At 33.6% G+C, this 102,872-nt stretch overlaps 5 protein-coding genes across 10 annotated transcripts; 3 read left to right on the top strand and 2 right to left on the bottom strand.

The window, feature by feature from the left end:
• Positions 1 to 24,680: 24,680 nt before the first annotated feature.
• On the top strand, positions 24,681 to 31,753 carry LOC128183864 (uncharacterized). The gene is made up of 9 exons (XM_052853056.1): positions 24,681 to 24,798; positions 25,498 to 25,580; positions 26,740 to 26,778; positions 27,247 to 27,297; positions 27,384 to 27,527; positions 27,663 to 27,808; positions 29,043 to 29,187; positions 29,359 to 29,440; positions 29,540 to 31,753. The coding sequence occupies exons 2-9, from the start codon at positions 25,520 to 25,522 to the stop codon at positions 29,637 to 29,639; spliced, it is 768 nt and encodes a 255-aa protein (XP_052709016.1). The 5' UTR covers positions 24,681 to 24,798; positions 25,498 to 25,519; the 3' UTR covers positions 29,640 to 31,753.
• Positions 31,754 to 31,780: 27 nt separating this feature from the next.
• LOC128185479 (prostamide/prostaglandin F synthase-like) lies at positions 31,781 to 35,526 on the bottom strand (the record flags this gene model as incomplete). Its single annotated transcript, XM_052855067.1, has 5 exons — positions 31,781 to 33,319; positions 33,998 to 34,073; positions 34,283 to 34,346; positions 34,465 to 34,516; positions 35,391 to 35,526. Coding segments are annotated over 5 exons (465 nt in total), but the record flags the coding sequence as incomplete, so codon positions are not given.
• A 2,288-nt stretch (positions 35,527 to 37,814) lies between these two features.
• Positions 37,815 to 41,910, top strand: LOC128184509 (uncharacterized). Its single transcript, XM_052854030.1, has 4 exons — positions 37,815 to 37,927; positions 38,484 to 38,573; positions 38,931 to 39,061; positions 39,312 to 41,910. Exons 2-4 carry the CDS (start codon positions 38,534 to 38,536, stop codon positions 39,699 to 39,701), a joined length of 561 nt encoding a protein of 186 aa, XP_052709990.1. The 5' UTR covers positions 37,815 to 37,927; positions 38,484 to 38,533; the 3' UTR covers positions 39,702 to 41,910.
• A 927-nt stretch (positions 41,911 to 42,837) lies between these two features.
• Positions 42,838 to 51,410, bottom strand: LOC128184510 (uncharacterized). The gene is made up of 9 exons (XM_052854031.1): positions 51,064 to 51,410; positions 50,104 to 50,211; positions 49,176 to 49,327; positions 48,726 to 48,884; positions 48,476 to 48,585; positions 45,436 to 45,547; positions 44,579 to 44,706; positions 43,499 to 43,646; positions 42,838 to 43,030 (listed from the first exon to the last, which is right to left on the bottom strand). Exons 1-9 carry the CDS (start codon positions 51,388 to 51,390, stop codon positions 42,991 to 42,993), a joined length of 1,284 nt encoding a protein of 427 aa, XP_052709991.1. The 5' UTR covers positions 51,391 to 51,410; the 3' UTR covers positions 42,838 to 42,990.
• Positions 51,411 to 64,692: 13,282 nt separating this feature from the next.
• LOC128183009 (four and a half LIM domains protein 2-like) lies at positions 64,693 to 101,521 on the top strand. 6 transcript variants are annotated; one of them, XM_052851790.1, is made up of 11 exons: positions 64,693 to 64,851; positions 72,912 to 72,997; positions 73,464 to 73,644; positions 77,390 to 77,623; positions 78,858 to 79,073; positions 89,786 to 89,986; positions 94,698 to 94,872; positions 95,521 to 95,544; positions 97,984 to 98,153; positions 98,565 to 98,751; positions 99,636 to 101,521. In XM_052851790.1, the coding sequence occupies exons 1-11, from the start codon at positions 64,723 to 64,725 to the stop codon at positions 99,782 to 99,784; spliced, it is 1,752 nt and encodes a 583-aa protein (XP_052707750.1). In that variant the 5' UTR covers positions 64,693 to 64,722; the 3' UTR covers positions 99,785 to 101,521. The 6 variants fall into 6 exon arrangements, with proteins under 6 accessions (XP_052707750.1, XP_052707752.1, XP_052707753.1 ...); XM_052851792.1 differs by lacking the exon at positions 95,521 to 95,544 and adding an exon at positions 95,128 to 95,148; XM_052851796.1 differs by lacking the exon at positions 64,693 to 64,851 and adding an exon at positions 66,941 to 67,367.
• Positions 101,522 to 102,872: the final 1,351 nt, after the last annotated feature.

The raw sequence follows: 102,872 nt of genomic DNA, 5'->3' as shown, positions 1-102,872 counted from the left end.
AATACAATAGTTAGCTTCCGCAACTTAAAATACAGTGCCAGAAACTTGTAAATTGTAAAGAAAATCCTTTTTTTTTTGACGAATAGATTGATTAATAATTATTTTCCATTAGCACATATCAAGCTAATTATGTAAAATTAAAAGTTTTATTTAATCTGAAAACTGAACGTCGCATATTTCCAGTGCAAACATATGGGGAATATACACTGAATGTAAATATATCGCTTTGAGTTAAATTATCTATTATACGTTTGATGTTTTCCAAGGTTTTACACTCTTTTGTAGACATTATTACTACTTAAAATATCATACAATCTTTTTCTTTGTTGTTGTCCTATTTAACAGCAAACTCTCAGATGGCCATCATGATACAATTACTAAGTACTTTGCAAACTGGTTTATTTGATTTGCTGACAGAGGCCGTTGTTTACATATGGTGAGAGTAATTTAGCTTTCGGTAGAAATATGGTTGTACTCAGCTAATTAGATTTTAAGATTTTTATGTGTACATTAATTGTTGTCTGAAGTTGAAAATCAATATTGTATTACAATATTGTGATACTTCTGAAATCATCCTTGCTTTCTCGTATCAAGTTTTCTTTCGTTGTCTTTTTAAAATCTTTTGAGCTAAGAGCCTGATTTTAACTTGTTTTGATGCAAGAAAAAGATAGTTACATTCTACAGAAAGTGTTTTAGGTCTTTTTAAAATGGTTCTACGAACTAAAGCTTGTATTCAACGAAAACATATCACTGGACTATAGGCTGACAATGTTTGTCACACATTTTATTGAAACAAAGTCTGCTCCAAATTTGGCGTTATTGTTTTTTCCATGGAGTCGGTAATTACGCGTTTGTTTGAAGCTTTGTTTGGATGTATCCTTAAAATCAACTGCTCCAGTCTAAAGGAAATATTAGCTACCAATCACAAAGAAACGTGTGGAGATAAAAGTATCTCACACCGATGAATGAAAAGAGATAATGGAACTCATTAATTATATGACACGAGAAATATCTTTATTAGATGACAGTTCTTGTATTGCCAAGGACAAAGAGCTTTTGTAAACACGTTAGAAAATACCAGAGGTTTAATCAGTGCACCAAAACAAGCAGGGTGGGTAAATAAACACACGTCTGGCAGTTGTCACCTATGGTACATAATATCTATCTAAATATTTTTTTGTTCTTTATGTACATGTACATATATGTCATATCTTTATGCTACATTTTTGTTTTCACATATGACCTTTAAAAACAATAGCACGCGATTTTTCCATAAAAATCTATTGTTTGTAATCCTCAAATATGATATAGTTTGATATAAAATAGGATGACTTTGCAAAATCTAATAAATGGTGCAAGCTGATGTAACCACGCCATGTGTTGTAGTATCTGTAAAACGAACACAATTTGCTTTGTTCAAGAATGTGGTGTTTAGTTTATAATTATGACTATAAATTTGTATTCAATATTTTGCTGTTTTTCTAAATGAGGTTTATATAGCAATATAAATACATATGAATGAAATATTTCTTCAAACATAACCATGTACTATGGAGTTTTCACTTTCAACTTAAAGATGTATAATTTATTTTACCACGAGTGATAAAAAAAACCAAATCAAATTATTAAAAATCCAAACAAACTGCCAAAGCCAAAATGAAAAAAAATATTTTTATTTTCAAAATATGAATCAAGTTTTAGAATCTTTAGAATTTGTATTGACTTTATTGAATTTTATAGATTTCGATGATACCCTTCCACAAAACATCTCAACTGATTTATGAATATCGCAGTCTTTATTTTTGTTGAGGTTAACGGAATCCACGAACTCAATAAGATAATCCCATTAGCATTGAAGAAAAGACATCTTGTGTTTTATGGTCTGAACTCCTAAGATTCTTCTTTTTCCCTTGGAAGTTTACATCTTGGTAATAGTAATTGCTGCTGATTCGAACAAAAATGCTCTTAGATTAGAGCATAGTGTTATTCAAATTATCGCTCAAATAGACAGTAAAAACTTCAATTTTACAGTGTATGGCATTCCGCATCTTCACACGTGTTTCAGTGTTTCTTATCCACTCAGCAATTTCCAAACATTTTCATGAATAGCGGAGTAGACCAGGGGTTAGTTTTACAAAAGAACTTACGACAAAGTTGTAAATATTTACAATATCATAAAATGACCTTTAAAGAAAGTTGTATTGTATTTTCCAGCCATAAGAATGAATCATTGATAAGTTTGTTATTAATTAGCATTCATTAATTTGTTTTTTTTTTTGTTTTTTTTTTTTGTAAAACCGAGCCGAGAAACCCTAGATTTGGGAAGATGGGCATCAAATAATACTATTTATCATAGATATCTAAAACTGTGAACAGTTATTCCAACGTCTAACCGAGCTGTTTTTATTTTGTGAAATACTCTGACGCCTGTTTTTTTTTTTCTCGCGAACTATAAGTCTGTGGATGAAATACGAGAATTGATAACAATTAATCGGCTCACCCGCACTCACTAATTCTTGTTTTAATGCACAGGAGGTTCTGTTAAAATAGAGTGTATAAAACATTAGGGGCTAGGGTTAAAAGCCCAAAATAATTTTGATTTTTTTTTTTCGCATTTATTTTAAATCACCATTGGAGAGAGAGAGAGAGAGAGAGAGAGAGAGAGAGAGAGAGAGAGAGAGAGAGAGAGAGAGAGAGAGAGAGAGAGAGAGAGAGAGTAACGTACATATATGTATACTAGTAGTTTTTTTTTTCGTTCACTTACATTGTACATGTATACAAAAATTTTCAATATTTGATTTCTTTTAAACAAGGGTCATTTGTTTAAATTTTGATTTTCTTTTGTACAATGAATATTCGAAATAAAAGGTACATTTCGAAACACCGGGGCGCACTTGTATATAACTGTCTGAACCTTAACTTTTTGATATACATAATGCACGTACAAGACTTAAATTGTATGCACTAAAATATACAATGTACGTACCAGATGTTTGTTTCTTACGCATTTAAACGGCCTTGACTGAATTATAGGTCTGAGTACATGTCTGCTCTAAATGTAGGTAATATTAGTACTCTTGCTGTTGTGTAACAGGGAAAAACCTGGTGCATACAAGAGGCTCTCGTTACAGTAGTTTCCGTTTCATTTTCTTTTGTTCTGTATGTATTTCTGTATCTATATCTGCTTCCTTATTTGACAGCCGTGACTGTGGACAAGCTGGAGTAATGTATAACGAAGTTTAATTTGATTTTTGAGGCAGATATAATAGATATGCTTACATGGCGACATAAGAGATATAGATTTTTTTTTTAAAAAATGTGTACAACAATTAAGATTAAAGATGAACTTGTCTTCATCATATGCTTTAATACCAATCTTATTTTGACATCAGACTGAAATATTTGAAAACGTTCATTGTTTCAAGCGATGGAATTTGATAAATCAAAATTGTCAGGAGTGACAATAAAACTACTGTAAATGTTTCAAATAGTGATAGGTCCGCGACAGGCATTGTCGCAAACCCTGGTCGATATGTACGATCCTCTCCCACCTAGGAGAGAGCTATGGCTATTGACTTTATGCTTTAAAGCTATTGACTATGCTATACAGATATTGACTTCTGGGCTTCTGCTTTTCGTAAATTGCTTTCAATTTGCTACACCTGTTGCAGATTTCATGCTACCTGGCAAATTGGTGTGGTTTTATTCACGTATCGCCCCAACACCATAAAATGAGAACATTACAAAATTACAATAGTATATATTTTGAATTTCAACGTGTAATAAACATGCATCCTCACAAATGCCGGGCCAAGCTGTTAATAATAAATTCTCTGGTTGGGTGTACAAATATAGAATTCATCGTGTTGGTTTTTAAGAATTTACACCCATCCAGTAATTCAATGTCACGCAAACCACATTTAACATGGAATATTTACATCTAACAAGTATTATTTATCTATACATGTATTTCTTACGGAAACTTACAGCTAAGAAGATGGGTGGATAAGGCGTGTAAAATGCCCATACGCGGTCGGACAGGCTACTGAAAAATTAAAGTATCAATAAATCTGATGGTTTTTTTTTAAATCATTGAAAACAATATATATTTAACGAATTATTGATTTTTAACCTATAGGTATGTTCAATACTTGGAATATGTTGACTCAAACAGGCGTGTACGTATCAAAACCTGCAAATACTGTCATTTTTTAGAACTTCAGGGCATTTTCTTTTATAGAGTGGGTCTTTGCTCCATATTTTTCTCATAGTCTAATTAAGGTCAATTGGAAAACAAACCGATTTCAATCAACAAAAACGTGGAGAGATGACCCACTATACATTAAAAATATCATTTTGTATCCCAAGAATTGAACGTTTTGAAAAAATAATACAAGTACGGTAGTTCGTGACCTTAGTCACACATAATATTTAAAAAGCCCACTTTGTTGTGTCTGAAATGGCTCAGTGGTTAGAGCACCTGGCATAAGCTAACCTTATATATCTAGGGTTTTTATGTTACGGGTTCGATACCACCATAATTTCCGACAATATTTTTTTTATTTTTGTTAAATATATTAAAAACTGACTATAGTTAGAAATTTTGCTTTTGCAAAGTTTTATTATAATATATTTGAATAGATTTAATTGGGGAAACATAAATTCAAAATTGTATTTCACTACTAAACCGAATGGGCATTTGCGGCATCTTACCCCCCATTTTCTTCATAACTTTATAGAAACAGCCAGACTGAAATCTACACGCCCCATTTATCGATTGGTCAAAACCTACAGCAGCTGAAACTGGCAAGAAACTGACAGGACTGAAATTGACACGCCCTGTTTATCGATTTGTCGAAACCTTCAGCGACCTAAGAAAAATCATGGACTGCACGAAATATCCATGATGATGTCAGACTCAAAGTCTCAAGTAGTCGATTTGGCTGTTTCTTTTAGCTAACGTACTTATGTACATTAACAGTAATTTAGTGAATTTTACTTACATTTCATAATCAATTTATAAATTAGTTGAAAGGAAGATGTTAATATAAACAATAAAATGCTTTCTTTGGTGATTCATGCGTGTTATGAAGGTAGCGATGATTGCTAACGCGGGTTATGTATTTTTTCTGTAATGTCGCTACCTTCATATCCCGACTGAATCACCAAAGAATTCATTTTATTGTTTAATTAGCTCCCTTATATGGAGCGTTATACGGTCCCTGGACCTTGGCTAGAGACGAGGATTTAGAGGTTGAGCATTTTTTTTTTTTTTACATTAAGACATTAAGACCCACACCTGGTGATTCATTGAATTAATGAGTTTGTCTCGGGCCCGGGGCTTCTACATACAGTCAAAACTTTCGCTCTCGTATATGTACGAAGATAATTCTATTGTCTAAACAGATTTATGAATCTTTACCTATTCAAAGGTTTTTTTTTTTTTAAAAAGCTACCGACAGATATTTTTTCTCAATTCATTCTCCGTATATGCATGCCCGTGTTAACTGCTATAACCTTGAATTGATACATATCAGTGTCACATATGTTATATACAGATATACGTGCCTGCATCTCAAAATCTCAGAACAAATACAATGAATTATGTATTAAGCTAAAGAGTGCCTGAATTTCATAAAATGAGATTCGTCGGGTGGAACCCCACCCCTCTCCCACTACACCCCACCCACCTAACACACACATACTAAGACGCGCACTTATTCACGGAACAGTTTCCAATGCAAATATATAAATATAGTTTTCAAGAAAAAAGGAAAATCTCAGATAGATAAACGCGTTTTAAAACGTTGCTTTATATTTATACCTATACACTTAGTGTTCCTTAGTGTTTGAAATATTATTTTGAACCAGAACACAATAATGATTTGATGATAAAAAATAATGATGCTGGATTTTTTTTAAGATTATATAATTATTGTGAAAAATAATAATAGTGCAATTTAAGTGAAGTTTGGTGAAATTATTTTTTTGGTCAATTATATAGGAAAATATATTATAATTATGTGGGGTTCCCGGTGGCCTACGGCTTTCCATAGTATACTTTATATCACACTGGAAATAATTTAAAGTGGGAAAGATTTTTTATTGCACAATAATATTTTTTAAATAATTTCCTATCAGTAAGAAAATTTTCTGTGTGTGTGTGGTTTTTAGTGACATTGAAAGTTTTCCTTTATTAAAAATAAATTTTCGTTGAACTACACAAATATATTGTTTATGGTTTTTTATACGTTTACAAAAAACAATGGGTTTCACTATACAACGAGTCACGGGACACGCTATATAGAGCGATCTATCATACTACACTGTAATGTGAAGTAGTCTTGCTGCAACAGGGTTTTCCAAATATTTATATTTTTCATATACTAGCTTTATCGGACGATTGGAAATACCCCAGTTATATTTAGACTACTTGTAATCTATAAATAGAAATGGGAAAATATAATAGTTACACAGGCCAACGGTTATGATATTTAACCTCGTCGCTTGAACAATACACACGCATACACCGGCCACGAAAAGCTTATCTGGTAAGTGTTTAAAAAGATATTTTCACTGTATGATTTATTTCCTATTGGTCTCTGTGGACCCAGACATGTAGCTGTGCGCAATATTACGTATATATGTATATCTAATGTTCAAACTTTTCGGGATATAGCGAAGACGTTTAAGTTTTTGTATTCTTCTTGAATTTTTCGGTCATTGTTGATCTTACAGGACTTTCATTTAAGGTCAAGATCTAGTAAATGAAAGGTGCCTACAGGTTTATGAAATTCAAGATATAAATTCTTTCAATGATGCTTCATAACAATAGCTTTGTTTGGTAAGGTGTACCGGGGCTTAAATTTGTGGTAAACAACATGAAAAATCATGTTTTAAACAACCGTTCTCTATCAGTCTATGAAATATGAAGGATAAAAGTAACAAATCTCGGAGTTTTGTCCATTTTTGACTATTGAAATATACTTAGAATGCCTACAGTTTCTCCAAAAACGACATTAAACAAGCACTTTACCTCCTCTTTAAAATGATGTCAAATTAAATATATGTACCGGGATTATTTTTCCCGTGATTAAATATAGAATGTCAAAATAGTGTTTTATTCTTTACATAATTCCTTGAAAGCCGTAAAATACGGGAAAAGATTCATTAAATCAATTATGACGTCATAATGGTTCTAGCACCGAAAAGACAGTCTGGAATCCTAGGCAAGCTTAGTCATTTATTTTTTGGCATCTGACAGACGAGCAATAAAATTCATTTCATTAGCTGGGACTTTAACTCCGACATTACGATACGAGCGTTAAATTATCTCAAGAAAAGATCAATAGAAAAATGTGAAGATGGGGAAAACGTTATCTTCTCTGAAACATCGGGATGTACTAATTTTGAGGAAGTAGCCGGTACACGGTGGCCGGCTGAGTAGTGGACATATTTCACTCTGTAAATACAAAGGGGTCGAACATCCGGACGTCCGGTAAAGCTATTACCGGATTAACAAGATGTCAGACCTTTTGACCTACATAAAGTTAACCTACTGTGCGGTAGACTGTAACGATTTCTTTGATCTTTTGAAAAACGGTTGATTTTTTTTATTTTCTCTGCTTATCATTTTTTTTTTAAAGTCTTAGATCTGATGGTTAATACTAAAGGCGTATAGCAGTTTAAAGATGTTTGTACTGATAAATACTAAAATGTATATTTATAATATGTGTTAGGTCACATTCATTTTAAATTGTGTTAAAATTGTGTTAAAATATGGATTTATATACAGAACAGAACATTTATTTCTAACTTAGAGTCCAGAATAGACAAGTAAGAAATTATTACAATGATAAGGAAAATATAATCCAATAAATGGTGTAACAATTTGTTAATGACGTTGTACGATTTTATGTTAAAAGGAATATACCATGTATAAAAAAAAATGTATGACTATTATAACATATTATCATTTATAAATTTGCCCACAGAATTAAAAAAAAATACTTTGTCTTCAGTATTGAGTAACCAAGGAAGTGTTTGTTCATTTATATCTAAAGATGAAAACTTTGCTTTAAATGCTTGAATGCCATTTAAAAAAAAAATTACATAAAAATCTATACGGCTTTATGTTTCCCTATATGAATTAATTGCTTCATCTTGCAAGTCATTCAATTACTTAATTCGTAAGTTTCGTGGATTATGTGTGTTTTGCTGTGGATGTAATTTCGTGGATACGTCAGTTTTTTGTTTCAGCAAGAAAACTAACTCGTTTCCAAAATTGATTTCGTCGAGAATATAAATTCGTGGGGAAGTGGTACCCACGAAAATTGAGCCACCACGAATTGTAATGATTCCATAGAATGGTTTAAAAGATTATTGTAAACAATAACAAAGACATGTTGGTGATGCATATTAGCCGGTCTAACATACATGTAAGATTTAAATGAAGCCCTCTTTTGCACTGATAACACAAATTCAAAATTGAAATCTGTTTTGAAACAAATGTTTCCATCCACTCTGCATGAACATAATTTAATTTATGGGCAATTATTTACACTTAAACTGGTTATTAAAAGCGATAATCGTACAAATAAAATGAAAAGGTGTTACTGAGTATATTGGTACTGAATACCTGTCGATAATAATGTGGATAGAAGTAAAAAAAAATTTTACCATGTTTTAAATTTGTCAAATTTTACACTTTTTGACTTAAAAAAAATTATAGCCCCAATGGGATTTGAACTCATGACTTACATGATTTGTAGCTAATGTTCTAACCCATTGCGGTGTTTCATACCACCTAAAACACTTTATCTATTCAATTTTTTACAAGTATGTATTTATGAGGGGCTAATAAATTTTGCAGTGGAGACAGTTGTAAAACTGAGTGCAATCGTCAGCGAATTTACTTCAGATTCAGCTTCAGGTGGCTGATAATGAAAACAAGATCGAAGGTCTAGTGCTTTACATCGCTCAGTGCATTATAGTGTATTCCAAGTCAGCTATTTGTGTGTGTTGGGGGAGGGGGTGCGCTACATCTTTTATGCTGTCGATCTCTGCGAATATGTATGATGAAAGATAATAGTGGGAATGCACACATTAGATTTGATGATTTCAAACGCAACAATAAACAAGTTTGGTAGTTCTTTAAAGTAATGAGAATATGATGATATTTATTGAAAACATAATTTTTATTTTAGGTATTCAAATCGTATGATAAACAAAAATGTTACATAGAATACATGAAAATGAAAATTGTTTCATTCACCCAAAAGCTTTGGAAAAGATAATGTGAACAAAACAACAGTTTGATAAATGTATACTTGATCTTCTGATCCGAACAATCTAATATTACGCTTGTCGTATTTGTGGGTCATTGATGTGTAGGCTCTTATATCTAGCCGACCTATTCCCATTTCCCATAATGACATAGATTATACGATTTTTTAAACTGATGCGTCACTTCCTGTTAGTGTTGGCAGAGCTTTTGGACAGTCATGGACCCTCGGTTATCTGATTAACCGTCCGGACTCGTCCGACAGACATTCGTGATTACAAATGTCAAACAAATGTCAAATAAATGATTATAATCTTCACCGATAAGATGCGTTTCCAGGAAAACATCGTTATATTTGCTTGAACTCTGTACATGTTTTGATAGTTTAACGAAGGACATTTACAATATTATATAAAATGACAGTAGCAACTTCTCGGGCCTTTTCGGCAGAGCTAGGAAAAACACATCGAATGTATTAACATCAGTGGATGTTAAAAATGATATACAAAATGCTTCCCATTAAAATAAGTTTCGGCTAGATAGCCTTGTATGTCTCTTAAACTATTGCCTGACGTTACTTGTGGTATACCATTGAGTTTAATGAAGTCTAGCTCGCATCTCAACAGATGAAACATTTAGATCGTAAAATGTGTTGTATTTACATTTGTACATCAAGTTTTATATAAAAAAAGGGGGGGGGGGGTGTTGTGTATGCTTACTGAGTATGAAATACATTTGAGGTGTTTTTCTGAGCCCTGCCGAAAAGGCCCGATGAGTTGTGATTAGTTCCGATTGATTACCGTCTTCTATAAAGAGTTGAAAAAATTTACAGTCTCCGGGTTGTGCACTTCCTCTCCTTTGTGATTGGTAGAAAATACTTGATGTGAAACTTTACATTTATTTTAACAAATTTCGTAGATATCTTAAAAAGTGAGAAAACGAAAAAGCAATACAAATTGCTATGAATGGAATTCAGCCTTTGGTTTTCAGGTCCAACTAGTTGAAAGTAATATTCTATAATATCTATTGAAATATTTTGTTTTTCTTTTAGTATTGTTTATTCAAATATTAATACAAAAATGTAAAAATAAAATTGATGCGGTATGCCAAATATTGGGAAAATTATTTGCACCTTAGATAGGTAAAACTAATATCAGTTAAATAAGATGCTGAATACAATGGTATAACTTTGATTTTATCAAAATAATACGAATCTATGACCCTTCCAAAGATCTCTTTTACCCTATAATCGATCTCAACTTACAAGCTCGGGTACGCATTTCTCAATTTTAGACACGCAGGCTTAAAAGAACCAAGACATAAAAATGTTCACTCGCCATGCTAAGTAGAGGAATGTGACATTTATACAAAAAAGAATTAAACTGTCTTTGATAGCTAATTGCTGTTTAGGGTTTGATCTAAAGACGGTAAGGTTTTTTTAAAAGCTAAACTTGTAAAATAAAGTAATTGCTAGCGCTCTCAAGCACTAGCAACTACGTTAGTTTTTTCTACTGGAATACGCATGCTCGACGTCATGGTAGGGGATTCTGGCAAAACTGTACAACTGTAGATAATCTGTAACATGTGAATTTCGTTTTATCATCTACACATGATCTGAAAGGACTAAGTGCGGTTTTATGGAATTTTTGCCCCCAAAAATCAAAGTTTTAGAAAGAGCTATAAAATAATGTGAAAGATAGTTAAAATCATATTGAAAATAAAGGTGTACAAGGTTATCACCAAAGTGACGTCATAATGTAGATATGACGTCATGAATATTGCATTTTTTTGATAAATTGATGTTTTGTAGCAAAATATGGGTGTTTTCCGATGGTTTTTCGACTGGGAAACATCGAGCGCAGGCCTGCTCAAGTACCATTTTTTAGTATAATATGTATAACTATCTGAAGAAAAACATATGTTAAAATCGCACTTGAGCAGACCTGCGCTTTATACTTCCGAATGCAAAATATAGAGCAAAAATGAGACTATCTTCATTTGTTTGCAAATTTGCGGGAATTAGGTCATTTAACGAGGCCGAGTACAGAACGAGTACGCACGCTTTCGCGCAGCGTTTCATTTGTATTGTGACGTCATCTTTTTGCTTGGTTGACGCCATGGCGTGATAGTTTCAACTGCAGATATTCAGCGAAAATTGTTGAAAATATCTAGTTTGATGCGTAAAAATAATGTTATATTGTGGAATAAACATAAATGTCTCGAAGTATAAGCTATATTTGGGCTCGGGTCGAAAACGTGAAGAGGGTTCAGCAAGCCTAGCCTTCTGTCACGTTTTCTTAACCCGCCTAAATATAGCTAAATTCATATATTTCAGACAGTAACCATGTATTTTATATCAATGACCCTTAATATGTGATGTTATATATTTTTTTATTACTTAAATATGTCTGAATGTTTAGATAATACTATTTAGATCACCTTTTCCGCTTTTGTCAAATAAAAAATAGCCATTATCTGACGAATATTGGAAATTGGGTATACAAAAATCAACTTTGATAAGACCCCTAAAACAAACCAGGAGGTAAAAGGTTTTTTTTATTTGACCATTAGATGCCTTTTAGCGATAACTTTAATATGTAGAACAGAAAAAGAAATCCCTAGGGCAGAAGTTTTGAAAAAATGTAAAAAAAATATGCAAAATTGATACATTTCAAGCAAAATCCCATAGGGTCCTATGTTAAAGATTAACACACTTTGAGATGACCCCCTAAACAAACGGTGTGGTAAATGTCTTATTTTTTAATCTTAAAATAATAATAATATCAGTAGAAATTCATGTAAAAAGTTTCATCCAAAAATCTAGGGCAGAACAAATTAGACCCGGCCTCGTTAAGTGACGTCATAGATAAACAGCGAGTGAGCAATGATGACTAAAATCAAGATTAAAGTTATAGGCATCCTCTTTACAATGATTTGTGAAGATTTCATTTTCATACGATACTTTTTAAAAATTGGTTGAAATCGGGGGCAGATATTTGACCATACCGCACATAGTCCTTTGTGTGTTTTATTGTGAATGTCTAAAAGTAACAGTAGCTTAGGTCTTATAATGCCAAGTTATTTCTAGAATTATAATTAAACAGTTAGCACTATCTTTACTACCTTCAAGCTCGGAAAAACTACATTGGATATGTTTTCCGAGCTTGCCGGAAAGGCCCGAGAAGATACGATTGTTACAAAACAGTACCAATGGTTCTAATGATCTTGAAAACTTTTACATCGAAATTTCAGTAGGTACAGAATGATTAAAGAATGATTTATAATTAATCGATTAAGAAAATTAAACCAATGGTTTAGACAATCTGATTAAAATCAGATCCTCGATGCTGCCGTTTTAGTGATATGTGCATCGTAGTGACAGATCATAAAAGATCTGATTTTAATCAGATTGTGGTTTATAAATCTATTTTGTGTTTTGTGTTGGCTATAGCGCTATCTCTCCACTTTTTTTTTGTTGATACAATAAAGTAGCTGTATGTTTATGCGGAGCTATTATGAGCGTCTAGTTCAACAAAATGTTTTGTCTATGCAACGAAGCGTTGCTCAATGGTTGACTGAGATTATGAACTTAAAAAAAAAGTTATTCAAAAAATAACAAAAAAGTAAAACGTACTGTATAATAAAGGTATTGTGTTTCTTTGAATTTTATCTACTGTCAGCGATCATTGCAAAAAAAATTACATAACCCGCTAACGCGGGTTACGTATTTTTTCCACAATGTCGCTACCTTCATACCCCGTGTGAATCACTAAAGAAAGCATTTTATTGTATAATGATAGCATTTAAAACGATATATGTGATTAAACTGCGTAGTTTTTAAAAGATAGGCAAACGGACTTTTAAAATAACATCCTATGATGTTACAAAATGCAGGTTGGCACTTTGAAATAACACGACAATAGCCCTTTTGTTGATCTAACAAAAGCCCTGGATGTTTATCGACCTGTAACTAAATATACATGGAGATAAAATGCATCGGGCTAATTCGGGCAGGCTAACTTGCTACAGAAGAAGTGACCTTTTTTTGAACATTTCCTGTTTTATTTTTCAAGCCATTGATGTAAAAATGTATCTGCATTCGTTATAGAAGTTAAAGAAATCGATTTGATCTTTTAATTCAGCCATTTTCCTTGGTTTGTTTACACACAGAATTTAATGAAAATATAGAAGCCACAACTGAATGATGTTGGTTAACCGCAGCTTTTGTGAGCTCTTAAAAGGCACCACAATGTGGAATCTAAGGATTTAACATACATACATGTAGCTATATTTTAACAATATTTTTTTCTAATGAAAAGCGTGGATGCAACGGTGATATAAGAAATCAATAATGAATTAAGATAGACACTACAATTAAAACCGCTTTAAATGAACTGGGATATTCCGAAATCTTTGTATATGTAACAAGTAAGATAAATTTTTCCTAAATAAGACATAGTATGAATGATTTAAGAAGACTAGGTGGTCAACAAAAATATCCACCATAAATGCCTCTAGTTTTATCATACGATACCCTATAACAAGATCTAACAACATCCCATTCCAGGTCATCTCAGAGCGACCTTTGAAGAAGACAATGAAATTGCTTCTGTCAAAATCCTGGTTGTTAGTTCGGATACATGTGTATGTGTTTCCTTATCACCGATGAACCTAAAGATCTGTCCCATGCAAGATATTTGTGCAGCACAGTTGAACGATTTTTGATAAAGATACAAATATCTGTGAAAGAAGTGCAATTGCAATCGCTGAAAGGGAAATTTTCCAAGATATCCTACTCGGCATATCATCATTTTCACTCGGAAAAATTCACAGGAACGAAAACAGATTTTTTACGGAAAGTACAAGAGCGTGCAATGCCTGGCAAAATCCCCGCACCAAGAATGTTGAAATGACATGCGTGTATATAAAAAGAAATTTACATTTGAAAGTGTACATCAGTTCATGTATAATATACGAAACCTCATTCTCTGACAAACTAACAAATAAACACATATACTTTGTACTTATCTCGGTTCTTTAATTAGTTTATTTTCTAAACATTAACATCGTGATCTCATATCTGTGCTAGCGCTATTGTCTTATACTAATTAACAATTTTTAATTGTCAATGAGTCCATGACTAATTAGTCATGGACTCATTGACAATTAAAAATTGTTAATTAGTAAAAGACACTATTTTTATGCGACATCGTGTTACAGAACATGGACGTTACGTATTTTTGATCGTTGTCTAGAGCGTATTGATTTTTTTTTTCAAAAATATCTATTGGTTTAAAAAATGATTTACTTAAAACCACGGAAAATAAAAATAAAACAACGGTTAAGATTCGAACACCCTCTCATTCGATAAGTCTAGTCTTCAAGCCTCCGCCTATCTCACAGAGCTATTCCGATACACAACAGTAATGGTGAATAACTTTGGTTGTTTGACAGTCATTAAAAATGTAATAAAAAAGAAATGTTTTGGTGAAAACCGCCGGCCGGGGCGTGGTCAAATCCAATAAAGACCGAAGGGCTTTTTGATAGATTTGACCTCGTTCCGACCAAAATTAAAAGGTAGGATAGGGCCACGATGAGGTGATAATTTTGGTCGGGGCGTGATCAAATGGGCTTTATGATAGATTTGATCACGCCGCGACCGAAATTATCACCTCATAATATTCAAAGAATGATTCCATATTATTTGTATTTGTATATTTTTAAACCATCGTAAGATAAAATATTTTAATATGAATAAGCAAACCCCGCTGGCGCCTCAATTTGGCTTCATTTTAAGTTATGGGTTATATGGTACAAAATCGATACGTAATGTTATCACAGGCAAAGACACTGGTAAATGTAAATATACATGTATACTGGCTTGTTGATTTGATTTTATTCCTTGGCATATCAAAGAGCGTTTGGGTGACGGGGTTAAGTTTAGTAGTTATGATGAGCACGTGTAATAAATGTTGTATTCAGTGGGGTTATCAGTTCGATAAAAAAAATCTATTTGAATTTTTTTTAATAAATTTATAATACTGCAGTGAAGAGAAAAAAGGAAAAAAATTTACAGAGCATCGCAGGATGTTTGCTGCTTTTGGTGACGGAGGTTGGGTATACTTGGGGAAGTCATCTTTGCTAGCCAAGGGGTTTCGATCCACTCTGCTCTTCACAAACGGAGTGGACCGAAAACCCTTGGCTAGCGAAGATGGGAGATAGTATGTACACAAATTCAATTCAATTTCAATTTCTTTATTAACCAATTAAGGGCCCTCAAGGGGCAACATGAAGACTGTTGACATACAACATCCAATGAACATAAAACATTCAATAAACATATACAAGTATACCTACCAATATAGGATTTCTCTTGGATTTCACTCAGAGCGGCTAAATCTGGTCGAGTTGATTTAGACTTTTTTTTAACATTTTTCTATTGTCTGAAAGTTTAATTATTGTACCTGTCAATGCACATAAATTTTAAAATAACAGTATTACTAGTATCAAAATATTTTACAACTATTCCTATTACATTGTTGATTACAATTTTCAAGCGCCTTTTTTCCAAATTGAGTTCCCAAGACATGCATAGACTAAATTAGGTGTAGGGTTGGGGAATACATGACGGGTCCCCTGTAAAATTTATATAGCAATACTACCAAAAATGTGTCTGCCTCGGTCATGCAATGGGAAATATTTCTAGATCCGCGCCTGACCCAAAGACCCCAAAAATGAGGGATTTCCAGTATATCACAAGATGCAACAGTTTATTCAATATGATGCTAATGAGTTTTAAGCTACTGTCGTAAAATGATTGAATTACAAATTATTTTTATCTGACGAGACACGTGACGGCACGAAACCGAAAGTTAGACTTGGAAAGGCCCGTGTACTTATTCTGTTATTGTAAGAGGATTATAGACAGTTAACGTTAGACGTGATATTATATTTTGTATCATTTTTTCATAATGTAAGGATATTCTAGAGCACGTAAGTTTTACAATTTATTTGGATATGCATTTGTTATCATGACCCATCAATGCATTTTATCAGTATGTTTAACTATCCTACTTTTACGGAAGAGCGAAGGTGCAATCATGTGTTGTTTTGTGTATTGCCTGTTGGATAAGGACCGGTCCATTGTTCTCGCAGTATTACATGTAAATGATATAATCTTTCCGTCATTATCCTCATTCCTTACCTTGATTCGTTTGTTGTAATTCAGACATTAATACATTGCTTTTGTTATACAGACATACGACTTTGTGTATACTCAGTAAATAAACTGACCCATTTACTCCGACGTGACCCCATAATATTGGATTTTTTTCACATATGCCTTTCAATTCAATGACTGAGTGAAGCCGTTGATTTGACTATTCTCCATGGAATTATACGTATATCATCTGTCGGCCTGTGTGTACAGTTCTACATTGTTTGTTTGTGTAAGGATGTGGCGGGCTCTCTTCGCTGACATACCCGGTACTTTTTATTTACCAACTGACAATCCATTTAGGTCATACAGTATCTAATACCATCCGCGCGTGAGAAATGCGGCCTCTCATTATTTTGACAATTAAGTTGTAACTGACAATGTTACATACTTAGAAGCTCTTTCAGATTAAAGCATTGTAGAATTTTTCTAATATGTTAGTTACCATCTGACACTCTCAAGTGTGCACTATGATACTGAATTTTAGAAAGTACATGTACAAACATATTAGGAAAACACACCAATGCATGTATAACGTGTATATGGTTTACAGAAAACTTGAAGACCTATTCAAAATACTAGTATATCGTAGAGAGGTTAAGTTGGCGACACATTGCTAATCAGATCTACATAAAAATAATTTTTCTTTCCAAAATTATTCAATAAAGAAATATGAAAACGTTTAGTCATTAACTATTTTTTTTTTAAAAAGCTGTCAGATTTTTGTTGATTTTTTTTTTTTAGAATAAAAAAGTTTTCAAATCCATATGAAAAATGTCTGACTAAACGCAACAATTCAGTAATGTTTCCCACAAGTAGGCACATGTATGCTCTTTTTATGTAACCCAGATATAATCTGAATTAGGATTGGACAATAGAAAACGGAATTGATGACCAGTCTAGAGGGATGTTTCACACAATGTTTATTTGCTTTTAAATTTTAAAACATAACTGAGAAAAGATTGATATTATAAAACGATATTACAAAATCCTTTTTACAGGGAGTTTGATTTACCATGTTGTTAAATATAGTACTACAGGGGTCGTTATCAAAAGCTGATTATTGAAACGGGCAATAAAGAAATTCCAAATATATATTGCAGCCATAGAAATGTTATTAGATTCTATATACGTCACTAGATTCTATATATGTCACTAGATTCTTTATGTGTCACTAGATTCCTTATATATGTCACTAGATTCTATATATGTCACTAGATTCTACATATGTCACTAGATTCTATATATATATGTCACTAGATTCTATATATGTCACTAGATTCTATATATATGTCACTCGATTCTATATATGTCACTAGATTCTATATATATGTCACTAGATTCTATATATGTCAATATAGTATTGTCCCAGAGATTCATGTAAAAGCTTTGGTTTCCAAAAATATAATTTCAATAGTCGAGACGGTGTACGGGGAAGTACCGTATCCTGAATTTGATTTGTCTAGCCTTTGAGGATTGCAAAAGAATTGTTTGGTCGCACAAGTCTGTTAGGTAACAACATGGAAGTGCATGATGACAGGCATCCATTATCTTGATTTTGGATTTAATGGACCACGACTCGGAATTGCGCCTAAGTGAAACCAGCTATGTCAAATGGAAACGAGCTTTAATTTCCCTCAAATTGGGCATTAATGTGAACATTGAGATTTCAATAAATACCTCGCTGATGAGTTGTTCAATGGGAGCATAAATGCCTACTGTTAAAAAAAGATTTGAAAGAATTTAGATATCGCTTGACATGTTGTGTATATTGCCTTCACGCTTATTCTCTTTTGAGAAGTGGACAGGCATAGATGTAGGCTATGCCTGTCCACTTCTCAAAAGAGAATACCTTCACGCTCAGCCTTATAATATTGCAGTACGGTATAGTCGGCCGGGAATTTTGAGCTTCATGGCTCAAAGTTCTTGAGCACATTTTTTTCTCTAAACCTGTCCATAGACATACCATAAAAATTTGCTTTATTGTACTTCCATCACGCTTACAAACATGCATTTATTATCTCTTTATGTCAATTTTTTTCAGAGCATAGTGAGAATGATTTCTTTGGGATTATGAAGGGGGGGGGGGATAACTTGACCATCGCCTAGTCTCTCAGGCACATAGCATCAGGGATGCAAGAATCTTTTTTTCGAAGCAGACATTTTTCTTAAAATTTAGAAGTTTTGGGAGCATGTAAAAAATAAAGGTATTAAAAAATAATGATTTCAACAGTGAAATAAAAAGTTACAAGGAATACACCGAACTCCCCCCCCCCCCCTTCCACGGATTAGGATTTTCATGATTTTGAGAATTATTTTTAGCATGTCATGATATTTTGGATGAGAGTGCACTCCCCTACCATATAAAGACTGAATCTTAATCTTTCATTTTTTTAATATTTAATGTAAAATAAGTGTCTAAGTAATATCGAAATACATAGAATTACTAGCTTTTAATATAATACAGAAATAGAAGGACACTCGTTGGCCCCCAAGTATGTACTGACCCCTCAGTTTTTCCATACTTTGGTGGGCTTAATGTGAGTCATTGACATAGCAACACTCTATAGCCATCGCAGGGCTGAGAGCCAAGAAATCAATAAACACTTTAAATACAGCGGTGAATAAAACAGTAAGGATTTTACTGGAGAACCGCGTGAAATCCACTCCACTTTTGACTATTGTAAACAGTAGGCTATATATAATTGGACATATCAAATTATGCGTTTATGCACATTTAAAAGATTATTTTTAAATGCATAAGCATGGGATATGAAGTAAGAATGTCTGTTTCTGTTTTTATCTGTTTAGTGCATATGTAAATAAAACATTGTTCATGTACATTTGTATATACCGAGGTTTCGCATTGCATAATATTTATTTGAAGAGAACATATATATCAAAACTTGTTTACACGTAATTTATTTATTTCCAAACATAGGATATTTTTTTTACTGAAAACAAAATCAACTTAATCAAGGCTTAGCAGAAATTCCTTCATAATGTTGTAACTGAAGCTTGAACACGGAAAGGAAACACATGGCGCGGGTGAAAATTCAGCGTTTACAAGGTTGTGACATTAGATGCGTATTTTGACGTTACGTCATAATTGAGATAAGGGAGGGTTTTGCGTGGCGCTTCACATACAATTTATCGTATGCTTTTTCTTTAAAATAAAATGGGGTCATTGTGCTATCTTGATTCGATTCGCGAGTTGTATCACCATGTATTAAATACACGGATTGTGACTAGTTAGGAGTTAAGGTCAGTCTTTGTTTGGTTAAAGGAAACGCTAGTGACATTATGTTTGGTATGAGATAAAATCTTTGGTCAACACCGCACAGTGCGAGAGCGTGACGTCAGACTCTGCTATACAGAACATATCGGGGTACGAGAATATAAGGGCACTCACATCTCTAGATCTATATTCAGTTTAGAAGATATATAAATATTTACCAAATGGCTTTCAATGCATTTTTGTCTTCGATGTAGATCGTTTCCAAATGAATTCACCCTCGAGTAATATAAGACGGATTAAGGCAATTTCTGACCATGTACTCTTTACCCTCCTAGCTAGGATTCCCTAACTTTATACAATGCCTGGCACTGAGCAGCATGAGTAAGGTCTTTTGCCGATGGTTTCTGGATGTAAATAGTATTTTATAGTTATTGTGGCATTTGACGCCAGTTTCGGTTTCAATATTTCTCACTGCTCTGATTTATTGTTTTGTTTACTGTTCCCCCCTCTTTCTCTCCTTTACAAGGACGCCGTCTGCACAGTACTACACTCAATGAGGGCTGTTGTCGGGATATCTGACTCTGATTCTATTGTAGTCCTGGGTCATTTAGTTTGGCTGAGATAACTTTGTTGTTTATTATAGTCGCACAACTAATATCACTCTTATATGAAGCGAGAAAAGACATAAATCGTCATGTCTTCTCAACTTCCCAAGTCAAAAAAATAGTAAACTTTGAGTGTTCTGTGTACATGTATATATGTATTACCCAAGTACCTCGGTATTAAATTAAGATTTAAATTATGATTTAGACTTAAAATCATCATTATAAATTATGACCTAAAACTAAGAATTAATTTTATATTTCAATAAATAACCGAAAATTGCCAATGCTGGATACATGTATGTATGTCTAAATACAGTACGAAGGAATGGGTGTTTATTTATTCAATCTCAGTTTACGTAGACTTTGCATCATATTGGTATTTGTATATATTACAAGTTCTTCATACATGTATGCTAAAACGATTGATACAGGATGTTTGACAATGCATTTAATTAAGTTTAATTAGTTATACTAGCACATTTCATAATTTAATTTAACTATAATATTATTTGATATATATATATACATAATTGTTCTTATTTTTACGCAGAACACGGGAATTATTATTTGCGGAAAACATCAGTCCACGAAATCTATACAGTTGTAAAAATATTTTCTCAGATTCTCTTTATCGCAAAGTTATTTGATAACAATCTGATGGGAGATTTTACACAGATCAGCTGTGTTAAGAACGTCGTCTGATTAAACATTAAAATGTTCGATCGATGCGAGCAAAAATGTCCTAATTTTTGCTGTGTAAGACACGTGCATCTCTGTACGTATTCCAAATGTCACTAAAACTTTGAATTGATCAAACGATTAATAGAACCATTTTAACAAGAGCTTGGACTTTCGGTAGATGTGTCAAACAGCACTGTGACGTAGGCCTGTCTATTTCATTGCAGGCCACTCAGTCTCAACAAAATTTGTCTGGCTTTTGAGCTAAGACTACGCAATTGGTGCATATTTCGCTTGACATTGCGTCATTTTTAACTTGTTTTGACGCAAGTAATAGATAGCTACGTCCAACTGAAAGTACAAGGTCTTGTTAAAACGGTTCTAAAACCAGACACCCGTGGTAACAAACAATTTCACGTAGCAATTTAAAATAATATACGCTTACAAGAATCCATTTATTTACACCAGTGTTAAATGAATCAAAGTGAATCTTTTCTTCGTTCATACGTTAACGTGTATCAAATACCTTAATGGGTCTTAGGGTGGCTCACTACACCGTGAAATATTTTCTTAAATCAGCACAAAATAACTTGATTATGATAGATATTATAATAGATAAGAAGTATTTAAGTCTTATAGGCAAAAAATGTGCAATTTTGGATGAAAAATTACATTTTCAAAAATTTAATTTCGTTAACATGAACAAAAACTCCAGGCAAATATTTGAACTCATGACCTGCGGTTCAGAAGCCCAATACTTTAACCACTAAGCTGTGACGATATACAACCTAACCGAACGATATAAACAGTTTAACAAAACATTTAAATCGCCATCTTGTGATGTAGTTTCTTAAAAAGTATAAGTGTAGGTGGAGTGAGGTACCTTAAACATAATTTATAATTTATGCAATGAAAAAGAATTTTAATCTCATCTTGGATTATAGTATACCGAGGTTTGGTTTATATCCATTGAAATAAAGATAACCCGGTGTCGAAAAAACTCTGTTGTGTCTGGAAATTAATTTATGTATTTAAGTACAATAGTCAAATAATCAAAATGGCGGGGAATACATGTTTAATATTGAATCAGTTTCGACTGGCTTTCAGTATATTTATGTGCTATACCACGTTTCATATTCACAGATCATTTCTTGAGAAAATTCTGTGCGATGGGCATAATTATTATTAACCTCGCATGGCTTCTTTGTCATGGACTTGGTTTAGACTGACCCAAAATTTGAGACTGGATTTAATATTTGAATTAAAAAAAAACCAATGTCAATTTTTTGAGCCCAGGATAAGTTAGAATTATGGTCTCCTAGACAGTACACGTGCTTTAATTAAAATAGCTTTTGAAAAATAATGATTGGATGGCACTTACATGTAAGCTACCATGGCTATGCTACGCGAAGAAAATCGTGCGATGGCTTATCGGAAGGTTATGTCATTGGGATGGAGTGGGTTACGCAATTAAAGCCATTAAAAGAACGAAATAATCAAAGTGAAGTCGCGAAATTTGATTACAGGTGTAGTGTCGTAACACGATAGCGTCTGTATGTACAGTATATGAACGTGAAAAAAAAGTAATCTTGGCGGTGCATGCATTTGAACATTTTGCGCCAAACATTTAACGGAGCTAATCTTATTTGTATAATTTTTTTGTGTTTTTATCCTCAATAAATTAAAGTGTTTTGTTTGGATTTAGAAGCTTGCTGGTAGATTTCCGATTAGGCAATGCCCATAAACATCGTCCATAGAGTCTGTCCCAAAACTTTCAATTGATTGCAGGACATTTTTGTTGAAGCTACTATACGTGTATTTTTTAAGCCTCACTAGTAGCAATCATGAAGTGCATGCTTGTAACACATCAACTGAGGACCTTGGAATATGTTTGGATATTTTTTTTCACATCGAAGCTTATAATTATCTTTCTTATGGAATACTTGAAATAAATTTACTGAAAGAAAGGGTTAAGATATCCTATTTTGTGTTTAAATTTGCAACGTAAATCCGTGACTCAGCAAAGCAAACTTCCCCAATAGAAACGAAACACGGGCACAAGTGATAAAAACATTCCATTCATATTACATGGGATACTTCTTAAAAATGGAGTTTCTGCGTAGGAAAAACCTCTTACGTACAGAAAATGCGCTTAACGCGAGGTTCCTTTGGAACTAAACCAAAGTTCTAAAATCCAATTCTTTGGCTTTGGGCAGTTTGTTTTTTGTGTACCAAGCCCCAGACGATGCGATTTGTACGTGTCTAAGTTAAGTGATAGATGTGTTTTGTTATCTGATCATCAGAATAGATGTCTTTAAAAATATAAAATTAACCTTGATTTGTTTAGAATCAGACCATTTGAGTGGCCTTTGATACAAAAACTCTATATATATATATATGCATCACGGTATGATAATTGGCAATTGTTCATCAAATCGGAGTGTTTGGACACCGTAAACAGTGGGATTTTTTAGCCAAGATTTCCGTATGAGGCTCAATGTGTCACAGAGACAAGTACAACGCATGTATTCCCCGCCATTTTGATTATCTCATCCTTTCATTATATACATGTACTTAGTGTGCAACTCTTAAGAGAAGGGCTTTTAACTATCTGTGGCTTTAAAGAAAAAGAGTAGCTGCCGATTGCATGGGAAATTATTTTTACAAATTTTACATAAAAGAAGCTAATTCTTTTCAATTAACATTACATGCAGGCAATTTTTTTTTCAACAAATAAATTAGCATATACCTCGGTAAAATGCATGTGCACTAGAATTTTTCAGGACTAGAATAAAAAAGTTTCAGAAAAATAGAAAGAAAGGAAAAAAAAACTTCTGCTCCTTTTTTTTGTATTTCAGTCGAATGATATTACTATTATACATTGAACTTTAAAAATTTTAAAGTTGCATGTTATTTATAGAACTTGGCAGGGTTTGTTTCCCTGGGCGCTTCGATGTCTTCTGCTGAGCATAACGAAAGTTCATACTTGCTCCTCAAAAAAGTGCATACAATGCACTCGTTTAAAAATACTATTCCATAAATTCAGAAAGACACTATATATTATCTATTTAGTGTATTTGATAATACAAGTTTCATCGATTTTTAATGGCATATATACCACATTGCTTGTGAGATTGTTTGGTTACGTAACTGCGGTGTTGCTTGCTATTATGAACACATCATAAGGAAAGAAGAGGGCCCAGATAGACACCTTTTACTTTTTGTATTACGTAATTTTTAAATATCGGTTCTTTGCAAATCAAGTGGAAAGGGTTTTATTTTTTAGGTAAAATTTTGAGTGATCAAAGAATCTCAAAATAAACTACAATACCGCTCTATGGATACTACTATACTAATCTTGTTCACCTGGCATGTAAAAAATATGTTTTTAAAAATGTTTTGACTACGTCGTAGCAAATGTCATGTACATTACTAAGATTATGTAATGGTCAGGTGACTTGTTTTGAGTTTCTATATGTACATTGTTTAAATCGATAAAATCGAATTTGTTCATATGCATCTTATCTTATCCCGACTGCACAAACGTAAACATTGAATATTTAATCATTTTTGTTTGTTATTCAAGTGAGCGGAAGACTTTTTTGTTGGCGCTGTAATGCATATGCAAATGTATTTTTCTTGCAGTGTGATGTCCTACGTCACACGGTCGATCTTGCCCCCCTGAGATTTTTCCCGGGATATACCAACGTTTTGGACGGCGGCTGCCAACAGAACTCGTCTTGTATTCTCGCAAATTATGTGATGGAAACTTTAATATGTAAGAAATTTATGTATTGAAATACCTGTACTTTAAGTTATTTATTATAGCAGTCGTTGTTGAAAACGAAAGTAAAAAGGATATAATTCATAGTATTGGACACACCAATTCTATGTTGTTACGGGTAGCTAGAAACCCGAATGAAATGAGAATAATTTTAGTTTGCATTTAGATAGTTGTTGAAATTAGTGCATGTCTAAGATTGATTTTACTGTATTTGATGAACATCAAATAAAATATTGCGAATTTAAAAATATCTATAAATAGTATGAGTTTATTAATTCCTTTAACCAGGTAAAGCAATGATGTGCCGCACACAGTTGTAATATTCTAAATGTTTTTTAAAAAGAACATGCAGGTCACGCATTATAGTTCTCCAATCAAATTGAACACAATATACACGTAACTGATAAATGCAACCAAATTATGATAACCTATATATATTCGAAAGGGAAATCTGATAACAATATATTTTATACTAGTACTTTCATAAAAAAGGTTTGTTCCATTTTTATTATCTACATGAAAATATTGATATTTTATACAACTGTTTAACTTAACTGAAATGTACAAATGTACACAATATATTGTTCCTTACGTCATCAGTGTACATGAAATTGACCTGTTTATCATGTAAAAGATTTTAAAAAATGTTCTGTTTTGTACAACAAGAGGAAACTGTTTTCGTTTTTGTTGCAGGCGCTAGGCCCAAAAAATTCCAATGGATGAACGATTGATTCTAGTGGTCTGTCTTTTATTTCTACCACCAGCATTGGCAAAAGGTACATTGCAGAAATTTTTCGTTGTATCATTAATTTTATACCTAATAATCTTAAACCTGAATGTGTCTTTCCTTTAAGCGTGTTGTTAATGGGAGAGGAGGGAAGGAGGAAGGGAGGAAAGAAATGATACCAATTAATATATACATGTATTAATATAATATATATATTAATATATGTATTAATATATCGCATTTAGTTATCCCCTTCATGCTCGGATCCAGATTTTTTTTCCGGAGGGGGTGGGGGTGGGGCGGTCTTATTTTCAATAATTATACAATGTGAATTTAAAAAGTTTGAATTTTGCAGGAGGGTCTGGACCCCCTTCTAGATCCGTACATGCCCTTCGATCAGCAAATTTTCACAATATCTGAAGCTATAGGGAAAACATGTCTGATATGTAAACAAGCTAATATTTTAAACTGTATATACATGTAATTATTTTCGTGTAACTCAGAAGGTAGCCAAAAGATTGTTAATGTCAATTCAGACAATAGGAAGCTATTATATAAATAGTGCCTGTTTGGGAGGGTAACAGTTGAAATTGACACCCAGAGAAAACCATTGTCAACCGACGCGAAGCGGAGGTTGACAGTGGTTTTCTCGGGGTGTCAATTTCAACTGTTATCCTCCCAAACAGGCACTATTTATTTTGTTATACTGAATGTCTTAATTTTTAAGAAACTGTTACTGCTTTTGTATAGGAATAACGTGAATTCTACAGCGAACCTTACGCGCATAATTTTCGCGCATGTAACATTTTTTTAATGTTACCCGTTGCTAAGTGCGTTGCTAACGCTGAGGGTAATAGAACGGATTATGAACTGCGTCTTAACCAATCAGATTTCAGTATTTAACATGAAAGTATAACAAAACACGATGTTAAGGATGGGTCGTCATTTTAGTGGATTTTTAAAAAATCCATTTAACGTTCTAGTTGAATCACGGGCCAAAAAATAATGTGAATTCGTGCATGTGCTCCGATCAAAGTTATGACACCGTTTTTTTTTTATCTTTTGTTAAACAGCAGTTTGCCATGAGATTTCCTGTTTCCTTTTTTGTAATTTACAGTGCTATTAAATATTGACTTTAAAAAAATCATGCTTTCTCTTGCAATGAAAAAGGGAGGAAATTACTTTAACGTTTTATTTTCTTTTTTTAGAATGCACATATAATGCAACGTTTATCAAAAAAGAGAAGGGTATGTTACCTTTGGTTTACTTTATTTCTTTCAATATCCATCATAAATATTTAATTTTATTAATCGTGTCTTTAGACACAATTAATTTTACTTCAAACAAGTATATAAGTCTGCTTACAGAGTAAATACATTTATAAGTTTTAAATTTACTGTGTAGGTGTAAATACAAAATTTACATAATGACAATGTAATGAATTCAACACTTTTCACACTTACTCGTTGTGGTTCATTGTGATATAAAGTCTGTTTGAGATTTAGAGTGGTATTTTCATGTCAAGGTCACAAAACCCGTAAAAAACGTAAGAAACAATATAAGATCCACTGTGGAGAATAGCAGAGCCTTATATAACTTTACAATGGCTTTAAAAAGCGCGGTATAATAATAAAACAAATGCGCTATTTAGAATCATAAAGCATTTCAAAAGAATATGATTAAATGTTTTAATCACATGTTACTTTTGTTTTCAGAATTATTCAACAGGTCAAATTATGAAACAGTTTGTCTGGACCAAGAAACAGGTACGTGAAATGATCAGAGTACGTTGAATTGTTTGACAAAAAAGTAAATAAGTTTTTGTTAAATAAGTTTCTTTATTTTCATTCAGACTATGGAGGAGAATTGACAAAATGCAATGGCCACTTCATAAACCCGAAATGTGTGTGCGCTTACGAAATGTACACACTGGGAGTTGTTGATATATGTCAGATTTCTGCTCCAAATGAAAACGGAAGTTTGGACCACACCGATGGTAAGACGCCATATCTTATGATTGGTTGAGTCCATTATTTTATTGTATTTTACCCCAGCGGTACAACTGACCCGTATAATGATTTATTTCTTAGACTTGAGTACCTTGAAAAATGAATAATGATTTTTTTTTCAGTTTCATTTTGCATAAGGTACAGTTACTCACATGCTGGGCCGTGTCAAAATGGTGGAGAATTAGTTAAGTCAAAGGATTTAGCTATTGATGCCAAATGTCGCTGCAAAGAAGGTTTCTATGGAGAGTTCTGCGACACTGTTAGCAGGGTATGTGTTTTTACACAGTTATAAGTGTAAAAGTATAAGAAAATATGGCTTTTCAAGTGTGATCATCTGTTTTTTTAGTATATATATTATTGCAATAGTTTGGTATAGCAAATAATGTTATATTTATATTCGTTATTCAGTACACCGAAATTCAGACCCCTTGCATTTTCTGAATACAGTACATTTTATTCTAGCTTTGACACAAGACAAATCTTCAAATAAAATTGTACAAAATAGACTTAACTTAAGATAGGAAATAGATACATTATTTTAAACACATATAATTTACTGTGAGTTCCCCTGTTGAATCTATTTTATTGGTTGATTATCATATTACTTATTGATTGGCTGCTCAATTTTAATGAAAAGAATGTCATTTTGAATATGGTGCAAACACAGAACACAAAGAACGCTGACGATACTGACCAATCGATCGCAACGAATGATTTAATTCGGCTTTTACAAGGGTCCCAAAATTACGTAGTCTGGGCACATTGCGCTGATCTCGATGTAAATTGTAATATTGTAAAATTCATAACTGGATTTAGTCTTTAAGACAATTTGTTTCATTATAGTTTGCGTTGAACTCTACAAAGAATGTAATATCGCAAAATATAATAATGATGGTTATTACATTTTCCGTTGTTATAACATTTCGCGTTGTTACAGCACATGAATTATAAACATCTGTTATCTGTAATTTCGTTAGACAACCATATTTTGTCCATTGCCCGTTTTGTATATCAATACTGACATCAGAATATTGACTGAGTGGAATATGTTCGAATGAACACATGTCGCTACTTGCTACATGCGACGTAGCACTTGTTAATTAATACTTGATCGGAATCGGCCAGTATTACTAGAGATACAATTTGGTTCGTAATTTGTTTTTATGCAAATTCATTAATTGAAACCAAACAGCCAATCGGTGAGTAAAGCTGGACACTTAAATGTGTGAGATTTCTACACGTTTGATTAAATAACCGAACCGCTATCAGTGGAATGTTGACTAAACAAAACCCTAAACGACTGTGGTAAATAAAATCAAAATTAAGAATGTTAATTAATACGAAACCCTACGGAAAATCGCGTGTTCCTGTGAAGAAAATACTTCAGAGAAACGTTCAAGGAAAAACAACCCGCGCTCACTTTGGTTAAAAATATCCAGTAGAATATTACTTCGACGCTCCAGACAATTAAGTATTAATATATATGTCCAATTTTATTTCAGCCAATCGTTTGCACTGAAAGAAATCAGGGGTCTTTGAAAGTACCGGATTGTGCAGAGAAATTTATAGCATACCCTGGCAACTCCAGCTGCTCTTTGACAATCGGTCCCCGGCATTTTATATGTGACACTCAGAAAACCGTTACAGGTATGTAATTATCTTTTTAATTCTTATTGAAAAATCCTTTATACCTGGTGCCATGATATTCAAGGTTATACTGTATACATGTATATACTTCATCTACATGCGTATCTATTTGTTTTCATCCGTATTTAAAATAGTGTTATTATACTATTGCCGATACATTTATTATTATAGACGGGACGCTTGACTGCAGTAGCCCTGATTATAATCGTGCATCCAATATGCAAGGGGATAATAATGAAGCTAATGGAAAAAGGTAATTATAGATTATAATATGGACGTAAAAGGATTTTTTTTTACCTACTGCACTGTTACAATTGTCAACTGTAAAAATTGGTGATGTTGTCTCTTTCAGTCCCCTCTCTGGGAGTCCCATGCTTTTGGTGTGTTTGGTTGTTCTGCTACTTACATGTAGACTAGATTATGGTGACGTGTTCTCAGAACTGAAAGTGTGACGTCAGTGAGAGACAAATAAAATGATACGGGTGATTGGGTGTGGGCATTTAGAGAAAGGCGGCAGTGGATGGAACTCTGAAAGGAAGGGTGTGTTTTTGTGGAAAGGCGCGTGTGTTTTGGTGAAAGTTCTGCTTCGTGTTGAAAAAACAATTTACAATGCAAGTACTGGAAATGGCCGAGAATGAATTGTGCAAATGGCAATTCTTGTTACAGAATTGTTGTCTTGAATACTGTTGATAGTTACAGTGTTGTATACGTACACTATGTAACAAAGATTTTATTGAAAAACGTTAAAAACTATGATTCGCAGCATGGATAGATGTTTGTACCAGGGATGGATTAACGGATTGGCCATTTATTTTGTATACCGACCTGATATGCCAACTCCCGAGATCGGAACACAATATATGAGGAACATCGTTATTAGCTCCATACACAAACATTACCATAAACTCAAATTGAGTAAGGAACATCGCATTGGTAATTTCGACTTCGTAACAAACTGTTCGCCATTCATATAAAGTGACCCGGTTTGAGTGACGAAGTTTTGTGACTGTTACCAAGCATGTTAATGGTATACAATTATATGCGACATAAAGATCATGTATCTGTACATAATATTAATGATTGCAATTTTTTTGAGTGACCATTGAATGTAGATATGCGTACGCGTGTCATGATGTTTATATGTAAAAGTGTGTGCTTTTTTTTTAACAGTTTTGATTTTAATGTATACATAGTGTATGATGTATTCGTATTCTTTTGTTTTCTTATGGATCATGTCCCTTACATGATGGTGTAATAAATGTCATGTAATTTCACAAAGACAAGCATACAAAATTATTTTGATACATTTTTTTCCATTTCTTCATAAGATTAGGTATAAAAATATCTAAATATTCGAGGGTTATTGCTTGTTAAATGTACGTGTAAAATACTACTGGATTATTATTTTTTAAAATGTTCTAAGGATTAAAAGGGGGGGGGGTATTGTCATTTTGAATCTTCTTTGGTCTTCTTTGGTCGTCATTCCATGTCATTAATTGCTCAAATGCCAATATTCAAGAACTGCTGCCACATAGATTTAGAACCATTTTAAAAAGACCTTGGACTTTCAGTAGGACGTAGCTATCTAATTCTTGCGTCAAAACATGTTAACAATGACGCGGTTTCAAGCGAGATATGCACCGATTGCGTAGTCTTAGCTCAAAAGCCAGACAAATCTTGTTGATTTCAGAGAGCCATGGCTGAGTGGCCTACAATGAAATAAACAGGCCTACGTCACATTGCAGTTTGACACCAACTACCCAAAGTCCAAGCTCTTGTTAAAATGGTTCTAAAAACGTTTTATTGTGGTATTTTGATGCTCAATTTTAATAGTACACGTTATTTTTTTTTCTTTTAATAAGTCTAAAATATATCATGTGACCAGCTCAAGATAATGATTTTCACCTTTGTATATAGAAAGAAAAGGCTGAGTAATAACATCCTGTCTAGCTATTTGTACAAAAATGGCTGAGCTTGTTTGCTAAGGAATTGCTTTTTATTTGCTATTTATTAACTTTTCCAATTCCATAGTCTTAGCAAATTGTTAATTTTTGGGTTTAAAGTAATATTTATTATATGTACATTCATTTAAAAAAAACGAAATTTTTTAATGTCTACAGGAACTAGCTTTTGATATATGTTCTATGGACAAAAGTTATTTACTACTAGTTTTCTACATTTTATTTTATAAAATTATATTAATTTTTCTTATTTCTTTTCTTGAATTATAGATGTTTTTAATTTTTTGAATTTTATTGACATCTTTGTAGTTTGCAATATAGCTGTCTAAACAGCAATTTAATTCATATTTAAGAATTGACAAGTTGTATATATGTACAAATCCAAAGGTTTTCCATACCAAACTCCAGTTTAGTGCATAGAGCCTCGATAGATGGGAAGCGCCTATGATTTTGTGTACATGTACTTTTGCATAACAATGGTCACTCTCAATCTGTAGATTATTAATATAATATGTGCCTCAAGCATAAGCCCTCTTGAAAAAGTCACTATACATCTGTCTTGTTAAAATCTTTAAAGTTTAAAAATAAAAATTTAAAAAAACTTGTTTATTTTCATTTTTTATTTTTTTTTTCATAGATAACATTTGATTTTAAATGATATTGTAGGACTAAGCTAGATTAACAATTGATCCTTTTAAAATCAAATGTAATTAGGAACAGTGAATTTTGACATCAAATTCTGATATCCTTCCATCATAATTCTTTTGTTTCATAAAATTTCATAATTATGACTTCATGCGTTCAGAAATTTTGCTATCAAAATTCATGTTTACATAAAGACCCCTGAGAGAAGATTAAAATGATTCGATATTTCTTGGAAAAAACACATCTTCAAACAATAAATCGCATCAAGAGTATATTCGGACACAGGAATGCATAATTATCACGTAATTATATATATGGCATTATATAATATTAAAAACATTTACCTGAAGCTTATATATAAAGGCTATAAGTAAAATCTATCTAATTAATGTATAACATAAATTTCTGATATACTAGTATATAAAAGTATGAAAAAGGGATTGCATCTTCAATCGTAAGGCATTTCTCTGAATGAAATTTGAAGTGGTGAGAAGAGGAGTTCTTATGGACGGATATTTCCCCTCCGTCGTTATCCCCCATTGACATGGTTAGCGGATAATGACTTCATTTAACATCCGGCCCTAAGTCCTTCTCTTCACACGCACCATCAATGTAACTGACAAACATGTGTACAAATAACACTGTAAAGTCATTGTCTGCTCCACAAGTTTCACTTCCTGTTTCACTGATTTTAAGAAGGCTGGATGTTCAACAAAACTAACCATCAGATATACCTTAAAATCTTAAGATATGATTTCTTAAGCTATTAACTATTATTTAATGAAGAAAAACTCATATATTTTCTCATTCAAATTTTAATGTTTTCCTATATTTTCATATAGAGCTCTTCTTCTAAAGGAGTGCAATAAAGTCTTAAAATGGTCACGACCATCGAGCCTTCTTAATAGATAGAAAACCTGTGAAGTTACAAATTTTTCGAACATACTGGCTGTTAAAAGAACAACAAATGCAAGGTATTAAAGACCATACTTAACCACCTCCTTTTACAACACAACAGAAAAATAAGATGTTTAAATGGGAAAAATTTCATTTAGACAAAACACATGTCATACATATTCTTTAAAAAAAATTAGGCTAGTTTTTGGGACTTGGTTTTAAGAACATTGAACAATGAAAAAATAATGACACTCATAATTATGTCAAGATGCACAATGTATCTGAAACTTAAAGAATGAAAGTGGAAAATCCAACTATTTCAGTGCATTTTCATAATGATAACATTCAACCTTTCTAGAATTTCCAATATCTGATTATGAATCACAGAAATTTACAACAATGAAGCTTTCAGATGGTGTCTAAAATTAAGCCTGTGGAACCTCCCTTTGGATTTCCCCATTAAGGGGGGCTCAACACAGGCTTTCATTATGATCATCCTCCCCCTGAGGCCTCCTCCACTTTGGGTGCCTCCTTTGTCTCTTCCAGCCCAAGGGCCTTCAGAATATCATTAGGCTGGACATACAGGCCAGGGTCCTCTTGTTTGTAACTGTATATTACTTCTTTTCCACCTAGAATCAATCATATACATGCATTATCATAACAATGAGGTCGCTTAATGACAAAGTGAGTCAAGGTTTGTAGAAAACTGAACCAATCAACTTATCCTTCTGTGTAATTACACTTCTATTGAAATGATGTTTAATTTACCGAATATTGAATAAATGATTTCATGCTTTGGTGACACTTCAAACATATTGAAAAAATAATTAAAATGACCGCTCAAATTTCAATCTAATGCTGTTAAAATCTAGAAATATCTTTTAAAAATTTCATTTATCTTTGTAATATTTGGAAAACTGTGCATGCACAATGTACATGAATTGTATAAAAAATACATTTTTTTTTTTTGATGTTTAATTTACCGAATATTGAATAAATGATTTCATGCTTTGGTGACACTTCAAACATATTGAAAAAATAATTAAAATGACAGCTCAAATTTCAATTTAATGCTGTTTAAATCTAGAAATATCTTTTAAAAATTTCATTTATCTTTGTAATATTTGGAAAACTGTGCATGCACAATGTACATGAATTGTATAAAAAATACATTTTTTTTTATAAAGATAATATCATAGAAGCATAAGGAATTTATCAAAATCAAATGCTTAAAAGCATTGTTTCATTTGTCAGGACAATTCTATCCTGCATGTCGACATGAGGACAAAGTCGACCTAGGCACTTACCGGCTTTTACAACTAGCGCGCCGCCATTCTGAAACCCGTCACCCTTCATATTCCCATCAATGTTCTGCTCCTTTGCCTAGAAACACAACAAAATGAAATTTACATTCTCTAGCAAGTCGTCTTTATCTTGTATAAAACAATAACAACTAACAATCACTTTTCTATGTTCATTATTAAATATATTTACAGATTCAATGTCGACTTACAACACATTTTACACATGCATGTTACAGCATTTTATAACTTTCATAAGTGTAAAAGCATTATATTTATAAGTTTGGTTACCTTGGCTAAACCATCTCTTGTTGTCTTTGCAAAGATGGCTCCAATTCCCGAAAAAATGTTCAATCTAAAATGTAAAATGGAAATACTAAAACTACAGGTCTTGTACACATTAGTACCAGTAGGTATCTGAAGTTAGAAGTAACTGAAGTGAATTGGGAAAGTACACAGTATAAGTTCCATACCTCTTGAGGCCCAGGTCTTTGTAGCACTGTTTTTTGGTGTCAATATACAGCTCTAAAAAACAGAAACAGACATATTAGCTAGCTCTTTCCTACTGCTTATATAATTTCAAGAGACAACTATGATATCATTACCATCCTATTAATTTAAAAGTAATATCAAAAGAAAACTATATTAAACAATAAGTTGAAAGGAAAATTTGTTCACTCAATTGATTTCAAAGATACACCCTACCACAGTGATACATGTATATATAAAATACCGGAATACTAATTAGCATCATTTTATATTTAATCTCTGATATATTATGGGCATATGAGGCAAGCATAAAACGGTGTTGAACAATTTTCTGCTAAATCAAACAAACTGGTAAATGGAAGGCAATGACCAAGTAGAGTAAGTAATGGTCAGGATTTAAGCCAGACTGATTCCACACTGTATACATTAATGGCAAAAGACAGACTTCTAATCCCTAATCTAAACACAAAATTTAATCTGACCACAAAGTCAATGACAATTAACTTGAAATACCTTGGCATTTAAGAGTACCATTATTTTCTTAAGTTTCACTTTCAGTTACTTTGATATTCAATAAATAATCTAAAAAGTTTTAATTTCTTCTCAGACAACCTCCCCTAACATTATTTACACTTCAGGCTTTAGGACCAGTTGTTTGAATAAACAGACAAAAGCATCCTTGAGAAGATCCATAGATTTATTTTTTTCCAGCTGGTGTCCTGAAAACAAATTTTATTGAAAGGGGGGGGGGGTATGTTGGTGTCAAAAGCATATTTTTTTTTTTAGTAACTGAACTTTACTATGGGAACTTACAAGTCTGAATTTTCCTTGGGAATCCTCCTTTATATTCCAGCATAGACGGCTGGCTTCTATATCGATCATATCACCTTTACAAGTATATTTTACAAACCTCCAGGAAAAAATCCCCCCTTGACAAAGTCTTCTACTCCAAGCTCTTCCACACCGATTCCAACAAAGCGAATGTTGTTGGCCTCAAGGCGTGGATGAATTGTGGAAACCTCCTTGATGTGGAGGCGACAGGTGGGTCATCCAAACCTTCTCATGAAAAGGATCACACAGGTCTGCTTCTCCCAAAAGCTTTCCAACTTGACATCCTTAAAAAAAAAAAAGATCATGATTAATACCAAGTTTTTTGTCTTTTCTTAATCATGCATCAAAAATCTGTTTGATGATATTAAGATTAAAGGCACTCACAAATAAACAAAATTTCGACCATAAATATAAAAACATATTTTCAGCTCCTTTTTCATGTGATTTTTCCGCTAGCCACATGTTCAATTTTAATGAGCATAATCAATGCAAATCTCCCAAACACAAGCTGAACAATTGGTCAAATCTGCATATCACTGATTGGATGCATGCAGGGACAGTTACCTGTACATATAGTCTGTCTAAAGGTATGTTTCTATCACATCAGGCCCCATCGTCACCAAAATTCCTCAAGTCAATACTCAGCCTCAAGTCTGAGTTTTTGCCTCAAATTCATGCACTTTTCCCTTAAGGATTTGAGTTGAGGACTGAGTTGAGTGATTTGAAAATTTTGGTGACGGCTGTGCCTGGACAATTCTTAGAAGAAAATACAAATACCAGTAAAAGAAGTGCAATCGAAACTGATAAAACAGGAAATGTCCAAGATATATATGTTCAGTAACACTTATGTTATCATTTTTCACTCAGAAAAATTTACAGAAACAAATACATGTTTCTTATAAAAATCTATAATTGGAAATGTTGACATCTTTTTATCATTTGAAAGTCACCCGTAATATTTCCAACTTTTTTTTACAACATTATCATGATAATCATAACAGGTACTTTCAAGTCTGTTGCAATGCAAAATCCTTGTAGACTCCTATATTTTTAGCTGTGTATCAAATCTTGATAAGCTAAAGGTGGTGTTTAGAAGAGAAATCCCAGAATTTTTCATACTTTTGAATGAATTTGTTTGAACCCTGAGGTATTTATAAGTATCAAGTAACTGAAGCAATATATTAATTGAGGAATCTTAAGACACAGTGTAGTACCATAAGAAGTTATCAACTACGCCTAACAGGTTTTTAAGACTATATAGATATTCCAGATTTTTAAAAAAAAAATCATTATCTATTTTTTTATCTTATGTTTCCTTATAATCATTTTGAGTTGTCACTGCATCTATATTGGGTAACTCCAGTTATCAACAAATATTTTTCAATGTAAGTTTTGCTACAAGATTGAATTATAGAATAAAAAATGTTAAAAGTCCACATGGAGTGTTTCTGTGTAGAAAATGAGTAAAAAACCATGAAGATGCATATACAAGTACTATTGTTTTCCCTCAGACTGAAAAGTCACACTTTTATTGGTAAATATATAATGACAACAGGATATATCTCTACATGTATGTCTGTCTGGTGAGAATAGTATGCCAATATGGCCTACTCATTTCACTATTTCATATTATCTAATATAGAAACTGTGTTCCAAAAGTTTTTAAATATTAAGAATAGATGCCCTTTGGAATAACTTTTAAATTAGAGTGGTTGTCCTATAAATTGACATAACAGTGTTACCTCTGCAGACGAAAGGGTAAAAACGTTTGAAATTGATAAGCAACAAAACATTGTTCATAAACAAGGGAGCAGCAAGGATTATCAAAGAGTATTTGAAAGGTAAAATGATAATTTCGAAGAGTTTGTATGAAATTGGACGAGATGTAATTCAGGGTACTTTCACATGGTTTTGGGAAGATCTTCAATTTTTGTTCATATATGTCCCACTTGATAGTCCGCAGGAAACCAAAACCCTTATTAAATTTGTTACTAACTGGCTATAGAAATATATCGGGCTGATCGATCTCATAGACGGCGAGGCTTCTCTTCACAGGTAACATGTGATTAACAGTCATCAAGAGCATGTCAGGCATGCAAACAAATAAGAGCACACAAAACTACAGAAAACTGGTCAAAATATTGCAAATAAAACCTACCTCGCCAGTTGCGACACTTTTCACTAAATTGTTCTTTATTTTGTTTAAATCCATGGTCATTGCATGTTGCCACTGCCCCTCTGTAAAAAGTTACGTAAGAAGTAGCAGAAAACCGGAAGTAGTATTATATTAATAGGTCGTACATTTTATTTGTTATAATCAATGGCATGTCAATTTATTTAAAGATATCCAGCGATAAAATTGATTCAAAAATTGAACAGAAGTGGAATTTCTTTTATTTTATATGTGTTTTTTAATGATATATGAAAGAAAAAATATTCTTTCACGAAATTTATGTGTTCAAATTGTTTATCTTATCACATCTTAGTCACTTAAACATTTTGTTTAATATTATTTTTACATTAATCGTTTGTTTCCATCGAAGAACCTGATGTTGTCGGCTGTTGTAAACAGATTTTCAGGAAAACTTCAGAACAGGAACCTGAAGCTGAAAACAGGTGATTTTGCACTTTATTCACAGTTGTTTGTCGTAAATATGGATTTCTAGTCTTCATTAAATCAAAATGTCAACCGTTTTTATTCAGGATGGGTAGGTAAACTCATTCAATATTCGATTCCCAAAGTAGTTAACAGGTTAATTTCGCAATACTGCGGGTGTCTATAGATACAGTTTGTTGATTCCCCAAGCTTTTGTCAATTTGATGATAACAAAAATACGTAATCTTAAAAAAAAAACCACCTTAATTTGACAAATTGTCATTTCCGCTGGCATGCTAAAAAAGACCCATTGTACATGTTCTACCCTCTGCTCCTATAATACTGTTATACAGTAATGCATCAAGATAACTGGGTTACTATTTCCTATGGCCTGGACAAATTGATACAATAAGAGTTCTTTATTTCAGAGTTGGTAACAGTGACAATCATGTTAAAAATCTTGCACGTTGACTTAATGGAGGAATCGACAAAGTTTCCTCAAATCTTTGTCATGTATTGTATGGAAAAAATCTTTCTGTCATATCATAGTGAAATTTTAATTTCTTTGTTTTTCAGATTTGATGTTATAATGCTGTTTGTCGATTTTTAATCCTGACCCATATTTCATGTCATCTAATGGTACCTCTAGCAGCTCATCTGAAGATGGTATTTGATACTACATGTATTATTCACAAATACTGTCTAGAGATAGAAAACAGGTCAAGATAAGCTAATGATAATTTGATACATTACACTGTACTAAGAACAAGAATTTACGAAAGTGATTTCTTAAAGTTCACACATACAAAACAAAGAAGTATTTGACAGTTCCAAGACCTTTAGTGAAAATTGTATTTTGTCTTAATCCAGACATTTAGAAATCCAAATCAACTTAACTATCCCCAAAGACAAATAACATTTTAAGATGAAAAAAGTACTCTGAGGATTAGAGAACTTTAAATCTTTATAGACAAGATATATGTGATATAACTATATATATATTGTTACCATGCTACATTTCAGGCCTTGGTGGAGGAGTGATATGGATCATTACCTTCTCCAGTACTACTCTGGTCTTTGCCTCAATCATGATATTTATTTGCTGTGATGCCTACAAGAAATATCACAGAAGAGTCCCAAGAGTTTATGATACAGTATGATATATACAATGACATTTTAAAATCTGCTTGATATTTGGTTATGATAAAGTTTTGGTAAATTTTTGTTACTTCTAATTTATTGTATGAAATGCAAGGATTTTGTACCAGTATATACAGATACCAATTATGCTTTTAAATATTGTACTGAATGTAAGACGGTTGTTTTCTACAAAGTCTTGTCCGTTTTAATGTTGGATCATCAAGTATTTGGTATACGTCAAATGCATATAATATTAATTTACAGGCAGTTAGAGGCAATTACCCAAGACAGGAACCAAGTACAGTAACCCAAGGCACAACAGCAAGTTCTGGAGAGACAGAGTCAGATGGTGGCACCCTCCCCCAGAGTGGTAGAGTGGGGGAAATAGGGGACACGCAAACAGACAAAGCTACAGGGAGCAGCACAATTCAAATAGGCAGTAATGTGAGCATGCCTTCACCATCAAACAAAAAGTCGACTCTCCCGCCCTTGGACAGTAGGATTTCTACAGTATCCGAGCTGGTGCCCGAGGGGAGAGGGACCGTCAATGCTGGGTTTACTGACAAACCACTGCCTTCCATAGAAAACAGGTCGCCGGAAATTGTGTTAACACCTGTGACCAGTCTCAATCTAGGTGTTAGTATTTATTCCTGAGTATTCCATCTCGTTAAGCATTATTACCTGTCTAATTAAGTTTACAAACATGGACAGCATAGCTTATATATGCATAACTGCAAGAGTAATCACAAGTTAGCTTTATATTAGCAAAGAATGATCACAGATCCCTCTTTATGTACATTGAATGTGTGTAAATGTTAGTTTTATATTAGCAAAAGAAGATCAAGGATCCCTTTGTTAGTATGTGTGTAAATGTTTATGAATATCAAAGAGTGTGAATTCAAAGTTTTTTGTAAATTTTTGTAAATTTCAAATTTGTCAGTATCTACCATACAATGCATTTTTTGATAATCTTCAAAGAAACAACCTAAAACTCTACAATATAAAATTGGATTGACAATACAACTTTAAAAAAAAAATATTTGAAAACAGATCAAATTAAATATTAATAACTCCAGCACTTGATGTTTTATATTTTTCTCATAATTAATAATATTTACCCTCTACCTAATAATATTGTGTATTATTAGGTAGAGGGCACCTTGTATATTTATTATGAGAAAAATATATAACTTCAGGTGCTTGTGATTAAGAACAATATTTTTTTAAATCGATATAAAATTTAATATATTGCTTTTTTTATTGCTAATTCTCAACTTTGCATGTGATAATCTACTAATCCCACGGCCATGAGGGTAAGAAACTGTTCTAAAAAAAAAAAATGGGAGATTCCGTCCGTATGCTGCCTTTTGGGATAGAATTGAATTTTTAACTCACTCCCAGTTATATTCCTACTATGTGTTCCAGGTACTTACATGAAAGACTGGGTAGGGATCAGAAGTTGTTAGTACATTTGTTATCTTGTTGCAATCTTCTATACATAGTTTTGTCATTGTAATACTGGTAGGGAAATTAGGATTAATTTTTTATTCATTCTGAAAAGCTATATTGTTTTTACTCACTTCAAGATGACATTTTGAGGACCATTGACATGTAAAAAAAATAATAAAATTTTGTATTAAACATTATTTCAATTTTTATAGGATTATTTCAATCTTTATAAGATTGACATGCCACATTGTTCAGAATGATTTTAAAGGTGCTTATGTAAAGATGCTTTGTGGTTTTGTTGGTTAATTCATATGTATGGTGTATGTGCATCCAATAATGTAAATTTAACAAAGGTGAATTTGAATTGCATTAGATATCCTTTAATGTAAACTTATACTATATATTTAATGGCCGTAATCCGATTGAGCACTTGTGTAAAAGTTTGAAAAAGTGATATGATTTTTCTAAAGAAAAGATTGATGTCAGCAGGGCAAAATATGACAGAATCGCCAGACAATTTCGTGAAAAATGAAGTTCTTTAGTATTTCAGTGACCGTTATGTCTCCAATCAAAGGGTCATAGAACATGTTCTTCTAAGTTAACATTTTTGTTGCACTGTTCTTCATGTTTAATTTTGTTCTTATATTTAAGAAGCAATGTATAACAAATTATTGACTTTGACCTTAAAGAATAAAGTATGCATGTACCTTAAGTTGTACAGTAAAATATGTACCATGAAGTGATGTTTGAACAGCTCAATTTATAAATGAATGTACAAAACTGTGAATGTTATGATCTAAAGAAGCATACTGTGATTGAAAGGAGTCTAATTATGTGTCGAATAAGGAAATGTTAATATATGTACCTCTCCACCTCCTAGCTAGTCCCAGCAAAATTATGTGATCTCTCTCCCTTTATCTCTCTCTCTCCATGTCAAATCATTTGTATTCTATAATATTGTTTTGTAAAATTTATTTTTTTAAATGTACAATTTACAAAGACTTATTTGGTACGTTATTGCAATAGAAATTCTCAGTTTCAATCAGGTATATTGTGTAAATTTCTGTTTCTTCTTAGGTTTAAATTGATATTAAATCTTGTGGCATTTTTAAATATTGGATCTCTTTGAAACATACTAACAAACAAGTAAATTGGAAGTGACTTTGACAGTATTCTTTATACAACATTCCATATTATATATATTACAAGTATATTGCTTGTTTGAGCGTGTTAAATGAATTTATATAAATTGTTATACATGAATGTACAAGTATTTGATTATGTACTAATGCGAGAAGTGAATTGTGATATGTGCATGCTGAAATATGCTGTTTTTACTATATTATTTATTTTCTTACTTTATAAGGATATTTCATAATGATTTGTACATTAAATTAAATCTTGTATTTTCCAATGAGTTTAGAGAGTGAATTTATTCAAATGTAATAGAAATTTGGAATCTAAATCTCTGAAAAAAGATAGTGCATGTTTTCACAGTCCTATCCCAGTTTAATCTTGATAAAAATTGATGTTTTGGTCGTGGATTCAAAATATCAAATTTTAATGACAGTAGATTGATTCCAGTTAACCACAGGTACTTGATGTTAAATATATTTCTTTTTATAAGTAGATAATTTCGAGCACCTGTGCAGTTAGCTTCCAGAGTGATCATATCAATGGTATGATGTACTGTTACAATGTTTATGAAGCGACAGGATGGCAACAAGTTTTCTAGACTTTCTTTATTTCGCTTTCCAACTGCTATTGAACACCAGACATCAACTCCGAGGTGTTATTTTTTTTTATCAATTCCCTGCATTTTTTCCCCTAAAATTACCCTTCAAAATCATTTTAAATCCATTTCTGCACATCTCGATCCTAAACAGCTATCGGTTGGATAGCGAAATAAAGAAAATCTAGAAAACTCATTGCCATCCTGTTGCTTCGCTCGAAAAGCTCACTGGTAGGATTTTGCCTGTTTCTCATTTATTTTCAAGAAATTGAAAAAAATTGACGACTCCTGTTCATGCTGTATATAAAAAATATTAGTGTTAATGATTTGATCTGTCCCATGTACATTTATTGTACGAAAGTATAATTAGTTTCTTTCTCAACATCGAACTTAGCATGACCTTTTTCTCAGTCTGAGGAATGGGGTGTGTCATTAACTTTGACCCAAGATTATTTGATGAAGGTCACACAACTTCATTTAGTAAAAGATTACTGGCTGGTGAATATGTTATAAACAAACATACCGGTATATACATGGATGATAATAATCCCTTTAAGACAACTATGGTTTAGTATATAGCCTGTTACATGTATGTGTAAAAGACAAAAATCAAGCATTGAATGGTTTATTATAGATTTCATTGTCGCAGTTGTACAGCTTGGTTGATCTCCAAAGCTCACCACATTCATAATCACTGCTGTGAGGGTTTGCTTACAGGGTAACATGACCCAGAACTTTGTGTAGAAGATATATTATATATCTTCATATATCTTCTCCATCATCAAAAAACTTTTTGCTGTTCCTAAAAAGAAAATATAAAAAAAAATCTTTGTAATTAACAGTCTATCCGAGCCAAGGGGGGCAATTCACTTTTTTAAAGTATAGTAAAATTTGACGGAATTGTAATACAGTCTCTCCTAGCCAAGGGGGACAATCCACTTTTTTTTAAAAAATGCATATTTCAAACAGGCATAAAAATGTATAAAGAAGAATGTAACGAATAGAATATAATCTGCACTTTTTTTAACTAGCTACTATACTGCAAATGACGGTTTCCACCAATAAATAAACAGGATGTGTGTACCGTGCTTCAAAGTTTAGGATTTCAGTAAAGACTCAAAATTAAATTTTCATAATGAAAACAGTTTGAAATTTTCTACATTTTACTTCCAAATGGTGTCTATACAAATATTATCCCAGTATTTCATGCCTTTAAAAACATTCCCCATTTACACTACCCAACTTTGAACTCTGTTAGATGACCTCTGACCTGTAATCCCATTCGCTGATCCCCCACCCCCTCTGTCCATTGACCTCATAGTCACAGAAGCGCTCAAATATCCTGGCATCCTTCCCATCTCCAATAAAAAACCTGGCATAGTCCACAACTGTACACTTCATTGAATACATTTTCCCACCTGAAACAGCATGAAGTATTGCAATCAATTCAAACCATTGATGTGTTTAGTGCATGTACATGTATTCTATCAGTTGTGAGAATTTCAGTATGCCTAATTGAGCAGAGATAGAATATTGTTGCTCTATGACAAATATTGTTCTGATAACCAATAACCTAAAAGATATTGTATTGGACAGTATTTAAATCATAATGTGGTTTTGAAAAGTTTTTTTTTAAAATTTATTTTTTAACAAAATCAACATTACCGGTAAACAACAGACAAGGTTTCTACCACCCTTGATGTTTTTGTTTAACCAACTCAGCATGTAATTGTTGTTTAAGTTGTATGTTCAAATTTGAAGTTTAATGTTTACAATCAAATTAAACTAAAATATTGGTATGTTGCCATGTTTTAGAAGCTAACTTAATACATGCAGATACAGTATCGGAGCAAATTATAGTAACAACTGCTCCCAAATTGAAGGTGACATAAATTCTATACTGATTTCAATATAAAGAAGCAATCTTTACAGACATTAATCACAATACTATTTCTGTGTTTATCAACAATATAGGGCCATTTCAACTTGCAAGTATGAATATCATAACATTTACAGTTCATTTTGGTTTGATTTTTCAGCTTCAATAAAATAAAGTTTTGCAACTTAAAATGTCTATAACTTTATAAATGATGGTTCAAACCCACTCAAAATTAATACATTTGTTATTCGTTATTTTTTTCTTTTACATAACATCATTTCTTTATGATGTTATTTCTCTGTTTTATACAAAATGTCATAAGGACCCTTTTCTCAAGGGCGCAGTCATATATTTCCTGTACAAATAGCTGAATATTTCAACTTTGAAGGAAAATTTCCATTCTGAATCACTTCATAATTAAATTTTCAAGAATTATTGGAGATGGTGTACTAGTACAGACAAATTTCCTACCTGCAGTAAATTTGGCGTTGAATTCCTTTGGAGGATTCCCATCTTCTCCGTATTCATAGAGTTCAAACGAAGACCAAGATACACTGTCCAGTTTACCATCCGGATGAAACACATAACCCATCAGCAATCTGTATTCAAACAAACTTTAATTTAACAAACCATCAGATAAAATAAAATACTGTATATCTGGTTAATTTTATGTACAGAAAAAAAATTTGCATTATACATGTATTGAACATGCTCTTTATAGCAATTTATAAAGTACATGTACTACAACCAAAGAATTGAAATTCAACCAATACCTTTTACTATACTTTCATGTTAAATACTGAAATCTGATTGGTTTATTCGCTGTTGATAATCCGTTCTATTACCCTCAGCATTAGCAACACACTTGGCAACAGGTAACACAACGAATTGTTACATGCGCGTAAATTATGCGTGTATGGTTTGCTGTAGAATTCACATCATTTCTATATAAAAGCAGTAATAATTTCTCTAATATTAAGACATTTAGTATAATAAAATAAATAGTGCCTGTTTGAGAGGGTAACAGTTGAAATTGACACCCCTCGAAAACCATTGTCAACCTCCGCTTCATGCCCAAACAGGCACTATTTATGTAATGATATATGGTAACTTGTAAGCTGATTAACATTTCATTCAATGTAAATCTTTTGTTTAGGTTTATATACAAAAAAAAGGCACATGACATCTTGAATGCAATACACTACATAATACATACTTGATTTGACCTTATCTCCTTCTATCGCATTTATTAATCTGACATGTATGATATCCTGATCCATAGTATTTCCATTAGATAATAGGTGTACCTGTATACAGGTAGAGCTTACCTGGAGAGTGACCTTGGCATAGAGATGACCCCTAGACAGATAGCCGTCCTGTCCTCTAATGTGCAGTACTGTATAGCGTACCGGTACAGATCCCGCCAGTCTCGTATGTTGCCTGAAATCAACATCAACATTTATCAGCTGATACAGTACAGGAGATATCGGAAGTGGCTAAAATGTAAAATATATACATGTACCATAAATATTGGTTGATTATGCCACCTTTGAAATTGTCTGTTTTCCCTTTCTTAACTGTTTAAACTCTTGGTAGGCAAGAAAATCACTACTTTTTTTTACAAAGATGTGGCAGTGAAATAGAAAAATATCTGCAAAATATCTGAATTAAGAACAAAACAAGAGGCCCAGGGGCCACATCGCTCACCTGAGCAACAATTGCCTTAATTCTGATCAAATTAGCATTACAGTATCAAAATATCTTGACAACTAAGTACAGTAGATCTTGCTAAAAAAAACAGAAAATCTGCCAATTTTTATCCACCTCTTTTTTGGGGTAAATACCAAGCCCCTTTTGTTGTTGTACCTGTAAGAAGATTTTTCTCTATTCCAATTTACCCCCCCCCCCCCCCTCCATTTCGTGGCCCCCCTTTTCTCTAGGGAATCATGGTTTCATCAAACTTAAATCTGCATAACCTGTGCTTTCACACTAAGTACTGAGTTTTGGACCGAAAACTTTCCCAGAATATTTTTAAAGATTTTTCTCTATATATTCCTATGTAAAAATTCAAACCGCCATCACGGCCCAGCCCTATCACTAGGGACTGTGATTTTGCAAACTTGAATTTACACTATCCGAGGATGCCTCTACACAAGTTTAGGCTTTTCTGGCCAAATAGTCTTTAAAAAGAAGATATTAAAGATTTTCTCTATATATTCCTATGTAAAAATTCATCCCCCATTGTGGCCTCACCATACCCCATGACTATTATTTAAACAAACTTGAATCTTTACGATCTTGGGATGCTTCCACTTAAATTTGGGCTTTCCTGGCCTTATAGTTTTGAGAAGAAGATTTTTAAAGATTTTCTCTATATATAAAAATTTATCCCCCATTGTGGCCCCGCCCTACCCCCAGGGACCATGATATGAACAAACTTGAATCTACATTATCTGAGGATGGTTACAATTTGAGCTTTCTTGGCCATAAAGTTTTGAAAAGAAATTTTTTTAAAGATTTTCTCTATATATTCCTGTATAAAAATTTATCCCCTAATTGTGGCCCCACCCTACCCCTGGGGACCATGATTTGAACAAACTTGAATCTACACTATCTGAGGATGCTTCCACTCAAATTTAAGCTTTTCTGGCCTTATAGTTTTTGAGAAGAAGATTTTTAAAAAAAATTTCGATATATTCCTATGTAAAACATGACCCCCTTCTTGTGGCCCCACCCTACCCCCGGGGACCATAATTTGAACAAACTTGAATCTACATTACCTGAGGATGCTTCCATTTTAATTTGAGCTTTTCTGGCCTGATAGTTTTTTAGAAGAAGATTTTTAAAGATTTTGTCTATATATTTCTATGTAAAACTTGATCCCCTAATTGTGGCCCCACCCTAGCCCCGGAGACCATGATTTGAACAAACTTGAATCTACACTACCTGAGGAAGCTTCCACTTTTATTTGAGCTTTTCTGGCCTAATAATTTTTTAGAAGAAGATTTTAAAAGATTTTCTCTATATATTCCTATGTAAAACTTGATCCCCCCATTGTGGCCCCACCCTACCCCCGGGGACCATGATTTGAACAAACTTGAATCTACACTATCTGAGGAGGCTCCCATTTTTATTTGAGCTTTTCTGGCCTGATAGTTTTTTAGAAGAAGATTTTTAAGGAATTTGTCTATATATTTCTATGTAAAACTTGATCCCCCCATTGTGGCCCTTCCCTAACCCTGGGGACCATGATTTGAACAAACTTGAATCTACACTACCTGAGGATGCCTCCACACAAGTTTGAGCTTTTCAGGCCGAATAGTTTTTGAGAAGAAGATTTTTGAAAAATACCAACAAATTTTCAAAAATTCTCAATTATCTCCCCTTTAAAGAGGGCGTGGCCCTTCATTTGAACAAACTTGAATCCCCTTCACCTAGTGGTGCTTTGTGCTAAATTTGGTTGAAATCTGCCCAGTGGTTCTTGAGAAGAAGATGAAAATGTGAAAAGTTTACAACGCCGACGCTGACGACAACGACAACGACGACAGACAACGGACAAATTGTGATCAGAAAAGCTCACTTGAGCCTTTGGCTCAGGTGAGCTAACAAGACAAAGCCTGTCAATGTGACAGCTAGCAAACAAGAATTTCTTTTGTGCAAACAGTATCCATAAAAGGTGGTATTTTTTTCGAGAAATTATTAAAAAACAAATTCCAAGTTATATGCACATCTCTGATATACCGGTATGTATCACTGATCTGTAAAACAATAACTCCTTATCTTGAAAAATGTAGGAGGAATTATCCAAACAATAGGGGTACCCTATAAGCAAAATTATGCCAAAGAATGACTAAGTTCAAACGGTGGTATTTTTTCCATAAATTATCAAAAATCAAAATCCAAGTAATATGCACATCTCTGATATATGTACAATCAATCTGCACAGCAACATATTTTTATCTTGAAAAATGTAGGAGGAATTATCCATACAATAGGGGTACCCATTTGGCAGCAGCCAACCCGTCACCATTTTTATCATTTCAATAACTGGATTTTTCCTTTGGAAAACCTGGTTGAAAATTAAACATAGATCATAAGATGACATTATCTGGAGTCAAATATTTTTTTCAGTCCTCCAAGAGAGAACTTTAACAATTTTCCAATTCAATTCATGCTGGCACTGGGAACCACTAGAATCTGGTCGAGTGGCAAGAGTCACAGTTTGGACACAAGGCACTTTGTTTAGACCCCTACATAATGATGTTTTCACTCAAAGTTTTATACATATACAGTTTACACTGAGTAAATTTACAACAAAAATGCATATTTACTCCACCTATATTGTATTCATATTACTCATATACTTACCATAAGAATGGTCCCTTACTCCCGAGATATTCAGCTTGACATCCGCATGACCCTCTATTTTGACTGTGCCGGTGATGTCACCAAATTGTTCATAATGCGTTTGATGGGATCTGTCAGGTTATTGGATTAAACAGTTAGTATTTATGACAAAGGTCAAGGACAGATGGTTACAAGATTAAGGTATGAAAATGTAAACATGTAAAAATTTCAACACTGATACAATTTTAAGTAATACACAAATGACCCTGACCTCTGAAGGTCATCAAAATAGGATCTGGACCAGGTCTCCCTACAAATAGCATCAGCCATTGTTACAGGATTCATGTCTGTGTCAAAGTCAAAGTAGGGAGTGAATGCCGTCCACAAAAGGTCAAAGTTCACATCCACTTCCTTTTTTGTCTTAACGATTCTGAAACACAGGTGACAAGTATTGCATATGATTCAAGTGTTGCATTATCATCAAGAAATGTACACGTCATCTGAGTATTAACTGACTAACCGTTTACCTTTAATGGAAAAACAATAATCATAAACAATTAAACATGATGTTCACATCATTTTATAAACTGTGCAATTACTTTGTAAGGAGGCTGTAAATAAATAACATTCCTAGTATATAGTATGTTTTTCTCAACCAGAACTCTGACTCATATGGCTAAAGATATTTTCACAGAAACCGAGAGGAGGGTCTTTCACATACACCATTTTTCCTGAGAATTGTATCTGCCATTCTTTCATAGCCTTCACTGGGATCAGCTTCAGACCTCCTGCAGCAAAAGATTTGGGATCTGATCCTTCCAGGTTGGTGCTCTCTGACATAAACTTGCCTTGGAGAATCCCAAGATCTGGGGTCTGTCAAAACAGGGATCAAACTTTATAGGGTACCTACATGTACATATGTTTTAATTAATAAGTTTACTATGTACCGGGTAGTTAGATTTTACGAATAATTATATATCTTATATTACTGAAATATATTTTTTTTAATTTCTTTTCTAAAAAAAAAAACTTGCATTAGACATGTACTACATGTACAATTTTCTTACCATAAAGATCCATTTTATGAAAAAAAGGAAAAGTTCATAATTTGACTACTTCAATATATACTGGCTCTGTCAAAAGCTTCTGCTTCCACCACTTTTTGCTTAATATTTCGATAATCATGAATACATTGGTGCCCAAACAACTTTTGTCCACTAGAATGAAGTCCTGCTGAGATTTTCTGTTTTGAAAAACCCCCTCTACCACTTCAGGTTTTAAGGTGGTATGGGACATATGTCGATATTAATGTGGATTAAAGTACATTATAATCAAATTAATTTCACCAGTTTAGAATTTTCAAATTTTCCAATATTTAACCAAAAAATAGGTTTTAAAAATTTTTAGAAGGGTAAAAATTGTAAACCCCCAGTGCGATTCGAACTGCTGACTTAGAGATTTGCATTGGGTGACAATTTTGGGAAAATAAAATTACACTCGATTTTATTGTTTATTTTGATAAATAGTACGTCACAACATGGAGGTCTATGGAGAATTTACATAAGTCCCACACAATATGTTAAATAATTGTGCAAGGTGTTTTAAGTGACTTCCGAATGATAAAAGATGACAAAATTTTTACCCCTTACCCGTAAATACAGCAATGTCTGAACTCGATTGTTTTGCCGTCGTGCTGTCGCTGCCACAAAGAAATAACCATCTTGATTTCCAGCATTGAAGTAAACAGCATCAACAGCCTGCAAAAAAACAATATTGATTCTTCATATCATATAATATCTCTTCAAAAGCCCAATGACTGAATGTTGATATCATATGATATCTCTTCAAAAGTCCAACGATTGATTCTTCATATCATATGATATCTTTTCAAAAGTTTAACGATTGATTCTTGATATCATATATCTCTGCAAAAGCCCAATGAGTGATTCTTGATATCATATGATATCTCTTCAAAAGTTCAATGATTGATTCTTCATATCATATGATATCTTTTCAAAAGTTTAACGATTGATTCTTGATATCATATGATATCTCTGCAAAAGCCCAATGACTGATTCTTGATATCATATGATATCTCTTCAAAAGTCCAATGATTGATTCTTGATATCATATGATATCTCTTTAAAAGCCCAATGATTTATTCTTGATATCTTGATATCTCTTCAAAAGTCCCACAATTGATTCTTGATCATATATCTCTTAAAAAGTCCAATGACTGATTCTTGATATCACATGATATCTCTTCAAACGTCCAACTGAATGATACTGATCAATCTGCAGCAAGACAAATTTTCAGACCCCCCAGACATGATACTGATCAACCTGCAGCAAGACAGGTTTTCAGAGCCCCCTCTCCCCCCCCCCCCCCCCCCACACAAACACACCAATTCTGAATAAAATCCCTTTTCCTGTATATCCATCCACCTTTAAGGTGATTTTTTAAAGGAATAAGTACTTAAATTCATTGTAGTAAAAATAAAACTTCAAGCTAAGTGACAATATATAAAATATATTCCATGAATCACTAACACAGAATATAAATTGGTTTTAACTGTTTTAGCTGAAATCAAAGTAGGTGGGGTCTTCACCTTTGGGTGATCGTTGACATTAGGCAAATCTTGGACTTTATCCATGTCTTCTGTGGAGCTTCTGGACCGTACCCCATACCCAGCGTTCTGCCCTGATGTCGACTCCAATTTCTTGTTTTTCCTCTGTCGCAGCCACAGAATTAACCTGAAGAAACAGTATTTCACATTGTATCGCGCACCTGGTACTTTGTAGACACCTGCAATCGGCTCTGGTTCAGGAGTAAAAAAAAGTTTTACGAGATACAGGGCACCAACTGCGGTAAAGGCATAGATAATCATGTTGCATCTTATGTCAAACTGAAAATGAAAGCAGAGGCCAAAGGTCATACCTGATCAAAGAAACATAACTCTAATTTGAAATCATACATTTTGATAGGTTGAAACAGACAAATGAAACAGAACTGCGGCATCTTGAATTATTAACTGCGGCATCTTGAATTAGGCTATTAACCCTTGAAGAGGGTTAGAATCCCGCAATTGTAGTATTTTTAACGCTTTAATAGAGTCCAACGTAGATTGGTAAAGCATTTATGGGACCAATTATCCTGTTGATGGTGCCTGGTCAGTTTTACTTGTCAATATATATTACATTTATTTTAGGCAGTATTTAAACTAAGAGGTTAGATAAAATAAACCTGTTCTGAGCTAAACCGTTGATGTGGAAATAAAATTCTCTCTCTCTCTCTCTCTCTCTCTCTCTCTCTCTCTCTCTCTCTCTCTCTCTCTCTCTCTCTCTCTCTCTCTCTCTCTCTCCAGGCCGACTTCATCAAAAAATTTTTTTATCTATATCTCTCTCAGCAAAAATGCATGAAAGTAGTAATTAAGACACGGGGCCCCGTAATTTCGATCAATTGATATTTGCCGATTTTACCGACCGTGTACTCAAAAATATGTCTTAATGTATATTCCAGATACATATCGGCCGCGCACTTGTTTAGTCGTTCGAAGATCTATATAAAACAACAGGTAAATATAGAACCTAACATTTACCAGTTCTTGGGAAGGCATCACTTTCCAATCTATACGGAGGTTCTTGAAAGAGGTAGGTTTAACTTTCTAAATATTTACAAAAGCTTGTAGCTTTTTGTTTTGCATATCATTATAACAACGTATCAAATATATTTTCAAGGAATTTGCACGACATCTTTATCACTGTCGTGTATCCGCGCCGGTAGTGACGTGTTTGGATAAAGTGAAAATGGTGGTTCCGTTTGCTTCTTGATAAGTTTTCGTGTTATTTAAGGCTTACATTGTCAACTTTTACAGGAAAAAGATCGTCAGATCTATTCAAAAGTGTATAAAATCTTAAAAGTTCTACGAAGTTTAGGTTAAAATTATGTAAATAAGCAGTTCATGTCGATTAATTGTGAACAACGGAACAGGTTTGGATGACCTTGTTTTTCAAAATAGGAACGGTTTGGATACGCATCTGATACGGTTTGGATGTAATTAATTTGTGAGTGTAAACAGTTCCTTTAATTATCCCCTTGCGAAGGGGATATAGCATCACTACTATGCGATATACATGCCCTCACTGAAAAGCATGCTTTCAATATAATGGATATCGTCATGTGATAGACATATGAAGTCACATTGTTTAAAAAAATAAACATACACGTTAAAGACTTGTGCATTTAAGCCAACAAAACTTAATATACCGTAATTTGAATTTCAATTTTACACACGCTCCAAATAACTTGCAATTGGCTTATAAAAATTGAATACAGATTGCTTTACAGATATGTTAAGTCTAATGTATAGGCCTAATCATTCCATCGATATTAATTTCGAAACATTCAGCCTTACCAAAATCTTTACCGACACAAAAAAACATGTGTTTACGACAGTTTCAATTGTTATGCTTCTATGTCGTTATCGGCTTTAAACGTGAAAACGTCAAAAAATCAAAAGAGATCAGTCAAATACAGAATTATACCAACTTTAAAAATTTTAAAGTCTGTAAAATCATCTAATGATACAAATATTTTTTTTTCTCTTTTAAAATTGAAACGATATAATATATCGATACACTGCACAGAACAAACCGTGCTAACGTGGATATTTTTAATTAATGGTATCCTGATATGGGTTTCATGAAAATGAAAAAAAAATTATCTTTTGATACAGAGTATTTAACTTATCAAACATCATACTTGTCTATTTTTTTAAATTAAAAATTTAAACGTTCCCAAACAACTTTTTAGTTTTGCAACAGCCTAACAACTGCGCTTTGGCATATTTTTAACTATGAAATTTTTATCATTATACTTTCATGTTAAATACTAACGCGGGTTTTGTACTTTTTCTGCAGTAACGCCACCTTCATTTCCCGCATGAGTCACCAAAACCTCTTGATATACATAGATACATATTTATTGTTTTGATTTTGATTTTCTGGTGAGAATTATGATTGAATATATGTACATATAAAATGGCGATGTTTACTTAGGACTCGTCATCACTTGAATTTCTTGGACCAACTATTTCTAACAACAGAGTAAATATATGACTTGGCAGACATCTATGGTACTTTGTTTTATATCAGTATAATCACTGGGAGTGAAATAATTGTAGAACTTTCTTTGTCTAGCGATGCACAGGCTTGGTATTGAATGTAAACGAGGCTCACTTTCATAATATTATTACCAAGCACGTTCTCCGTTCAACTTACTTCACGATTATAAATATCATTTCAGAATAACTAAAAAATACATCATATAGTCGCTTGCCATAAAAGTAGTAGATAGTTGTCTGTTAAGGTGTTTATATGATGTATTGCTTTTCAGGTTAAAGGTGAAAAACTTCTTTTTTTTTTTACATTTTATTGTGTTCCTCATGTTTCAACTCATATTTTCTTTATAATTTAAAATTAAAGAAAGTATTCTTTTGAAATGTTACTAAAAAAAAAACCTTGATATAACTATATTTACATTTTTCAATGTTTTTTTCATTTGATAACACTAAGTATCAATTTGTTCATATTCAGTCCAATAAATTCAAATGACGTTTGCTTATTAGAATATTTAAAAGTACAATTGCTGTGAATTAAATTAATATAAGTAATAAGGAATCATTCTTTCAATATTGTGAGGTGTAATTTCGTTTCGAGCTTTATTGGGTTTGACCACGCCCCGATCAAAATAATCAACTCATGATATTCGATCAAAGAATGATTCCTTATTCGTTAAATAATCGATTTCTGATCAATTATGCACTAAATATACCATTTTATCAGAGGAAAAAAAACATGCTTGTCTAAAGAAATAAACTTAGTCTTCCAGTTTTAGTTCCCTTCGAACATGTGGAAGTATTTTGGTTTCATAACGTTTATAAAAATGTCGGACAGGAAAGAAAAATTCATCGTCTGTATATTAAATTCTTTTCACCTGACTTAAAATACATCTTTTGCATGCTGTGTAATTTGAATGACCCACTATTTTTTAAAAAGATGTATCTTCAGTTGCACACCGATAAAATGCAAAGTGCTCTCTTTATGTATAAAATATCAAACATGCTATAACTTTAAATTATTCAAACCGTACCATTTGCACAATTTATAATTTAGCATCCAAACCGGAATAATTTATTTATCCAAACCGTACTACTTCTTTAGCAGGTGCATGAAGTTATTGCTATTTTTATACATATTAATGTATTAAAAAGACATCGGTTTGATTTTATTTGGTTAATGTAATGTTTTAAATTAATTTTGGCCGCTTCAGATTTTTAGTATGTGTTATATTATCTGCGTAATCTAGAAATAGTTCTTGGTTTTAGCATTAACATGACACGTTAACGATTGATTTTTCTACAAATAAGTCGTTTTTATTAACGATGAACGAAAATAACGCACACTCTTTTCAACGGCAAAACCTTCAGAAAAATATGAATGACTATTACGATATTTTAATTAATATTTACCCCGTTGTCGATAGAAAAAAGGACACAACACTCATTGTTTTTGCAATGGATACGCCATTTTCACGTTATCCAAACATGTCACTACCGGCGCGGATACACGACAGTGTTTATGAGTCATTTTTTCTAAATTAACTAATTAAAATGTCGTGATTCAATAGAGAGTATATATCTATTCAAATATTGTTAGAAAACTGGCACTTGCGAGCCTAATTAAGACAGTAAAAAAGTTGCTCACCAGTCACGCACCTTTGTACGACAACGTAAACGTAAGTTTATGTGCAGCCCCCCCCCCCCCCCCCCCCCCCCCCCTCTATATTCATTTCGCCATTCCTCAAGAGATTACAATTCAAGAGTTGTTCCCCTTTACATATACGGTATACATCTCTCCTTATCTTCTATATTAATTAATAAGATTTCTTTTATTATTTTTATTTATTAATTCAATGCTGTTAATTTATAGTAATGGGGTACATAATCATTTTCTTAAATTAATTGGAAACTGCTGCTTCTGATGGGAAGCACCTATTAAGTTTACAGATTGTACGTTTGTACACCTAAGAAATGCCAGTTATCAAATAAAATCCAACATCCTTTCTCATGGAATCATTTGTTTGAGCTAACTTGGTTTAAAGATAGATCTGTATTGCTTTTATAGACGGATAGGTCTTGCCAGCCCTTGTCCGTCCTCACTTACTTATGCTGTCTTTCAACGCAATGCATTCTAACCGTCTTTCTTGATGCATTGCGCCAATGCAATCTGCCAAACTGATCCATGCACTCTTGATATACAAAACGGCACCATCGCAGAAAAAACATATAAACGCCGATAAAAATGTATTCAATCATTTTTGGGGTGTTGTGTCAAATCAGCAGTTTAGATCCGTGTGTGGGTCCCCAGTTGGTAGGGGTCATCATAAAAGGACTGTTAAAATGTCCCCTCCTTCTCCGAGCCGAAACTCATAAGCCGGTGCTAATATCCGTTGTAAACGCATTGTTTTTGTTTTAAACATAATTTATTGATTGCTCAAAAAGATCAAAAACAAGTTTTTTAACAACTTACAAGTTCTTCTCCCTAAATATTACAATAATTGTCATGCATATAAATTTAGAACGAAAGAAAATAATATTGTTATACTCAAAGACAAGTGCATCAGAGACATTGTCTCCCCTTGGATGGGACACCAGTCCATACGTCTATAACGTTAACCCATTTCGGCTGGGTGGACTGAGATGAAGTGTTTTGTCTAAGGACGTAACACACAGCATCGAGTGACCACACCTCACCTAACCTTTCCTCTTTATGCCAGCTGGCACACAAGGCCCTTATTAAGTGTTCGACCACAGCGGGGTCCGAATCAGCGACCTTTTGGTTTCTGGCCCAACGCCTATGAGAACCGTAGTCCACACAAATATGTATTAGATATACACATAATACTTTACTGTATGAAAAAAATATCGGACAGTTTTCGGCCCGGGTACTTTAGCAAAACAAAAGTGGAAGGGGATGCCCCCCAGCCCCCCAACTCTCACGTCACGTGCCTGCTGTCTAAATCTTTTATGGGTTTTTTGCCTGACGTCAAATAAAATTCAGGTTTGTTACTGACGGTCTGGTTGGTAACGTCCATATATAGAAGTCAATTATTGAGATGCTGCTATCTCGATTCGAACCGATGTCGCTTTGAACATAAATTACGGTCGGTTGATCATGGCTTTGTGTCATATGGCATTTCAATAGCTACATGTAGGAAAAATAAAGAATATTCATAACAATTGGTCTGAAACATATATCCGGTTGGAGGGGGTATGCGACAGAAAGGAAGACAAAGTATCTTGATTAATTAACGCATTGGTAAACACCGCCGCCTTTTTTATTATCGCCACTATTATAGGTTATTAACTAGAGCAAAGCTCGTGGCAAAGCCACGAGTAGGTCTTCCGTTGTTGCTGCGGGTTAAAAATATATGTAATATGGTGTCAAACGATTATAATGACTAAACTTTCAGTTCTGCTTTTGCTATAAAAACGTGTTGTGATTGAAAGCCTGTATATAAAATGTGTTTTGAACAAGACAGGAAGAAAATGTTTTAGGAAAACTATTTGTCGAACACAGTCTGTGTAATCGTTTCAAAAATTCTATAAAATGTGAGATGTTTAATGGCGAGTTAAATTTTAAAAGGGTAGCAAGCATTGTTATAAACAGTATGTACTCAAGATTCATGTCAGGAATTGCAGTTTTTTTTAAAAACCTAACCCGCCTACAAAACACGTAACCTTTTCTCTAAGAAAACTTGTTTATTTAAATCTTTCTAAATTTTTGAAGACTATTTGCAAGTTTAAAATTGTTACGTGCTGACAAAATTTAGTAATTAGTCAAAATTGATGGCATCTTTGAGATTTTCTTCAGGGAAATGTGTGTCGTCTGATATTATTTAATGATACGAGTAGATTTGGACATTCAAAATAATATATAATCAGCTAATAAAAAAGATGAGCGGGAGAATTTATGCAAAGGCGAGCATCTAACTTTTACACCAGATGATGCTGTTTCATAGAGACACCGCTATGTAATGTGAATTTAATAACCTTATATACAGAAGTGAATTTTACTTCTCTCGACGATGTAATAATATGCAAAATCCTTATTTTTATGTCAGTGGGTTGACTAATTAAATTAAAAAAAACATCTTCAATTGCGCTTGCGTAAATTGGAATTCTGGGAAGGAATTAGACAGTCCGTGTTAGAGAAATTCGAAGAAGTTATGAAACTGGTCAGTTTCTAGATCAAGCTGTGCATTGGTGTATTAAAAGACTATCATTGGTATCGTCTGTAGCCATGGTCCGGAATCCGTATGTGCAGTCATACATTGTATGTACATCGATACACCTATACCTCCTCACCTACAGCCATACAAATGAGGGTGCAACCTTCATATACACAAGCATATTAGTATTATAATTCTGGAAACTATTTATCTTGTATTTAATATATTGGGTATTCATTGTTCACGTAAAAGCCACCTATATTCCACTGGCTGTAGCTAACCTTGTAAGTAAATTAAGTTGCATTACAACCTCATAATACACAACTTCAATTAAAGTTGTTTTTTTTTAATCAATTTCCATACAATTAGCAATAAATAAAATTCCCAATTACGCACATCTATCTCACTTAAGTGTAACTTTGAGAAGCGCATATATTTTTGGGAGGCAGATATATCGCTATATTATAGCCTGCAAGTCAAGTGAATTATCATGGTCTTTCAAAGAAATAAGAAATCCGTCAACAGTTGCAGTACTTTGATGATTTCTATGGCGAACGACTGCATTGCATAATGTAGTCGTATTTCCCAAGAAAAAAAATTGTCTTTGTCTTCAAACTTTTAATTATAATATATCATGAATTATTATGTTCATAACTATAAAAGTTTAGCGTGATCAACAGGTTAATTTATTAGCCACATTCTTAGGTTACGATTTCACATTTTTAATGTGAAGATGATTGACTTAGAATAATAGTCTTATTGTTTATAAAAGCACCCTTCCAGTTGTTACTCAATTACATATGTTCTGAGTTGTGTGCGCTGAAGCGACACAAGATCTTCGGTCGCACGTGGCGATTGAATTAACACAGACTGACCGAATAAACACACGGGTGGGAAAGTTAAACACGTTGAGGAGAAAATGTTACACATGAGAAGAAGTCACCAAAAATGATTTTCGACAGATCTGGATATCTTTTCGCCAATTTAAAAAAATCCAGCGCGAGCACTTGTCAGAGGGGCGGGAGGAGGGGGGACACAGCACTGAGTTCGCTTCCACACTGAAACGAACAACCATGTAGAAAAACTACAGAGTGATTAATATGTGACTGATATAATCTATTAATCTTAAGTTGTTTAAAACTCATGTGAATATTCTTTTAAATAATCATCAAATGCCTCAATTCAGGACAATTCAGGACATTCTTTTATCGTGCTAGCACCTACCGCAAACATGTACATGTAACATGGAACTTTGATTATAATTTGATTTGATTTTTAAACTACCTTGTACGCTATCGTATAATTAAAGCAATGCTTAATCAACTGTACAAGTAAAATAAATTTATTTATTTTCGTCTTAAATCTATATAATAGTTGAAAACATAATAAAATATACTTCTGTCTGTGCAAAATATGAAACATGAACGCGTGATAAGGTACATATAGAAGAACACGAGCCGACCGCAGATCACTTGTCCACTCGCGCTGGATCTCCTCGGCCATGTGCGAGGGATAATCATCATTTAATATTTGGGGGGGGGGGGTGTTAAATTTTTTTAGATATACAAACTAACCATTAATTTATGTCTGACTATGTTTCCGATTTGGAGTAATATCTTTCATTAATATTCAGTTACACTCAAATGTTTAATTAAATAAATACAAGATGGACAAACTTTGATAATATAAAATTAAAACAGTTCTTGTATTTACGGCTATATAAACTCAAACACGTTTATCTTCATCTAAGTGTGCGTCGCGGTGTGCGAATCCTGTGTATTAGATAACCGCTTACCGCTAGTAGTGCAGCCGTGGCTGATCGGCCGTGGACGAAGGATAGATTACGTAAAGGTACAACGCACAGACACGCACATCTCAGAACCCAGGAAGATTTGAAAAGTTTGCCGTATAACGACCATGTTCTATCAAATAGACGTTCTTTATTTTAAACTTAAAACCCACAATTGATCTATGTCTGATATTGCTTTAGATTGAGAATGACATTGCTTTTATTAATTAACTGAACGATTTCTTCATTGACACCCAATCGTTTAGTCCATAAACTTTTATGTGTAATCAAAACTACAACAATTTTTGAGTTCGCGACTAAATAAACTCATTTGTGAGAGACGCAACTCTCGTGTATTAGATAACCGCTGACCGCTAGGTAACCCAGCCGCGACCATGGTGACCGATTTTCTCGGCCGCGGGCGAGGGAGAGTTTCGTTAACTTGGCCAAATGCCGCGAGTACTGGTCAACACGTATTACTTTTTACCCGAATATTATGCACTACCCGAACACAAAAACAGTTTTATGAGATCAATAAAGTCACAAACAACATTTTTTGCAGCGATGCCCATATCGAAAAATTTACCGTTTTAGAGTTATGAAGCAAAGACTTTTAAGGGATCTAGACCCCTCATTTTAGGGGCTAGCCCCTTTGTTATGGTATCAAATGAAAGCTCTTGATATTCTGCACAACTTTTATTCTATATGTGTCTAGAAAAAATTTACAACTAAAAAGTTATTGAGCAAAGATATAAGCAAAATTTAACATTTTTTGAAACATAAATTTCGATGTAATTTTTTAAGCAGTATACGTGTGTTAATCAAACATGTAAAACTAGGAGGACAACGTTCAAGATGTCTACATTAAAGATTTGTAAATTAAAACTACTTGCTACGGATCTACTCGGAGCCTTTGCAGGTACACGAGACCCACTAAAAAAATATTCAAAGGGGAATAACTCAAAACCGGAAGTAGCGATTTCACCATATTTTTTGCTATAGTAAGCTATTGTCATTTACAATAAACCCTGAAAATTTGAATAAAATCTAATGACAAACAAGCGAGATATTACAGTTTAAAGAAACGTCTAGAAGAAAAAGAAGAAGAACTAGAGCAAAGCTCGTGGCAAAGCCACGAGTAGGTCTTCCGTTGTTGCTGCGGGTTAAAAATATATGTAATATGGTGTCAAACGATTATAATGACTAAACTTTCAGTTCTGCTTTTGTTATAAAAACGTGTTGTGATTGAAAGCCTGTATGTAAAATGTGTTTTGAACAAGACAGGAAGAAAATGTTTTAGGAAAACTATTAGTCTGTGTAATCGTTTCAAAAATTCTATAAAAAGTGAGATGTTTAATGGCGAGTTAAATTTTCAAAGGGTAGCAAGCATTGTTATAAACAGTATGTACTCATGATTCATGTCAGGAATTGAAGTTTTTTTTAAAAAACCTAATCCGCCTACAAAACACGTAACCTTTTCTCTAAGATAACTTGTTTATTTAAATTTTTGAAGACTATTAGCAAGTTTAAAATTGTTACGTGCTGACAAAATTTAGTAATTAGTCAAAATTGATGGCATCTTTGAGATTTTCTACAGGGAAATGTGTGTCGTCTGATATTATTTAAATAAATGATACGAGTAGATTTGGGCATTCAAAATAATATATAATCAGCTAAAAAAAAAAAGATGAGCGGGAGAATTTATGCAAAGGCGAGCATCTAAATTTTACACCAGATGGTGCTGTTTCATAGAGACACCGCTATGTAATGTGAATTAAATAACCTTATTTACGGAAATGAATATTACTTCTCTCGACGATGTAATAATATGCAAAATCCTTATTTTTATGTCAGTGGGTTGACTAATTAAATTAACTTCAATTGCGCTTGCGTAAATTGGAATTCTGGGAAGGAATTAGACAGTCCGTGTTAGAGAAATTCGAAGAAGTTATGAAACTGGTCAGTTTCTAGATCAAACTGTGCATTGATGTATTAAAAGACTATCATTGGTATCGTCTGTAGCCATGGTCCGGAATAAGTATGTGCAGTCATACATTGTATGTACATCAATACACCTATACCTCCTCACCTACAGCCATACAAATGAGGGTGCAACCTTCATATACACAAGCATATTAGTATTATAGTTCTGGAAACTATTTATCTTGTATTTTAATATATTGGGTATTCATTGTTCACATAAAAGCCACCTATATTCAACTGGCTGTAGCTAACCTTGTAAGTAAATTAAGTTGCATTACAACCTCATAATACACAACTTCAATTAAAAGTTGTTTTTTTAATCAATTTCCATACAATTAGCAATAAATAAAATTCCCAATAACGCACATCTATCTCACTTAAGTGTAACTTTGAGAAGCGCATATATTTTTGGGAGGCAGATATGTCGCTATATTATAGTCTGCAAGTCATGTGAATTATCATGGTCTTCCAAAGAAATAAGAAATCCGTCGACAGTTGCAGTACTTTGATGATTTCTATGGCGATCGACTGCATTGCATAATGTAGTCGTATTTCCCAAGAAAAAAATTGTCTCTGTCTTCAAACTTTTAATTATAATATATCATTAATTATTATGTTCATAACTATAAAAGTTTAGCGTGTTCAACATGTTAATTTATTAGCCACATTCTTAGGTTACGATTTCACATCTTTATTGTGAAGATGATTGACTTCGAATAATAGTCTTATTGTTAACTTTATAAAAAGCACCCTTCCAACTGTTACTCAATTAAATATGTTCTGAGTTGTGTGCGCTGAAGCGACACAAGATCTTCGGTCGCACGTGGCGATTGAACTAACACAGACTGACCGAATAAACACACGGGTGGGAAAATTAAACACGCTGAGGAGAAAATGTTACACATGAGAAGAAGTCACCAAAAATGATTTTCGACAGATCTGGATATCTTTTCGCCAATTTAAAAAAATCCAGCGCGAGCACTTGTCCGAGGGGCGGGAGGAGGGGGGACACAGCACTAAGTTCGCTTCCACACTGAAACGAACAACCATGTAGAAAAACTACAGAGTGATTAATATGTGACTGATAGAATATATTAATCTTAAGTTGTTTAAAACTCATGTGAATATTCTTTTAAATAATCATCAAATGCCTCAATTCAGGACAATTCAGGACATTCTTTTATCGTGCTAGCAGCTACCGCAAACATGTAACATGGAACTTTGATTATAATATGATTTGATTTTTAAACTACCTTGTACGCTATCGTATAATTAAATCAATGCTTAATCAACTGTACAAGTAAAATAAATTTATTTATTTTCGTCTTAAATCTATATAATAGTTGAAAACATAATAAAATATAGTTCTGTCTGTGCAAAATATGAAACATGAACGCGTGATAAGGTACATGTAGAAGAACACGAGCCGACCGCTGATCACTTGTCCACTCGCCCTGGATCTCATCGGCCATGTGCGAGGGATGATCATCATTTAATATTTGGGGGGGGGGGGGGGGTTAAACTTTTTTAGATATACAAACCAACCATTAATTTATGTTTGACTATGTTTCCGATTTGGAGTAATATCTTTCATTAATATTCAGTTACACTCAAATGTTTAATTAAATAAATACAAGATGGACAAACTTTTATAACATTAAATTAAAACAGTTCTTGTATTTACGGCTATATAAACTCAAACACGTTCATCTTCATCTAAGTGTACGTCGCGGTGTGCGAATCCTGTGTATTAGATAACCGCTTACCGCTAGTAGTGCAGCCGTGGCTGATCTCCTCGGCCGTGGACGAAGGATAGATTACGTAAAGGTACAACGCACAGACACGCACATCTCAGAACCCAGGAAGATTTGAAAAGTTTGCAGTATAATGACCATGTTCTATCAAATAGAAGTTCTTTATTTTAAACTTAAAACCCACAATTGATATATGTCTGATATTGCTTTAGATTGAGAATGACATTGCTTTTATTAATTAATTAACTGAACGATTTCTTAAATGAAACCCAATCGTTTAGTCCATAAACTTTTATGTGTAATCAAAACTACAACAATTTTTGAGTTCGCGACTAAATAAACTCATTTGTGAGAGACGCAACTCTCGTGTATTAGATAAGCGCTGACCGCTAGGTAGAACAGCCGCGACCTTGGTGACCGATTTTCTCGGCCGCGGACGAGGGAGAGTTTCGTTAACTTGGCCAAATTGCCGCGAGTACTGGTAAACACGTATTACTTTTTACCCGAATATTATGCAATACCCGAACACAAAAACAGTTTTATGAGATCAATAAAGTCACAAACAATATTTTTTGCAGCGACGCCCATATCGAAAAATTTACCGTTTTAGAGTTATGAAGCAAAGACTTTTAAGGGATCTAGACCCCTCATTTTAGGGGCTAGCCCCTTTTTTATGGTATCAAATGAAAGCTCTTTATATTCTGCACAACTTTTATTCTATATGTGTCTAGAAAAAATTTACAACTAAAAAGTTATTGAGCAAAGATATAAGCAAAATTTAACATTTTTTGAAACATAAATTTCGATGTAATTTTTTAAGCAGTATACGTGTGTTAATCAAACATGTAAAACTAGGAGGACAACGTTCAAGATGTCTACATTAAAGATTTGTAAGTTAAAACTACTTGCTACGGATCTACTCGGAGCCTTTGCAGGTACACGAGACCCACTAAAAAAATATTCAAACGGGAATAACTCAAAACCGGAAGTAGCGATTCCACCATATTTTTTGCTATAGTAAGCTGTTGTCATTTAAAATAAACCCTGAAAATTTGAATAAAATCTAATGACAAACAAGCGAGATATTACAGTTTAAAGAAACGTCTAGAAGAAAAAGAAGAAGAAAAATAATAATGAAGAATTTCCAACAGAATCAGTACAAGGTCTTCCGTTGGAAACGGAAGACCTTAAAAATAATAATGAAGAATTTCCAACAGAATCAGTACAAGGTCTTCCGTTGGAAACGGAAGACCTTAATTACTAAAGTTCACTATTGAGAAAACAAAACGATTGAACAATATATAAGGTGAAATGAACATACTGATTATTAACGGGACTATTTGACTATATCTGTCATTATCTGAATATAAAAGAATATGACATCGTGAGATTAGCGCACTTTTCGTATTTTAGACGAGAATTGCTCTCCGTAGAATCGCCGAAATCTCCGATGGCGGGAGCTGAGAGCGAGGACTGGCGAGGACTGTCCGCTCTAGAGGGGACCTCGGAGGTAGTGGACAACACCTTCATTGGTCAACACGACAGCGGGGACACGCCCATCCTCAACTACACCGAACCGGTGAGTGACCCCCTCTCCCCCGCACACATTCTGCAGGTGCCCCTATATATATTTTTTAAACACAGGTAGTGCGTCATTGTAATTAAATTCCAAGTGTGATTTGTTCACGGTTCTGGTTTTGTCACAAAATCTGTTGTTTTCACGGGAGTTCGTGGCAAGAAGACGTGTGTTTTACCCTTAGCGCGAATTGTAGTTTTGAGAAAATCGAACAACTATTTAGTTAACATATGTATTTTTTTTTTATGTTTCCATAGTCGTTGAAATATTTCGATTTTAATCTACCTATTTTTGGGATTTTTTTTTATTTCATGCATGCCTTGATACAGTGTCATTTATCAGCTGTTAAGCTAAACTGATGAACTATTTATCTGCTTTACATATTTTAAAACAAACCATTTCAAGTTTTTTGGCAATATTAAATACGGTTGATATTTATCGATTTTAAAATCAATATAAACAGGTGCAGGTGGATTTAACACATATCAGTCTGAATCATTCCTCTGCATGCTTTGAAAAATGTTGTTACTGTGTAAAACTCATTCCCAATTATTGCCTCAAGTAGTGATTACATAATTTCTAATTAAACATACACAGGCACTAGGCTATTTAAGAACAGAAACTTCTCTATTTTTACCGAGTGGATATATTTATTATGATTCTCTGTACTTGAGGAACCGATGTACAAGATTCCAGCCCTTTAAGTATATTAAAGACACTGTCATTAAGATATTAAGCATGTTGAAGTGTAAACTTTTATTTAAGTATGGGGCATTTTTGCTCCTTTGATCATTTCCCCACTGTGTTTCTACCACTCGTAGTAGATTGTAATAACAATAGCTATATTGTAACTATTTGCTGTGTAAGCTAAGTCTTTAAGAAGAAAAATTATTAAGCCATTTCTGGTATGTGTATTAATACCAGTAATGTAAAAAAAAAATCCAAAGTACACATGTAAAGTAGCAAAATAGCAGCTAAGATATTAAGTAAACAGAATTTGTCTATTCATTCTTAAATTTTAAATTATATAATATCTGGCTTTTTCTCCCATTTAAATGGTTTAGAAAACCTAAGGACTGGGTCACAAAGCCCCTATGTAAGCTTTTCTGTCAAGGCCTACAGCATGTCACTGAATGTATTTGCATTTTAAAAGGAGATGAGGAAAGAGATGTGATGATAATGCAGTAATATGGAAGTTTCATGACTATCAGATTTTTCATTGTCAGGTCAGGGGGAAGAAAGGGCAGATTTATCTCCCCTTGTTGCAGTGGATTTTTAAAACTTTTCATGGATGAGACAGAGAGAGAGAGAGAGAGAGAGAGAGAGAGAGAGAGAGAGAGAGAGAGAGAGAGAGAGAGACTTTACACCTGACTGATAAAAAATTACTTATTTAAAATTCAGTCTTTTGAAAATGGGGGGGGGGGGGGTAGAAACAAAAAAGAGAAGAGAGAGAAATGTTTGTATTCCTTTGCATCCGATATCAATTTTTAAAAAAATCATTCTTTACAGAGAGAGAGAGCGAGGGAACACCTGAACTGAAAATTAGTTTTTTAAAATTCAGTATTTTGAGGTAGATAAAAAGAAGGAGAGAAGAGAGAGATGTTTATATTCCTTTTGCATCCGAAATCAGTTTTTAGAAATTCATTCTTTACAGAGAGAGAGAGAGGGAGAAAGAGAGAGAGAGATTGTTTTATGATATTGGTTCTCAAGTAGTGATCAGTTCTAGATGCCCTGATCATGCTGGTCCTTGAAGAATGGAACAATGCGCTAGTGGTACTATTGATCTGAGGGACCTTGACCTTTGATGGAGAATTGGAAGAAAGTCCCCCATTACAATTGATTCATCTGTCTCTCAGTGAATATAAACCACATTCTTCTGCAATGGTTAACCCTAGCCGAACAATGGAGAAGACACAGAAAGATTCTGAAAACAGGAAGATCAAGATATTTTCAGCTGATTATAAGTTTCCTGAATTCCAAGTCTTGCAGAAGGGATTTGGTGGTGAAAATTACTGAGGTCTGTGTCTTTATTGATTGGCCATTGAAAGAAATGACCTCTTAGTTGACCTGCCTCCATAAAACAGTTATAGAATGAATAAAGCATAAGGTGGGAGCTAATTTCTTCGTCAATGCAGGTTATCTGAGCATATAAACAAGTATTTTATCAGCTCCCAGCCCCAAAACACTAAAGGGGGCAATGGGAATGGGAATGAGGTGCGAGGCGCCTCGTAAAATCGTAATATAGATGTGTTGTAATTGATCATGGCTACAATGCAGCAGTGGGACTTGATTCTATGACTAGGGAGCAGGGAGAAAAACAACATTAATTTGAGTTGCTTCGTGAGGCCAAAAGGAGTGCTTGAAAAAAAACCCATAGATCTTATACCTGCTGCTGATACAGGCCAACTGAGGTGGTTGAATGGTTTTTTATCGGGGAGTTGTCAAAAATTGAGAGGTGCAAGCCTTTGTTTATTTTCCTGCCTCAGAAAGTGTAAGGATAAACATACATCAGAATGAAGGTAGGTACAAAGTTGAATTTTGTATATTTACCGTTTTATTCATTGTACGGATTGCCATAGATTTGGGTTTTAGTTTCTGTAATATGCCCTGTGGCAAGCTCATTTAGTACGCATGAATAATGTAAAAGCTCACCTGTATATTGTCTACAGGTAGGGCAGTATTCAGTGATTTGGGAAATGTTTGTTTTCTCTCTTTTCTCTCCTAATCTGTTTGATATGACACTCATGTAATGGCATTCACATTAAGGTTTTGTCAAAAATACTCAATAGCAGAAGAAAATTTATAGCCCTGTTAACTTAACATTTTTTTCTAAATTTAATAGATATCAAAAAAGTGTTGGTGAAGGTTATCTCTGATTGCTAATTTTAAAAGCATATTTTGATATTTAAAAAATAAAGATACCAAGAGGTACTATTATATTTCAATAATTGACCTAAAACTTTTTATTCATTACAAGTTGGGTAATTCAAATAGATAAATTCAAAATTAAAGGAAAATAATTAACTAAGCCTAACAGGTTTTACCTCATGGGCTCTAACCTTATGATCATCTCAGAGACTCTTATGGAGACCCGGTCGCAATCAGTTAATTAAAACCCTGGTAATGATCAATTAATGTCCTAGTCTGGGCTAGCTGCTGAAGAAATCCTCCCTGTTCCAGAGAGCAGCGGAAATGGGATTATCTCCTATATTGGCAGGGAATCGCTTTGACAATATCATATCGGTGTTTTGAGCATCTTTATTGATGGCCGGCCTATCTTCTAACTTCCTTATTTGGCAGAAAATGACAACTAGAAAAGTGCTCTGTCATTTCACATTTTGAGAAGAAAATCATTGTCGTGTAGAATATTAGAATGTATATTAGGGGATTAGCTCAAAGTTGGAATGGGAGGAATTTGGATGGGATATGGGACTCCTCTTAACGACTATCTGTGATGTTTATTTAGGAAGTGAGTTTGCAATCAGCATAATAATGTACTGTTACCAGTGAAAAGACTATCAGTTTCTGGAAGTCTTATCTGGCCTGTTGACAGTGGGTCGCAGGTGAAAGTGACAATGAATCGCTGGTCCAAAACCGGGTGTCGTAATGGCCATGTGTGTGTATAAGGCCTTGATTATAACCAACACAAGATAACAGCGTACAAATATTGGACGGTGTTGAATTTCAAACATATACGGACTACGCCACAACTTTCACAGCCTTCAGGGTCAAATTTCCCAGGTGTGACCATTTGGACCCAATTGTCATCATTTTTTTTTTCCAGACATGTTTGATAATTTGAATGTAATAAGATGGACCTTTTTAATGTTCCCAGAATTGTGATTTCATGTGAACAGGTGGGTATACAGCTGTGATTTTAAAATTCTCTTGAGTGGCAAGATATCGAGTAGGCCTAGGTGGAGTGGGTCAGATTTAGAGTGCAGAAATCATTATTGCAGCGACAGGCAGGATATATCTTGATATCAAATTTAGGTTTCGTAATAATTGTTAAAGTTTTATGATCATTAAATTTTAGTAACTTTATAGAAATTAATTAAAACGTATACATATACTGGGAATCAGGCTTCATAAAAAAGAAACCCCACATGTAATAAAAAAAATATATAGGTTGCAATGTTGGGAAAAAATTTGGTTATTTCTTGCTTGAACATATGCAGAGTTTCAGTTCACCTGAATGAGTGCTGCACTTTTCAAAGAATTAAACCATTACTCGTGTGGAGTGTGGATCCAGAAATTTTTACAGGTTGGTCCGAAAGTTATTTGAGTTTTCCGGGGGAGAGGGGGGGGGGGATCTGAAGCGTATTTTGGGTAATTTTATAAATAAATGTAAATTTAAAGAAATTTTACCCCCACCCACCCTGCCTCCAGATCTGCGCATGATTACTAGAACATCAATTTTATAGAATAGACTTTATAGAGACAGCATTCAATTTGCACATGCATTGTCGGGGTGGGGAGGGGGGGGGGACTGGTGGTCAGCCAGGGACAGCCTCTGCTAGTTGAATCACACAGTAAGTCGGTGCAGTAACCATGTATATATGGGAGTCGATTCTCATAACATAGAGATCATATAGGTACACCATTAGTGATGAGCATTGACTGTTTTCTGCTATCCCATCATCCTTGCTGCTGTAAAGTTCATATCAAATGCTGGGATATCTTTAAAAATGCATCATACACCTAAGAAAAGAGATTTCAAAGTGTTTCACTTTTAATTAACTGCGCTATCAATGTACAGCAGTTTGGTCTCAAAGCTGTCTTCTGCAGTGAGATTTTTTTACGTGTTACTCGGGGTTTCCTTCATTAATCAGTGAGAGTGCACTTTGTCTATATACATCAATTACAAGTAGCCGTATAGACTGTATAGTAGTTATAGATCACTCCACCAACCAGAGTCTTCTATCAGAGAACAAGGGACACTGATTTCTAACCTTATCAATCTAAATTTGTTTGTAATTTGTCAGTGGTCAGTGCCGTATATTTTCTGATAGCATTGCATATTTGGGTTTTACAAGGGCTGAAACTCCAAGGAAATTATGTCAGAAATCATTGACATTGTATCGACTTTCTGTATAATGAATCCTACATCCATGCATTAGTTAAGAGATTTGCATTGAATTTAAAAAATGCAATTTTGCACACATTTAGTCAGTTAATTTACTAGACTAGAAAAATTACTGTTGAAAAACTACATAATGTAGCTATTGGAACTTAAACTGTTATAGGAGTTGACAACACATTGTAGAATTTCCTGATATCGGTACTCGGTAGTCAAGAAGAGGATTCTGTAAATTTAAGCAGTTGCTTAAATTTGAGGAATCATTAACCAACATTGATTTTGAACACTTTAATTTTCAATGATTAGGAATACAGGGAATTTTGCAAATAAAAAGTTTTGAGAATTGGTTTAGTGGTAGAAGAGCAAACAGTGAAGATTGCATGTTCAAATCCAATGTATATATATTCTTCAGATATTTCTTTATTGACTGCAGTGAACTAGATTCAATGTTTCCCATATTCTCTATGCCTGTCCACTTCTCAAAAGAGAATATGGGAAACATTGCTACCTCATATATGGCTGCAAGTTATAAGTGTACATACATGTATTGAATTTATATACTGATTAGTTTTTGCTAAGTAATCTTACCAGTGTGGTTTTTTTTACCAGTACATTGATGTATACTTGACTAGACCTATAGGCATCATGAAAAATTTAAAACAAAACAATATAAATTTGGGGGTGGTTGGGGAGTAATATAAGCTTTCTAAAACTTTACGGAATTATTTTTCCATTACTTTATTAAAAAACCTGTGAATCCTTGCCCTTTGTGTAAGGTGTTTTATCACTGAAATATAGCCCTCCACTGACCCCTGTAGAGGTTAGCCATCATAAAGATTATCTACCATAGATTAACTGTTTAACAGAGTAAATGCCCCACTCCTTTTAATTACCTTCATGTTCAGTCACTGATAAAGACTATAAGTCCCTTCCAGTTTTCTATAATGCTAATTTAAATATCTCCTCTAATGTTTGATAGTAATGGGAGTTTTTAATGCATTCCGATTTCTTATATTCTGACAGTGAATCGTAATGTGTTAGTGAATGGGTTCTTTAAGTTTTTAGGAGACGAGCCTGTAGTTAAGAAGTTTTTTCCTGCTGTCATCACTAAAAGAAACGAACTTCCGTTTATTTGCACTTTAATTACCTCAGGTTTTACATATATACTTCCAATATAGTGGCAGCTTAGAGTTTATATGAAAATAAATATTATGCTTTAATGGGGGATTTAATTTAAACCTTGGTGGAATTATGCAATAGATGTTTCATTTTTCGCATTAAATGCAGGGGTGCATTATGAGTCAATAGCACAGTATTTTATCCCGTAAGTCTCTTGCTATTTTAACCTCAAGGTGTTCCTTTTGTCGTTTGATTATAAATGCAAAATTAGGTAATATTTACACGTCAGTTAGCAGGCAGTGTGTAAGAGACATGAGTGCCACAATACACAACGGTTCTTTATTTACGAGGGTTCTGTTAAGTCAGTTATTTCACTAAATAACGGGGAATGGAGGATGCTAAATCGAGGGTATGTACAGTTGCCTTGTTTTCTGTCCCAAATTGGTGAAAATGTTTTTGTTTATTGTATTTTATGTGGTACTTACCTCTTAATCCTCTCGGAATGTGTTAATTCTCTTAGTCAATGAGAGATTTGACTTGAGTCAAAAAAAATTTCTAAACCTTAGGTATTGGGTGTCGCAAAATATGTACCGGTATTGTATTGAAGAAGCATTATCTGCTTTTGATTGATGCTCCCTCAGACCCTGTAAAATTTGAATTGACACTATCTTGACATGTATTTATTGCTAGTACTACATGTACATTTAAAAGTAATTTTTCTGTTGAATGTATTCTTAATTTTAAATGTGGTTTGTTTGAATGCTTTCGATCTCTAAGTATATACATGAATGTAGAACAGTGGTCCTTTATTCAAATACTCTCACACAAAGTGGCACTTTATGTTGATGTACATAAACATTCATTAAAAAAATAGTCCTGTTGCTTGATATTGTTGAAGAAGACCTGTCAGGGGCACTGTCATCTAAATTCAATAAGAAATGTCTGACATATGTCTCATGGAGCTGACCAGCTAACATGAACTAGGAATATATAAAGCCATCTAAGAAATTAATACTAGAGGAATTGTTGATGGACTTCTTTTTTTGTGATTTTTGAAAGTTTTGGGTACTGGGTTTTGTTGCCGCAAGCTGGAAATATTTCTTCATTATCCATTTGTGTCCAACTGTCTTCTTAGATTAAGTCGTTCAACTTAAATGCAATTATTTGTTATTCTTAATTCTATCAATTTTTTTGGTCATGAAAAATAATCATGAACATAACGAGTTGGTAATGAATCAGTTTTCTATGACGACATGTTTACAACACTATACAATGTACTAGATTGATGATGCATATGACACACGATTTTAGTAAAAAATGTGTCATAAATTAAGTTCTGGGACAAATTCTATGAGATGGAGAATGATTTGGGGGGTTGGGGCTGAAAGAATAGGAAAGCAACTATTATGCTATCATAAGATTTACTGTAATTATATCTGGTTATTTTTGTTAATTCAATGCAAACATGACAAATTATATTTAATACATTATCGTTGTAGTTCAACATGAAAAAAAAGATGAATGTTAATAGGTTCTTTTTGAGAAGAGAGACATTTGATATTTAAATGTTCTTCATAGTAAAAGAAAGATTTGTAACATTAACTAGTTTAATATTTAACCTACAATTATGAAGAGTATCTGGACTTAATAGATGAATATCTCCATTTAGAACAAAAAACTTTGTTTTCCATTAAGCATGCCAACAATTACTGGGTACACGTGACACAATTAGCAATTAGGTGTTTACATGTAGGACACAAATGTTCACTGAATAATGAAATGCACAGCTTATTCATGACTGCATATAATTATGTAGTATTAGTGACTGTATAAATACATGTAATTTTGTACCTTTATTTTGTAGGACATACTAGTACATGAGGTGGATGAGGGACAGTCTTGTTTAGCCTGTGGGGAGAGATGTTCTGGGTTTACTCAGCACAAATGGAGGTACCAATCTTAAACTCAGCACAGTATTTTCATTGGTTGATCTAACTTGCCATAGTCATAACTTGGTACTGGCTTAAATATAAATTAAAACTTTGACCACATCATTTGAAAATAATTTCTCTCAAACCAATTAAATTGACTTTGTCAGAGACTTTTGGGTAAATGGCATTTTCTTACTCTAAATCAAGTTATTGTAAGTGCCTCATGGTATTAACCAATAAAACTTTTTAATTATGTCAATACAAATGCAGTTCTTACAAACCACTTTGAATACTCAGCAATCATTCTCAATTTCAGGGGGGAGGGGGATTGTCATCAACATCCTAGCTATAAAAAATATTCTATTAATTAACCAATATTTTAATCATATTTGTACTCAAGTCTGAATATTGTGTTCAAGTTTTGAGTGTGTTTTTAAGATGTTTTTTGGCAGAAACACTGCATGTTTTCAATGTTTTTTTGACAGAAACACTTGCAAAGTATGCAAATGTCCAAGGGAACGTCATGACATTTACAACGAAAACTTTGTCAACATCCGAGACAGATTGGGGTGGAAGAGGAACGATGACCCCAGCGCTCAGGTCTCAAAGGACCGCACCCTCAGGGAGGGGTACACCTGGATTCCACCAGGGTTGTCCTCAGAACAGGTAAATTAATTCAGGTCAAGAAAGCAACAAACACAATCTAGATTACAGTAGTGTGGTGTCTTTAGAATTTGTAGATTGATGGTCAGACCGCTTTAAAGGTAGAGCACCTGACTAGAGATTCAGCGGGCCCTGGGTTTTAAGGGAAGACACTTACATGTGTATTAGTGACTTTATTTCTCTCAAATGACAATATTTCTCTAAGAAGATAAATCATGCACTGATAGTACCATACACATTGTGCATATTGTGCATCTGTTGTTACTCAATTTTATTTCATAAAATTAAATGAAGTTTATGTCTATACTTCATTTTATTTAATGAAATAACATTCAGTAAACTACACATATAGAGAACAAATAGAGTTGCATGCCTTTTCATCTACCGGTATTGAAAATTCTCTGCATTTTCAATGAACACCTTGTCAACATTTTGCAGTTAATATTTTCATATCTTTAATATGATAATGAGCCTTTACACTATTTGAAGTATAGTAATAATGCATTTTGACAGCAGGAGGCGTGGGAACTCCAAAATTTGTACATATACATTAACTAATGATTTTTCAAACCGGCTAATGGTATTTATTAATTGAAATTTATATGAACATTTCAGCATTTTAGTTTTCATAACTCACGTATCGTACGTCAAAGAGATATAGGCACCTTTACTTTAGCTGTCTTAGGATCTGCTCTTAGTGAATGACAGATATCAGCTTATTTTGAGAAACAAATGGTTTGAAGAAACAAAACCACAAGAAAGTTAGGGGGGGGGGAGGCGGTAGGGCAAACCTGACCAGCAGTAAAAAAAATTTTCCTGTGTACTTTATTGAAGATTACACCGTGAGCCCCTCCTTAACTTCTCGATGTTTGAGTTCTGATGGTAAGAGGCTCTGCGTTTGTCTTATTTTATATGTGATGAAAGTAAAATAATGTGTAGGAAAAACTCTGGTAGTCATCTGGAAAAACTTGAGCATGGTCAAGTGGAAAATGAATTTGGGTAGAAAAAAAACGTCATTACTTAAGTTGAATTTGCCCTTGTAACAGTGAATTCCATTATTCTAATTACATTCAATCAACATACATGTAAGAGAAATGTCTAAATGAAATGTATCTGGCCTCTATGAAAATACTAGATTTGATGACATGCTTTAAGTATACTGTAGATTCCTAATTAAAATCAAGGAATTAATATCGGTGTAAAATCGCGAGAAGCACTTCTCACAGATTTTAAAATCTCACTTTTCTTTTTGAGACAGTTTTTAAGTATAGGAAATTATACCAAACAATTTGTGCTCGCAATTTTATATTCTCGTGATTTGATACAAAACAGTGGAATCGCGGAATTAGGTACTCAGAGCGTTTTCAATTTTCAACTCCTTGAAAGTATGAAAAATTGCAGTCTAGGGCGGCTTGGAAAAGGTGCCATAAAATTTTGCATTAATTACATTCATTATAGAAACCTACACCACATAAAGATACCCTTAGAAGTTGGCCGATTTTCTTCTTTTTTTATTCTGTCAAAATTATCTGCATGACTTAGACTTGGCTTGATCAGCATCTTTATTAGAATTGGATGGAGTAACATTGAAGGCTCTCGGTCTCACATGGGGAGATGAACATCAAAAAAGCTACGTTATTACCCACACATCATAAAGCTGCAGCGGTATAAGAATCCTGACAGAAGAGCAATTCCTTCTCCATTGGAATGTAATGATTCTTTTATGAATATTATGCTACAAGTTGCTGATCATTAGTTGTGAAAGTTTTGGTAGCTGTGGGAATGGTTGGTAAAGACTGAATGGTTTCTGTTGCGTTCCAAGCCAATAAAGTGATAAAAGATCCCCTCAGATGTCGAGTGACTGAACATGCAGCGTCAGCAGACTATTTTCTGAAGTAGGGATTATGGGAAATTTTGAAAGTTAGCTTGAGGGCTTAATTTCATGGGCCCTTAGTTTTTATAGGTCCAACCACTCATCATATGGTATTTCAATTGCCCCTATTCTCTTTATTAAAATCTGTAAGATTATTTTCTCCTTTTTACATAACTATCACCCTAAAGTGTACAAAAGTTTGCAATTATACAGAGATTAGAGAATCTTTATTCATATCGTTTACAATTTTTTAAACATTCCTCAGTAGAGAAGGGATATTTTCCCCCTTAGGTACGATGATAATGCATATCCTTTTCATTTTTCCCGACCCGTGGGTCAAGAAAGAGAATAGTTAGCTTGATTTGTTTACATTTACTGATCATTTAGATAATGGAAAGAACTGTTAGCGTTATGTAACAACATATTATTTACTTCAAGGTGTGCTTTGGAGTCAAGCAATGTAAATATTTGGGTATTTTTTGACTCTTTATCTCATGCTGATCCCAATATGTGTGTGGTGTTACTGAAAACATTTGGCAGGCAAAAAATTGGCCGACTTTTAATTACCTGCAGGCTTGTTTGATGAACAAATCCATGCATTGTATTGGTAAACCATTTTTTGAAGGTGTAGATATGTATGTTATTTTCTACCCACTCTCTCGGTTCTGTTCCCTTTCCATCAAATACTAGTAACCGTTTTTGAGTGGCTTTTTAATTGCATTTTTTTTAAATCCAGAATGAAAAGTATTAAAAATCAAAAAGACAATGCCATCAAACCCCAATTTTTATAGACTCAAAAGATGGAATTTCATGATCGCAGTTTTAATTCTTGACTGAAAGCCTATATAAAATATCTAAACCAAAAAAATTTTATGCACAATCAATTACAAGTATTATATTTGCTTGAAAATGTTGCTAGTAAATTGGCTAGTGGATCGGTATTCAGTAATTGTTTTACTCGGCCTTGTAAGCTAAAGTTCTGTTGATTTGTCTGTTTGGGCCATTAGTTTCACACCAAGAATCGGCAGTTTTTCAAAAGATTATTTCACTTCTTTAAGGAGCCTCTGTGAAGATACCAAATCCTTTGATAAGGGAGTCATCATCTAATGATGATGATGATCATCATCATCATCATGGGTCAAGGTTATGCATTTGTATCACATATCTATATATGCATTTGTTTTCAAATGTGTAAAATTAACTTTATATGTGTTTTCTAAATAGAACCATTTTAACAAGAGCTTGGATGGCTCTTTGGGTAGATGTGTCAAACAGCAATGTGACGTAGGCCTGTCTATTTCATTGCTGGCCACTCGGCCATTGCTCTTTAAAATCAACAAGATTTGTGTGGCTTTTGAGCTAAGACTATGCAATCGTGCATATTTCGCTTGAAACCGCGTCATTTTCAACTTGTTTTGATGCAAGAAATAGAAAGCTACGTCCAACCGAAAGTCCAAGGTCTTGTTAAAATGGTTCTATTTCGTGATTCTAACAATTCTTTAAATATAATTTCATGGCATTTTATTTTTATATTTTTGTTATTAAAAACATGAGCATAAAAATTGCAAAAAATATATCCCTTCATGATAACTGTGGTACTGCTCTCTTGCAAGGCAAATTGATATACTGGTACTTTAACTAACCTACGATAAATGAAACAATTGACATTGCGTCATATTTCACCAAACCAAGTCATTTTGCCCTGCAAAAGAGCAGTACCGCAGTTACAGTGAAGGGGTCTATAGATGACTGTGGTGAAAACTAGGCAGATATATAATGTATTTATAAAACTATTTTCACTATAATATATATGAATTCCAATCTGCGTAAACCTGTTCATTAATTCCTCTGTCTTCCTATTTTTTTTTACTAAAGATTGAGGAGTACATGGAACAGCTTCCGAACCACAAGATCCCACAGATTGGCCGCCCGGGGGAGAGGTACCGGGACGTCCAGATCATCAGGCAGCTCCCCAAACAGGACCTGTCCCTGGAGTTCTGTAAGATGATTGGCTCCAGTGTGGAGAAGAAAGAGTACGACATCTTCAGGGAACTCCGCGACAGCATCGCCATGGATATAGGAATCGTACAGGAAGCGCCTAATTTGTCTGTAAGTTTAGTGCATCATGGGATACCTGGATTTAAAAAAAACATGAAACTTAATGTGATGTGAAAGAGACTAAGTGAGAGAATGCAGGTGTTATTAATAATGTATGCATTTGTATTTAAAAAACAATACTTTATTTCATACAGACTTATTATAATACCTTGTAAAATTTACACTTACCCTATATGTTTAATGCTTTTAAATGATATGTTGACGTGTGATAAATATTTTCATCCAACAATGAAGTTTATTGAAGTTGATCTGCTTTGGTCCCTATATAGGCATCAATGCTCACGTACAGACCGTTATTGTGTGATATTCTTTTCAAACAAACTTGTACACTTTTAAAGTGCTTTTGAAGCTATCAAGAATAGTAGAACTATCCATTTAATTCTAATGAAAAATGTTAAAAATATTTGTAAAAAAAAATTAATTTCATGATTTAAAAACAAATTAAGTGAAACTCAGAATAATTAGATAAAATCAGATATTATGTTGCCAGAAAATCAAGTAATAAGGGAAATTGAACAATTCAAGTAACATCCACAGTCTGTAGATGCATGGTCTGTAGATAACTAATAGAGCCGTGTTCGGCCTGCTAAATGGGTCCGGACTCCAGGAAAGAAACTAGGTTTGTATCGTATTGATGTGGAATTGATTTGTCAGTGAGTGCAGAATAACAAATTCCAGTGGATTTAGGATCTTATCATTGTTGTAATAATTTGCCATTATGGTTGAATTTGCCAATAGTAATTACCGTTAGTCGTCGGATGATAGGAACCCTTGCAGACTCCCGTCGACTTCCTATTAATAGTTTCTGTCCCAATTATTGATTGCATCAAGGGCCTCCGGAAAGATTTCTGCGGAGTTCAGGGTTTTTACTCCCACTGTATTTTGAAAGAAAGACAACTCTTGTTGAGATAAATCGTCTGAACTGCTCCATTCAATTCATTGCTGAATGATGTATGGAATAGTCATTCTTATCTGAAATATTAAGTTGTTGGTAAAGCCATGAGCATTTTACATATTTTTGAATAAGCAATATATATTCTGGGCAATTTCACTAGTATTTGACATCATCATGAATAAAAAATTAATTGACTTTTTTTTCTTAGAAAGTCACTAGCTTTATTTCATTTGAAAGAAAAATTTAGAACTTATGTTAAATAGCCGCTATATGTCTTCTGCTTAAAATTATATCAGATCAAGATCTAATCACCTGTTAATTTATTTTCAGACCTGTGACCAGTGTAAGGGGGATATAGAATCTTCAGAACTAGCTGTTTACGCCCCCAAACTTGGGGTGGATATGTGCTGGCACCCGGCGTGCTTCGTGTGCTCTCAGTGCGAGGAACTTCTTGTAGATCTGGTGTACTGCTGCCACACAAAGAAACTCTTCTGTGAGCGACATTACGCCGAGCAGATACGGCCCCGCTGTCCCGCATGTGATGAGGTAAGAGTCATCTACCCTCTTGGAAATTATGTTCTATTTAGGACTACAGTGTTTATTCTAAGCATCACAATGTCTATTTAGGCATGACGGTGTCTATTTAGACATGACAGAATATTGACAGTGTCTATTTAAGCATCACATAATCTATTTAGGCATGACAGTGTCTTTTTAGACATGACAGAATATTGCCAGTGTCTATTTAAGCATCACAGAATCTATTTAGGCATGACAGTGTCTATTTAAGATCTGCAGTGCCTATTAAGGGACCATTTTCTATTGAGGATGGGCTGTCTCTGATTAAGTGCTGAATAGAAGCATAAAGAATGTGTGTGTGTTTGATGCACAGTGCTCTATACATGGTTATATTCATATGGATTAAAGTTATGCAATCTCAGACAGAAATTTGATATGATAATTTAGTTGTGTTTGCATGGGGGTTATTTTGGCTAAAATAAAGGATGTTATTTATAGTGAATTATTGCACCCATTTTGGAAACTATTCATATAGGATCAAATTTCAATAACTAAAGCCGTATCATTCAGTTTTCTCCAGTGCAAGCAATGCCATTTTTACAGTATGCTTCTTACAGTTTTGTGTGAAAAATTATTGAGCAGTTTGATTTTGAAGGATATTAGAACACATGAATTGGATTTGGACATGTTACATCAGAAATGCATGAAGTTTAGAATAGAGGTGGATTATTGTTGGTTATATACATGTATATAGGTGTAATCTGTTTGTCTCTGTCTTTCAAGAGGAATGTGATATTTTCAAAACAGCTTGGTTTTTATTTTTTAAAGGTACTTGTATTTGTTGTGTATTCCAAGAGTTATCAGAACCATTTTAAACAGAGCTTGGACTTTGGGCAGTACATGACAAACTCTGATCTGACGAAGGCGGGGTCTACTAATGGTTAACTGTCCAGTCATTGGTTGAATATATTGAATGCAATGACACTCGCCCGACTTCACTTAGAGATGTATATTTCACTGAAACAGCATCAATTTCACACAGCAGTGCATATCGTGGCAAACAACTTTACAGTTTTGACAGTATATGAATATTAATGCGCTTTTCCTAGTGATTTTTATTAGAAGAAAACAAGTCAATATTAAACAGCTTGTTTTGATGAGCAAACTAGATAGTAACATCCCACAGAAAGTCCAAGCTCTTGTTAAAAGGGTTCTCTATTTCAAAGATTTCAATTTCCTGGAATGTGTACCAGTAGCTGCGGACACAATACACCATGTCTTGCCATATAAATGCATCAAAATTGCTCTTCTCATGTTATATCTATCTATTATATATATTTTTGTTTGGATTTGTGAGGGAATTTGATATTTCCTTATTTCATTTTGTTTTTAATAATTCTCAAAACAATCATCAGGAAAATGGAGGTACTTGATATGGAAAGAAGAGAATCTTTCCTCTCTGAAAATAACTAGATACTCTTTTTGTGTACTCTTCATTATATTGCATCGATCCAGATGAGAGTTTTCCTTTAAATATAATAAACTTGAAATTTGCCTGTAACATAACTACATCTCTATCGCCTATATAAAACCTATATAAAACACGAGTGAAACTTGATACTTCCACTAGCTGCATGTACTACAACTTGGGCTTGAACATACGCAGTAAGTCGATCATTGCATTTATATGAAATTTATGAATTTCCTACATGGACTTTAAAAGTGCTCTTTTATAAGAACTTAAATTGCCACATATTTGTAATGATATTATGATTTGTCATCATTAGAACTGTTATAGCTTCGTACTGTTGCAGTTACATGTATTTATTGTACATGTACTGGCTTTTTAGACTGTTATATTGTCCTTCTGCTACAACTTTTAAAAAGCTATAGAAACCACTAGCTGTTATCAGTAACCCAGAATTCTGCTGTCTCCTAAGTTTGGCATCAGACTTTTGCATGAGTAATCCCCCTTTCTTTATGTAGGTACCTACATTTCTTCATCTCTTTTTGTCTGATGTTGCTGGGTTTCACATCACTGTAATAGAAATTACCTTGTTTTATTAATTATAACAGGTATTATTAATGTTTTTTTTGGTGTGGTAGTGTCACTGGGTTATCAAATCTAATATTGTAATGTCCGCCTGGCTCCATGTACTTTGCAGCATATAATATCTCTCAAGTGTCAAACTATATCGATTAGGCCGATATCAACTCAGATCTGTATACCAGCTAAGTATTCAGGATAGAATTAATACTTTAATGATAATTATATCTTTGAAATAAAAAGTGCTAAACTGAATTGTTTTACGATTTATGTATTATGTAGTGCCATAAATAGAAGTTGTTGAGTTTCCTTTTATTAATAAACATAAGAGTGTGAAGTGCAGGCCTTGAATTTCACTTATTGACAGTTTGCTCATTTTTGTGATAATAACGCATAACTACATGACTATATATTTATATGCAAAAGTAAAATTTACCAGACTGTAATGCTGTCATGCATTTAATATCATTGGCTTTGATTCTGTCCATTGTAATTTAAGCTGATGAAGATAACAAATCTGTTTATCAAAGAGAATTGAAGATTAATGCATTATTTTTATTCTTCCTTAAATTCTGCTGCACAGTATACTGGCATATAATTATGTAAATTAATGACCTTGACATTTAAACCTCCGGCCTATTTAAAATTCAGAAGGGTTTTGAATTTCAATATTATATGAATGCATCAATGCAATTGATCCAAATATGTTGTTTACCTGTGCAGAAACACCGATTTGATGAACATTGTCATGTTGACATCAGACATAAGGTCAGAGGTCAATTAACTTTAATGGTTGCACTAAAGACCCTTGAGTTTCCATAACTGTCTGTGCTCACTGAGGCATGAAATAATATTGACACAAATAACAGGTATTAATGGGTAGAAGTGGCTCTAATAGAGACCATACATTGAAAGAAAGTGGAAAACTTTTGAATTCTTATAACATATTATCTTTTTTTATTTTGTATGATTAATACATAACTATCATGTATTTACATAATATGGATCAGATAAGCATTTATATATGGGTTTTATATGCAGCAATTATTAACAATGACCAAAGTTTAAAATACGGAAAGCATATTAATATTGGCCATTTAATAATATCATCTGTGTTTATGAAATTAAGCTGTTTGTATTTAAGGAAAAGATTATGTTTCTTTTAAAAGAAGGATTGTTCTATTTCCAAACACACTTTGTCTAATCCGCATTCAAGAATTCATCTGGACTTGACTTTCTAACCCCATGGTACTAGGTACTGGGCAGATTAAGTAATGAATGGTCTGTATATAAATACTCGATGATTAGACCATCATGGGCCTGTCAAATTGATGTCTTGTTCTTTATTCCTTGTGGCTATAGCTGGGACAGAAAGTTTGCCACCTTCAAGCATTTAGTGAGATAATGTGTCCACGTTTTTGTCGAAATTCCAGGTGTCGCACAAATTTTTGCTTTACCTTAGAATTTTTCACCTGCTCGTTATCACATATGACTCATTTACTGCAGTTCCTGTTTCCCTCTGGTATTGGGCGATAGAATAAATATGAAAAAAAAAACGGGATGGTCTGATCAGCTAATAATAGCCTCCTTTGCAAATTGTGCTAACCAGACCTCAAAGGCTTGACGTTTTCCATCAGGGTCCTGGGACATTTGTGTTAAAAGTTTGTCTACATGGATGAAAACGTGTGAGAAAGGCATTCTATGGAAATAAGATTAAGAAATCTTTCATGAAAGAAAACCCACGTGTAGAAGTGACTTGAACAAAGTTGGCCTGGAATGTGATTGCGGCTATTTGGGAATGGAGGTCTTGTTTACATAGAGAATCACAAGTTTATAGACTTTTGTTTATCAACTGTCAAACAGCATTCACAGAGACAGCTGTGGAGAAATTTATTAGAATATATACAGCATTTCATTAATAATGCCTATAAATCGATGAGACAGGTTTCTCAAGTGTAGCGGAGGGGCTGGGTCTGATTCAGAAAACCGTGCAATCGGAGCCCAGGATTTGGAGGATATTCTGTGTGTGGTGGGATCCCCCTGACTCAGGTGCTTTAAATGACAATTAATATTGAGGTGAAGTTTTACAGAGTCATCTACATTCTTATATGGGGAAAGTTATACCTGTTGTAAAAGGAAATTAACAATTCTAAGCAAACGCACAAGGTTTGTGACAGTGAAAGTTGAAGGAAAGAACTTTTCCACAGCTCAAGAATTGACTAAAAGCGGAATAGTGGTGGAATACTGATTTAAAACATGGAGGAAAAGATGCAAGCTTGCTCCTTGGAGCCTGCGGAGGATTTGGTAGCTAGAATCGAGATGGAAAAGCAGCCCACGGTAAATAAACCCCCTCAAACCTTGTCTGAGGATTTAGATACGATACAACAGCAATGACTCTCTCCTCTTTTCTCTATTGTCATATCTGCTACTTGTATCTGTGTAGGAGAGGTAGCTTGTACCATTGTTCCTGAGATTTCGAGTCGAGATACCGTTTATTGGGGTAGATACACCTGCTGATAAGTCAGGTCTGTCAAGGATCTTACCTACCTACATCTCGACATTAGCTAGGTGTCTCTGGAGGAACCTACTTTCACTTTAGCTGTATTTTTTTTTCTCTCCTCATTTTCTACCTTCCTCTCTTTCCTTTTCTTTCATTTATCCTCTCTTTATGCTCTCAGTTCTTCTGTAATTCCTTAATCTATCTCCCCCCACTCTCTCTCTCTCTCTCATTTGCATATAAACTTTTCTTTAAAATTAGGCATTGTTGCTTTCTTCTGAAAAGGTTGGAGTGAATATATATATTCATGTGCCTTTAAGGCAAAAGAAATCTGAGCGCACCTGTGATTTATAATAATGATTTTTTTTTGTAAATGACCATGCATTTATCAAATATTCAAGTTAAGGAAAAAATTTTAAAGATTTTTTCTTTCATTTGATGACTGAAAAAAGTAGATAGCATAATTTAAGAGCTTTCATGCATGGTCATTACAATAACCCCTGTGCAAAATGAAAGAAAATGCATTAAAAGAAAATTATAGGTACAATATTTGGTGGGTATTGGCTAAAAATAACAATATAATTAACTTAATTATAGTTTATTAAAAGATTATTTCTATGGTTATTACATATATTTATAACATTGTTATATAGGAGGTGGAATTGTATTCATCCTTATCTCTAGATATAGGAAGAGCTAGACGTCTAGTTCATTGCCTAATTGATTAATTTGACATTCTATACAATAGTTTGTGTATACAGTTTCGTGCGCTCATTTTCCACAAGGGTTAGTTTCTGTGATACAACTATAGCAGCCACAATTGATTGTTGTTAATTTGATGTGACATCTGCGTTTTGAATGTTTGTGATGTCAGAAGTTGCAACCTGACATATTTTTCTGTGTTAAGGTTTCTTAGAATGTCTTAGATTGATATCTTATGACCTTTTGACATTCTTAGCTTGCCACTCAAAAGGAATGCACAACTTTTGAGAGTTTTATGTGGGTTTATGTGTTCTACTCATATATATGTATAAGCAATTAAGACATGTTACTATAGGTTCTGTATTTTACATTAGTGCTTATAATTTCACAAATCAGTCATTTCCCATCAAATTGAGAGAACATAAGATCACGAATCTTGAATTTTCATCATAGTTTCATGTAGTTTATGATTGTACATATGTTCAAAAAATAAAAGTAAGATTTCAAAATTTGTGACATGTGCTTCTAGCGATTTTACGCACATAATAATTCCTTGCGTTTAAATAGGAATCTACTGTACAGTATGTATAAGCTTAATCCTAAGCAAAAGATACAAAAGATTTTCATATTTTGATGGAATTAGTTGACTCTATTTATACATTTATAATTATATGTTTAATTCTTTTAAAAAACACACTTAAAGCCTCTTAAAAGATGTGCTTACAAAATTTTATCTAAAACTCTATAGTACAGAAACTCTAAATGTTAAAAAAGAAACTGCTTATGTATTGTTTACATATAATAATTTGGTATTTGTTAATGGAATGAAGAATGATGACAAATGTCCCTAGAATAATTTTGATAAGTCTCCTAAATAACTTGACCTTTTTGACATAATTCATTTCAAATCGGAAAACAAGTCTTTGGAGTCGTTTATAGAATTTCCTGTTTAATAGTTGTATTTTCAGATAAAGTGAAAGATTGTGGACAAAAAAACACATAAAATGTATATTTTCTGCATAGATTTGATTAATAAATTAGCAGAGTTTGTCTCCAAGCCTAATCCTTTAAGTCATGGTATACAATGGTAGAGGAATTATAGCTGTTAACTTGGTGGGTGGGGTGGGTGTAGAGCAGACAAGTATTGTTTATTACTAGTGGCGATACTATGTTTATTGTTTGCTGTGGTTTAAGTACTTGACATAGTTAGGATTTTCTTTTATCTATTTGACCACTTATCAACAAGCTGTTGAAGTGCTTGGTACTTGTTTCAAAAGGGGGTCTCTTATAAGACATTCCATATATCACCGTGTTCAAGTAAATGTTCCTTAAAAATCTTTAACAGCCTCGTAAATTTTTGTGTGTCTGTTTAAGCACAGCATCATAAATGATGAAATTTGTCAACAAACAAGTTTAAGGTGTTTTAAACTGGACCATTTCCCTGTGTTAATACCTGAGTAAAATAAAAACCACATTAAAAAAAATCCATTGAACTACAGGTAATAGAGTTATTTCCCTTTGAAGATTTTTTGCAGAATGTTTTGCTCTTGAAACATATGAATCAGCATTATGTTGAAAGTACTTGTAAGGGCAACAAAAGATGTATGTTTTCCTGTGAAAATCTTGCTATTCAGCATCAGTAGCCCTCTGATTTGTGTTATATATACCCCTCAAAAAATGTTTTTCCTGAAACCTGAGCCAATCAGGGGGAATCACTGGGGATTGATCATTTATGTGTTTATTAACCCTTTGGCAGTCTGTCAGCATATTACAGAGAGGAAAAACAATTGGTAAATACAAAAATAAGAGGATATGAGGCAGTAATCAAATTTTCTGTGGTGAAGGTGGTTTAAGAGGATGAGAGAACGTAGTGAATAATACATTGAAGTATTTTACTCCTCCCACTTCTGCTGATCTTTTGTTGCATGTGCTAAAGGTGCACTAGAGATAAGTTTTAGGTATACATTGTAACTTTATACTAAATGTACTGATCTGTAACATTTTACACCCACCACTTCTGCTGATGTTTGTTGTAGTAATGGTGCACTTAAGTGATAAGTTTTAGGTAGACTGAAGATTTGTACTAAATGTACTGATCTTTAACAGATAAACTGAAGGTTTGTACTATAAAGACAGCAGGATCTAACGAAATATGTACTAATCTGTACTGGATAGACCAAAGATTTTTAGTATCAGCAGAGAGACTGTGCTGATCTCTACTAGATAGACTGTGCTATGTACCTGTAATAGACTTATACATGTGTACCTTAAAAAATATATGTATAAAACCATGATGCAGGCATGCACAATGTAGGTTGATAATTTTAGACTTTTAATAACTGGATATTTTATACTTTCAAGTAATCTGATCATCTTTACCGAATATCGGTGTCATGTAACAAGCAATACTCAAAGACTCCCTACAAGTAAATCTTGTGATTCACTGTATTAACATAGGTGACATGATCTTGGACATAAATCACACAGGGTGTACAATAGCTTAGAACAGTAGAGAATTTCATGTAATATCTATAACCTGAGTGGATTTCTGTTGTTGTTATTTACCACTCAGTAAGGTGATACTGTGCTGTGGTTAAATGATTCTTCATTTCTCTCGCATCAGTTGCCATCACTTTACAATATGACTCACTGGGGTCAGTGAATATCTACTGCTTCTGGCATGGTGGCTATACTGTCTCACTCTCCATGTCAGCAACCATAAAATCTGAAAAAAAGAACGAAGTAGATAAAGTCTGGTCAAATGGAAGTTCAAGGTTAAGGTCAGTTGTGAAGCATATTTACCCCCAGAAAATTATAACTTTAAAATTCTAATTTTATATAAAATACCCGTTACATATACATGTACTACTTGTAAGTATTACCGGTATGTAAGTATAAATGTAAGTATTAGAACAGTACAGGTGTTTCATGTTTATGATAGGAAAATTGCCTATTTGTCTATGTGAGGTTTCTACACTAGCTGTACTGTAATAAACAAAATTAATACTGATACTTATTTATATATATTCCTAGCACACTCTGCAAGATGAAAAGTACATGCACCCATTGGACTCTTGCTAGCATTAGTAGATGAAACAAGAGTGCATGATTTTGGATGAAATGACTCAACATCACATGTTCAGTATCAGGTGCTCATACACAATGTACCAGTCTTTGTACTCAGGTGTCTCAAAATATCAAGTTGAACATGAGTTAGTTATTGCTGAACTTTCATTAATCAGATCAATATTTGTGGTGACTGCTGAAGTCGGCATAATTCACAGTACAAAACTGTCTGGGCAAGCAGACCCCGATTCCCTGAGTTCCTTCTCTCCTCAATATACCTCTGATCCTGACAAGTTGCAGTGAGCAGAGATGGGGAGGCTAAATACATAGCAATTATCAATTATCTCGTAATGCCACTGCATCTTTCCTGCCATCCAAATATTGATAAACAGGATTAATAAATCGGTGGATCTACGCAAGCAAGTAGCCATCTCATGCTCATAAAGCTCAGCGTTGCGACAGGTCTGTGAAAGAAGAATCAGTGAAGAAGAGCTTGCAGGAATTCTTCCTAATATTTTGCACTCCTGCATTTTGCACACGGCACTCTTTGAAGTGCTCACTTTTCCAGGACTAATTTAGAAGTAAAACCCCCTCACCGGTTCTCTTAAGCTTGATTAAGAGAGAGACTCACTGACAGATTTCAGTGTTTTCACTTTTCACTTTCGTTTCACCGAGGTTTGCAGGTTTGCTAATTAATAGCAAAAAGATTTATTTTTTGCCTAGGTAAGAAGTTTCTCTACTTTACAATTTTTTTTTTGATATCTCAGAAATTGATTTTATTTTTGATTTATCAATAATTGTGATTTGCTACCTTAATTGATTTTGAAAAGTTTTTTAGAAAGTTATTTCCCTGGAGTTGACTGGTGTTTTATGTGAAATAATTATTAAGTTTTGTCTGAATTTAGACAAAGAGAAATAAAATTCTAATAATATTTCTTTTTTAGTAATATTTTTTTTTTCATTTTTTAAGAGTTGTACGAAGGTAGAAATACTTTTGCTATCATGTATGAAATACTTCACAGCTAAAAACTATCAAAATTGTTTTTTCCTATACAATTGCTTGATTTTGATTTCGTTTCCTCATTGCACCAGTGTTACAAATATATGCCTAGTTGTAATTAGGCTACGTCTGTTGTTTAGGCAGAGTATAGACATGTTTCCTACATAAGTCTCAGCAGGAAACCCTTAACAGTCGATGGTACTTGTAAACATGCCCTCTTCTGAATCACCAAATTCCAGGTTTGAGTGCAGCTGATGGGGTTAATCTAGAGGACATTTAGACACTGTGCCCAGTGCTGCCAGTGTCAAATCTCCTCTCTCAGGTTTTTGATGTGCTGTCTGACAGATGTAAATACTTGGAGGAAAACATATTGCATAACGTGCGGAAGATTACGAGTTTCAACTCCTTTTTTTCCCCTTTCTCAATCCAAAGGTGAAAAAGTGTATTATCTGTTAGTGCTGCAATTTCCAGTTTTGGATAACGCATTCTTTTGCTGCAGGTAATGATATAGAATAATCTGGCCTATTGAGAGTTTTACAGAGTTTTAGAACTATGCTGTTAAATGGTTTATTTTTTAACATTTCGGCATGAAAAATGCAAGAACATTGATAAAAACAAAGGAAAATGCCTCTGGTATCTATCTCTTGTAATAAATGAGTTTCCATGGTTATGTAAGCTCAGAATAACTGTCAGTAATCAATCCATTTGCAACTGGATGCAGGTTGCAAAGCTGAAATGATTGACAATTATTTGCTGGATACGTCTGGCCTGCTATTTTATAGAGTCTCTCAAAGTCTAGGCTCGTTAAATCAGAGGTAAGGATTTGTGGTCCAGTATCAGCAATTCATTTACAGCGGAGTTTCCAATGGCATTCTCTCTGTCCGAGGGGAACATAGTTCCCATTATTAGTTTTCCATGCAAGACTTCAATACACCTCTTTCATTTATGTAGGAAGTTGGGAATGGATGTTATATATAGTCATTGTAATTGACTGGGAAGTTTTGTAGGAACTTTGTATTCTTTGGTTCATAAGTATGTATTGAATCTCGCTGATTTGGGAGTTGTGTGAAATAAGGATATGTGCATGCATCTGATGTTGTCATAGGTAATTTTTATCACTTAGCTACTGAATTGATTACTTTGAAGGTCAAGCACTTGACTTTGAGAGCGAGGAGAGGTTTTTTGTTTATAATTGCAATTGTCATTATTTACGTGAAATAATTAAGGATGTTCTATCTATACGTGACAAAACCTGATAAAACGTAAATTTCCTTGGATAATTTCAAATGAAATGAGTGCAAATGTAATGACAGATTTCCGTTAACATGCAGGATACTGTAATATAAATGCATGTTGCATTTCTATATTCATTAGTTAGTTCTCACCTAGCATTTCCTCCCAATTAACAATTGCTTCCTATTTTTTAGCTGATCTTTTCTGGAGAATACACAAAAGCCATGGATGAGAACTATCATAAGGACCATTTGGCCTGCCACAACTGCGACAAAAAACTGGTGGCCTGTCGCTACATCGTCAAAGACGAGAACCCTCACTGCATCCCATGCTACCAGGAATTGTACGCCCACAACTGTGAAGAGTGCAAGAAACCGATCGGGCCCGATTACAAGGTGGGTGACTTACTGAGACTGGTTGAAATCAAAGGTTGCTGACGGCGATTGAAACTTCAATATATTAGAAAGCAAATTAGTCAATGTTTGCAGTGCTGTGATGTGCTATTGTTACTGTCAGGAAATCACTATTAGTTGTACTGATATGAATATTTAAAATGATCCTTCTGCAAATTTTATTTTTTGGAAGTGGTAGGGTGGATGGGGTCTTTGATTAAACATGTAAAAACCAACTTTAACTCCCAATGAGCACTTTTATGATTCGCTGAAAACTGATGCATTTAAGATGAGAAATTTGCAGATTCTATGTTGAAGCAATTTAAAGCAATATTATCTCTCTCATTAAGAGAGAGCCTGTAACCCCTCATTGCTTTCAAGAATTATGATAACTTAATGGATTACTAGTTACAAACAGGAGATAATTAAGCAAGAGGCAGAAATATTGTAAGAAAATTTAATACATATCACATTCAAAAGAAAGCCAATCCAAAGCATTTCTTTGATTTTTGGCAATTTCTAGACAAAGAACAGATGCCCCCTTTTCCCTATGCTGTACGTCCTATATATGTATGATGTTGGAGCACTATATAGCTCCACTAGGCTTCAATGTATGGGTGTTTTGTAGGCAAGAAATCTGCCAGTTATAATAAAACAAAACAGAGAAAAGTGTAATCTTTTTGCATAGTAAGCTGTTACACCAATGTCAGGGGAAACCAGCAAGTTGGCAATTCGTTCCTTGCTGGAGTTTGGCAACAGATCTTGATTTCTGTTCAGCTTTCACCTATCAGGTGTCTGTGGTACATTTTCACAGGTTTCTAAGTGAAATAATGGAGGAGACAGCCAGTAGAAGAAAATTTATTCCAAAGGCTGATTAATTACTTTGGGGGAAGGTCAGGGGCCAAAAGGATAAAAGATGAAGATCTCTGATCTAAACAATTATAGAACCATCCATTTAATCTGTTGACCATAGAAATCTTCAAATTCTGCTCTCTGTGGTGCAAAACTATATGTCTGATCAGAATAGTGCTTGAAATTGTACAATGCTTCTGACGTAATGAATAATTAATGGGAGGCAGACATCTGTTATTGATTGCACCAAATTACGTCACATATTAATGGAATTCTCAGGAGATGTATTTTAGGAAATGAAACCTTTACCAAAAATAACACTGAGGAGTTGCTTAATCATATAATTAGTGTAGTAATTTCTCAGACTGGAAATGACTGGAATATATGGGGGAAGGGGGGGTGTTATATTAGAGTTGTAATTTCTCAGATTATATTTGGAAATGGCTGGAATGGGGGGTGGAGGGGGGGGGGGGGGAGAGAATGTGTGTGTAAGCATTGAATGACTGAAAAGCTGACAGACACATTTATGCAGGCCAAAACTTTCAGTTTTCTAAAAAAATTTAAGAAAATTTTTCAATTTCTTGCAGGGTCATTTAGCCAATACGGTATGAATTCAAAATGGAATAAAAAAACTAGATCTCCTTTTATTTCACCATGTTTACATCACCAATAATACAATATTAACTACAAGCTTAAATTAAGTTGAAAAAAGAAATAAAATTTTTTAAAAAATGTGCTCTAATTGTCTAATATTTTTGACTGCACATGACTATACACACAAGACATTGTAAGTTTATAACATTGATACACATGATCAATAATAGCACCTCATTATTATCACAGGGGAGAGACCTGGGATATAAGATACATCATTATCTTGAGATTGCTATATAGTCATGGTTTAATAAGCCACTTAATGTGTGTTTACACGGCATTCCTATATTCTAACTTGTCTGCATTTCCACATATTTTATCATTGGATGAGTGCTGTATAGGTGTTTATCAGCCATTAAATCTCACTCCAGCATTATACTGTGGTACACAGAGGCAGTTGATGCTGAAGGTTTGCAGTAGAGCACGCGACCACCTGCTGCAGGCAATAGAAGCCTGATCCCTTTGTCAGTTGTCTGAGGGTGGCTCAGCAGGGGGGGTTGCTCCTGCCACTCGGATCATGCAATGCATGCTGGGAAGGGGGTGTTCGGAGTGGATTCTTGATAAGATGTGATGTGTATCATCTCTTGCCCCATTGAGCTCTGAGAGATATATCTCTGGAATGTTGATACCTTTCTCTTCAGATCCATTCCTGTGTTTTCAGCTGCTAATTAAGACTGATCATTGCAGTCTTTTAATCGTTTGTTTTAAAACAAATAATGGAAAAGGTTGTGGGGGGTTGAGGGTCAAATAATCACTGTAACGCACTGTGTCTGACCTGAGATGAAGAAACTCAAGAGTTTTTTGGCAATTGTGTTATGACAGCCAGCATCTTTTTATTTCCAGTAGAAATGAATCCCTCATAAACTTATTGACAGAAGTATTGTTTATGATGGGGTCTACGACTCTGCAGTTCATCAATCCTCTCTTTTATCAGGGCTTTATGATTGTAATCTGGGAGAGGTTGTGGTTTTTCTTTCTGTTAGCCCTGGCTACCACTGTGCTGGCGGGCTGCTATACAACCAGAAATTCTGTACATCACAAGATCACCATATGACCTCATAACTTAGATACACCTGCACTTAACGGAGGGAAATCAAAATATTGCAGAGTATACAGGAGATGTTTTACTCACTGACAGGAATTTGTATGAATCACTGTCAGAGTAGGACTTCAAATCAGGCTCCTACATTCCATCAGAGAGTTGTATGAGATGGCAACCCTATATTTTATGAAAATATGTATATTGTATTGTATTCCTAAACTTTCAGTTTTTCAGTTGCACAAAATTTAAGAAAATGAGAAACTAGGCTCATTATAATTGTTATATCTGGCATTTGCTCAATAACATGTCAAGTTTTCTCATTTACAATGAGGAGGCCTAGGATATGTGTAAAGATTCTATAGTTAGGGCGGCCGTGGTTTGATTCAGTCTCTTTATTGGTTTAAAATACAGTCAAACTTCATTATCCCAAACTCAGTGGGGGAAAAGAAACAAGTTTGAGATAAACAAGGGTTCTAGATATTGAGAGTAAGGCATTTAATGAAACAGTGATTTGGACTTATTAGTTCAAGATACAGAATTTCAACTATATTAGCTAACATTACAGAAAGTACTGATTATTCATAAAAGAGGACGAGAAAGGAATAAATGGAATTTGATGATCTTTGATTATGATGATGCTGGCAGTTCTTTAAACAAGTTTCAGCAGGCTATCTTGGATGTAGTAGAGAGAGGTGTCATTCACCCATTCACTCACTTAATCATAGAAATCTAAACACTGAGAGCAAGAAATGGTAAACCTCTCATCGGGTCATGAGGTATGAACATCATCAGCCAACAGCCACAGTGTGAGAGAGTGGTGGGAGATGATGGGAGATGATGGTAGCGGTGGAATGCTGTTTATGCATTAATCTTCTGTTTGTGTTAACACCATCTGTTAAATGGAACAGTGCACTTCATTTTGCAAACCTCCATAAATGTACCAGCTTCATGCTCTTTTCAATTGTTGTCAATTTGCATAATACATGTAAAGGGAGAGGCAGGGCTCCATTGGTGTAGAAGCATATTTCACAGATCTTTGGATTCTGTACAAGGGTAGACCTCTGGGGGTATTAACTACAGCATTAAAGTAGGTCTAATAAACCCTAGGTGAAAGAGAAAAGAAGAACAGATGCTATGAAGATTAAAGACCAGTTAATGAACCTATACAGGATTTTACTAGTTGTACATTCCACCAGTTTGATGTTTGCCAAAGCTGAGTCAAGATTTCACACAATGAGTAAGAGGACAAGAATGCCTTGAATTAAGGGGGGGGGGGTATAAAACATGTACTGCATAGAATGTGTTTAATTAGCACTGTTCCACCACACTAACTGTGGTCATTGGTCTGCTAACTCCAATGATCTGTTTGTCTATTATGTTGTGTTTGTGGGTGCATATAATTGATGCATAGTTTGGCAATGACTGGTGCACAGTGTATTAAATTGTGCAGTCTTGCGCATTCAGTGCAGGAGTCAATATATTTTTTTGTAAGAATTCATGAGTCACTTGCAAATTGTGTTTTTTAAAGTTTTTTTTTCTCTCGAAGATTCAGTTGTAAATATTGTGTGTCAAGGAGAGATGTGTTTTTACCCCATGTTAAATCATTGCAATTGTTGAACTGTAAGAACGGAAACCTTCATTTTCTATTTTTTTTTTTTTTAAAAACCTTTGTTTTCAAGCCAAGCCCTAGCTACCCCCAATCCCATACTGCTAAACCTTCGCCCAGCCAACCCCTCCCTCCAAAAATAATTTTAAAAATTGTGTAATTGATCTACCCTTATATGAATTGATATCTTCACAAGAACTGTAGGTTGGCTGTTGTTATCATTAATGAACATCAGCAGAATAACACTCAATACATGTATTTTTGGCTATCCTTACCTTCTATCCAGCCAATGGGTAATTGGATAATTAAGATTCAGACATTTCCTTGTGTTTTCAGACATTTCTTTGTGTCTGACTGTTAATTCTGGTGTTTGTCCATTAGTGCTGATATCTGTCCACTCTAATATCTCTCAATTATTTCTTATATCCATCCATTAATTCTGATATCTATCAACAAAACTTGTCATGATATGGAAAATGATATTTCTTCATTAATTTTATATCTGTTCATTAATTCTGATATCTCTCCATTAATTTTGATATCTATTTATCTATCAACAGGACTTGTCATACAAGGACCGCCATTGGCATGAATTCTGCTTCAAGTGCTGCGAGTGCCAGAAATCTCTGGTGGATCAACCCTTCGCTCCAAAGAATGACAACATCTACTGCTCTGATTGTCACGATAAAAACTTCGCTGCTCGCTGCGATGGGTGTGGTGAACCATTCAGAGGAGGTAAATATTGTTTCCGGAAAACAAAACTGCCATTTATTTTTATTAAGACTTTATGATTCATCTGGGTTTTTTTTAACGCACATTTTAGAGAGAAAATTAACATGTAAAAAAATAATTATCAATACATCTACATGTGTAAATATGTTTGGGATGGGTTGATATTAAGATTTAAAGACTTAGATTTAGTAATTCAAGGTCTGGATAGATTATATGAAATATATTGACGTGTTTGGTTATTGTGTACGTTGATTATAGGCTTTATCCAAGGAGTAAATGGTACGAAAATCAAACATTTTATGTGGTAGTATAAGCATGGTTGTTTTGTTGATCGAAGGTCAAAGGGAGATAACTCTATGTATTCCATGCTATAAGTGTAAGCCTTGGCAGTTAACCCAGCAGTAAATGAATATTTTATTTCAGTTGATGACTTGTATAGATGTCTGATCAAATAAGTCGATGTTATCAAGTGTGCATGGGGTTATACCTGCTATCTAACTTGATTTTTTGTACATGTTGTAAATTTTCATGCTATGATACGTCATTTATTCAAGTGTATTGTTACTTTAAAACCAACCAAAAAAGAACCCTAAAGATGTGTAATGTTTTATTGTGTGCGATTTGTTAAATGTTCTGTTTCCTCGGATTCAGGAGACGAAGAGAAAGGCATTGAAGGTATACAGAGATCTGGCTTGTGTATAATCTTATTAGCATGATAGGCGCTCGCTAACGCTAGCTCTCAATTTCAGGCTGGTTTATATACATGTACTCACACAACGGAACTTGGTCAACAAAATTTTGGGGGATATACACAAAAAAAAGATTTTTGGAGGGGAGAGACAGGGAGGGGCTCTATAGAAGAAATTCTAAATGCCCTGAGACATTCAGAAAAAAAACTATAAGAAGCATTTCTGTATCTGTAGGAAAGGGTAGGGGGAATTCTATACAATTAGCTTAATTGGTATCCAAAAAATTAATGCAGACAAAAAATGGCCGAATATCAAGGGAGATTTTTGTAACAGACCAAATTTTCTTACATTACACATCACTAGACTTTTCTCTCATAGTTAATTAACATGATTAATATATTAATTTTAACTCTCAAAAACTTGGATAACTAATAGATTTTGAAATTTTTTAAATTTCAAAACTGGTGTTTTCTATAAAAAGGGGAAGATATGCATTGATTTTTCTCTCAAATCTTCATTCTTATTTCTGACAATATGGATCCAATATATTCCTCTATTAAGTTAAACATAAATTCATTTAGTCCATCTTCTTTATACACACCCAGACCCATTTATGTGTGAATATAACATGTATACATGTAATTGTAGATGCTAGAGAGACTTTGTTCTAACTTAAATTTAACTATATTTTGGAGTCTTTTTATATAGTACATGTACTTCTATCTATGTACTCAGACATGACCACTATTCCTGACCATGTAGATATCATGATTATTACTTATACTAGTACATAATATATATATTACACAAGTCATCACTCGTTTTCAGTTCCTCAGTGGCTTCTCTTGTGTTGCTGTAGAAAACACTGGCATGGAAATGAAAACTAAACCAACTCATAAAATAACTGAATTGGAAACTTTGATTTTAATTTTTTATTTGAGTTCAGTGCAACTAGGTTACAATTAAAAAGGCAGCTATGATTAATTTGGGACATGAGCTGTTTTATTTTCAGTGTGGCCTTCCTTAACAAGCGGTTTTACAAAAAAAATTTAAAAATCCCATATTAATTTGATTTCCGTTCTTTTCTAGAGATGCATTCTGAGTGTAATCCCTCAGACCCCTGGTATTTGCTTTTACAACTCGCTACTGTAGGTGAGCAATTGAATATGGCCGCCATTCAGTGTTGAGTTGTCTCCCTTTCGTGTTAGCCATGTGACTTTTTCATGTGACTATCATGTGACTGGCTCTTTTTGGATATAAATCTTGAATGCATTTTGCGGTTGGTGAACCTAATCTGTTTAATTGCCATCTAAAATACTGGTTTTTGTATTCTCTAATTTCTTAACGATCTATGCTGAAGAAAGCATACATGATGAAGAAATGCCCCTCCTTTTTCCTCCATCTTTTTCCTACCCTTTCTCAATATAAGATCGAGTTCAAATATTCATAATTTTTGCCCTAGCTGTTTTTATATGATACATATATTATTTTTTTGCAAACTTTGAAATAAATCAGGAAGAGAAATTCTGCAACTATTTTCATTTAAAACACTACAAATCTTAATTTTTAGCCTCAATTTTTTTCCTAACTTCAAGACATTTGTTATGCAATATTGACACAGTATCTTTACACATTTGTTACAAGTTTTATCGTCTTAAAAATTTCAAGACAGGAGCAAGAATAATTTTTATACTGATATTGCAGCAAAACTCGTTTGTAGCGAATTTTAAGGGATGCTAGAAAAAACTTTGTTATAGCTGTCTTATATATAAATTAAATTCCTTAAACGTTTATAGCGAATTTGTAAGTCTTATATAATAGCGAATTTGTTTTAAAATAATCAGCTATCATAGGTTATAAACCTATCATCTGGAGCAGGGAGGGGCACAATTGTTGTTTTACCAGCTATTGTTTGTGTTTAAATTTTGTCTCTTACTACTTTTAATCTCTTTTAATTTCTTTCTTTGCTACTAGTAGAGACTTAGTGTTTTTGATTTTCTAATAATAACTATCATTAAAATGATCAACTTTGTTTCATCAATCTGGTATAGACCATTGCTTTCAAGGAAATAAAAAAAAAATCCATGCAATTTGTCCTGAAAAATTTTTGTAGCCTTTTATACATGAATTCGTATTAATAAGTAGATACATAGATATAGAAAGCAATGATCTAAAATTGGACAATCTTCTGTAGTTTTACCTTCTCCCGATTCTTACTTTGTATGTAGAAAACAGTCCTACACTCTGTTCTTAAGAATTCTTAAGTTCTTTGAATTTTAATTTATTTTAATTTTTGTGTTTTTCACCCAATTTGCTTTTTGTTTGCTTCATTACTCCTCCATGGTTAAAAGGGAGAGAAATCTAAGAAAGGATATTACCGGTAATCAAAATATTCACGCATTGTATTGTTTATTTTTTTAAACAGGGATGAAGAAGTTTGAATACAAGGGAAAACAATGGCATGAGGAGTGCTTTGTGTGCATGGTCTGCAAGCAGCCAATCAGAAACAAGAGTTTCATCCCGCGTGAAAACGAGGCGGTTTGCGTACCTTGCTACGAGGAGCAGTTTGCCCAGAAGTGTAGTAAATGTAACGGGGTAAGATTCTTAGTTCTCTGCTATTACCATCAGTATCAGGATTAATGTTAGTTATCGAGGTCTGATCAAGGGTGTACGGGGATTCACCTTGGAAAGATCTATAGGTGCACTTGTAAACAAGAATTTCATTGTGATGTGACATTTTATTTACACACGGCTTCAATAGGTGGTACGGAAATTTACACCTGGCTTGTTAACCAATCAGATCTTGCGTTATAAGAGACATAGGAAATAAATGTAATTACAAACTCACACCTATCAATTTTACCTCATCGAAAAGATATGTCCATTCTGTTTCAATATTTACTTCATTTGAATGCTTCATTACATCTTAATATGTACTTTTAATGCTTAATTAACAATAACTTTTTAGGATTTTAAAAAGATCTGTTTCGATTTTTGTTTCGATAGGTAATTAACAAAGGGGGTGTGGCCTACAAGAACCAGCCCTGGCATCGGGAATGTTTCACCTGCACCAAGTGTAGCAAGGAGCTGGCCAAAGAGAAGTTCACATCCAAAGATGATCAGCCATATTGTGCCGAATGTTACGGAGAGCTGTTCGCCAAGAAGTGCTGCCGATGTTCCAAAGCCATCACTGGTAAAACGCTTTAACGATCATTTATGGGGTTACAAAGATACTGAACTAGCACGAAAGATATTTTTGAATGAGATTGTTAAGATTTCAATAGTTCATGTGTAGGAAGGGAGCGTAAACTTATATTTGAGGTGGCTTAGATAAGTGTTTCCTGGAAAAAATCATAACAGTAGCCATCAAGAAAGTCATAATGCTAATTGTCTTGCAAATTAAAGTTTTATATGTTTTTCAAATATGCAGGGCCCCTAAATACATGTATTTTATTTGCCTTCATTCGTAAAAGTGTTCCCCTAGTAAACGTTTACCATTTGTCTCAACCCCCCAAATTATCAGCAATTGTTCCTCATGTATTTCAGTAGATATGAATTCATTGTCAATGATTATATGTCTTTTGTTATAGGTCTTGATGGTAAGCCATGAAAATAAAATACTGTTAAAGACTGTATGATAAGAGAATCAAAACCCATTCTTCTATCTTTCACTGACACACTTAAAAAAAAATTTAAATCTATACTCCATGGCAATGCATAAAAAGTTTCTTCTTTTGAAACACCCAAGCATTTATTTCAAACAATTACCAAATTATTTTATCTTTGCATGATGCCAAATATTGACACACTGCATTTTTTCTTCTTTTCAGTTATTATTCCAACTTCTCACTAAATTAATATAAAAATGAAAACACACATCAAAATTAGTAGCATGTGCCCCAGTTTAATGCTATTCAAACTATATGCTCTTATTTAATAATGCCAAAAACAAAATGATAAGAAAATATTATTCTGATATTATACATTTTTGAAATAATGCTGAAATTTTACATTATTTTTCATTTTAAGCATGGTATTAAAGCAAGCTTCACATTTGTTTACTTTCTGTATTTTCAGGTTTTGGAGGAACGAAGTTCATCTCGTTTGAGGATCGTCACTGGCACAGCGACTGTTTTGTATGTTACAAATGCCAAGCGTCGATGGTCGGCAAAGGTTTCCTTATGAACGAAGGAGACATCTTGTGCCCAGAGTGTGGCCGCAATTAGATAGAGACTAGGCAAATAGATCTATTTCAAATGCTTTGACGACAGAGATTTTAAATTTAGATCTTTCTTTATTTATATGTAGTTATTTTTCAAAGGTTGAATGTTGAATACTTTTAAAAGCTTTATTTTTGTTTTAAATTGAATTTTAAAAGAAATATATGTGTGTATTTGTTAATTTATCATTATCATATGAAGTGATAATTGTCTCTTCATGAAACTGTGATCATAAAAACGCATGCAAAGATAGATAACTCTTGCCATACAATTTTGTGATGTTGTTGTGTAGAAGTTCTCTTCCTTGTCCAAGCAATGGAGTTTCTCTACCAAAAAAAAATTATCATTTTATTTTTTAATATATTAGGTGTCTAGCACATCATTTTTATTTTATTTACAATAAGTAATGTTTACTTTTAAAAGCAAACTCTAGTGTTCATTCTCCAGAACAAGAACTTGCAGCAATAATGACTTTTAAAATTATTATAGTTAAGAATGTACATGTTTATAAATTTTGTACTAAGAAATACTATGTACTACATTTACATATGTGTACTATATACATGGCTATTTTTTGTCATTATACATACAGGACATTAGTTCTTAGCACCAATATTCATTATATTGCTTAGGGTGGCAATGTTCAAGCTTCTATTTAAAATGCTAAACGACTTTGTCTATGCTTGCAATTTAAAAAAAAAAAATTATCTTCTCCGGGGAATGTAACCACCTGATGATATTTAACTAAACAAGTCTATTGTATACATGTATGAAAAATGATAGAATTTTGTCTGATATAGTAGTCTCTCCAATTTTCTCTCAACTTTTCAAAGAGAGAAGAAAAAAAATTATTTAAAGGTGTTCAAACCTTGTCATACAACAAATGCAAGTTTTTATTTTTGTTTGTTCTCAAGCCAAAAGTTCACGCACTGCCAAATAATAAAAAGACTTGATTCCTATTTGATCACAATCTTTTATGAATCCTAATTTTAGAAATTTATCCCAGGGAGGGTCCGAGGGATAATTTGTTTGCTAAAGGGGGAGGAGGGGGGTCAAGGTGCAAGGGCTGTTTTCTGTTACTTCAGTATGAGAATTCAGTTAGTTCGAATTTTCTAAGAAATGACCTGACCCCACCCCCTTCTAGATCCACTCCTGTATGGTATTCATCGTACTAAGTCAAGTAATTAGTCTACTGATGAGAACTCTCACAGCATGAAAAATAGCCAATAATCTGTTTTTAAATTACTCAATTTCAAATTTATTCTTGTTGTGTTAATGGAGTGGTTTTGTTAATTAGTTAATTAATCTAATGTCACAGTTATGTGATTGATTATTTTACATATGGATTGTTGAACTGAAGTATTTTTCTTGAAAATATACAGAGCCATCAAGTGAAGCACATACATGAACAAAAATAACAAAGTGAACAAATTTTTAATAGCATATTTTTGCTTTTGTTTTCTTTTTTAAAGAAATGTTCACCTTTTAAAATTGACAATCCCCTGTTAATGTTTCTTCCTTATATTGCAAAATATTTGGTAATGCCTTCCATGCCAATTAGTGCCCCTCTACCTGGGTCTGCATTATAAACTACATACTGCAGTTAACTTATATACAGCACAATTGATGTTCCTTAATTAGGTATTGGCAGATATTGATCTAGTTATATAAGTATTTTCACTGAAGGTGAATGTTCAAATGATATGTAATGAAGCTTTTTTGGAAATAAAAAATGAAACTGTATTTGTATGTTTTTCTCTGCTTTTAGTTGATCTTTAGTTGAATTGATGGTAAATAAAGCTTCTAGTCTACTCCCATTTTAAGAGAAAGATTGAAAAATAGTATTACGGTACATGTAAGTATTGACAAGCAGAGAGATTTTAAAAAGGTAACTTTAGGTTTATAACTCAATTCATTTATTGACAATTACCATGTCAGCATACAGTCATGAATATGAGTTACATTAAACAAAACATTAAACATAGCATGCAAAAGTTAAACATTAACTAATAAATCTACAATGGACAAAGCATAGGGCGAACAAAAGTAAGCTAGTGCAAAAATTACTGGTATACATAAAATTGTATATGTGTTCATTGATCACTTTCTTTCCTAGCGTTGAAACAGTTTTTTAGAAAACATTTTCTATCAGCTGTAATGTTTTTAGGATTGACACGTTCTTTAATGGTATTGACATTTGTTTACATGTTCACATTAAATGTATCATTATTGTTCAATCTACATTGGTCATTTTTCGAACAATACAATTCAAAGGTTTCTCATCTTCAAGAAACAGCTGTTTACAAAAATTACACCGATGCTTTTCTATTTGGAGCAGGAGGTTTAGAACATCTACCAATTTCAATAAATAATGAACTTTGCCAAAAAAAAAAAAAAAAAAAAGTGGGGGCTAAGCCTCCCCTAGCCTCCCCCCCCCCCTTTGGTTCCGACGCTTTAAAGCGACGGAAGAAGTGATATTTAATTTTTGTAGCAATGAAAACAGTTTTCTTTGCTAAGATTTTTTAGAAGACAATTTTTGTCTTCTTTGAATGCAGATGCTACTATATATCATCTTAATTTGTTTTATATAGAGATTAAACTATTTTTCTAAAATAAATTTTGTGAGTTTTTTTAAATCTGGTTTAAAAAACTTATGTCACAGATTTATCAGTAAGCCCAATACGAGATGATAACTAAGGGAGATCACTCTAAATGCAAGCTACACTGTTGTCGAGTTATCTCTCGTTCTAAAATATAAAAAAAAGTATCGATTATCTTAAGAGGCAAATATTTCCGCATTCAAGGACATAGATTGTGAATGAACGTAGGTTAGGTTAGGTTCAACTATTTGTCGACCCTCGTAAAGTTTCCAGTAAGATGTCGCCCCGCGCGTATATTCTGTTTTTGGCGGATCTGCGAACGAAGTCCGTGTCTGCATTAATTTGCGTCGAAAATAAATAACCTTTTTTCACAAATGACCTAGTATGAGGTCCAGGTTAGGAGGATCTAATAATCTATAGATTTAAAATTTTGCTCTAACCGTAATTATTGCGAACAGATACATTTTGATATTGATTTTATAATATTTTACTTG

The sequence above is a fragment of the Crassostrea angulata genome, chromosome 5, assembly GCF_025612915.1.
Source record: "Crassostrea angulata isolate pt1a10 chromosome 5, ASM2561291v2, whole genome shotgun sequence".
Taxonomy (NCBI): Eukaryota; Metazoa; Mollusca; class Bivalvia; order Ostreida; family Ostreidae; genus Magallana; species Magallana angulata.
The sequence above is the reverse complement of the archived record's forward strand: the minus strand, read 5'-3'. Positions and strand labels throughout refer to the sequence as shown.

What these genes read in the sequence shown, in the direction of transcription:
- LOC128183864 (XM_052853056.1), top strand. Translation starts at nt 25,520, where the DNA reads ATGGATGAACGATTGATTCTAGTGGTCTGTCTTTTATTTCTACCACCA. An exon ending in AAGTTTGGACCACACCGATG is followed by an intron (nt 27,528 to 27,662) that starts GTAAGACGCCAT and finishes TTTTTTTTTCAG; the next exon opens with TTTCATTTTGCATAAGGTAC. An exon ending in AATGAAGCTAATGGAAAAAG is followed by an intron (nt 29,441 to 29,539) that starts GTAATTATAGAT and finishes TGTCTCTTTCAG; the next exon opens with TCCCCTCTCTGGGAGTCCCA.
- LOC128184509 (XM_052854030.1), top strand. Translation starts at nt 38,534, where the DNA reads ATGTCATCTAATGGTACCTCTAGCAGCTCATCTGAAGATG. An exon ending in TAGCAGCTCATCTGAAGATG is followed by an intron (nt 38,574 to 38,930) that starts GTATTTGATACT and finishes GCTACATTTCAG; the next exon opens with GCCTTGGTGGAGGAGTGATA. An exon ending in TCCCAAGAGTTTATGATACA is followed by an intron (nt 39,062 to 39,311) that starts GTATGATATATA and finishes ATTAATTTACAG; the next exon opens with GCAGTTAGAGGCAATTACCC.
- LOC128184510 (XM_052854031.1), bottom strand. Translation starts at nt 51,390, where the DNA reads ATGACCTTTGGCCTCTGCTTTCATTTTCAGTTTGACATAAGATGCAAC. An exon ending in AGACATTGCTGTATTTACGG is followed by an intron (nt 49,328 to 50,103) that starts GTAAGGGGTAAA and finishes CTGTTTTGACAG; the next exon opens with ACCCCAGATCTTGGGATTCT. An exon ending in ATGCCAAGGTCACTCTCCAG is followed by an intron (nt 44,707 to 45,435) that starts GTAAGCTCTACC and finishes GTTTGAATACAG; the next exon opens with ATTGCTGATGGGTTATGTGT.
- LOC128183009 (XM_052851790.1), top strand. Translation starts at nt 64,723, where the DNA reads ATGGCGGGAGCTGAGAGCGAGGACTGGCGAGGACTGTCCGCTCTAGAG. An exon ending in CGAAGAGAAAGGCATTGAAG is followed by an intron (nt 95,545 to 97,983) that starts GTATACAGAGAT and finishes TTTTTTAAACAG; the next exon opens with GGATGAAGAAGTTTGAATAC. An exon ending in ATGTTCCAAAGCCATCACTG is followed by an intron (nt 98,752 to 99,635) that starts GTAAAACGCTTT and finishes CTGTATTTTCAG; the next exon opens with GTTTTGGAGGAACGAAGTTC.